Source organism: Strigops habroptila, chromosome 15 (assembly GCF_004027225.2).
Source record: "Strigops habroptila isolate Jane chromosome 15, bStrHab1.2.pri, whole genome shotgun sequence".
NCBI lineage: Eukaryota > Metazoa > Chordata > Aves > Psittaciformes > Psittacidae > Strigops > Strigops habroptila.
The window spans coordinates 3,305,555-3,445,861 of record NC_044291.2 but is presented as its reverse complement, the minus strand read 5'-3'; the positions used below and the strand labels follow the sequence as shown (position 1 = coordinate 3,445,861).

Here is a 140,307-nt window from a genome sequence, read left to right as displayed (position 1 = left end):
ATGCTGAAAGAGTAAATGAGCTCTCCTCAGTGAGTTACCAGTGAATTAGCATCCTGCCCTTCTGCCTGAGTCTGCTGTAGGCTTTTCTCCAGGTGTAACCACACAGGAACCTATTAGTGTTCCAGGGTTGGAAAAGATTTATCAGCATTCAGAGCTGAGGCCAGAGGGCACCTCTGGTCAGATGTCGTTTTCCTGCCGTTGCAGTGGGGTTAACCCCAGCATGGGCTGCAGCCCTGGCATAGGGCAGCGGCACCAAACCTGCTCGAGTCTGCTGAGTTCACCTTGTGGGTTGTGCCTACATCGTGACAAAAGCCTGTGATAACAGGCAAGTTTCTGTCATTTCATTTGCTTTCCATGAATGCCTTTAACAGATAAGCCTAGTTGGGAATAACGTGCATTTTCCATTGTACAGCTGGTTAATTCTGATTGCAAACTATTGAGGTTTCCTCCTGTTCAGTTCTCCCTTGCCATCCGCCGCAGTGGCTGACATTAAATACACTTCTGCGTGGTCTCAGTGCAGGGCAGTGACAGACAGCACTGACATTTGCTGGAGTTGAACATTTGTGTTTTAGACCTGCAAGCTAAAGGACACCAAACCATTGTTCGTGCAGGAGTCATGGTAATGAAGCTGTTCCTGCAATATCTGCATTTGTTTTCATTCTACCGTCAACGTGCGGTAGAAGCTGCTTGAGCTGCTGCTGTTACCAGATACTCTTACATGGAAATATAAAACCATTGGAGTTCCTATTGATCTCTGAATTGTCAAGGGTGGTGCTCTATTGGAAAGAGGTACATAACATATTTAAGCACTCTTGGAAATGGAAATCAATCTCACAATTCATAAATTCCATCTGGCTAGAATAGTAGCAGAGCAAAGTGCCAGTTATGATTTCAATGAACTAATATTTCATGCTGTAAACAGTATAATGTGGACTTGGAGCACATAAACATAATGCTGTAATGGGGCTTTCTGAAGAAAAGTCTTCTTAGCTTCTTGCCACTAAATCTGTCACCTGTCAGGGCATAGGACCAGGTAGGATGGAGCACAGGTCCACAGCTCAGCCAGCGCTTGGCCAGAGAGGCTGGGACCAGCACAGCCTCCGCACTGATGGGACTGGGAGCACACACGCTGCCCTTGGCTATGCAGAAGGGTGCATGGTGCTAGTGTGGCACAAGGGAACAGGGCAAGCTCTGCCTCCTGCTACGTGGCACATCAGGATTCTTATTTGCATCTGTGTCTCTAATTGTCATTGAAAGAGCTGACTCTTCGCAATCCTAAAATAAATGCCTGAAATAAATGTGTTTTGCTCCTATCAGCTGTAAGCTTTTGCCAGAAAGGAGGAGTAAATTGTCAACTTAAAACTAAAATGGGGTTCTGGGGAGGATTTCCTTATCAGGCATGATGGAGGCTGTGATCATTAGTACTTTGGTCTGTGGTCTGTGCCCTGCCTCTGTGGGGTGATACATGGTGGGGCAGCAGAGCTGAGAGGAGCATGCCAGCAGCACGCTGACCCTTGCTGCTCCCTGCGCTCACCCAGCCTGCTCTCCACCATGTAGGAGATGAACACATTGAGAGGTTTTGTGTCCTGTTGGCATCACGGTGCAGCCTGGAGACAGGAGCCATGAGGTGTGAGGCTGTTCTGCTGGAAGCAAGGGGCTCAGCTTCTGGCACTTTCAGAGCCCCCCAACCTTTCCCACCAGCTGAGCCGGGTAGGGACAGCAGCCTCCGGAGCAGCCGGCAAGGCAGGATCAGCATGGGGAGAGCAGGCTTCTTAGGTGGAAGAAAACATGGCATGAAGAATCTAAACCAGGTGAAGGGAGTCTTGATCCACGCCAGAAGCTACCCCATGATCTTCCAAGATCCAAAACAAAGAATCTTATTGGAATCCTCCAGATCACATTTTGTGCCATATGAATTGTCATATTTAGTTATCAGTTTCTGGAACTGCATGATATTAAATGTCCAAGGAAAACTGTGGTAGGTGATGGGGCATGGTGCTGTGTCCTGTCACCAGGAATGGTGCACAGGCACTTTTGGAATCATAAAGATGCTGAATTCAGTCCGGACTGGAGCCGGGTCTGCATGCATTAGCATACTGATGAGCTCGGGCTAGGAATTCCCGCATTTTTAGTACCGCTGAGGCATCATTTGTCAAATGATTTAAAGGAGGTTTTTATTATTATTATTAGCCAATTTTTCAATATAGAATTTATATTCCAGATGAACATGTTAATTAACATGCCACAATAAAATACTTGGGTCTCAAATTTTCTGGCCACCGATCTGAGCGTATATCAGTCAGTTTTCGGAAATCTGGAGAATTAGATAATGTAAATAAGATTTCAAATTAGCTTTCCTCCAGGAAAGCCCCAAATTTACAGTAGTGTGACTGTTACTTTACAGATTACTAACTTTGACTTTAGAACTGAATACATCATGAGAAAACTGATGGAAAAGTATAGAATATGCTGAATTTTAATTTTGAAGCCATGAACGTCCATACAAGTGAAGGATGTTTTGCCTTTGTATATGTTCTGCATGGAGACCTTGCTGTTAAAGCCATCCTACTGTCCTGCCTGCAGTACTTCTGAAGGGTAGGAGCTCCTGAGCTGTTCTCCAAATGCATCCACAGAGGCTGGCCAGGCCATCAGTGCTTCATGTCCATTCAGTCCCTTGGAGCCTCCATTTGGATTAGCAGCAAAACCTGCCAGCGAAGTTCTACATGGATAGAAATCGCAGTTACACTTTAATTTTGATTGTCCTGCTTGTAGGAAGTGAGAATCCTGGTTCTGAGCATGTTTCGTAGCATCATTGCTGGATCCTTTTGTATTTCCCAGTGGCAATGTTTCCCTTCGCTGTAAGCAAGTGGGTAGGTTTGGGTGATGTTTAGGGGAGAGGTTGTTGGAGTGGTGATTCTGGGGTTAATTGGCCTTTTATTTTAAATATAACACTTCTCTTGTGCATGAGATGATTATACAGTGAATAGTTACATAAAGTAGTCCTAATGTGGTAGTTTAACTGAAATATGGTCTTGGGCTGAACAGGAGCTAACTAGCCATTTGATAGATTTTTGCATTTCCTGCAGTGGGGATGTGATGGGAAAAGGAACTTTATTGAATAGAGTTCAGCTGCGCCTGTAAGCCACCACTTGCCTTAAATTGAAATGACATGAGAAGCCTGTCAGCGTTTCATTACTTCCTTCTGTTGTGCTGATGGTATGCTAAGATCACCATCTGTGTTTTTCTTCTGTCAGGCACACAGGCTCTGCTGAAACTTTACAGGAATATTCTGAACAGTTTTTTTTCTTATCTTTGCAGGTCATGCAATATTTAAACTTACATATCTAAGCAATCATGACTACAAACACCTTTACTTTGAATCAGATGCTGCTACTGTCAATGAAATTGTACTGAAGGTGAGTATTAAATTTTAACGTGACCCAAAATCCTGGGTGTTTCACCACTTGTTAGACATGAAAGTGTTCGAGAGGCTCTGGAATACATGAACAGTGTAGTAGTGCCTGAGGACCACTAAGGTGTATTTAACTTAGCAGGCTAGTTCCTTGGTGTCTATTGTTTTATTCATTATTCAAACAGCCACACAGCAGACTGCCTACTTGTATATAAATATTTCCTTTTATACTTGTTCCTAGTTAAGAGAGACACCGGTTTTCTGTGGCATTTTACAGGAAACTACCTAATTTTATTGTGTCCGCATCGTTTCCACCCCCAGACACAGGAGATGGTCTGCAAGCCCCGTGTCGTGGCGGTGTGCTGCCCCAGGACCTCTATCCTGCACAGCACCACGGTGCTGCTGTGTGGCTGCCAGCACAGCACCCAGCCACAGAGACCTGGGCAGAGCACCCAGCTCATGTAAGCACCAAACTGGGACCACAGGGAGATGCAGGAGCAGCCAGCCTGGTCTGTAGGGAGCTGGTGTGGAGCTCAGCAGCAGCACAGGAGGCTGAGCAAAGGTCCTGGCACCACGGGATCGCTTGGAGCCGGAGTTAGAGCTCAGGAGGGCTCCAGCAACACTGATGTTCAAGGCCATGGGTTGATGCTGGGTTGGCAGCTCCAGCGCTGGCCCAAGCAGAGGCAGTGGCACGGCCAGGACAGTGCTGCTTTCCTGCCTTTCATGCATCTTTTCCAAACACAGATGGAAAGCAAAAAGGTTATTTTTCTCACCATGATAGTTTATCAGAATTGTTTGCTTTTATCATGGCTCTGTCCATACACACACTGGCTCGCTTTCTGAAACAAATTTTTCCAACAGTCTTGGAAGATTAAGTTTAATTCTAATGAGCTAATATTTTGTAGCAATTCAAAATCTAAAAAGCAGTAACTTTGGCAAACCATCTGTTATCTTGCTTTCATTTCTGTGTGGAGTTTAGAAGATTGCTAAATAACTGACATACAATACAATAATTTTTATTAATAACATAGTGAATGTATTTGGGAGGGTTTCTACTTTTTGAACTGTTGGGCCAATTCTTTTGTTCCTACTTTATCTTAAATGGGCTGATGTAACCCAGAACACCTTGACACATCTGAAAGTGGTCATAAAAGAAGGCTAAAAAAGGTTTCCTTTGAATAACATGAATATTCAAGAGAAATATTTTTGAACAGTACTTTTTTTCTGAAGTTGCAGATTGTTTCTGTAGAACATTTTCTGGTTTCATGCATAAGTTACCAGTTTGTTTTCGATTCCATCAGCATTAGAAGACGTGGAGAAATCAGACTTTTCAAATTAGGCTTTTTACATGATCAAGTGAGAAAGACTGAGGCTTTATTGACCATGAAAATTCACTATATTTTTATGCCTTAAGCTGTAATATGCAGTGAAAGCGAAACACTCTGCAGTGCATAAAATTGTGCAAGTTTTAAGCCACAGCATATTAACCAGCTAATGGCAGACCAAAGGGCATTTTTATCTTTTTGATTCTTGCATTAACCTTCCATTAAAATTATCTATGTGATTATCACAAAGCACTGGAGATAATAAATTTAGGGAATAGCAGGCTTGTTAAATATCATTTAAAAATGCTTTCATCAAGTAAAATGTGCCAAAACACAGGGAAACTATGAGATTAGCTGAGTATGCAAACATCATAATGAAAGAATTATTTTTATTGAAGCTGATAAAGTCTTTTATTGAAGCCCATTACTATATTAGACCAGCACTGTGAGTCTTCATGGCCTGCTTTGTTAACCCAGAGATTTGGTGACAAGGGTGGGATGAGGGGAGAGGGATGCTCCTGTGCCAAGCCAAGGGCTGCAGAGGGAGAGCTGGAAGTGGCCCTGTGCTGAGTGGGGCTCTCCAGGAGCCGTCTCTGCCGTGGTTTTGTTGCCAACCCACTGGGACCAGTTTCACGAGAGCCTCGTGCAGTTGGTGGCATGAGGGTTGCTGCCTACTGAAGCACCAACGAAATTAAACACCGTTTCGTGTCTTGCAGGTTAACTATATACTAGAGTCGCGAGCAAGCACAGCCAGAGCAGATTATTTTGCTCAGAAACAAAGAAAACTGAGCAGGAGAACAAGCTTTAGCTTCCAGAAGGAGAAGAAGTCGGGACAGCAGTGACACTTAGCCTCGAGGAGAGCCTGACTGCCGCGTTGGGAGGAGGAGATGCTCCCCACCACCCGAGACAGGTGGGAGCCAGGACTGCGGAGCTCCTGCTGCCAACGGGCAGGAGCAGCGGGGAGAAACCTGCATTATCCCGTGTCTCACGGCTGGAAGATTATCCCTCGGTGGTGATGGGAAGTCTTCCCTGTGACAAAAATAAAGAGCCATATCAGCCGGAGAGAAGACTGTTACGCTTCAGGTTCCTTTGATTAGAAATAAGAGAATGACGTAGACTGGCATCATTTAATTACTGTATTATGTACAATCACAAGAAGAGATGTGATTACATATTATTTCACAGCCTGGTTAAAATAAATTATATACATCTGTAATACACCCACGTACACACAGGTATTGCTTGTGACATGATCAAATTTCTAAAAACAAAATGTAGGACAAATGTATCCATTTTTACTATTAATAAACAGATGTAATCTTTTTCAAGGTCCATATGATGCACAGTTCTTTTGGGGGGAGGCTGTAGTCCCAGATGGTTCCACTTCTGTTGCTGAAGTGCAGGAGGCAACCGTGAGCCAGGGAACAGCAGCCATTGCAGGGGAGCCCATTTGTGAAGAAACGTTGAGACAGTCGAGTCTGTCGTGGTTTGTTTTGTTCAGAAATGCTTTTATTTAACTGTGCTTTTCAGCGCTGCATACGTGTTATCAGAGGTCACTGCCTGTGGTCAGCACCGTGTTTTGAAACCCAAGGCAGCATCTTCATGGTCGAAGCAGGAGCATCCTCTTGCCCATTGGAGTGCACTGGGATCTGCCCTTCCTCGCTGAGACCTCTTGCACCTGAGGACTGAGAAATGCCTTCACCTTTTCTTAGTATAATTCTTTAATAATAAAAATTAAGACCTGCTTTGTACTGGGATTTGTAACTGTTCTGGCCTTGTCCATCCTTAGTACATCAGGGAACACATGAAAGGGATTGCTGGGAACCAGACCTGCATTTTTGGTTCAGTTCACCAGAGGTGTCTTTCCTTAAATCTCTCCAAGTCACTGAAGCTGGAGCTCTCTGCACAGCTCCTGTGGATTTAGTATCAAGAACAAGCCTGGGCTGGCTGCAGTGCTGCGGGTCCGGGGCAGAGCAGGCTCCTTCCTGCCGCCCAGCTCAGCCTCTTACAGCCTCTCACCCTGCTTTTGTATGGAGAAAACTTGCTGAGCCTTAACGTGTGCTTTAGGAATTAACACTGAGGCTGAGAGGGCTGTTTGTCACTTACCTGTTGCGTTCAAGTTCTTGGTTTTTAAAGGTTTATCCCTCCCGGCGCCGGTGTCGGTGCTGCCCCCGAGGGGAGCCCTGCCCGCACCACAGAGGCCAGTCTTCACTGTACAGTCTTCCATGATACCTGCAGAACAAGAGAAACAATATTTTATAGTGTGATATTAAATTTTTTTATATTTATATGTGCAAATGCAGCACAGATGCAATGGGGAAAGACCCTTCAACTAATGCCAATGTAAATGGACTCCTTTAACCAACTTTGTGAACTATTTAACATTAAAGTTGTTATGTGAATGTTCTTTTGCCACCCAGTTTCAATTCTTTTTAACTGACCTAAACTGAAACTACCCAAGTCTCCAACTTCTTCCCATGGCTGTAATGCTGTTGCCACCTAATTATGTTTATTTATTATAAGTAGGTATTCACTATGTGCAGTGTTTTGCTTTCAGTAAAGCCCAAAGATTCACCTAATAAAAAACCCTCCGCTGTCTAAACTGTGGTAATATTTGTGGCCTCATAGTCACTTGCCCGGACTAGGTGCATCTATACCTTCTCATAAATCACCTTCCACGTGCTGTCTTTGTAGTGCAGCCTCGCTATGGAGCCAGGACACGCAGTGTGTCTCCAGGAAGCGCAGCAGGGATGGGACGCTGCTGCTGGAGGATGCTCAAGGGCTTGATAGGGAATGCACGAAGTGTGGAGCCCAGAATGAGTTTATTTGCTCTGAAGGAGCTGTTCACAGTTAAGAAGTGAACCTACTTTCAAAGATCAGCTTCAGCTGAATGCGAGATGTGGAGGAAACCTGCCTTAAACTCTAGACGTGTCCAGCTTTTCAGAGATGAACAGGCTCTCCCTCAGAACAGACTTCTCTAGTGTTCAGTGTTTGCTGAAAGAGTTAAATCCGAGCTCATGGTTGCAATCTGTGCGCAGCTGAACACAAATCCATCACGGGCTGGTCTTTCCCCGGTAGTTGTAGATTTAATTGATTCAGATGGGCATTCAACTGGGTCAGAAAAGCAAGCTGTTCCTTCCGTGCCTTGTTACCGGGCTTCGGCGGGAGAGGGTGGCTGCCGCGCACGTAACGAGGATGATTTCTTACTGCATCAGTAGCTGTTGGAGGCGTCAGAGGGTTTCTGACTCCCTTACTTTGGGTGTTGGACGTGGCTTGCAGCATGTGCACATGAGGGTTCACCTTTGATTGCACCTCATGGAGCCAATGTAGGCTTGCTCTTGTCGTGGGCACAGATGCAGGGAGAGTCAGGGAGCGACACAGTGAGTGCCACCAACCACAGAGAGGTTTCCCTCCCGGTACCATCAGCCCCAAGGGACTCGTGCCTCTGCGCTGCTCTCAGCCAGGGCTGGCACTCGCTGCCCGCCTTTGCACAAGCAGTGCTGCTTGGGGGAGCCTGAACCCAGCAGGAGATGCAGGTGCCCTTTGCGGTGAGACCCCGAGGTCCCTCGTTGTGCTCCGGGAGTGACTGAGCATTTGTCTGGGAGATTTGTGGACGAATAAAACAGCCGATGAGTGGTTTTGCTGGCTCAGGAGCAGCCGGTCAGGTGAGGGTGGCCAAGGCTGCCGCCGCTGCAGTGAGTGCTGCCCATGAAGACGAGCCTTCGCCACCTCCTCGGGTTCATCAGTATGGAGAAACCTTTTATCAGAGGGCACCGAGGCATGTGCTGGCACCAAGGCGAGAGCCCGAGCTTCCCAGGGCTTTATAGTGGTTTGCCATAAACTCTGCAGGAGCAATGGGAGCCAGAGGCTCCTTCGGGTTTAAGATGGTGGCACATCGCAGCGCCTCTTGTAGCTACCCCTCAAGTAATGGTGGCAGAGCTGGGACCCGGTTAGGAGCAGGAGGCAAAACCCACCGCAGAGCCCTGAGACGAATGGGGGGGTTATTTATGGAGACATGTTTGTAATGGGCCCATGAATTTCATGGAACCGCGCCGCCGTGGTGGCGTGTGGGTGTTGGGTGCTGCTGCGGCTGCTAAATTAATGCCCCTTAAATCACACCCCAGTGCAGGCTGGGACAAGGACAGAGACGAGGACAGGGATGCGCGGGCACAATGGGCACAAGGGTGCTGGGTGCTGCCCCCTGCCCAGGCCACCGAAGCAGCTGAGCCAGGGGGAGGGCTGGCACCATGCATAGCCCTGTGCTGCTGCACGAAGGGTTAAGCCCTGTCATGTTCTATTCTCCACACACACCTCTACTTAAATGCAAAAAGGAGAGAGGGGAAAAAGCATCTCAACAGGGTGGTTGTTCACTCTAAAAACCCTAAGCATGATTTGTGAACTCTCACAGCCTTGGTAATCTCATCAGAGTAATGGGATTATATTTCAAATCACCATGGCCTGTTCATTACACATTTAAACTCCTTTGACAGAGGAAAAGTTAAATAAAACGTGTGCGTCAGCCCTGGTTGACTTTCCCAGTTCTCTTTCTTGATTAGACAAACAGATGCTGAGCTCCGGAATGAAAAAATAATGTGCTCATTTATTCATTTTCTGACAAGTCACATAGATTTTTAACTGCAAATGAGCCCCCTGCCAGGTGGGGAGGCGGGGGCAGCACGGGACGGGCTCCTAGGCTAAACTGGGCTCAAAGTGGTCATTTCCACACTGGAGCGCAGGGACAGGGCCGCATATTCCCGGCATTGCCCGCACTGGGCCGCTGCCGGTGAATTTCTCCAGGAGCTGAGGAACGGCTCCTGCATTCCTGCCTGCGAGCGCAGCCGCCGGCAGCAGCGTGGGCCATGGCTGAGGCAGCCCTGCAGGGAAAGAGCCCCAACCAGGGCACCCGCTGAGGCTCTGCTCACCCAGAACCCCCTGAATGGTGCTGCGTACGGGCCGTGGTAGCTCCCAAGGCGCAGCCACGCTGAATCCTGCTCTACACTGGAGCTCCCATCATCTGGCTCTACATCATTGCTCCATCATTGCTCCCAAACTGACTTTTCCATGAGCATCATGGGGGGAAGCGGTGAGCTTCAGAACAAGTGTGGTGACCCTGAGTCTCACATGGGACTTTGCCACTGGAGTTCAGCCCTATTCCCAGGAACTGCTGATGAGGAAGCTCACAGGGAGGCCGCTGGGGCTGCAAGCAGGCAGGGCTGTGCTGTGCTCCCCACTGAAGAGGAGGATTTCACTTTGGGGAGCGCTGGGGCTCTATTAGGGAGCTGAAGTGCCAGATAATTAGAAATACACCAGCAAACACCATTATTGTCAGGAGAATGCAATTGCATACAGTAATGAAGCAATTATTAATGAGCAACTGCCAGGCTGTCATTAATTTAAGCTTTTTCAGGATCACAGACCTAAGGCAAGTTAAATGTTAACACAGAGATGGGGCCAGGCTGAGCAGGGCTTTTCCCCATTTGCGGGTTGAGCAGAGCGGGGCCATCTTCTCTCTTCCATCCCTGCAACCATCCGAGCACAGGAAACTCCTTCACCCCTGGGGCAGGCCGCGCCATGGCTGTGCATGGAAGGGGACAGGGATTGGGGTCATGGTGCCACCTCATGCTGCAGCAGCGTGGTCGAGGTGCCGGTGGCTCCATGCACAAGCGCTGGTGTGTGTTTGCGGCCGGTGCAGCCGGAGCCGCTCCCGCACCAGCGCCCAGCCCCGCGCTGCAATCTGTCACGAACGGCTGGGGCTCGCCGGCTCTGCAATATGTACCTCATGTTGGGCTGTCATCGGACATAATTCCTCCTGCTGGCATATTGCTGATTTTGCATAAGTGATGCATGGCCAATCCACCTGAGCTAGGAGTCAGGGGTTTCTTGATCTGGGGCTGTCAGGGCAGAGTGTTTTAGTGCCTCCTGCGATTAGCTGGAATTGACAGGCCCTGAGAGCGGGAATTGCACAACAGGGGAATTAACAGCCAGGGACTGAAGTGGAGTGTGGCACTCGTTTAATCTGCAATTTATCAGTTTACGCGGCTTCTTGTTGCAGGCGGAAGATTGCACTCAAAAAAGAAAGCTCCCTTTTTGTTTTGATATTCCCCCTGACTGGGAGAGGGATGAGCAATACTCGGATGCTGACATGTTTGCTGGCTCCTGATGGGTTACCAGCCCGAGTCGTGCAGGGTGGTGCAGACTGCCTCCTCCTTACGGGTACCAGAACGGAGGGGAGAGCATCCCCGGCATGGGGACACGGCTGCAGGGACCCCCATTCCCAACTTCATCTCCTGAGCTTTGCCCTCACAGGCTGGCCAGATCCCAGCCCTGCTGTGAGGCCACCACAGCCACATCAGCATCACATCCAGCTTGCATCGCAGTGATGGTGCAAAGGATGAGCAGCCCCTTCCCAACGCTCCCAGCTCCAGCACATGCCCTCACCTCTCCCCATCCCCATCACACAGATACTCCCATGTCCAGACACACCTCTGTATCCCCGGTGCCTCACGGCAGCTGCTCCAAGCTCAGCACATTCCCCATGTGCAAGTCCCGAGCAGGCACAGCCTCTCCGCGCTGGAGCCATTAGTCCTGACCAGCTCCAAAGGAGGGTCCATAGAGCTGCAGCCCCATCCCGCTGCTCCCATGGGATGAGTGGGACGTGCAGGAGGCACATCCCAGGGCTCGGAAAGCAGCAGCCGCAGCGGTGCCTCCTCCCGGCCCCCGCCACGGCGCACGCTCCAATTTTGATAATATCATTAGAGGCTGATAATGGTTTCCAGGAACACTGTAGCCTTTCTGCGAGGTGACAGCCTGTAAAGGCAGCATGACAGATAATGTATTCTACAAGGGTACAATAATGTGACTCCGAGCACATTAAACTCCTTTAATGTGGGTGACATACACCTTCCTCTTAACATACATTACCATCCTGGGGGCACACAGCACACAGTGACGCAGAGATGGAACCCCAGTGCCCATGGACACAATCCCTCCTTGCTCCCCGGTGCTCCTGCTGCTGGTGTTGGTGCCAGTGATGGTGCCCATAGCCCCCATGCAACAGTGACTCCACACCAGCCACATTCTTCCTTCTCCTGGTTGAGAGGAGGTTAAACCACACGATGTAAATGCTCTTGCGCGTGTAGGCGATCTCCTTGGCCTTCCTTGGCGGCCTGCTCTGATACTGCAACCTTTATCCAACTTATTGGTATCAAAGATTATTTATAATGAATTAAATACATTTTTAGCAGCTTCTTCCCACAGTTACTGCCACACTTTCACTGCCACTTCGACTTAATTAGGGAGGCCTTGCTAAAGAGATGGGAATAAATGCATCTATAGAAATATATCTATGTATAAATGAAGAAAGCAGCCACCACAGGTCAAACCAGTACTTTCAATTTATTGCCCTGGTACATTCATTTGTAAATAGCTTTGCCTTGCTGGTTTCTAAGTGCAAGGCTAATGTTGGAGTGCTTAAATTAATAGTGACGCACACCTTTCATTATTGCTATTAAATTAGGTGCTGGGCTTTGATGGATTCACTTGTTGCTGAACTAAAAGCCTTACAGATGTGGGTGTGTGTATCCATTTGGGTTTATAGCAAATTTAGGTCTTAATGTCAAGCCAGACTGAGCTGAGCGAGTTCCTCCTCAGCACTCTCTAATTAGCAGGACGGGCACCTCCCGTGGCCCCAGCTCTGCTCCTTGGGAATGCTGGCGCAGGCTCGTTGGTGCAGTGATGGGAAGGAAGAGCCATGGGCAGGAGAACGTGCCTGCAGCCTGGGCAAGGGCACTGTGGCTGTCATAGGGGCCCCTGGCACACCAAGGAGTTTGGGTTGTGTTTCAAGCATGGCAACCCTCAAAGAAAGGGGAATCTGGGACCCGCTGGCATCATACCTGGCCACCAAAGGGCTTGGCGGGTCTGTGCCTGCAAGCTTCATCCCCACACTGCTGCTTGCATCCCGCATTCCCTCATCCCCGCATCCAGAGCATCACAGGGAGACATGCACTGAAGCATAAAACAAAATCAAAGTTCCTGCAGGCACGTGGTGTTATGACATGTAGCATCAGCCCTGTCACCTCCCCAGCCATGACTGATGCGTGACACGGCCCCCTGTGACACACGGCAGAGCACCAGGGAGCCCTGCATCGGGGTGCTCATAGGGGGTCCCACTGCCCCAGGCTGGCCGGGTGCACCAGGACCCTCCTGCCACCCTCCCTGCTCTGGCTTTTATAGTTCTTGCCAGTGAACCTCATGTCCAAGGGAAGGAGAAGCTCATCTGCTGGGCAGGGGAGGGAAAGTGATGGGAGGCAGTTTGGGCAGGTGATGCTCAGGGGCCTGGAGGGAGCCACAGCCAAGAGCTGGGCATGGCAGGGAGCAGGCAGCCTCCTGCCAGGGTATCCTGATGGAGCACTGAGAATGCCGGGGATGGGGAGCCCTGAGTCTCCAGGGGACACCGGGTCAGGGAACAGCACATGAGATGGAGCTGCGGAATGGGGCTGCAGGACGGGGCTGCGGGATGGAGCTGCGGGATGGAGCTGCGGGATGGAGCTGGGGGATGGAGCACCGGCTGGGGATCGGGCTGAGCTGCCTTTGTTCTGCGACGCGGTTCCCACTCTTAGCGTGCCATCTTGAGGCCATCGACAGCAGCCTTCCGGCGCCGCACAGGCTGCGCGACCACCACCAGCAGCACCACCACTGTCACCAGCATCACCGCTATCACAGCCCAGTCCCTGTCCCGCAGCTGGGACCCGCTCAGCTCCCGCAGCAGCTCACCCAGCCCCACACCTCTGTGCGGGGCCTGGGGCTGGCTGTGCTCAGCCCATGGTGTGGGCCATGGTGAGACCCCCACGGTGCAGCCACACTTGCCCCTATCAGACAGATGATCCCCGTCCCACCACACGGTGCATGCGGGCACAGCCCACGGTGTCCATGGCCCCCAGGCAGTGGCTGTTTGCTCCATACAGGACCCACCAGTGACATTTGCCGCTCCTCACTGTGTGGAAGGTTTGGCCTCCACATGTTCAGATGTCCATGGGCACAGGATGGGCACGAACACCAATGGGAACATCCAAGAAATATCTCAGTGCTAATTCTTTTTCAAGGGATAAAATTTGTGTTATAAAACACAAGCCCCCGAGAGTGAAAAACCCCAGTGATGTGATTCCATGTGAATTTCATTTGAGAATTTCATGTCCTTTTAACACAGAGTCACGTTTCAAGGGTCTCAAATGCTCACCCTTTTTGAGAGATTAATCTGCATGTGCTGGATAAAAGACCTCACTGGGAGGTGGGAGGGTGGCCAGAGGTCCAGAGACAAGGGGACCAAGTAGACACACGGAGCATCACATGTGCCATCCTGCCTTCTCCCTTCACTGTGCCCACCCCGTCGGGGACCTGCCTGCTCAAGGCATGACAGTTCTGAGTGCTTGGGGTTAATAATCCCTCCCCTAGGACCAACTCCATGATTTCTGGTGAATTAGGTGAAAAACCCTCTGCAGGTCTCTTTGTAGATGATATCCCTTCTCAAAGGTGTCCCTTTCCCAGTCCCATGTGCCTGCAGTGCCATTTGGATAAAGAAAGCCATCTTCTCCGAGAGATGGGGCCATTTGCATCCCAGTTTGGTGCCTCTCATCACTTCGTTGCTGGAGGGGCTCAAACTCATCCCTGCGCTAAACCCTGCAATGAAAATAAACAACCAAAACAACGTGGTGGTGAGCTGGCGGCTTCCCAATGCTGTGACACTTCCCCTTGGAGCAGGGCCCTGCTTCTTTCTTTGTAAAGCATCATTATTAGTCAATAAAAGTTAAATCCCCGTGATAAGACACCCCACACTCACACAGAGAAGCAGACTGATCAGCTGCAAATGGGACGATCTGAAAAAGCACTAATCCAATTACTTGCCAATGTTTGTTCTTTTTTAATGGGACTTTGGGGTTGGGATTTTTCTGCTGAAGAATTTTCTTCTCTTTCCTCTGCTCAGCTGGTAGAACGATGCCAGCTATGGGAGCAATGGGAATGGTGGCTGGGGCTTAGCAGAGGACAAGCCACTGCAGCCACCGAGGGGCTGAGACACCCCCCGGCCATGGCAATCCACTGCAGTCGGGGGGGTCTCAGCCCCTCGGTGGCTGCGGGCAGGGCTGGCAGACAGAGCATCATCCTGCCACGGGCTCTCCAAGCAGCTGGCATCAGCAACCAGGTCACCGTCTAGCCTGAGGGACCGACATCCCTGTGTCCAGAGCTGGGGCAGAGACATCTGTTCACTGCAGCTTTCCCTATGGACAACGGGGTGCCCAAAGCGCCCCGGGGAGGGGAATGCAGCCAAACAGGGGGAGCAGGAGCCCCCAGGCTCCGGGGAGCGGTGCTGGCACAGGCAGCTGCCAGGGGCACGTTACAGCATCTCCTGGTGGGCCAGGGCTCTGCACCCACTGCCAGGGCTTCAGCAAAGTGCTGGTTATTGTTATCTTTATATGCTCGTGCTCACCAAACACCAATCCCCACTGTGTACGACTGCTTGGTGTGACAGCATGGGCCATCCCGCCCGGCTCATCCTCACAGTGGGGATGGCACCAGGCAGGATGAGCAGTGCAGGATGAGCCTCCCCATGCCTGCACTGGCACACTGGGACACAAGATCGAGCTGAGTGGTGGTGGCATGCCCCTACCAGGACCCCTCTGCTTGGCGGCGGTGCTTGGGCATGGGCAGTGCCAGACACACAAAACTCCCTCCACGTTGCTCTTTGGCATTTTAGAGATAATAAATTCGCTAATCAGCAGTCACCCCCACATCCCCCCCCCCCCCAGTGTCCTCTGCAGTAAACGCTCCAATAATTAATTATAAACTACAATACTGATCAGGTTGCATGTCCTCCGTCTGCACTGACAATCATTAACCATAATATGAAATTTATAATGTTGAGATTGTGGAACCTGGTGAGATGAACCGCTCTGCTTTTTAATCAGTTTTTATGGGAGATATAATGCATTGATCGACAAAGACAAGATACAGCGCGTGTTCCTGTGTCTTATAGCTGCGCAGCTTATTAATTTAGATTTACAAAGAGTTGCTTGATCTGGAGGGGAGAGAAGTGGCAAAGATGTATTGCACAGGACAGACCCACGCAGGAACCCATGAGGGCTCTCTGGGCAGGAGGGTTTCCCAGGGCTGCTGCAGCCTCAGTTTACCCAGCTCTGGGCAGGGCTTCTCAAAGCTTGGCTGTGCTGCACATCCAGCACCCATCCATGGTTGATGCTGATGGACTCCAGTGGGTTTGTCCCAGTGCTGGTCTCATTGGCACAGCACTGGGCAGTCAGTGCCTGCCGGAATGTACATGCCTGTGCCTGCCCTCGCCAAACCCTTCCTTCCCCCCCCGAATGCATCTGCGACTGGGGGGCATCGCCTTCCCAACCAGTAGGGCCCAGTGCGGCCGGACAGCTGGTAACCATATTGGTGTGTCTTGGGCTGTCATATCGATTTGCACGCCATGCTCTTGCTCTGCATCCGGGGAGGCCCTTTTCAGGTCAGAGGCTGCATCCAGGACAGGAGGAAAATTCCCATTTCCCCCACCAGACTTTAACTGTGAAGTGTCCTGACTCAGCTCCTCCATCCCCAACAGCATCCCTGGCACATCCAGCCTGCATCACTCACCCTCCAGCCAGTGTCCATCCAGAGGGAGCTGTGGAGGAGCTGAAAGAGTCAATATCGAGTGGGGTTGTAGTTAGTGCCAGGCAGCACGGGAAAGGAGGGCTTGTCAAAAAGTGGGGGTTTCATTCTTGTAATGAAAAGTTTAACTAATAAAAGTAACTGAGAAGCTGTGGTACACTCAGGCTTCTGTTAGGCATTTGATTTAATAGTACATGATGTTTTGATTAAAAATTAGCTCTATATAATATCAATAGAGGCACCACATTAAAAGGATTAAGAATTGGCTGACTGACAGGTCTCAAAAAGTGGCTGTCAATGGGGAATCATCATCGGATGATGATGTTCAACATTTTCATCCGCGATCTGGAAGTAAATATGAAATCAGTGCTGATAAGATTTGGAATGACAAGGAATGAGTGGGAGGTGGGGAACGCTGGTGAGGGGGAGCTGCAGGGGCTACAGGGGGCTGAGATGGTGCCCTGCACAAACAGCCTCCAGACCTCACTGCCACAGCGAGCCAAGGGCAGCCGAGCCCTGCGAGGGGTGGGTGAATGCGGGGTGCTGGGGTCACCCTGGTCTTGGCACCCTGAGAGTGGTTGAGTCCTGCTGCTTTGGCTGGAGGGGTGCAGAGTGGGTGCAGGACAGAGCCACGGACACCCCTAAGCACAGGGAGGCCTGGCCAGGAGGGTGCTGGAACAGGAATTACTAACGCAGAGAAGGTGTGGGGGGATTGTCCCAGGGAAGGACCAGGGTTTGGCACTGGATATCTGATGAAAAACTGAAGGACCAAAGCGTATCTGGCTGAGCCCAGCCGGAAGCATCGCTCTGCCTGGAGCGACAGCACAGGGGCAATGGGCACCCAACCCCGGTCACTGCGTGTGGGTCAGTCCAAACCCCAGCTGCCTGTGCCACAGTGCTCAGTGGGTCCCTGTGGTCCCACGGGGGTGCAATAGCAGCGATGGGAGGGCAGGGCTCAGCCACCCACCCGCAGCCCCCACTCACCCTCCACAAGAGGTGACTGGTGCCTCTGCAAAGGTTTATGCATGAGCTGTGAGCACTCATAAGGCACAACACGTTGCACCTGACACCTCCCAAAATAGCTGGAGACGCTTCCAGCCTCCAGACCCCATCAGCCCCAGCTGGAGGTTCAGGTGCTGCGTTTATGAGGGTGATGTAGGAAAACCTGCAGCTCTGCTTCACATCAGAGCTGTGCTGGGAAGAGCAGCAGCCACCTCTGCTGGAGCTGCGGGCAGGAGGCCCTGCAGCACCACAGCATGAGGGTGACCTGCCAGCAAAAGGGCTCAGGCACCCACAGGACAGGCACAGCACAGCCCAGTGTCACCCAGGACCCCTCTTAGTCACTGTTTGTGCCCATCACCTGTGCAAACAGGATGAAGATGAGCTTTCAGGGAGATGGAGGCAGGAGGAGCTGTGGGGACACCTCTAAACTGCTCTGGCTCCAGAGCGATGGCTGGGGAGCAGCAGTGCTGTGGGGACCCGTGTGGCCGTGCTGCTCCCCACATGGGACAAGGCGCTGTGGCTGTTTGTCCTCTGCAGCCTTTAGCAGAGGTGGGGTTTTGAAAGGCAACTCTTGATTAGTGCAGGGAGTGTTCCTAACCCACATCGATTCCCAATTGTGAACGCTTTCAATTAGCGACTGCAGGCACTCAGCCTGCTGGATGTGTTCATTAGTGACATGGCCTTGCCGCTCGGTGACAAGCCGGATGACAAACCTGTCTGAGGGACACGCAAGGCTTTGGCTGTGGTACAGCGCTTGCATTAGCCCTGGAAGGGGGGCAGGAAGGTGAGGTGCCCCCATGTACCTGCAGTGGGGTGGGGATGCTCTCACACCACTGGGCACATGCACCCCACACAGAACTGTGGGGACAGCAGAGCCCAGCACCCACATCCCCAGCAAGGGTGATCGGGTGCCTGTGATGGTGCATGTTGGTGAAGAAGCCTGCCCTGTCCTGGGCTCAGCACATCCATCAGCGGGACAAGCATTAGCAGAGCCCCTGAGGCCACCACAAGTGCTGAGTCCTCTAAATCCCACGAAACAGATGGCCCTGCGCCACCTTGAGAGCAGACAGACACATCCCATCCCCATCCATGAGCAAAACCACAGGAGCTTTTGGTCCTCCTGTAGGGCAGCAGCTCAGGGGACACATTCCAGTATGGCCATGACACTGACTGCCTGAGCTGAGCCCCCATTGAAGAGTTTCCCTCCAGGCACCACTGCTCTCCCAGTGTAGCTCAGTGAGCTCCCAGCTCCGAGCACCCGCAGCAGCCCCAGTGAAGGCATCGCGCTTCCACAGGGCTCGACTGGTCCAATAAAAGATTATCAGCTAAATAAAACAAGAAGTGAGTGATGCCACTGTGCCCTGTTGGATTGAAATTGTGTGAGCAAAGTGGTTTTCTCGTGGAGATTTATTTCCTCTGCCGGCTGCAGGCAGCCAGCCCGGCGGAGAGAATGAGCCTCTTGCTCCGAGGCCACCGCTCCCTCCTGCAGTCAGCACTCAGCTGTTATTTCATTTTTGAGGGAATCGGAGCAATAAGGGGGTTACAAACAGATATTCACCCACTGCAAAGCACAGGAGCACGTGTGTGTGCGCTCACATGCTCACCAGTACATGAGCCTCACGCTCCAGCCCTGCTCCCCTGGGCCCTGCTCTCCCAACACACCAGCAGTGCCCAGCCAATGCCTCAGCCCCAAAATCCCACTCATCACCCGCGGCTGGAGCCAGGAGAGTGATCGAACACAAGCAGGGATGGATCCTGCCCCAGCCTGGACTCAGCATCATCTGTGACAGCCGGGGCTGTGCTGGCACCAGTCCCCACCACCTCCCACCAGCACCAGTGCCAGTGCAGGCAGTGCCACAGCAGGGCACTGGCTGGGGGCTCTGTGCCCCAAAACCTGGCCAGGGAGGGTGGGAGGCAGCAGGTACAAGAGGGCAGCAGAACTGATACTACTGGATGCACTGGCAGACAGCACCGCTCAGGATAAAGCAGAACCTGCTGTTGTATTTGCTGGCCCTGGGCAGCCACACCAAGCAGCAGCTCAGCCAGTGCTTTGCTTCACTCTGGACAGGCACTCACCGGTGACAGTCGGGCAGAGGGTGGCATGGCCGGTGTCTCCTCCACCCTGACAAGCTCAGCATCCTGCGGTGGGTGCTGTCACTCCCGGTTTTGGTGCTGAGCACCCACAGAGGCTGGTCAAAGAAGAGTCCCCAGTCTCAGGGAAGTCCCCGAATGAAGCCCCATCACAGCCCACAGGGACCTGCCATGACACCAACCACAGCACCTGAGGTTATCAAATCTCCCCAGCTGGGAGCAATCCTCCCATAAACAGAACAGCAGAAATGGATCCTCAAACTGCTCACCATCACCTCTCCTGCAGCGAGCTTCCATTTCAGACACCGTCCCCATACACTGACCAGGCACCGGTACCCGCTCCCACTGAGTCCCACTCACTGGAGAGCACACTGTTAGATCCCCAGCAATTGTAAGCAATGCGAAGTGCTCGAGTCAGCAGTCTTGCTGGATTTTGCTTTCAACATCTGCAGCCCAATAAATCTTTGTCTCCTTCAGGTGAACTGTGCTCTCTGCTCAGGCTCCAATTTACATCCCTCAGCACCATCACTGCAGCACCGCCAGCCCCGGAGGGGTCCTGCCACCAGCCTGGGTTGTGTTCCCATGGGGCTGTGGCTGCAGGGACAGCGAGGGACCCACCATCCTCCTGGGAGCCACGGGTAGCCCCAGCTCTGCCAGAACTGAGTGGCTGCACTGCAATGGGACCAAGACCCATTGGCACCATCCACTTTGTGCCAAACCCCTTCTACTCACCAGACCTTCAGTGGGCTTCTTTTTTCTTTTAATTGTTTTCAAAACAGATTTCATGTGGTCCCAAAATGAGACCACGACTGTAAATTAAAGTGTAATTAGCCTTTACGCTTTTATATTCATTAACTCTTCTCTGTTAATGATGCAGAGGCTGGAGCACAAACCCAGCATTATGAAACCACATCCAGGAAATAAAATAGTGATTTAGATAATGGCCAGAATGTATTGCTACTTACACATAATTAAACAAATGCTCAATTTACACTTGGAAACATGAATGAATGTTGATTAACCCCAGCCCAACGACTCTGCTGGCGATGTGGGTAAGTGGCTGTGCTGCCAGTGGGGCTGGCAGTGGTGGGCAGGCAGGGCAGGACAGACAGGACACTCGCTGCCTACACTGCACATGCTCGGCCCACGTGCTGCCCAACAGCACGTTCATCCCACTTGGAACCACAGCTCTGGTCCAGCTCTGCCTGCTGATGCCCAAAGCCACCCTTCCCCACAGCAGTGACACCCCACCCCTGCTGCCATCAGCACCGGGGCTCCTCACAGAGCGGGGCTGGAGCGGGTGCTGCACCGATGGCAGCAGGCCCAAGGTGGCATCACCTTTGCTCCCAGCAAAGGGAGGGAAGCACGGAGGGCCGCGGGGTCTGCCCATCGCTCCTGCGCAGGCTTTGTCTCCTGCCCTCCAAATGTGCCAGTTACTATGGAGACATCATCGCCTCTGTAGCGCAGGAGGAGCCTAACCAAGTCCACTTGTGCAGGGGAACGTTATTTTCTGCTGCAGATCTGGACAGGAGGAGCTCAGGCAGGGGGACAAGTGCCAAGCCCCCATCTCCATCTCTTCTCAGGGCAGCACAGCACTGCCTGGCCCCAGCTCTGGGCTCTGCACCCATCACCATGCTGTCCCAAAAGGGGCTCCCACGGTCCTTGTCCTACGGATCCAGACAGGATCCTTTAAGGAGCTGGTGGCTCTGGAGCCGGATCCAGTGCCGAGTGGGGTTCCCATGGCCGTGGGCTCCCAGTCATGACAAGGTGGGGGCTTTTACTGGCAGCGTGTGGCTGTCACAGCCCCAGCAATGTGTCTCCCCTCCCAGAGCAGAGCTCAGGTCATGCTGGTCATGGGGGACCCCTGCGCACACATTGCCTCTGCTCCCCTAATCCATCCCTGCCCCAACACCCCCCATGCCCTGCAGAGACAGACAGGATGGACAGGATGGTGCTGGAATGGTGTGTGACACCTCTGCTCCCTGGGACTCCCCCGTTCATGGATCGTTGACTCAACAGGCCATAATGGCTCCATCTATCGGGGTCAATACGGGTGCCTTTGACACATGATAGACAATAATTGCTCCTGCTTAGAGACTTTTTAGTTCATGGATCATTGACCTGATGGGCTGTAACAGCTCCGAAGGAGGCTGCACACCCCTTTGCTTAAATGCCCTCAGGAGCAAGTGGCCGTGTAAAACCACAGCAGGGCTACACAAAACATGCTCTCTCCAAAAACATGCTCCTCAGCACAGGTTACTACAGGCCCTGGGGCACTTGGAAGCCCTCCTGGTACCACGGCCACAGAGGAGATGCCGTGGCAGGAGGCACAGGAGCCCAGGAGGAAAGGCCAGCACAGCCCAGCATCCCTCAGTCGCTGGGGGAAAGAACCAGGGTGCATGGGGATGGGTTCACCTCCCAGGGTCTGCAGGCTGAAGCTCCCTTCTCCGACAGCAACTTCCAGGTATATGATTTAATGAAAGGCACAATAAGAAGTGAAACAATTAGAATTTCTGCCTCATTATCATGGTAATCTTATCAGTCGGATAATGAGGTATTAATGGAGATTTAATGTGCCTCTCATAACAGAATCCCTTGGAGAAAACACATAAGGAAATTGCTGTAAATCCACTTAATGATGGAAAGGTCCCCAAACACCATATTCCAGAGGATGAAAAATGCTGGATGCAAATGAGAGAGAATCAAGGTCAATAACACTGTGGGGACTGAGCTCACGGCAGCACTGTACATCCGCCCCGGTCCCACCGGCTCACCCACCGCCCCATTCAGGGTGGGACTGGGGCAGATGTGCGGTGTCCACCGAGATCCTACTGTCTTAAAGGTGTTGTGCAATAAGATGAGTAAAACTTCCTAATAAATGAGTAAAACAGCACTTTTGGGCTCTACCAACGCAGTAGACAGCACACAGGGAAGGGACATGGTCCTGGCGCCTGTCCCCATGTGAGCTACCTCAAACTGCTGTGACAGCAGGAAGCTATTTTTTCCCCTCAACCTACTAGGACAGGCAAGCTGTACAATTAAAATTGTACAATTAAAACCCCCCAAAAGCTCTGTGTTAACTGGATCTTGCTTCTCTTTTGCCACTGCCCACTCCCCGTGAGCTGTTGGTGCATGCAGGAAAGGTCTGAGGATACAATTCAGCAGCGATGGGGAATGGGAAACCCTGTGAAGTTAGCGGTAAGTTGTTCACACGTGGAATGCCATCTCCAGCACAACTGCTGGTTGCATTGGAACAAGGCGGAAACACGAAACCCAGGCGGTTAAACTGCTCTCCTTTTAATCAGTTTTTACAGAATAATACATTAATAATCACGTTAGAGACAAGATGGGGTTCCTGTATACAAGATTGTGCAAGCTCATTAATTTAGATTTATAAAGGCTTTACCAGTTTCAAAGAGGAGAGGCAGTACAAAGCTTTTAAATAGAGGTAAAGCACAATTAAAAGGTACAGAACACACACTACTAACTCAGCAGAGATTAATTCTCAAGTAGTACAGGCTCAACCAAGTCACCAGCTGTCACCCAAACAAGAGGATTCTTCTCCTCCTCCTTTCCTGCTGCTCCCACTCTCCCGGCCCCGCTGCCAGCCGGAGGCTGCACGCTCTGTACCCCAGCATGGCCACGCATGTTACGCTCATGCCAAGCACACCTTCACTGGCCTGAGGCACTGCTGCTGCACAGGCCAGCCTCCTGTGCCCCTGTTCTAGCTCCCCTTCCCCATGTGCACTCAGCATTAGCACAGCAGAGAGTTCCCAAACTTCTCTGAGAATTTGGCTCAACATAACACTCACGTTTTCGCGCGATACGAACCAACACTGTGTTCACCAGAAACTCACCGACAGGAAACAAGATCATGTTCGTGGCTTTTTTTTCCTGAAATTTATGGCAGTTACATTCAGCATTTGGTAGTATAAGGTCTTCAAAACAAAAAAGTTTTAAACTGAAATACCTAATAGGCCATACACGTTCCAATTCTCCTTCAAGGGGATTTAGAAAAGCTTTAGAGAAAAGTCTCCCTTAGGGTTAGGAGCTAAAAGGAATCTCCTAGGGAAGAAAAAGCCCAGCCCTTTCCTTTCCCTCCTCTACCCAAGAAAGGAAAACACCACCTCTCTAATATTAACAGGCATTGCCGAGCCATTGGTTAATTTGGCAGCTCCTCCAGACATGCCAATGACCAGCGCTGAAGTCAATGACTGAGTCTTGACTGCAACCTGCTACTGAGGATCCCTCCCCTTTCCCCACAATATTCCATTCATCCTTCAGTGGCTGGAGTAGTTTAATTAACAGAAAGCACCAAGTTTACAGCAACAGATACTTGGCTGGCACCTCTTGGCAGCAGTGCTGTTACTTTTGGTCCTTTATGCACTGTTTTTTCACCTTTACTATTGCACACCAAAACCTAACAACATCACTTCCTAGACATGTAATTTGTCATTTTAAAATAAAATGTTATGGGACACCAGGGGAAAACAGTAAGAGGACATTACAGGAAGGTTTTTAATTCTTCAGAAAGTCTAATTCTCTAACTACACCTACCAAGACTCTATAAAGGACTTTCAGAGTAGGTTGGAAAAAAGAAGCAAAGGACCATCTTGCTATGAAGACTCTCAGCTCATCTGGGGCTCATTGAAACACTCACTGGTTTTAAAATAACTAAATAATAATAATAATAATAGTAATAATAATAATAAAGACTCCAGTTCTACGCAGAAAAACAAAGTGACAAAACCTGTGAAGGAAATGGTTCTTGCCCCTTCCATAAAGGAGAGCAAATCTGAAGGATCTGATGGTGCTGGTCAAATCCTGCTTACCAGGTCTGCAAACAGAAGCAAAGTGCAGGGTAATCACCAACTGAAGTGTCTTTGTGCCTCCTTTAGGGACTGTACAAATACTCTCCTCAACTAAAACCCAAGCTGCAGGACTAAAAGCACTTTCAAACATGGGTCTTAACATCTCAGATATTCAAGTAATAATTAAATATTACAGGACACTTCGATATAAATAAATTTATATTGCTTTTAGATATGATCTGGCCATATCTTCAAGGGCATATTTGTGCTTCGCTGCTGAGTATTATTGGTCAGGGCTGTGCTTGCAATATCAAGTTATGTGTTCAGCACCAAAACCTCATCAAGGCTAAAGAACTGGAATATTGCAGTGCTACACAGACTGAGTTACCACAGTAAGGCAGATCAGAAGAATTTTGTTTCTACTGAGTATTGCTCCTCCACACAATCAAGTCTCTCATAGAGGAGAAAGACTATAAATAAAAGAAAAAGGTTACCATCCCACCCTCTCACCTGTGATTAGTTTGGCAAAAACGTTGCTATACTGAGTTACATACTAGAGTCCTAGAAAGTAAGTTTCTTTAATTATGCCTCGACGAGTAGCACAGCCAAATCAAGCACTTGATACTTGACATAAATTGCTCTAATTTCAATTAACCAAATTCTTTTCCCAAGTACTAGTTGGTTACAGGTTGTCCTCATCAAAATGCACACACAAATAAAATAAAAATCCTATTTTGAAAAGAATGAGAGAAAGATTTTGTTTTCTTCAGAACTCACAGACACCAAGCCTTAACACATCCCTCTGTCAGAAGTGCAATGAACACTCTGGAAAGAGCAAGAAATAATACTGACATGGAAACGTTAAACGCTCGCTGTCCTTTTTCACTGTAATTCCAGCTAAAAAAGAACAGCGAGTGCTTATGTACAGGTAACAACCACTGGCCATCACTCAGACCATTTCACTCAGGAGAAATCCATATGGTGTTGTGCATAAAAACTTCTTTAAATTGGTAATTGTCAGTTTAAGGGAAAAAGTGGGGTGAGAAATCTATAAAACACCCTGAACTGATGTCATGATATGTTTCATAAAGAACAGTGTTATATTTTAAAATATTTCATATGAACAGTAAAACTTGCACTGCTGCATAGCAGACAACACGAAGAACATTTAGTAAAAACATTCACTGAAACCCCTGGCATATGTATTTAATGTCACTAATCAAAATATATATTACAGTCCAAGGTTCTGTTAAGGATCTCTGTTTGGGGTTTGTACAGTATACACAATATCTCAGAAAAAATATTACAGTAAGGTATTTTATTTCTCCTTTTTTATATTAGACTTATCTATTGTAACTTACAGTTCCTCTCCTCTATATATCCAAACCTTTGTAACACCCTAATGCCCTAGCCAAAAAGTGTTCAGCTATCTAATAAGCCCCATCTACTATAAATTCCAGTTTTAGAAATTTCAGTAATCTTAATTACATTTTAATAAATAGTTCAGTTTGCCCTTTTTTAATCTTAGCCTTTCGAGGAAGTCCTTTCGTTACCAAAACACAGTATGTCACAACCTGTTAGAGGTCAGAGAGGCTCTTGCTTGTTTATTCAAAGGATAACGAATCCAAAGATAATTGCAATGCATTAAATATAGTTATATAATATTTACACTGTCCTCTCAGATTTTAAATTTTGGTGAAATATAATTGATAACTAATGTCAGCTACTACAAACTTTCAGTGTGGCTGGTGTTTTATTAATAAAAGGTGTATTAAGCTAGAAAGTATACTAAGTGGTTGCCCTGATTCTTCTTGTTTTTCTATTAGAAATTAAATGAAGTGAACTATTCACGTGAGTAAGAATTCAGGAAGAAGGGTGGTGTGAAAAGCATGAAGAATTTTCTGCATGTTTTGAGATTCCAAAATACCTGAAAACTGTGGTCCCTTTTGCAGTGCCAGTATCTATAGGGGAGAAAAACGCAACCAAAAGAGAAGAGGGAACATCTGTTAAATTAATTTGATTAGTAAAGGTGTGTTTTAAAATGCCTCAATTCTGTACAGTATTATACAAGGAAAGTCTCTTCTTCAGCTTTTGCAGCTGTTGTACATTCTTATAGACTCTTCTTCTGCTAACAGTCTGCCCATACGTGTGCTGCTTGAGTTATTTGCGATCATCAATAGTTTTAATGAATTCAACTGCTGCTGTGAACTGCATCCACCAGTACGACTCTTCTCCAGATAAACAGTTGGCATAGAAACTACTAATGTACTGAACAGTGGACAGCAAGCAAGGTGGGTTTGCCTGAGGGTTAAAGAAGAGAAAGATACTCACAGCTTGTTTGCAAAGCTAAACATAAAATGTTACAAGACACAGAATAGAAATACAATCCTATTTGTGCAGTGATTCTCACATATTCCTAATGCATGATTATGAAGCGTATCTGTAGGGTAGGGACTGTTTATCCAGTCCACCCCATTTCACACACTCAGAAGGCATCAGACTTGATGAACAGAGTGTTTTTCCTACAAGGAAAAATGACTAGCAGGCCCAGAGAAAGAAGGGTAACACTGGCAGGATCTATAAAAGCCACCAAGGATTTCAACATGTGGAAAAGCCTATTGTTTTAGTATCTTATACATGGTAGAACATTCTTCAAACACTCATGTTAAAAAAGGCCAGCAACACAATGCAAGTCACTCCTAGTGTGGATCTTGGTCCTGAAAGAGGACAGCATTAAGTAGGCACAGATGATGGATGCTGGTGGACACAAAAAACCCCCAACTTACTCCACATGCAACATCTGCACCCAATTTCCTTGGTTCCAAATGCAGTTTGCTTGTATCCAAAAACCATAACTGTGACTGCATTTGTAACATTTCTATTTAAACCTACTGAACTGGACCTGGGTTTGAGTCTAGCATGCTCCCAGTTACCCAAACACATTATTTTTCTTCCTAAAATTTGCTTTTTTATTACAAGAATTACCTGGGATTTATGATCTTTGCAAAAGACCTCACCTTTATGAGAACAAAGACCAGAACAGGAACAAAATCATCTGCCCCAGGTACTGAATCTTCATTTGCCAGACTAAGCAGGTTCATGATGGTTGAACACATACGCAGGATACACTGTACTTTGTCTCGGGGGGTTTTGTAAGCGCTTATTGTGCGGATTTCAGACTGTGCAGATGGCCACGGTGCCTCCCGGAGATATACCTAGGAAAAAAACCCAACATGCTGCCAGTTCTTGTTTGTCCAAGCTATTACCGTGCACCACAGAGGGTCTGAAGTACCAGAGAATAGCAGGCAGGAGCAAGACTCCTGAGAAATGGGAAGCTTTAAGGCGAGATGGTTCCATTACACTCACAATGAAGGTGGTTTCCTGCTGTGTTACAATAAGAAACTACAAGGAGACAGCACTCTATGTGCAACTAATATAATTAGCCTGTGCTTCCTTGTGACTTCTCCAGTGCACTGTTTCAAATGAAGGTAGAGCTGTATGTCTCAGTCTTCCACAACAGCAGCTTTATGAACACTCACTGTTTTGAGTCATGCAGTTCAAGTGCTGAACTGAGAAGTAGGACAGCTGCAAACATCCAGCCTCTGACAGACTTCTTAAGCCTATCAACCTGCTTTTACTTACCCTATTAGCCATGAGAAAAGTGAAAGCACTGGGCAAATTCTGCAAGGTTCCATTAATTTTGGCTAGCTCAGAAAGTTAACTTGACAGCTGTAAACCACAGCTATGGCATATGAATTACATCGGAAGTATAAAGGATTCAAATCTTGTCTTTTGAAGTAAATTATCAGAAAGTTACTGCATCTTAGTGCAGTGTAGTATTAGTTCTTAAATCTTACTGTCAGAACAGAGGTGGCAAAATCAGAAAAAAATTAATTTGGAAGGATCAGCCAGCGGAAGATACCAAAGTATGGGTACAGCATGTTTTTCCTGCCAGATATTTCAGCTGTCACAGACAGAAAAACAATACTTCTAAGAGTAAAGCAAAACAACCCTCTCCCCATCCCAAACACAACCAAAACCAAGCATCCCAGCACACATACAAAAGTGAAAGGAAGCAGTTGGTACCTCAGGTATCTGAAGTGCTTTGTGGTTTGCAGTCACTACTTTAGATAACCTCTGTATGTGCTCATGAAGGACCCTGAAAACAAACACAAAAAGCAAAGAGTGAAACGTAAGCAGCAGCTAGCCAGCAGTCCCCTGAGGTTTCCAAAGAGTTTTAAGTTTCATACTATAACAGAGATCTTGAGGAATGCACATAACCATGATGGTCCTGCAGCTAATGGGCACTAGGTCAACATGAGATGCAGAGGATTTTACCATCCAAGCCAAGAGGGCATTCAGTGTACATTCTAAACCACAAAACCCCCAAATGCATGGAAAATACTGTACCAAAACAGAAGATGGAAGGAGTTCTGATGCAGATTTTCATCATGCTCTCAGCATACACACTTGCAGATCTGAAAGTCTGTATCCTAAGTCATTACATTTACAATTACATTCTAGCAGTGTGTTGCCAGCACAAACTTTTGCACATGGTGCTAAAGCAGTTCCTTGTTCTTTTACAAAACGTTCTGAAAGAAAACATCAACTTGTACAGCATGGCTGACTTTGTCAAGTCTGTCACACAAAGACTGCAGAGCTTCCATCTGCCCCAACTGCAAAAGAGAAACCAGGTACTTCAAATTACATTAACTTACTGGTCACGCAAAATATCTCCATCCTGATTAGGGTAGAATGCAAGTTTGAAAATACGATTCATCACGCTGCGTTCTATAGCTAATTGTGCATCCTGAAGCTGTTCTTCACTGGCATTCTGCCATATGGCATCCTGAGCCATAGCCCCATACAAGAACTGGAGAAAATCTTCAACTTGGGCTGTTTTATCATCTGCTGCTGTGAGTTTCTGGAAATCTGATATAAAGTAGAAAGAGAGAGAACATTCTGTTAAAAAAAATCCCATTATTTCTGATAGGTTTCTCTGGAAAGAAGAGCCTAGAATGTACCCCAGACTTCTTGCCAGGCAGCAATGAGGCTCTGTTTTACCCACACCCCAGTAAGGGAAATACAAGCAGGAACACTTGGAATAAATGGAGGAATTAAAGGAAAAGCATATAGAACACATTTAGCAAAGCATATGGTCAAAATACCCTACTTGATATTGTGTTAATCACTTCCTCTGCAGTACCAGTTCTTATGCCTTCTTTCCAGCCACCCACAGAGATAACACCCAGAACAATCACTACAACAGTGCCTTGGTAGCAACAAGCACATGCAAAGTTGTCAGATGCTGAGGGGGAAGATACCAAGAAAACCCATGGGTACCATTTCCTACCCCTACCTTTATTAAGTATACCTAGTTGCAACATTCATGTTTATCTACAAAATACAGAATAGGGAATGCAGTCAAGTTAATGCAGCATGACCAAATGGGATGGTCCATTCTGGCTCCTAACTGGCCATTCATTGGCTTCATATTTATAGCACTCTGCACCAGAAGACAACTGCGACTCATATCTGCCAGCAGCCTAAACACCACAGTTGCCAATTTCTCTTTTAGATCATCCAGAAATAGCTGTCTCCTTTTTAGCCAATGAAAGGGCTTTAACTCCTTCCTGGGTCACTGAATCTTATTACTAGAACTTTAATCCCACTCTATGTAAATTTTCCTATTAATTCCAGCCTATTCAGGCACATTTCGTATGCAGCACTACATGCTCCAGGAGCAAGAACTGCTTCCAAATTTCTTACGTACTCCATTAAGTCACATATGTGCATAGAGATCATAGAAACTGATTTAAATTACCCTGTTTTGAGAGAGTTGTCTTCCTGGTGACACTATCCCCCATGATCTGATATTTTTGAACCTTTGATTCATACTACTAGTGTTCTCCATATCTTCTAAGAGGCAACCACAGGTTCTTTACTAAGAACTGAATGCTGTAACTTAATTTATCGTTTATCAGTAGGTCTAAACTAATTAATAGTATTTATGTTTCTTCCATGGGGCAGAAAATATGATTTAGCATAACTTTTTACACCAAATGAGGTCAGATTACCTTCATTCTCTTACGCTGTGAAAAATGCAGCCACTTACCATGGCTTAGCTGCCACAGCATGCTGTTAACTCACAGTAATCTGTCTATTTGAGCTGTTAATTCACCAGCTCAAACGAAAGCTGTTGTAGGAATCTGCTCCTCAGATCAGAAGTTGTATTTTAAAACATTAACCCGAGCCAGCATCTAAATATGGAGTAAAGGAATATAAACACTCCACTGTCTGCAGTAAATCTTACCTTGAATAAACTCCCTTATTTTCTTTTCTTTGCTTTCTAGCAGCAGCCTTACACATACTGTAGTGAAGTATCTGTTGGCCACTTCTTTATCTCGCAGAACTCTTTGCAACAGCCTTTCCAAGTGCGCTTGTGTCGTTTGCAGCCCTTGGCGACATCGAGTTAAATAAGCGATGTACGGAGCTCTTTTCCTAAAATAGAGAGTTCTCTACATCAGATTCATAATAAAGATAGAGGCTAATAGCTTTACACACTGTTGAGTTGTAGCGTAAGAGGAAGCTTCAACCTATTGTTTTTATAACAAAGGTAATGCTTGAATTAGGAAGTTCCATCTTACAGAGATTTCTTGGGCTGAATTCACTGCCCTTGCAGCACTCCGGAATGCTAGACTACAGCAACTTCCAAACAGCACCTATTGTGTGCTAGAACTGAACATTACCCACAGAATGATTTAACCCCAGTTTATTACTATATGAACTGACTTAAAGCCCAAGAGTTTTTAAGCCCTTTGCAGATAGGTGAGGCAACTTCATCGTTTTGTGGGAAGGCAGACATGTAATAACCTGATTTGGTGAAGTACAATTTAAACCACAAGGGATCTTCCCAATCTGCTAGTGAATAAATACATGCATTTGGAAACCTATTAATAATAACATAATGAACAAACTACCTATAGTCCTCTGCAATAGACGCCAGCAGCTTTCGACAGGTCCTGTTATCAAAGCGGCTTACACATCGCATTGTCTCCTGCAGCTGGGCCATCAAGTTCTTATCTTGGAGGTTAATAGCTTCAGCTAGCTGAACTTTCAAGAAGCACACAATTTCATTATCTAATAAAGAACAACAGAAAATTATTAAGGAAAAGAAATGTAGGCATGATGAAAATACATCTAATATGGGAAACATGTAAGTTTAAAATGAAGCATCTCTACATTAGGCAATAAATGTTATTTTAAGAACAATTTAATAAGTATTTTTGAATTTCCCAGATATCAAGGGGTAAGTTTTCATATCTCTGTCTTATTTCGTACTTAGAACCATTCTGAAATGTGAAGAGGACCAGATAAAGTGACAAATTCACCTGCCTGCAAATAAACGTAGAATGAATGGAGGGATGAAACAAAAGACACATACTATGTCAACGTAAAGACTCAGTAAATCAATCAATCTACTCTATTAGTATTTGGGAGGCAAAAGGCAGCCTATGCCTTCTGTATCTATGGCAAACAGAAGTTACCATAAATGGTGCAGTACAGATGCCATTAGATGGGGGAAAGAAGAGACACATACAGTACAAAATCTCTGTATGTATGAAGAACATTTACCTTCAGGGTCTGTGTGGTCTGGCAGACCGTTCCTTGTTGAATGTGTCAGCATCGGGAAGGCAACAGAATCTGCTGAACAAAGAGCCAATCTCAATTTCTTCTTTGCATCCCTTAAAGAGGAAAAATATTTTCTTAACAAAGCTGCTGCAAGGTCTGCTTCTTCAATAAGCAGTCTTTACTTTTTTGTTTGTTTGTTTCTGTTTCTTACACACTGCCTAAATGTTATTTATCATAATTTTAATACACTAGTGTTGCCAAGACTTAAGAATATCAGTCCTTTTGATACAGCACCTAGACCAGTTTCAGAGGAATTTTCCTAAACACTGAACTGCTCTATTGTCTCAGGTTAGAATACACCCCCTTCACTAGTGGAAATACGACATGCCATGAGATGCTATGACATGAGATGCTTAAAGCTAAAAAGCATGTGAAGGTTTACAATTGATCCACACTACTACTGTTGTTGAAACCAATCACATGGTTTCAGCTCTTAATACTATTATGTGGGTAAGATTAAACCTGCAAATGTACTTACCTATAGGAGAAAGCAGAACTTTGTGGCTGTGCTACTTGACTTGCAGAGTCCGGGAGATCATCTGCAGACATGTTTTGCAAGGCCTCATCACGTGGAGAGTCATGCATACTCTCACCATCACCAATAGCCTCTATTTAAATGAAAATAACCAATGTTACTCTTGAAGAGAGGAGTCAGAAGAAGAAACTAGACTAACATTCTCTATTTTCTTCTTGGTCAGGGAGGGAATGGAGACAGCAAATAAAACAACTTGTTCTGAATAAGTGAAAAAGGTATATTAAAAATACACAATCTGTAAGTCACTAAGAAGAAATTCCATCAGTTTTGGAAGGCAATATACTTCTTCGGTACCATTAAAAACAAAACGAAACAAAAATCTGGTAAGAGATGAGCTATTAACAAACAATCACCTCAATGGCAATATGAATGAGCTGTCCTTGGGAATACTGGTTTAATCCCCAGTCTGAGATTAACTGACAAAATGTTCCTGCTTTAGAATTCACATTTTTCAGCCGCTAGTACTAACATTGGTCTATAATGCTGAAGCGTTTTTATCTTTAAGCAGGAGAAACTATGTCAGTGCTGATTGTGAAAGCCAGGTTCTCACCTGCACCGTCATAGTTTACGATGGCTCCTTCACTGGGACTGGTTCTCTTGATTGCATTCCTGTATTTGTCCAGAATGTCCTCTGCAGCTTGTGCTTGTGCACTGAGCCTTGGGCTGGGATCATCTGAAAAGACCATTAAAAACAACAGGAGTTAGCCTTGTAGTGTGTGCCAACTGAAAGCAAATATAAACATTTAGACCTACACATTTGCACTCTGTTTCAGTCACATCAAACAAATAGCTGCTTGTCTTCATGTAGCCACAAGTCAAATATATTTATAAAGTCTGAAGCAAAAGCAGGAAAAAGTACAATGAAGTGAACAAATAAGGCCAGATCCTTAGCATATTTATATCACGTACACAAATGGTTCTTGTATATTTGAAGACTCCTAGAAATACTTAGGCAAACAGAAAACTGAACACCCAGGTTCAAATCAGGTTTAATTTAGCACTTCAGTAACTATTACAGGAATGTGACTGCAGCTATCCTTACAGCTCAGCTATGATAAGGACATAAGCTTTGTAATGAGGGGGTGCGGGGAGAGGAAGTGAAGACTGAAGTCAAGAATCCAGCACTACACGTTGACAGAAGCATGACAGTTTAAAAACAGCCTTCAAGCCAATAAATCTTTATTCACCTTCTTACTCAGAAAGCCAGTTGTGAACATTAACTACAGTAGTGTATACCTTTCTGTAAATAGATACCTGGGGGGCACGCTGGAACTCTAGAGGGCATGTTATGAGAGAAACTTACTATGAGGATACTATTCTCATACCTTGAAGTGTTGCGTATCTGTCAGGCACCATGTCATCTTTGTCTTTTTCTTGTTTTTCTTTCTTTCTAAATGGAATAGGAGCTGAAAATGAAAGGTACTTTATCAAAGACTATTCTGAGATAACAGCCAGATTAAAGAAATTTTCAGAAAGTGGCTAATGCAGAAGTTTGTCATGCAATAAACTTCAATAAAAGCATGACTCTATCTGTGGGGTGGAGCAGAACTGTAATGTCATCATATGTAGTAAGTTCTACCTTTATGGACATGCTACCATGAACCAGGCAAAACAGCTTTGCCTTCCAGGTACTATACACTCTAGGCAATGAGTCACCAAGAGAGTCAGGTAGCTTCCCATTTTTATTTACATACATATTTATACTTAGTTTTGCCAACAGTCCTAACTCAAATATTGCTCATAATGACATGAATCTTTTCTGGCAACTGGTTCCCACTACTAAGTTCAAGGAAAAGATGCAAAGACAGCACATTGTGAAATGGAAAAGCAAACAAAATGGCACTAAAATACTATAACATTATCTAAAGTTGAGTCTGCAAGGATTATGGTGGTTCTTTTCTAACTGAAAGTCTGTAGAGTACCTAATATTGCACACATTATTCCATCACAACTTGATATCATTCACAGCATGAAAATAAAATATTATCTTGAACAAGCTTTACTTTGTAAATAGCCAAAGTCTAATTTCCACTCATGCCGTGTTACATGAGATAACCTAAGTTATCAATATCCTTCAACTAGCATGCTACCATCTGTAGAGAATTAAGACTAGTTCTCAGTGAAGCTGCAATAAAGTTAATATCATACAACTATGAAATGACTGGCTTTACATAAAGATTCCAAGGTTACTGAATGATTATGATAACACAATGCCTAACCAAATTTCTTTCAGCTTACGCTCCTCTTTATAGGTGCTGCATACTTTCTTTCTCAATAATTCTCTCTTTACTGCAACATTTGCAATTTTATAAATACGAATCTTTTATTTCTCAAAGTCAAACAGTTCAGCTCTACTGTGTAACAAGTCTGTGCCAGCCTGGCCAGCCTTTCAAAGTGAAACTGTAAAAACTTTCCATAAAAGTTACTGAAGACATAAGTCTAAAGGCAGCATGCTCTCTTACTAAAGTACCAAAACCAGATGGATGTGATGCTACCTTTGGGCATGGCAGACACAAAACGCTTCCTCCACCAGGGTTTGTTTCTGTCAGACTTCTCATCATCACTGTCTTTTCGTTCTTCAATCTGTAAAAAGGGCAGAGTCTACATTTGAGCATTTAGATTATCAAGTGCAAAGGCAAAACTCCACATCAGGTTTTGCTACACTGACTGTAAAAACAGAACTACAGCAGGGCACAAGAAGCCATAGCAGATGAAGCTGGAAATATCCCTCCTGAAGAGGGCAGCCTATAAATGCTAAACCAAAGACATGAAGAAACTTAGATTTCACTTCTTTTTTTTAAAGAAAATTATTTTTCAGGATGATGCAGCATTTCAAATTTAGACACTACAACAAATGCGTATTCCTGAAGTCCCACCAAATAAAGTAAAGCTCATCCGCTACGTTTAAGAGAAGCCAGATTCATTTAAGCCACTCTGAACACCTGCAGCTTTAACTTGTAAATCATTATTGGCCAACATTTAAAAGGTAACACAAGTACACTGTATTTCCTTGGCTACACACCTTTAATACCAGCTTTCTGGCATTAGGTGCATAATTAAAATGGGCATGCTCAAAATAAAACAAGTAAGAAGATAAAGAGAAGCCTTACCTCTCCCCTAGAGGAGTCTTTACTGGGAGATGAAGATGACGACTGTGACGCAGCCACCAGACCTGCTGCTCCAGCGTTTGTGGCTGGCATAGGAAGCTCCCTCTCCTCATTACCAGGACGTCTGTTCCACCCAGGATCACTCATAGGTCTCCGAACTGATGATACTATATCTGAACTCCTACTGCGGACTAGCCTCTCTGGGTAAGAATGCCTCTGTTTGAATGCTTCTAAATCAGTTGGAATTAAAGAGTGAGACCCAAAGTTTGGTAATCGGGCCTCGTTACCTCCCATGGCTCCTTCCAAGATTGGTGGATCTGGTGGTGGATGAGAGGGTCTTGCATAGTGTACCTTAGGCCTTACTACAGCTGATACACCTGTGGTCATAAGCATAAAAGAAGTCACACCTTTAAGATTCTTCCAAATTAGCTGGTATTAACATAGAAACATGGAAAATGCCTATTTAAAAATGGCCAGAAAGCTTATTCTTTACAACTCACCCTCATTTGATGACAGAGGGTCAAACAGTGCAAGCAAAGAATCTGTTTGAGAAGGAGGAGATGTCAACTGACTGGCTCCTGAAACACAGAAAAGAACAGCTAGTGCTGTACCAAGAACTACCTACAGCATAAGGGACGTTGGAAAAACAGTACTCAGCAGCAAAAGTTTACAAAACCCATACTGCAAATTATTTCTAAAGACATTCTTATATGGAGAGATCTCTGTAGTATGCTGAAATGATCAAAGAATTCCACCACAAAAAGTGGGGAAATCTTGAGGAGCAGACCAATTCCAAAATGCAGGAGGACAGTCAATGTAATCAAACCAAATTAGGAAAAGGTGATCTTAGATCTAGCACTCCAGCTCTAGTACTGCAAATTACTGGAGTCTCTCTGTCAAACAAACACAGTGCTATCAAATAAGGAAAGTGTTGAGCTTAGCCACCAGAACTCTGAAGTTGGGAGAAATTGTAAAATTTAAGGCTGCTACAAATGACATTTGTGAGACTTCAGTTACCAGAGATTCTAATTCTCCTTTACAGATAACTTACTTACCGTGGGCTGTTTCATCCATGTCAGGACTCGTCACAGAATCTTTTCCCCCGAAGTCAGAGCTGCACTCAGACCTGAGATCCTCAATCTTATTAGGAATATCTTCAGATGTGGCACTAATACCTTACACATAACAAAAGAAGCATTCGTTATAGTCTTTCAGAGAAAAAGGAAGCAAGACCCTGAAGCTCTTAAAATGTTTGGTGAACATTGCCATAAGCAAGTCCTAACTCACAGTAGCACCTAGAGACATTATGAATTTCTACACTGCTAAAATAATGCTTTATTTCTGCTCTACGTCTTCAACTGTTTTAACATAGTCATGAATACACTTCGCCAATGGGCATTAGACAGACACTTAATTGTTAAATACTTTGCAAAATACAAATAAGTGAAATAGATATATACTGATTTACTTAAAAGAATGTTGTGACAATATAACTAAACGCAAGAAAGTTAGGAGTTTCTTCCTAATCAATACTTCACAGCTAAGCATTGCTATTATAGCACAGAGTATTCGACACCCTGCTGCCTTTTTATTTTCTTCTGTAAGATGAACAAAGAATTACTGCTTTGAAAATTCCAGAATGAGTGCAAGAAGTTGTGAGTGAAATGATGTATAACTGAAGTGCAGCAAAGCGGGGGCTGATCACCTTCTAACAGAACATGTTTTCTTCAGAGGCAAACTCACCTGATACAACGCTGAGGCCTGGTGTGCTGGGTCGAGAACTGACCTCCCTTACATCTGTGTCATCAGATGTGCTACCCAGCCCAGAACAGCTTTCCAGTTCTTGTAGTCTTTCCTCCTGTTTTAAGTCTGGGGCCTCTACAAAGGGAGACAACGGAAAGTAAAGAGAAAAAGTATCATTACTCAATGCCATGCTCCCCTAATGTTCACATAAAGAAGGAAGAGGGGTATGTGTTGGTTTAGTACATTAAGTTCTAAGCTAACTCAACTACTTCAGTGTTTTCTTACAGTCTTTTATACAGAAGGCAGGACTCTGCACTAATAGCAGTGTTCTATCTGCACAGGCATTCTAAGAAGTTTTAATTTATTTTATTATTGTATTTCTTAGATACAACAGTTTACAGTGAAATCTTCACTAAACAAAGCAAACTGTGATCCTAGGTAGCCCAACTTAACATCACATGAAAGGAAAGCAGACAGAAGCCTGCTCTGCAATCTCCTCTCGCCCTTTTTGGTCCTTAAGAACTTCTGAAGTAACAGCGAGTCTCTCACAATGATTTCCATCTTCTCTCTGCCTAGGAACAGTTTGTCCTTTTAATACTGGAAGCATTCACAAACACTCACTTAACCCTAGGATAATAATTTCTCAAAGAAAGGGAGGAAGAGGCTGCTGTTTGCACTCTATGCCCCTGGAAGAGTCTTGATTCATGCTAAAGAAGTAAGCGAAAACTGCACAATTCTGACCTGAATCACTTGGTAATACTTCCACACTCCATGCCTCACTTGTGGTTTCTGATATGGTTGAACCTGTGCAGGGATCAAGCAACACGGATCCTGAACCTGGTAAACACAGCAAGCTGCCTAGCATGTTCTCTGCAGCTGCACCTGCAAAAGTAAAGCCGAAGCATATAGCTAGATATAGGCTTCCTGAAGACAGCTCTGATCAGAGAGAAAATAAGAACACATTTTAAGTGTCCTTAATAAAGTCATCATTAAAAACAATGTTGAGAAGATAGAAATGAGCAACTAAATACAACTCAGGTCATGCACATAAAATCCTCCTAAAGAAAAGCTCCAGTTTAATCAATGCAAAACACACCTATTTAAAAAGGGAGGAGGAGGGCTCTGCAGCCTCGCTACTTTAGAGCAAGCATGAAGCATTTTAACATACCAGCTGCACCACCAAGTTACCTGCTATTTCTTGCAAACGATCTTCATCAATATTTGGATCGAAGTCACTTCCCAAGACATCTGTACTCCAAGTTTCACTCACAGTTTCTGATATATCTCTGTCATCAGTCAACCCCATCATATCACGGATTTCAAATTTACGGAGCTTGTCATCAAGATTATCCTGAGTTGTGGCTGTGTGAAAATAAAAAGTTCTCAGTTTTTTGAAAGACTTCTCCCATTACTTCTGACTGAAAATCTGTAAGAGTACATGATGGGAAAACAACCAACCCTCTAATTCTGTCAGATAAGAGTGTTTTAAAGTAAGGCCTGTAAAGCACTATTCAAAAGATGTTCCCTGAAAACAGTTTTTAAGCCCATTTGAAACTTAAGAAGAAAAATCTTACACTATAGATGGTGACATATCAACCAACTGACAGACAAAACTGATAAAATTCTTGTAAGAAGAACTTATGACAGAAAAGCTGAGGCCTCCAGAGATCATTCAAGCCCAAACCCCCTGTTCAAAACAGGGTCAATTACAGCAGGTTGCTCATGATCATGGCCAGTTATGTTTTGATTATCTCCAGGCTGGAGACACCACAACCTCTCTGGGTAACCTGTTCCAGCATTTGACAAATATATATTAAACAGGAAGCTACCCAGATGCTTTAAGACTACCCCAGTCCAGATCATCCTGTTCTCTGAAAGGCAAAATTGGTATCAAGCAAAACTTTACAAGTAGCTTCCTATAAAGGACATCAAAATCTCATGTGATTTCCTAACAACAGCCTACAAGAAATATTTCTTGGGGGAAAAAAATATGCAGTAGAGATTGCACAACTTCTACTTGTTTCTTCCCAAACTAGTCAATTTTTCAACCTTTTTCCACAGAATTTCAGCTTTACCATCTACAGCACCCCAGGCACTTGTATTAGAAACATGCACCTGCCTTGTTCATGCTCTAACAGCTGCAGAGCTTCTACACCATTGCTCCCAGAAGGGCCTGCGCCAAGCTCCGACACAGACTCTCCTTCTAAATCCAAAGATGACACGGAGTTGGAGCGATTGGAAGGACCTGTGAAAACAGAAGTTTACTGTAAGTCTAATTTGAGTAACAGATCCTAAATATACAGCATTAACAATCCAGGACATGATTAACTAGAAAGATGAAAAGAAATGAAGCAGCAGTGCCAATATAAAACACAGAACTGATGAACTACATGTGCATTTGCTCTACTCTTCATCCTGGTTCTACACTTAACCTGCAATGTGATTCATACTTCCCACGTTTAGTATAGTACTAATTATAATAATCTACAAATACATTTCCAGAAACAGCTGGAATCTCATTACTACCATACTTAACTGTAACTAAAAAGTCACTGAAGTCTTTGCCATTAATTTGTTTACTTGTCCTTGAATTTGCTTCTATATTTTGAGAAGAGAGAGCAAAAAGTAAGTTATGGAAGTTACACAATGTAATGCATGCTGCACGACCTGTACAAACCTCTTCAGTATCAGAAATAAACCTCTGCTTTGTTGTGTCTGATGTTCCTATAAAGGAGTTGTCCAGAGTCCAGAAACTATTCTGAGATATGTAATAGCTCATTAAAACATCATGAAAAATAAGTCTGAGAAGTCTAAATTTAGAGTTAAGTTTGGTTATCTTAATAATTAGTACTGCACTTGAGTTTTAAAAAACAACAACAAAAAAAGCAAACCAAAACCCTCTCTGTTTTCTCTTTCTAAATACATTTAGTTCTTTTCTTCCTAATTCTCAGACTCGGTTATGCCTTGCACAACTGAGAGTGGAGTTCAGCTCCACACTTTTTATTTGGACGGCTAAGAGAAAAGACAGGCTCTCAGGGTAAAATAGCACAGCCTTCAAAATGGCAAGGATGACATGCTGTGCTTAACAGAAGTTCCTTTTATAGTTAAGGAAAAAAACAACTTGAAGACTTAAGTGGCCCTTCACCTTCAGATATTCCTTCCAGATTATCACTGCAGAGGGAAAAGCGCAAGGTTTTATCAGGTTTACCATGGAGTTTGTTTTCATCAACAGGGACATCTCCTTGTCCACCATCTGCAAGCTGCATATTTAAGACCTGGAGAGTGGGGAAAAGAAATAAGACTTCCTTATAACATTGCACACATTTTGACATTGATTTCCCTAAATGTTAATGGCACAATCAAATTTCTAACACTCCATTTGAAAAAAGACAGCTATCTCCGAAGTCAGAGCCTGGAGAGAACGTAAGGTAACCAAGATGTGAATGTAAGACAAATCCTGATAATAATGGAGCCACAAGCTCCTTCCTTGCCCCAGCAGACTAATATAGTATGGAAATTGATGCTCAGGAGGCTGCAAAAGGAGATAATCTGAACTACCGGGCAAAACAGCAAAGATGAAAGCAGAAGCTGTGCTACAGCTGGTGAAAGAAAAGGCTGTAAAACCAGCCTTATCCTAAGCAACACAGTCTGAAGGCATTCCTGGCAACGTGACCACAGTTCCGCCCTCACAAGCAGCTAGGTCTGTGTGTTTCAAGTCTGAGCTGCCAAAACTGTCAGGATCAGTGTTCCAGTTCTGTCATTCACCTGTGCCACTTGATCCAAAGGACAGAGCATGCAGAGAGGTAACTAAATCAGCTTCTTCAGGCTTGGAAACAATAGCCCAAGTTTGCTTTTAAGCACACTAGATGACAAAAGCCTCTTCATAAATCTGACAGGTTCATTTTTCCTCTGTTTACATACTGGTTTTCAGACCTTGCAGATATACTAAGTGAGGGGAAAAAAAACATCTAACAAAGGGAAATTTGAAAGCTGCAACTCCCAGTAAAATAAAGCAAGGATTTTAATTCCCATTTCAGATTTATTACCAAAACATAATGTCACAACATCACTGTTCTGCTACTAGAGAACACAGAAGCTGTACTTCTCAAAATATCTGAGCTGTGGTAGTTTTACATACCTCATTTTCTGACATCATTCCTGGAGTAATCTGTGGACCTGTCCCCAAAGAAATCACCAGCACTTCTTCAGGCTGAACTTCTGGGATAGTCTCCTGGGAGGATCCTTCATGATCTCCATGCTGATCCATTAGAATGTTTGATCTACTTCTGCTACGAGTTGCTAGGAAAATATTTTGAAATATCAACATTAGAAAGCTTTCCCTTGTTTAAGGAAGAAAAAAAGACAATACAATGGAAATACAGAACCACAGTGTTCTGAATTATTAATCCACATACTAAATAAACTTACAAAATGCAAAGTCTTATTAAACTTTGAGAGATGGAACTGGTGTTCAGAGTACTGCACTGTGAAAGAGCAAACTTTCAACATAAAAGCTTAGAGCAATGAGTTATACTATGTCTTGTTTGCCTACACAAATTCAGCATATTCCAATCACAGAAACATCTTAAGTTTTATGAAAAAATTAAGAACTTTGTAACCAACAAAAAAAGTCCACATTTCTGGTTTAAAACTCTGATTAATTTGTTTACAAGTTTTCTCTTCTAAAAAGCAGGGAAATCTTATTCTAACAGTTGCTTTACTTTGATTATTTTGCAACTCTTTATTAGTCTTTGCATGTAGCCTCATATTCTGATGTTTGGCATCATGGAAGGAAAAACGCCCACATGGAATTAAGATTTCTAAGTATGGCAGCATGACACCAGTTATTTCTTTATTTGATCCGGGAAAACAAGGCAAGTGGCCACAAGTCAGAGCCAAATTTTGATTATCACACAAAGGCACTCGAAGTGTTTTTAAAAACTACATGGACATACTAAATGAGTTTCAAATAAAAATCAATAAAGAAATCTGGAAAAGCAACTGATTGCCAAAGTAAACCAAAGGCATGCTCAAGTCATGTGTTACAAGTAAACATTTCACAGAGAAGAACAGGAAGAGGGCATTACCCACCAAAAGGGGTTACTAGAGTTATATGAGCAGAAAGATTGGTAGCAGAAGTATCCCAGGCAGTAATGGCTGCCAACTGCTGTCCTGGATTTCGAGAGCATTAAAATGAAACAAAAGAAATAAAAACTTTGAGCAAAAACTAATTTACACCATAAAATAAATGCTGTTGTGCCACTACTTTCTAGGCAGAAGACCAAAGCCATTCAGAAGCAGAGTTAAACCAACATGAAATAGGTTTGTTTTGGGGTTGGTTTTGTGGGTTTTTTTGCTACTTATTGGCCTCTACATATTTTCACCCTGTTATACACTAACACCAAATCTCTCAAACAAACAAAAACATCCCATGTGGTCATAGTCATGTAAATATACACTGAAGATGAGTACCACACTTCCTATTTTAAGAGAAAATATTATTGAAATAGAAAAGTTCAAGACCCAGGATCCTCTTCAAAGAGAGGACAAAACCCCAACAAGCAAAGCTGCGTTACAATTTACTAACAATTGGAATTAAAATCAGGCAAATAATGGAGAAAGAAGCAAGCTGCTCTTCTCAGCATACAATCTGAAAGTTCTGCTCTTGCTTTCTCATGCTCTTCCCCATTTGCTCTCTTCTGAGACACAAAAGCTTTATTCTGTCCCACCAATTAAATGTCATTCCTTGCATCTCACCACTTTCCTAAGCAATATTCCCTCCTAGATCTGCTTCCTATCTTCAAACTTTCCCTCTATTATCATGGCACTAGCACTCCAGTGTTTTTCCTAAGCTCAACCAGAGCGATGGAGCTCACCATACTGGAATCAGAAAATAAGGAAGCTACCTGACTTTCTATGCAAAAGAAAATTCATCATCTACACAGAAAAAGCAGGAACTGGAGGTGTAGTCAAAGAGTAGCCCCAAGAGGTGACTGAAGAAATGGCACAGAAGATGTACCAAGGTATCAGAAATCATGCAAGAAGCCTGCTTGCTCTCCTTACCTATTGGCAATCGATTTTTTTTGTTAGCTGGAGTAGTTGCAGGAGAAAGTTGGGGGGTATTATACGGAGTCATTTCAAGGCTGCAGCTTTTCCCTGGTTTGTTCTGGGGTAAGTTTGCCAGCAAGTTTTCCAAAGCCATCCGATCTTCCTTAAGCTGGTCGCTTGACATTACATTCCGCATAAAGCCAACCTAAAAATTTACAATTAGTAAGAATTGCAGCATAAATTATCCTTGTTTATCCTATCTGTAAACATATGGGGACAGGTTTATACTACTACTTAAGAACTTCAGATATTACCAGAGTAGTTAGCTGGCTGTATGTCATGTAAACCACTGTTCTGCTCAACCCCTCCAGAAGGTTAACAGAAGACATCGGAGGAGTTTCAACTGCACGCCCATCAATAACTACATCCAGAAAGGCAGCAACACAGCTCTGCAAAGAAAAGAAATAGTTTTTAAATGAGAGACCATTTAGCACAGTTTGGAAAGAACGTAAGTTACAACAAGAGTTAAATAGTTTACACAACAATAGAGGTTTTGCTTCCTACTTTTAAAATCTTAGGATAAAATACCACATATCATTAAAATCACTGAAGAGTAAGCAAGGAAAGCACGCAGTTAGTTTCAGCACTTCCTTCATTATTTTCTGCATTCCAAAGTGTTACTTGAGTGTCTTCATATAATTTTTTTTTAAATTAAAACTGTTTTATGGTAATTAACTGCCCCTTCCTGAAGAAGCTGTTGAGCACAGACTAAAAGTGAAACGAGGAAGCAACACATAATATCACTTTCTAACCTGACTGAATGTTACTTGTATAATAAATGCAAGTATGTGTAACTTTGTATGCTGACTGTGTAACAATTATAATTACCAAAACCCTGGAAGTTACACAAACGAATCAACAGGTTTTTAAACATATGACAATACATCAAAGTTTATCAGTTTCACTGTTCCTCTGATGAAGTCAATTTCAATATTATGATAGATGATTCATACTGACAAAGGAAAAGCTGAGGAAAAAAAAAGCAAAACTACACAAAAAAAGGAACAGAAGTTACTTGCACTAACAAATTACTTGGTGTTAAACCAGATTTCATATAGAAGTTGCCTTCAGATCAAAGCATTTTTTTTAGGTGCAGTAGAAAAGCCACAGACAGTAATTCAGCATTTCAGTTTCAAAGGTAACTTGCTTTAATTTCTATTTTATGTTTCAAGTAGTATTATGTCAGAATAGAAGCCAGAATCCCTGACCCTTAACACTAACACTCAAGATTTTGTTCCCAGCTTTGTGCAAGATTTAATCTGCTTTTCAGCACATGTAACTTGGAAGTTAAACACTTAGTAAGTCCTTTGCGATGTCTGGAAAAAGAGACTGCAGAGGCACAAAGCAGACACACAAGTCAGCTTTTTTCAGTCTACATTCTTACTTTGTCAAATTTAGCAAGGTTGCTCTTCATACGTGGGTCTCCCTCTTCAGAACCTGTCATGGCCAGTTGCTGCAGAAGTCTCCCAACCTGAAATAAAAAAGAAGTATGAAGAATAAGCATTTCAAAACAACATCACAATGGACCCAGTTACAAAAAATAGGTGAAAACACTCCTCTATTCTACTTTTTTTTCATTTAATACTCCAAGAAATACTTCTGACTGAATGGACAGAGGCCTGTACTTGCTTTCAGGACAGTAAAAAAGCAAGCAGCTTTAGAAAAAAACCTCCCAGTCATTGCATTTAACAAGAAAATCTGCACACGCAGTTTGCTATGAGCATTCGTACTTGCCCCCTTTCCCAGGAACAAAGCATGTTTTGTTTTTACAACACGTCAGAATTGAGAGTTGAATCTAGGTCATCTTAAACGAAGAGATTATTAACAGGCTGCATATATTTTACTAAGAATATGTTGGAGGAGAAAAAAATAGCAAGAGGGCTAACCCCTGTTTCAGAGAATACATTCCTTATTAATCTCCAACTGCAAAACAACTCTCCATTTTAAAGAGTTGCCAACTGTGATGTTGTAGCAGAGCTCACAGTTGGCATAAGACTTAGTATTAGACAGAAGAGCACAACATGCCTTTATACGCATTCCAGAATTCATCTTATAGTCACTTTTACACTTTAGCTTCCATCCCTTACAGTAGCTTTTATAAAGTCCATTTGCAACTCTTCTAAGAGATAAAGGAATACACACTACCATTTTTAAGTCAATATTTTCAACAAAAAGATAAACTTTACAACGTGCCTTTTCAGCAATGATTAACACAAATATTTTGTTAGCATCTGTATTACAGGTAGGAGGGACAGTACCTTTCTCTTTACTGTAGTAACATCAGTTCTAGTGGGGAAAAAAAAAGACCAAGAACATTTCTCATATATTTTTTCTTTTAAGACTACTTTAAAGTGAACCATACCTGCATCAGATTAAATCTTGCCACCTCATTTATAGGAGCATCAGAAATGATCCCATACTGTTCTGGGTTAACAATTGCAGGACAGATGAAACAGGCTAGAAGGAGATCTGTGCACATTGCTCTGACCTCCCCAACCTCCAGCCTGTCTACACACGAGAGCGTTTTGTACATTTGCGACACAATCCATCGCAAGCTGTGAGGAAAACAGTAAGTGTTTTGTTTGAGATAGCCAATGAATTTGTTCACCAAGGTCACCAGCTTGGCCTCATTGGAGTCAACCATCTCTTGGACTCTTTGCTTGAACTTTTCCGTGCCTTTCTCTCCAAATAACTTTTCCTGTTGTACCGGGGAGAATCTCTCAATTAACTTGTTTGGATCAGTCTCCAAATGGTCTTCATCTTCAACCAGCAGCTGCATGATTGGCTCATGTAAAGTTGCAGTAAGAAAAAGTTTTGCAGAAAAGAGTCCTTCAGAGAAAAGTTTGAACAAGATGCTGAAGGCACAAGTGCCTCGTCTCAGCAGCCGCCTAGGGTTGTCGCTTTCCTTGAGTTCAAACTCAATCAAGTAACGCAGGACCTGGAGGAGGTAGCTTTCATCCTCCTGCATGATGCAGTTGCCATAAATGGAGGTAAAGACTGTGTGGATGACACTCTGCGTGTTGTCCTGGTTGAGCTTCTCTCCAGCAACCAGACAGGATGCAATAAGCCTAGGGTTCTCTCTCAATCTGTTTAGGAATTCTCCGTAAGCAGTCTCCTGAAATCCCAACTGCTTATACCCATCCACAAACTGGGTGTCCTCCAAGATTTTAGCATGCTGGCAACATTCAGCAGGAGAAGCTTCAGCACTGGAAAGAAAAACATTGAAACAGTCTAAGTAACTCTTAAGCAAACAAACTTCATAAGAGATGCCCCATGGTCGATCTATCAACAAGACTACCACCAAGGAATAATGTCTTTTCATATAGTTAATACAAGTGGTTTGCAAATTCAGGAATAAGGAGAGTTAATTCCCATAGACTACGAACAGAAGTGAAACAAACACATATATTGAAGAAGGCAGCTTAAGCAGCCAACAAGTAAGTTTCAAGTGAGTCAGATTCTCTAGTTAAGATGTGCTTTAAAACTTTACTACTTTTATGATTAGTACAGCAAAGGACTCCAGGTACTAAGTGTGAATAATCTGATGGATTTGCTGCAATTCACGGAAGTTTAGGAGCTCGTTCTCCCCAGGACCACCCTCACCCCCTCAAGTCACCTTGTTATAATCAGTCTGTCCAAGTTAATCCTTTGCTGCTTGGAAATCCATGCTGTGCGGTACAGCTTTTCAGCTGTCTTCAATACATCTGCATTGAGCCTCTGAATGAGCTGCTTTTCTGAGTTTACATAGAGCCGTTCCTGCTTGAGGTGATGAGCCAGCGTGTGTATATCCAGCTTCACCATCTTGGGCAGCGAGTGGGTTACACAGTACTCACTGGAAGAAAGAAACAAAACAGGTCAATTCCAGCAGTTAGGGAACAAGTTCTGCCAGCCCCAGTGAAGTGATAAGCAGGCCATAAACTCACACCACACAGTACATGCTGTTGTGCCCCTTCCCTGTTAGCATGTTAATATGTTCTCTCAAACCCACCACTTAATGACTGAGTCACTCCTTCTTAATGCAAGGTTTCCTAATTACCAATTTCATTAACCTTTTGTTATGTCAGCACATCAGGGACACTTGCATAGCAGCAAATGATACTTTCAACTCACACTCATGAACTGAAACAGTAATGCAGCACAGTGCTACAAAACTCCTGCACCTCTCCTCCAACACACAACCTAAGAAACTGCCATTACTTGGCCCTTGCTACAGTTCAGGTGACAAGCTCATGACATGAAGAGGAATCCTATCCCAACTCACCATCTGGTGAACATGCAAAAAGATTCCTGCACTTACAGCCTTCTCCTAAAGCATGCCCACATAACACAGCACTATCCGAGCACCTGGTTGTGGTTATCTCTGGCCTGTTAAATGCCCTCTCTCACCTATGTGTAAGAAACACAAAGCTCCCAACATTGGTCTCTTCTGTTAAAAAAGTTGTTATTATTAACAATTAAAAAAATAAAACCAAGGAGTATTAATATCCAGACAAGGCAGAAGTTGGAAATAAGTCTTTGCTCAACAGTAGAATTCATTCAGGAAAAAAATTCCTTGAATATTTCAATTCAGAAGAATATTTCTTTGGGCCACTATCCAAAAATGTTCTTTTAAAGAGAGAAAACTGAAACAACCGTAGGCTTTCATGGCACATCAGGGACAAAAATCTACACAAACTAGTGTTATGTCTCAATGTAACATCAGCTCTAGCTTCCTAATTAGAAAACATCTTAGCAGTTCGATAAAGAGAACCACACTGTTCAAAACCAGTTCAAGGAACTAATCCATCTAAAAATTAACTCTAGCAGCTATGTCAGATGTACTGGTAACAGATACATGTCAGACCTGTCAAGGGATCTGGTGACAAACCCTTCAAAGCCATACTACAGCTAAATGAAAATCTTACTTCCCACAACCTGTATTGACTCCAGAGGAACCCTGCTTCATAAAACCATTTAATCCACGCTTGAGAAACTACAAATAATGTACCACGCACTGGCCTAATGCTCTCCCCTTTCAGTGTTTTAAAGATCTGTGGTTCACTGCTCAGCATAGCAGGAGATGATCCGCTCTGAAGAATACAGATTAGCTCCCTAATTAGACACAGGTTTTACATTTGTTGGGGTTTTTTTCTCAGCCTGATAACCAGGTGCACTGACAACCATCGCTGCTCCTTGTGTGTGCAATTAAGTTCTTTCATCTGCAGTTTTAACCTCACCACCAAAACCCTAGCAGAGACTAAAAGAGATGCTGTCACAAGTCTACGCGTAAAAAATTGCACTCTTATTACACCTGATGGTTTAAAGGCCGTTCCTCGCAGACAACTGTGCATATAAGGCTCTGAAAAAGAAATATAACCCCCCAAAAAGCCTGAACCCCCCACTCAAAAACCCCAACAAAAAACCCCAGCAACCCTAATCAGCAGTTACAGCTCATGCATCCAAAGATGAGATTAAGCAAAGCACTTGAAGGATGCACTAATTTAGATGTTTTTAAGTAGGATGATCTCAGAGAAATGATTAGAAAAAGAAACACTGACATCACTGCCAAAGTTCTTTGAGAAACAAATGATGACTTTTTGCAACAAATTTATTTGTAGTCCCAGAATTTAAGGGCTCACAAAAAAATTGCATTGAACTCGATACTGCCTGTAAACACAGTAGTAACTAGTTATTATGCTACAAGCTGTTTATATCTGCCAGGAAAAAGAAGCTGCATCCATAGAAAACACACATACACAAGATCTGCAGAACTACCTTCTGCCTTTTCAGATACTTTCTGCTCTAAGGCTGTGCTTTAGAGCTGCTCATAGTTTATCAAACCTTAAGAGGTTCAGCTGATATGTTCCATTTCAAGGGGCCCACCCACAGGCTCCACTCTTCTGGACAGAAAGTTAGTCCAAGTGGTTCTTCTGCTTGTAAGCAAGTTTGGGGAAGGGACAGAGGATGCGCATGGGGTACCCCCATGAACAGCCTGTTCACTTTGCCTGCGTTCCTGTGCCTTTGCCTTGCCAAAGTGCAGAACAAGTTTCTATTTTTGTGTCACTTGTTATAAGCACATTTAACAGTAGACGAGCTGATTAAACTGCTTCTGAGGTGTCTCATACTTTCAAGTAAAGTGATTTCTCCCACTCTTTCACTCAGTGTGTTTTGTTTGGAGGTTTTTTTACCTAAAGAAGATGTTTTCAGCATCAGGGATGGGCAAAGCACTCTGACAGCCTCTGAAGAAAGACTGTTCTTTTCTCCCCTGGCCCACGGGTAGGAGCAAACTCCAAGTGCCCAGTCAGCGAAAAAGACAAGGTGTCCTGGAAACAAAATACCTTTTCTGTTAAGTTATGATTATCAGAATAGCAGATTTAAATTGCTGGTAAACTTTTCAGGAGCTACAGACAGTTAAAATAAAATCAGTTACTACTCAACAAACAAGACTCCCACACAGTCTGGAGTCTCAATACACATGCATATAATCCACCTGTCCAGCAAACAAAAAGAGCAACGAAGCAGTAAAAAAGGCCAGGCTACTGCAAAACAACACTGTACCATCTGTGATGCCACCTGAGAAGAAAAAAAGAGAGAGTAGGTGCAAGGCCCATACTCAGAAAGTGAAGTTACCACCTTCACAGAACAGAAATTATTTGGGCATTTCCTCATGACAGAGCATCACAACCATGAATCAGACGAAACACCAACGCACTGAGTAACTGTGAGAAGCTGCACACTGCTGTGCAGTCTGGTTTGCTGTAAACTAGTTCCCACTGTGAACTTCAGGCCCAAAACAAAACAAGGCTCCAAAGACTACCATTACCTGCATCTGTACTTCCAAATATACCATTCCCATGACTACTTGATAATATCCTATCAGTTGGCCACTACCCACGTGTCTGTCTTATCTGTGTCTACTGTAGAGCACCAGAAATAACGAAAGCAAGAGGAGAATTGATTTGGAACTGAACCACAGCAGGCTAATAAGTACCACTGTGCTGTGAAGAACTATGAAAATCCACAGGATTCCTGTCGATCCGCAGGAAGTCAACTGCATGACAGCAGTTTTTACCCTTTGTACAAGAAAGAGGGATAAGCAGCTTCCCCATCTTTATAATCCTCCATAAAAGTTAAAGTCGATTGCTAGTGATTGCTACTGAAATACAACTCTGTGAAGAGGAATGCCTCGTTCCCTCCCATTGCCCAGGATTACAAATGAATTATTCTGAAGTTGCACAAGCACAGCAAGCAACAGTGCAAACAACTCTGTTTTCACCTTAAATTTCTGGCAGACATCTAAGCACACTAGAGATGTAGAGCAGGTAGTTTAACACACACGGTACTTCAGCAGGCTTCAGATAAGCTCTGAAGAAAACTTGCAGCATAGTGAAGAAAAACCTAGCTGAGCAAGATGCACACACCATCACTCTCTTCAGATACTAATATTATTAACACAGCCTGTCTTGAAAGAAGAAGCTATTGTACTGCTAATGCACCTACAGGACACACACTGCTCCTCTCCAAAATCCCTCTTCCCTTATGATCAGTGTGAAAAGACAAGAGTTACAGTCTCTGACCAGGCTACGCAACATTCACTCAATGCCAGCGCTGGGGATGAGAGCATTAGAAGCAATTAACCACAGTCGGTATTTGGTAACACACCAAAAAAGCAGCATTAGGGCAGAGCAAGCAGCGGCAGCCTCATCTGGTACTAATTCCAGAACGTTGTTTGTCAGGTTACCTTATCAGTTTCTTGTAAATAAAAAGGTGCCTGTAATTATCCAACTACCTGGTTTATGACTATCAGGCACCATTCCTGAAATAACAGATGTATGTGCATAGTTGTATAAAGAAGACAGTTCAGGAAACTTGGGTATCCAATAGTCTGCTGCGGCTGAAGTAGCTCCTGCTATGTGCAAATCATTTTTCAGCCTTGGCAATTGCCTTTTGATAGGAAAACATTTCAAATTTTTGTCAGTTCACACCTATTTAGTAACCTACCAAAAGCTGTGACACCGTAGGAGAAGCTTAGCACAACAATTCAAACAATTTCACTTTGTGATGCTCCACCATACCAACAACAAAGATTGTGTGACCTGACAGCACATCAGATGTTTAGCCCATTATCAGCGTGACATGACTTTGTTCGAAATCCAAGACAATCTACGCCTTTGGTGAACACAGGACATAGACTGTTTCCTACATTTAAAAGTCCTGGAAAACACTACCTTTAATCTTCAGGTACTGAAGCCCACTGTGCAAAGTACGTGGTTTTGAAGTGTGCCATATAGAAAAAGCAACATCTCTATTAAGTATTTCTGCAATTCAGTTGACAGAAAAGGGAATAAGTAAAGTAGAAAATACTGCCAGTACACCAGATTCTTCTTCCTCCTCCTGCGTTTCCTGCTCAGGGTTATTTGCTCCTCCTGAGTCTTGCTACACAAGACTCGACTTCCAAAGCAAGTTTGGGCAGATCTAATGTAGGCAGGGCAGGGCAAGGCAAAACTGAAATCACTCCATCTTACTGAAAAATAATTCCTAAGCAAGCTTGAATAGCTTCCATGCTAATTCGCCCCAGATGAACTACCCCTTTCTTCATTAATACTTACAGTAATAACTAGCAAGGCATATTTCTGTACATAAGCCAACAGCCTATCTTCTCAAGTTGAGCTAAAAAAGTCCATTTTTCAGTAGGCTAGTTCACCATGACCTAGGATTTACCTGCTCAACTCTCACGTTACAATACCCGCGATCTCAAAACATGTGTATGACATGCAAAATGCATTTCAATTTGCTGCAGTTCAACTATCTAATCAATATTAATAAGAAACTCATCCCTCAAGTTTTTTTCTGCCCCGTGGCTGCTCTGCAGCTAGCACTGAACATGCTATCTATCCAGCAAGACTCATGTGCTAGGAGCACCTCATTTCTCATGCCCCTTAACAGAACTTATCAGTAATGCACAGGATGAGTTGGCTACTAAATTATCTGTTACAGCATTACCGTGTTGCACAAAATAAAAGCATGTAATTGTACTAAAATCTACTCCAGTTGCTTATGATGCTAGAAAGAGGAGTTCCCTTTAAGTAAGGAGTCATACTAATGAACTTTTAGTCAGAAGTGCAGAACTCAAAACCCTCAAACTGACAAAACCAACCTGTTCCCAGCTACTCTCGAGAGCAGTTTCCTTCCTCATCGTCACACATCCCATCCATGCTCTGCCGTAAAGGGTAACTGCTACTTAACACAGAGTATATTCTCCAGGTCCTGACAAATCTCACACCAAACCCTCACGGGGAGTATCTTAAATATTTTTTAAGCCATCCAAAGAGAAGTCTGTTTCCTAAAGCCACCATCCTGCTGCTGTTACAGAAGCAGGGTGTTTCAGATTTCATGTACTGTCTGTGCTGTTCCCCTCTCCATCATCTTCAGATTCCAGCTTCTACTTGAGTCAACTGCATTGTCCACAAAACCAGCATTCTACCTATGGGTAAGTGTCACACGCTGGGTTTGAGAGCTTGATCCTAACAGCTCTCCTCCTTCAGAGCACAGTATCATGACTTTGCAAGAAAAAAGGCAGATACTTGCTTGACCGAGTTCTTCAGCACTAAGGGTCTATCGGCAACAAAAAAGGGAAGTCCCAGTACTCCTCCAGCTACAAGTTTTAGACCTGCATCACACAAAAGCCGTAAAGAGGAGACGGCAGCGACGTTCACGCCGAGCTGCTTCGATAGCGACTCATTGCCCAATCCCACCCCACCGAGAGCCAAGAGGGCCCCAGCCGCCAAGTGCTCCAATTCTTGGAATACCTCCGCAAACCTCAAGAGCTACCGGTTCTCAGACACTAACATGGCAGGTAGGACAGGCTCCGGGCCGGAGGCGGCTGGCGGAGCAAAAAGGCACCGATAAACCCCGGAGAACACCTCAAAGCCAACTTCTCCCGGTGCTCCCCACGTACCCCATATCTCTCCCCCCCCCCCCCGCCCCTGGCGTTGGGCAAATCCCCCCCCCCCCCGCAGTCCAATATCGATAAATAGAGCCTACCTACCCACGGCTCGGTGCCCCGCCGCGCCGCCCGCCTTCCCACTCGCTTCCCTGCAAAACCAAAAGGGTTTTGTCAGGCCCCGGGCCGGCGGGAGCGGCCTGGCCTGGCCTCGCCTTCCTCCCGCTCCCCGCCCTCCTCCTCCTCACAGCAACGCGGAGCGGAGGGGCGGGGGGAAGCCAAGCGGTGCCGCGGACACGGGGAAGCGCGGGGGGGGACGAGCGTGCTTGTACCCGGCCAGCGCCCCGGCTCCGCCGCCGCCCGGCTCCCGCTGCGGCCCCGAGCCCGGCGCGGCGCGGCACTGCGCAGGCGGCGGGCGGCGACGGACACCGCGCTCCTGGGACATGTAGTCCCATAGCCGGGGCCGGGCGGAGCGGGGGTCGACGGCGGAGCGAAGCTCCGACGGCGGCCCCCGCTCCGCCCGGCCCCGGCCCCCTTCCACTACCCCAAACCAGTCCGTGATCATGATAATTAGACACTATAGCCTGGATAGTTTGAGCCCCTAGTTTGGGGAGGGACTATAGCGATAGGACAAGGGGTGATGGGTTTAAACTTAAGAGAAGTTCAGGTTAGATATTAGGAAGAAGCTCTTTACTGTGAGGGCTGGCACAGGGTGCCCAGAGAAGCTGTGGCTGCCCCATCCCTGGCAGTGTTCAAGGCCGGGTTGGACACAGGGGCTTGGAGCAACCTGCTCTAGTGGAAGGTGTCCCTGCCCGTGGCAGGGGGTTGGAACTGGATTATCTTAAGGTCCTTTCCAACCCAAACCACTCTATAAGTCACCTAAATACCACCTACACCCTAGGTCAGCACTGCACAGCCCATTCAGCAAGGGATGCCCAAGCCAAACGTTTACACTTTGTACCTCTCACTCTCTTAACTTACTGTCTACGTGCCTTTTCCTAAACTGACACAGTTACTGCCCTGAATTCTCTTCTCTGATAAAAGAGAATGGCTTATGTAACTGAACTTCCCATATAACACTGTGACAAACTGAACTGTAACACAGAAATGTCCATCGAGCCCAAATGCACAAGGCACTGATAAACTGTTAGGTGTGGTACCATACAGCTGCCCGTATTCCCAGTAGGAGCATGGAATACCAGCAGCATTCACCACATCTCTGCCCTGGAGAACAGAGGGAAATGAGCCCAGGGCCTGGAAGTATGAAACTGCCACGCATACACCTTGTCCTAGGAAGAAATAAAATGCCTGCATTCTTTGGAGCTCTCAGGACACACAGCTATACTAAGAGATCCTTTTCCAAGGACTAAACTAAATAATTTCCATCAGACGCCTCCGGATTTTTCAAAGGAGAAAATCAGCTCTACGTGAATGCAATGCAGATATAATTCCATTAAAAAATGAGAACGACAAACGGATATAAAGGACGCAAAATATCCTTCGAAAACAGAAATAGCAGTATCAGGATCAAAATGGCATTTCCAGCTGTGCGCTGAGTAACAACAAAGTCTTTGGACTATGTCTCACCTCATCCCTGTAAGAAATCCAGGCAGCTTTTAACCAAAAGCCATTCACACTCACAGAACGCTGCCTGAACACGGCGGTCTCTGTTTGTAACCACTGTTTTTTATATATAACAATTACCTGAGATTATTTTTGTTAGATTTCAGATCTGGTATCACCCAAAAGTGAATGAGCAACTTCTAATTCCTCATGTTATGCCACTCTCCAACCACTCAAAACCTTCAGCTTTGACCTTTACAACTTTTGTCGTTGTAATTTTTGCTCTTAAATATGATTTTAAAGTAGGTAAAATAACGTAGACAAGGCCCTTGGTGACATGGTTAGTGCTGGCCTTGGCAATCCTAATGATTGCATTCGATGCTCTTAAAGGTCTTTTCCAACCTAGTTGATTCTATACCATATACACACATGACCCACAGCCATGCAAGCCAACGCGCGGCAGCGATGCACCCTCCCTGTTCCTCAGGGCCACACGGACGGATCCAAGCTCCAAAGGACCTTTCCTTTCCTATGGAGCTTCCCACCCCGGGAAGCCGAGCAGCTGATGTAACACCGTGCGGCGAGTTACGCCGACCGAGGACACGGTGCCTCGGTGCCGACACACGCTGGTTCAGCAGGCGGCAAGTGCCTCCGGGGGGCACCCCGCGCTGCGCTCCGCACCCCAGGGCGCACACGAGGAACGCCGCATCCCCTCAGCACCCGTTATCCCGTGTCCCCGCGGCGGCGCAGGTCCGCGAGGCCGAGCACTGGCGCAGCCTGCAGCGGGGGGACACCCCGTCCGCACGGTGCCGCCCTCACGGCGTCGCGGGATGCGGGCCCCGGGCCCCGCCGCGCCCCCCGCAATGGTGGGCTCCCGCCAACTGGGGCCGGTAACCATGGAAACTTCCAGAACGTGTCCTCCCCCCCCACCCCACCCCGGTCGTGTCCCCGGCCTCGCCATGACGGCCGCCCCCAGCCAATAGGCTCCTTCCGCTTGGCTCATGCTTCTCTGTTGATAGGTCCGCGCCGCCGGCGGGGTGAACCAATAAGATGACGGGAGGGGGGCGCGCCAGGCATGTCAGAGGAACCGCCTGACTCTCGCCAATCAAGGAAGGCCAGCTTAGTAGCAGCCAACCAATGAAGAAGCTCCAGCGAGGGCTGTGCAGCCAATGGCGAGCCTCCACGAAGGAGTAACGGAGGGTATATAAGGGCGGGCGGTGCGGCCTGGCCGCTCAGCAGCAGTTGGGGTGCGGCGCGTCCGGAGGTCACGGTAAGCGGCGGTGGCAGCGGCGGCGGCAGCGGCGGCGCGGCCTGAGGCGGCCTAAGGGGGGAACGGGATGTGGGGGACCCCGCGTTTGGCGCCTCCGTTTTGTGACCGGCGCATTCCCGCAGGGCGGCGAGCGGTCGACATGAGGCGCGTCCTGTTGGCGCTGCTGCTGCTGGTGGGCGCCGCGCGGGCGGAGGAGGAGGAGGAGAAGAAAGAGGACGTGGGCACGGTGGTGGGCATCGACCTGGGCACCACCTACTCGTGGTACGTGGGGAGCGGCCGCGGGGCGGGGGGGGGCAGATAGAAGCCAGTTGGGTCCTTAGGCCCGCGGGGCGGGGGGGGGAGCCGCCGGGGCTGTGGGCCCCCGGAAGCGGTTGTACCGGGGGGGGGGGGGGTTGAGGAGCGGAAGGGGGGGTGCAGGACCCGGCGCCGCCTGACGGTTCGGTTCCGCTGTCCCCCAGTGTGGGCGTCTTCAAGAATGGGCGCGTGGAAATCATCGCCAACGACCAGGGGAACCGCATCACGCCGTCCTACGTGGCGTTCACGCCCGAAGGGGAGCGTTTGATCGGGGATGCTGCCAAGAACCAGCTGACATCCAACCCTGAGAACACGGTGTTTGATGCCAAACGGCTCATCGGCCGCACTTGGAATGACCCTTCCGTGCAGCAGGACATCAAGTACCTGCCCTTCAAGGTGGGTCTGAGCACGCAGGAGGTGGGGGGAACCTACAGTTCTCCTCAGGAGAGGTAGTAACCCCAGTAGGGTTGTGGTGCCCTTCTGAGCAGCCCTGCGGTTCCCCAGCCCTCCCCCGAGAGAGTTAGGGTGCAGGCATGTGGCATATAGACAGCAGCTCCTTGTGTTAGTTAGTGCTGAAGTTGTCTGTTAATAAAAGCTTTGCTTAACTTCCAGAGGGAAAGAAACACTTGGGCAATAAGGAGTAATTCTGTGAGTTGGTGAATAGGACAGTATATGTTGTTCTTTTCAGGTTGTTGAAAAGAAAGCCAAGCCACATATTCAGGTTGATGTTGGAGGTGGACAGACAAAGACATTTGCTCCTGAAGAAATTTCTGCTATGGTCCTGACAAAGATGAAGGAAACAGCAGAGGCGTACTTGGGGAAGAAAGTAAGTTCATGAGCATTAGTACTAAGAATGTAAAGCAGCAGCTCTACAACACTGAAGATGGGTGGGCTGAATCCTAAATGTGCCTCATGCTGCTGGTCCCTGCAGGAGCCCATTTGAGTGGGCTGAGCTGATGGTGGGTTTTCACCTCTGAAGAACAGTGGGCTGCTTGTTGCCAGCATTGTGGTTATTTACAATCTGTGTGCTTGCTTTCTGTAACAAAACTATCTCTTACTCCTTAGGTTACACACGCTGTTGTTACTGTGCCAGCCTACTTCAATGATGCTCAGCGCCAGGCCACGAAGGATGCTGGTACTATTGCTGGGTTGAATGTGATGCGTATCATCAATGAGCCGTAAGTATCCTGACCCCTCCTGCCCACTGCTCTGGGGAGAGGTGGTCCCAGTGTCCTCACTTTGGTTGTTCCCTCTACAGAACTGCTGCTGCCATTGCTTATGGATTGGACAAGAGAGAGGGCGAGAAGAACATCCTCGTGTTTGACTTGGGCGGTGGAACTTTTGATGTCTCCCTCCTCACAATTGATAATGGAGTCTTTGAAGTGGTGGCTACTAATGGTGACACTCATCTGGGTGGAGAAGACTTTGACCAGCGTGTCATGGAGCACTTCATCAAGCTCTATAAGAAGAAAACTGGGAAAGATGTCAGGAAGGATAACAGAGCAGTGCAGAAGCTGAGACGGGAAGTGGAGAAAGCCAAGCGAGCCTTGTCATCCCAGCACCAGGCTAGAATTGAAATAGAATCCTTCTTTGAAGGAGAGGATTTCTCGGAGACGCTCACTCGAGCCAAGTTTGAGGAGCTCAACATGGTAAGTTTAGAAAGGCAAAGTTCCACTGCCTCAGCACTAGATCGCTGCAAATGTGCAGTGACACTGCCCTTTGGAGTATAAATAACATCCTGCTTGCACTGCAAAGCAGGCAGGTGCTCCTTGCTGGGGTAGCTGGGGCTGTGTGTTAGTGACAGCTGAGGTATCATCAGGCTGGTCATGAGCCAGCTGATGTTCCTCCTCTCTCAGGTCTGGCCTTTGTGCTTTCAGACTGTGTAACTGGGGACTGGGCATGGGGCAGAGAGCCTTACAGTCTTGTTTGGTCTTCCCAGGACCTGTTTCGTTCCACTATGAAGCCTGTTCAGAAAGTTCTGGAAGATTCTGACCTGAAGAAGTCTGATATTGATGAGATTGTTCTTGTTGGTGGCTCTACTCGCATCCCCAAAATACAGCAGCTCGTTAAAGAGTTCTTCAATGGGAAAGAACCTTCTCGTGGCATTAATCCCGATGAGGCTGTTGCCTATGGCGCTGCTGTCCAGGCTGGTGTCCTCTCTGGGGACCAAGATACAGGTAATGACACTTTTACTGTGCTTTGGGGGGGAGTATTGAGTGGATCTGGGTTATGGAAAAACGCAGGAGGACTCATTTCTCTTCCAATCCTTGAATTTTTATGCCTCTGAGGCCTCGGGATCCTCTTGGCAGTGATGGGCTGTTGTGTTTCTTTCCAGTTGAAGTCATTCTATGTCATGCTCTTACCTTTGATCTGTTACAGGTGACTTGGTGCTCCTTGATGTCTGTCCCCTGACACTTGGCATTGAGACTGTTGGAGGTGTAATGACTAAGCTGATCCCAAGAAATACTGTTGTTCCCACAAAGAAGTCTCAGATCTTCTCAACAGCTTCTGACAACCAGCCCACTGTGACCATCAAGGTATATGAAGGTGAGTGTCACTTGGATAGTCCATGTGACAGCAGGAATATGTCTGTAGGCCTCCTACACAGCTGCTGTCTTAAATGCTGTAGGTGTTTTGTAGATGCTCATGGATCCGTCCTCGTAGAGGAGGACTTGGTACAGTGGCAGCTCTCTGAAGTGGCTCTGATCAAGCTGCTTCACCTGCAGCAAAAGCTGTTACTAGAATTTCTCATGTGTCTTTCCATGGCTGCATTCCAACTGCAGGAGGTGCTCAGACAGATGTCAGGCTGGCATCAAAACCTCACCCTTACCAAGAGTGTAGCTCACAGCTTTGCAAAGTACAAACCAGAACCATGTCTCATTGTGTCTTCCAGGCGAGCGTCCCCTCACCAAGGATAATCATCTTCTGGGAACTTTTGATCTCACTGGAATCCCTCCTGCCCCTCGTGGTGTCCCCCAGATTGAAGTTACCTTTGAAATAGATGTGAACGGGATCCTCCGTGTCACGGCTGAGGACAAGGGCACCGGGAACAAGAACAAGATCACCATTACAAATGATCAGAACAGGCTCACGCCAGAAGAGATCGAGAGGATGGTGAACGATGCTGAGAAGTTTGCTGAGGAAGACAAGAAGCTGAAAGAACGCATCGATGCCCGGAATGAGCTGGAAAGCTATGCCTACTCTCTGAAGAACCAGATTGGGGACAAAGAGAAGCTGGGTGGTAAGCTGTCCTCTGATGACAAAGAAACAATAGAGAAAGCAGTGGAGGAAAAGATCGAGTGGCTGGAGAGCCATCAAGATGCAGACATTGATGACTTCAAAGCGAAAAAGAAGGAGCTGGAGGAGGTTGTTCAGCCAATTGTTAGCAAGCTCTATGGCAGCGCAGGCCCTCCCCCTGGTGATGAGGAAGCCGCAGAGAAGGATGAGTTGTAGATACTGGCACTTCCGAATGTTGTTGTGTATATATTGGACTAAGGAACACTTGTTTAAAATATTGAACTCTTAAATTGGAATGTAACATTGAATCTTCACTCGTGAGTGGAGCTGGAAACGCTAGCCCGAAGTGGCTGTATACTGCTTTTGTTAGCAGTTGCTCAATGTCTGGGGAGGGAAGGGGCGTGGGGGGGAGTGTAAATGCAAATGGGTGTAGAGGTATTGGCAGTGGAACGTTCTATTTAACAACGCGGTCATGTGAGCTTGGTGTAGAGCTTTTCTACCTGAAGTGACCACAATAAATTTGTTATTTACACTGGACTCTGCTCTAGCTCCGTTTATTACCCTTTTAACCAGGACATGGACTGTCCTGAACCGCAAGGTTCAAACCCTGCAAGGTGAATGGATGGTAACAGCTCTACCCTTCCCCTCAGGTGGGATTTACACCTCCCTTGCAGCTTCTCTGGGTGGAATGGGGACTCGGGGGTGTAATGGTGCGCATCAACCTCTGTCTGCTCTTTATAGATCTTGTAAGGACAGGGAGTGGCCACTGAGTAACTGCTGGTGGGGCTGGTCTCCTGGTGCAGCTTCACTGCAGCCTGCAGAGCTGCCTGCACTGGAGATATGCATGGGCAGGAGGGATGAGCTGAGCTGCACCTCCCTGCAGTACTAGAACCAGGCTTAGGAGCTTTAATGGGTCTCATGGGACACAATGGACCTATTTTCTGAAGACTGAAAATGAGCCTTTTAAAGTTTTTTTGAAAGCCTAATTGGAACTCAGTCTTCCTACTTAGCCATAATCCTTCTCCCAGCCATGGGAGTAGGTAAATTGAACTGAGTACAGCAGGAGTGTTTGTGGTAGCTGTGTTAACACCTCAAATCCACTCAGCAAGTCACCTTTTCCCTAGTGTGGGGGCCACTTTCTATCATTTTCATCCACTCAATTTTAAAAATGAGCTCTATTTCAGATCATTCTCCCAAAAGCTTGCTTCCAGATAACAGCGTGGCTCTGCAGTGAGTTGCCTTCTGTTGCCACCAGCATGTGAGTTTCACCCGGATGTGTGAGCCCTTCCAGGCTTTCAAACTGCACCAACCTGCTGCCAAGCACCAGTGGATGAAGCTTTCCTGCAGCAGCTGCTCTCCCTGTGTCCAGCAGGATCACATACAGACAGCGCCGTGCCTCAGGAGAGTGTTAGCAGAGCGCCATCCATTTGAGGGTAAGAACTTCTTTATTGCAAAGAGATAACCCAACAGTATAAAAGTGTGTAGAAAAGGCTGGTGCTGTGCAGGAGCACAGCTCTGCTATTCGATCAGGCTGACGATGCAGTCCCCGTATATCTCCCCCTGGGTGTCCATCCCACCGAATACCAACAGCAGATGCACAACTGTGTCCCCAGCATGCCCCTCATCCTGGCTCTTCGGCAGGGAACCAGCTGTGGCTTCCCCAGGGGCAGCTCCTTTGTTCTCACTCTTCCCACCCCTCCAGGGGATGACACACATGGCGTGGTCCAGCCTCCCAGCAGGCAGAGGGGACTCAAACTGTAGAAGTGTCCACTGCTGCTTCTCTGCAGTGCAAAAACACAATTTGCACCTTTAAATGTAGATTCACAGCCTTAAAGAGCACAGTGGGGCACCATCCATTGGACTAGATGTAACTGCAGGCCAGTGATACCACCTACCAGGGGTGAAGCCTGCGAGCAGAGGGGGTAATGCATTCTCCAAGTGAGTGGCATTTACCGTTCTGCAGCAGGGCAAAGCCTTCCTACCTGTGTGATATTGGTACATGGTGTCCAGTGTCCCCTCTGGACCTATTCCACCAAAAATGTACAAGTGGTCTTTAAACACGGCTGATGAGTGGGATGCTCGTCCTCCCGGGATGTCACCGGTGGCTGGTATCTTCACCCACCTCATGTCAGCTGTTGGAAAAAGAACACAGCTGTGGTTATACATTACAGAGCCCCACAAGTTTTGTTGTTTTAAACAAGTTGGGTAATTTAAGCACTTAAGAGCTGATTTTACAGAAAGAAGGTCCCCCAAATCCAAACCCATCCCACAGCAGCATCACTCTGTGGTACTTCTGTCCATACTCACTTGTATCGATGCAGAACAGGTCATTGTAAAACACGTCCCCAGCTAAACCTCCATGGATGAAGAGTTTGGTCCCAACAGCAACCACGATGTGTCCGTGCCGAGGAGAAGGGGGGTCACCGTGAGTATCTGGCTGGGACCAGGTCAGGGTGGCTGTAAATGGGGGTACACATGTGTTAGGAAGAGAACCCCAGTGCTTCCCACTGAAGCACCTCCACCAGGGTTGCAGAGGAGTTTGTGCTACCAAAGAACATGGCCCTACTGGAGCTCCATGTGCTTTTTTGGTCACCCAGTAGCAGGACACGTTAATTCAAACTGGAAAGCAAACCCATCCTCGTATGTGCAGGGCTGGAAGAATGAATAGGGCAGCACAGGATGATGCCACCATGGAAAGGAACTGGCTGTTGGGCAAATGGGACCAACCACTCCCATCTCCCATGGCATTCCTCATCCCAGAGCTTTACACCGCCACTTTAGCCCAAACTCCCATTGACTAAATAAAGACCAGTGCAGTGAGGAACATCTTCTGTTTAAACTTGTAGCCAAAGCAGGGGCCTGACATTTCCATGTCCCTTAACAATCTGAAACGCAACAGAGGATGGGTTCTGCTGTTTGCCGGAAGGGTCCTTTACATGTCCAGAGGTACCTGTGTCAAACACATGAAGCCGCTGGTCTTTGACCGGTTCTGCTCCTTTCTCTCCCCCTCCGAACACGTACAGACGCTCTCCTACAGCTGCTGAGGACGTGTGGAACGTCCGGGGCAGCGGCTGCTCCCCACTCACTTCAGGGCTCTCCCAGGTTCCTATTTCTAATTAAGACATTGATTAACACAGCAATCACCAGGGGAACAGACAACGTGTTCCCCTCTGTTCCCATCCCAAGTGATGGCACCACGGAGACACCCGGCAGTGTCACCGCCCGGCCCTCACACTCACCCGGGTCCAGCACCTGCACGCAGCTCCTGTTCCCGGCGGGGTGGGCGCCCCCGAAGACCCACACCCGCGGGGCCCCGGCAGCGGGCACGAACGTGGCGTGCTCATAGCGCGGCCGCAGCCCGCTCCACCCGGCCGCGGTCCATCGGTGCGCGCCTGCGGGCACCGGACAGCGCGGTCAGCACCGGCCCCGCTGCACAGCCCAGCCCAGCCCGGCCGCGGTGCCGGTCCTCACCCAGCTCCACGAAGTGCGCGTCCGCGAAGGCGCCGCCGGGGTCGGCACCGCCGAGGATGAGGACGCGGCCGGCGCCGCCGCCCGGCAGGAGGACGCAGCCGTGGCCCACGCGGCCGCAGGGCCGGTCCCCGCGCGGCGACAGGCGGTACCTGCGGGGGGGGGGGGGGGGCCGCGCTCAGCCGGAGCCGGGGCCGCGCCCGCTCCCCCCTCCCCGCCCCGCTCACCACTTGCCCCGCTGCGGGCGGCGCCCCGGCTCCAGCGGCGGCAGCGGCGACTGGGGACCCATCCCCGGGGCGGGGAATCGGAAGCGGAACGCGGGGCACGTCCCCGCCGCTCCTCGGAAGTGTCGGGCTCCGCTTCCGGCCCCGAGCCGCCGTCCCAAGATGGCGCCGCTGGACCTGGACAAGTACGTGGAGATCGCGCGGCTCTGCAAGTACCTGCCCGAGAACGACCTCAAGGTGCGGCCGCGGCCGGGCGGGCACCGGGGCCGGGGCGGGGGGGTCCCGCTGCTGTCCCGGCTCCGGCGCTGACCCTCCCTCCTCCCGCAGCGCCTCTGCGACTACGTGTGTGACCTGCTGCTGGAGGAGTCCAACGTGCAGCCCGTCTCCACGCCCGTCACGGTCTGCGGGGACATCCATGGGCAGGTAACGGCGCTGCCGCCGCCGCCAATCGGCCGCCCCGCACCGCCCCCCCCCCACCCCTCCCCATCCCCGCCGCCGCGGCCGGCCCTCAGGCGTCCGCTTCCCCCCCCCCCGCAGTTCTACGACCTGTGCGAGCTGTTCCGGACCGGCGGGCAGGTCCCCGACACCAACTACATCTTCATGGTACGTGGGTGCTGGGCTCCCCCTTCGCTATCGGGTGCTGGGTTTAATGGTTGAATCCCCGCGGGCTCGCCCAGCTCCTGGTCTCGCCCAGCAGCGCTGCCTTGGCTTGTGCTGTTGGGGTTCATTGTGTTGAGTTCGAGCTCTGCAATGAGGCTCTGCCCGTCCCACAGCAGCACCCACCATCGCGAGGGGTGTCCCGGCACCCGTCAGGTCTTGGGTTGGGGCAGCCTTGGGTGAGCAGAGTCAAACTGCGAGTGACCAAAGAGCATGTTCCAGTGGATCCCAGCAGATCCCGGCTTTCCTTTGGTGTTGGGTTCTTTACACATTGAGAATGGTTGTAACACTGTGCGGTTTTGCTGTTTCTCCATTTATGAGTATGTTTTTGACTTGCAGGGTGACTTTGTAGATAGAGGTTATTATAGTCTTGAGACTTTCACTTACCTGCTTGCACTAAAAGCTAAGTGGCCCGATCGTATCACACTGTTGCGAGGCAATCACGAGAGCAGGCAGATAACACAGGTGTATGGATTTTATGGTAAGTCTTTATCCAAACGATTTCTGAATGGGGGCGGACGTGTAATTCCCCTGGGAACTCTCTTGGAAGCAGCTCTGCCTTGGGTGTTCCTAGGACCAGAGGGGAAGTGGGCTCCCGTCATTTGTTAACATTGTGTTTGTGAAGTAGAATGTCTTTTTGTCCGGGTCTCGTTGCTCTTCTGGTATCTGTGTTTTCTGGTCCTACATTCAATTTCAGAGCACACAGTTACACAGGATGTGGTTTGCTCTTGTAATGAAAGGTTCCACACAAAGCCGTGATGTTACTGTACTGCCCCTTAAGCCCTGGCTGGTTCAGTTCTGTGTAAATCTGCTGCTTTAAGCCCTGGGCTGCTCTCTCTGAGGGTCAGTTCCCAGTGGAAGTGTTGTTGTGTTGCACGAAACCCTGTTTTCTCTGTGTCGCGTGGAAAGTGAAGTCCAGCAGGATCCAGGGTCCCTCCCCAGGGCCGAGTGCTCCCCGTGGGGTTCTGTCACAGGCCTGACTTTGCAGGTTCTGCTGTAAGCGTTCGCCTCTGATCTCGCTGTTTTAATGCCTTCCGATCCGTCAAGGAATTTCTCTGTTTAACAGATGAGTGCCAAACCAAATACGGAAATGCTAATGCTTGGAGATACTGTACCAAAGTCTTTGACATGCTCACGATAGCGGCTGTAAGTGTAAACACCACGTTCAAAACACACAACAGACTGTCTGACTGGGAGTGCTGGAATTGGTGACCTTGAAGGGTCACACAGGCAGCATTGGTCTGGATTAACATACTGAGTGTTTTGTGCCTGTGTGTCTTTCTTTCCCTGCAGTTAATAGACGAGCAGATCCTCTGTGTGCACGGCGGCCTCTCTCCAGACATCAAGACACTCGATCAAATTCGAACCATTGAACGTAATCAAGAAATTCCTCACAAAGGCGCCTTCTGTGACCTGGTCTGGTCTGACCCAGAAGACGTCGACACATGGGCCATCAGCCCGCGAGGAGCAGGCTGGCTCTTCGGTGCGAAGGTGACGAATGAGGTAATGATGCTGTCGTGTGCAAGACGCAGTAACTGCAGGTATGAGATCAGCTGAAGCGTTCAGCTCGGTTTGGTACGTGCCCTGTCGATGGGTGGGTTGAGGGCACTGCAGGGTGGTGAACAGCAGTAACATGGCTGCAGGTAAGTTATGGTGGAGGAGGTTTGCTCAAGCCGGCTGGGAATAATGAGCTATGTGAACTTAAATATGCGGTAATACGGATCTGGCTTCTAAAGTGTAATGTGATGAGGCCCAGGAGTATCACAGGGCTTTGTGCAAAATGCTTCTCTAAGGATTTAAGAGAACAAACCCACCATTTCTCTTAAAAATTCCTGATTTTGGTACTTTAAAGACAGGCGAGCAGATTCTCAGGGCTAATACATGCTGACCTCTCCAGCCTCAGTGTCAGCCACCTTACAAACACTGTGCTCATGGCATGCGTTGCCTCCATATCCTTTCCACAGCACATTTTGGAAGGACTGAGCCAGAGCTCAGTGGCACAGGGAAGCTCAGGGAAGTCTGACCTCCCTTTTTTCCCTTTGCAGTTTGTCCACATCAACAACTTAAAGCTCATCTGCAGAGCGCACCAGCTGGTTCACGAGGGCTACAAATTCATGTTTGATGAGAAATTGGTAACGGTATGGTCGGCTCCAAACTACTGCTACCGCTGTGGAAATATCGCCTCAATCATGGTCTTTAAAGATGTAAATACAAGAGAACCAAAGCTATTCCGTGCAGTCCCGGATTCAGAACGTGTAATTCCTCCCAGGACAACCACGCCGTATTTCCTCTGAGGCCCTCCCCGCCTGCTGCCTCCCTCCTCCCCTGTACCGTCCCCTTTACAATATACTTTTTATCGAGCACTTTGCTGCTGAAATGCTGCCTCTTGCCTTTTTTATTTTTAAATTATCTAAATTTATTGTGTATGATGGTGTCTGTAGCAAGTTGTTTTGGTTTTATTTCCCCTTTACCCTTAGATTAATTTCAGAGTATTTGTAACATGTCCTTGAGATTTATACTACTGCATGTAGTTCTCGCGCATTTCGGGGTGTAGATGAGCCATTCCCGTGGCTCCGGGTGGGAAGCGCCTCGCTCCCGCCGGCTCTCCCTTCCCTTTGGTAAGTTTTAAAGGAAATTTCAGCAGCAAAGTTCCTGCCTGATGCTGTGACGGGGGTTGTGCATCCCGTCACCGCTTGTTTTACGTGGATAACGTGGCCAAGAAGGGCTGTTTTTCCCTGTCCCCGCATATCCCCCCGGGTTTATTTTGTTTTCCTTAGATCCCGGTTCCAAACGCACCGACCTGCTACAGCGATGGGGTTTGTACATTAAAATCATTGTTCTGAGTTTTTCCAGATGCCGTGTGTTTGTCCTAACGCCGTATCCCCCGTGTCCCCACATCCATCCATCCATCCATGCATCCATCCCTCCATCCCCGGGGCGGGTACCACCGCATCAGCCCGCCCCGGGTCCCGCCTCCTCTGCCTGGGGCAGGGCTCGCCCGGTCGTTCCGGTTCCGGGGTGGGTCCGGCGCTGGGTCTGGGTCCGGTTCCGGGGCGGGACGGGCCGGCGGCGGAGGCATGGCGCGGAGCACGCTGTCCTCCCGCTTCCGCCGCCTCGACATCGACCAGTACGACGAGAACCGGTTCGTGGAGGAGCCCGAGGAGGCGGCGGCGGCTGAGCCCGACGCCGGGCCCGAGGTGGAGGCGCTGCTGAGGCAATATCCTTTGGGAGCGGGGACGGGGTGGGGGGGAGGACGGGCCCCGGTGTCCTCCGGGCTGGGGCGGGGGGGAGCGCGGAGGTGCCGCCGCGTTCTCGCTCGCCCGTGGCCGAGCGCTTGCGCCGCGGGCGGGGGAAGGCCCCTGGAGCGCCTCGCTCGGCTCCGCCGCGGCCTTGTTACACACACCCGGTCCGTCACCTTCACCGCGGAGCTGCCGGTGGAGCGGTTGAGTCACAGAACCACAGACCGGTGTGGGTTGAAGGGAGCTTAAAGCTCATCCAGTCCCAACCCCCTGCCACGGGCAGGGACACCTTCCACTAGAGCAGGTTGCTCCAAGCTCCATCCAACTTGGCCTTGAACGCTGCCAGGGATGAGTCCTTGACTTCGGTGCTGCACAGGGGACGCGCTGCGAGCCTTCCACACGGCCATCCGGAGCAGCCCCGCCAACATGAAGAGCCAGGCCATGAAGGTACCGGGCAGGGCAGGGCTGTGGGTTGGGTGGCGGAGCACTGGGGAGCTCCACAGTGCCATGGTGGTACCCTAGAGATCCGATCAGAGCCCCTGTACTGTTAATGAGAGACACAGTGATACGCTGTGCAGGCAATCCCTGTGTGTTCACCCCTTCCTTCTTCTCCCTCCTCAATCCTCAGGTGAAATATGTCACTAACACAGCCTGCAGTGTAGCTACCAGCCCTCTGAGCATCCATTGACAAACACAAGTCCAGGGATCGTTTCCAGCTTTGCTGGTTCTTATGTTCTCCTTTCCTTGTCTTCACAGGAGCAGGCCCAGGGAACCATGCTTAAAGTCCTCACATCTTTTAAAAGCAGCGAAATAGAACAAGCGGTGAATTCCTTAGACAGAAACGGCGTTGACTTGTTAATGAAGTACATTTATAAAGGATTTGAAAAGCCAACAGAAAATAGCAGTGCAATATTACTTCAGTGGCATGAAAAGGTACGTGTCTGGTGTGCTCTCGGCTCAGCCGTGTGCCACAGGGTCCTTGTTGCTTCCGAAAGAGCAGTGGTGAGAACAGCAGATGATGGCAGGGGCTCGTCCCTGAGGAGCACAGCAACTGCTGTTTCCCTTTGGGCTCTTTGAGCGTGGACTTGTTAAGCTTTGCCTGCATTTCAAGTCTTTAACCCCAGCCAAGGGGAGAGGTGAGACTTGGGGCAGGACAGAGTCTCCTGGAGGAAGCGTTGTGCCTTCTTCTGTGGCCAGCCCCACCGAGGGGACAGAACCAGAGCAGAGGAGGTGTTGGTTGAGGGTGCAGGGGCAGTGTTCCTTTGTAGCCAGGTGCTTGGCCAAGGGGATGCTCAGGCCTGGCAGTTTTCATCAGCTGAAGGCTGCTAGCAGCACATGTCACAGCTCAGAAGAGGATTTAGTAACAGGAGAGGCTTTGGAGATCCAGGCAGATTCCGCTGGGATCCGGAGCCATCCTCTCGTGTTTCTGTGCAATGCGTGTTGCGAGAGGGGAGGGTGGGATGTGTTCACCAGCTGAGTGTTGGGCACCCCCCGGCAGGATTTCAAGTGAAATCTTCCCCAGCTTGCAGTGGTTTCAGCTGCAGCACCAGCTGTCAGTGCTCCTCCTTGGAAAACTGATCCCTAGGAACGCTGCAGCTCCCTGTAATATAGAGGTGCTGCTAACGCTGGTGCTGTTTTCACATGATACGGGTGTTTTCCTGTGGTGTGTAAAGATAGAACTTGTTCAAGTTGAGTCCAGCTGCTGGCAGCTGTCACTGGCTTTCCAGGACCTTGACAGGGCAGGAGGAGTGAATTCCAAAGACACCAAGGAATGGGTTTCTGCTTGGTTTTTGTCACTTTTCTCCTGCTGTTTCCACTGGAGACTGTTTTCAGGTAACCATGGGTGGGTGCTGCCAGTGTGCAACGTTACACAACACCACCCCGACTGGAAAGGTGACAGTGCTTGGAGCACGTAGGCACACGTACAGCATCCCGTCCTCTTTGTTCCGAAGGGAACAAGGCAGGTCTGCAGTGGGCTGGGCAGGGTTTACACCCTGGCTGCCGCTCTGCTGCTTGGCACTACCGGTAGGACGTGTGGCTTGCTCAGAGAGGCGTCAGCTGCTCTGCAGTTGTACCAGTCTGTCCTCTGGAAAAGGGCTGCTGTCCCCATGCGTATCGGGTCTGGGAATTTGGGAATGTTCACTTGCTGCAGCACAGGCAGGTTCTGCTCCAGATGGATGCTTTGTGTTCCTTTTCCCTAACACAGCGAGGTGCCTTGGACTGTTGGTTGCTGTTCTCATTTCAGACACTGTAAAACCCACTGGCTGCGTCTGAATTATGTCTGCAGAGTAAATGCCTCATTTTAAGCAGTCAGCTTTAATATTTAGGTTTTCATAATCATATCCATCTGCAGATGAAATGGAAGGGGCCTGTTCCCCTTTCCCACTCAGGGATATGGGAGGTGAGACATTCTGCATTGTCAGTGGCATGTGACATTGGTATCCTTCTCTGCATCCAACAGGGGGGTGGATTTTGGAGAGTGTCATTTCCCTTCAGATTTAGTGGGTTTGGGTTACTGAATTACTGTGTTTGGTTTTGTCTACCCTTCAGTACCTTGGTTCTTACATCACAGAGTACATTTAAAGAATATTGCTATATATGTACTGCAGTAATTTGGGTCAGAGATCACTGTCATGTGTATTTACTGCTGGAGCAGTCGTACCGAGAGCAGCACTGCTGCTGAGCCTCGTGGGCTCGCTGCAGGCAGTGTTGGTTTCATCCTGACACTGCACAGTGGTTCAGTACCTAAACGAAATGATTTAAAATGTCTGTAGTGGCCACACGTGCTAGAGAAACAGATTTTCCCCAATTAACTGTTAAAGATTTGAGAGCAAAAGAAGGGGTGAAAAGTTAAGTTTTTAGAGAAGAGCCATAAACTCTTCTGTTATTAAACACTTAATTGTTCTTTTAAGATGCCCTCTGCATGCACCACAGTGACTCTGTGTAACCTGTCTCCTTTTCCCATCCCCACAGGCATTAGCAGTAGGTGGACTAGGGTCCATAGTAAGAGTTCTTACAGCAAGAAAGACTGTTTAAAAGACTATTAACTTGAACCAAGACGACGATCAGTTTTGGACTCGGAAGAAGGAATGAGCTGAAATTACACTGGTCCATCTTTATTAGAGATTGCAATCTACTGAAATACTATGGAAACCTCTTGGAATGCTCTTAACCTTAAAGGTGGGGGCAGAGTAAAGGTATTCCTGCATATTCCGACTATCACATACAGGAGCCAAGACATTCTCCTGATCCCTCTTTAAAAGGCAGAGAGAGGGCACACTCCTGCCTGCTATTACTGTAATAGAACAGGTATTTTCAGATGCTGCTTTATCCAAGCGTGGTGAGACAGAATCCTGCGTGTGCTGCTGATTCACGGGGTAGCTGTGGCCTGGGCAGATGCAAGACCCTGACAGCTTGTGGGCGGGAGAAGTGGTTGTTACAATGGTGGTTGCGTACTCGACGGACTAGTTGGACTGTGGGGTTGGTTTCAGTGTAAAGTGCCTGCTGCATCAATAAAGTTCTTGGATCACACGAGTTAAGTGATTTATTTTTTGCGAAATCTTAAGTCTGACACTCAAAAGCAGGCCAGCACTGCAGCAGGTCTAAGTGTCCACCCTTGCATGAATGCTCCTCATGGAACTGGTCCTTAAATCCAACTATGCTGGCTGCAGGGAGTGAGACCAAGCTCAGCTGTCCCCATCAACACTTCCAAGTGGCAGTGAATATAACACATAATCACCCCTGCTTTGACTTTCATATTCTTGACCTTTTAGGATGAATAAAATACTTCAGAACTTACTATTTCTGTATTAGTGCATCCTCACCTTCTGAAAGACTGAAGTGTAGCAAAATGAGCTGCGTCCTTTGAGTCAGTGAGCACAGATGTTTTAACCTTGACTTGTAAAGAGATAAGGACACAACTACGCAAACCATCGCTGTCTCCAGCATCAGTTATAGCAAGAGCACTGGGGTTTATCTGTGTTTTGGCACAAAGGAGCCCACTCCACACAAAGCAGCTGCTCCAGGCCCTACTCCACTCAGTCTTTGCTTTTATCAGCTGCTAAAAGTGCAGCAGCAGCTGTGAAAGATGATTTCAGGAGGCAGAAGCTCTCTGCCTCATTCCTGGCGTTATCTCCCCATGAGAAACAGGCCTTAATGCCGTGTGGCACACCCGTGCTTACCCTGGGCAGAAGGGGGGGTTTGTTTCATGCTTTAAAATGCTCTCAATTTTAAATAGCTAAAGCAGCCCAGTGGAGATAACCAGAACTACAAAGAGAAAGAAATCGGGATTAGGGTTTTGCTCCAAAATGTATTGCACCACAAATTTCATAGTGTTTCATAATACAATCCGTATTTACAGCATAGAAGGAAAGAAATCCAATGGCCATAGAAAGGATTATGTATACCACTGTTCTTATACAAGGAAAGTGCATTAGCTTTTTAATATATGTATACACGCCATTCTTGCTCTGATCTCTAAAGAAAATTCAACACATAAGAACTCGTTTATGTTAAGTTGATCCTGTATAAGCTTTGGGATCTTAACTGAAGTTGTGTTAGCGAGTATGTAATCTAAGATCTTATTTTGTCACTCCATTCCAGGCTGCCTGCACTGCTTTTCTTACTGTTCAGCAGTGACCTTTCAAGCCAGGATCAACATAAACCTATCAGTTGTTCAGCAGGCATCAGCATGAGTAGAGGGAATCCTGTCCCCTGGTCTCAGGTCCCACAGAAATAGGGCAGAGCAAAGGGACATTCTGAAGAAAAAGACCTTAGAGAAGAAAAATCTTCCCAGAACCGACAGGGTTATCCTGCCCCCGCTTTGTTTCAGTAGAGAAACAACTGGTATAAATCTACTTTTTGATTGTCTGTTTTCATATTAGAGCAGAGTTGTACTCTGCCCAGAAACTTCTCTATGCTATCACTAAGTACCATGAATCAGGTCACTAGAAGACTGTGTTTGGACAAGCTTTAGTGAAAATCCTGTTGGTTTTCTTAACTTCAAATAAATACAACCTAGCTCTAAGCTGAGGAGCATCACTTGAGCCAAGGTACAGCTACTGCAGGTACCCGTGCCTGGGATATGGCTGATGAAGAATAAATGGTGAGGCCAGCTGGGTACGGGTCTGCAGCACACTGACCACCCTGATAACTGACCTTACGTGGAAGGAAACTTTCATCTTTACGACAACAGGAGTGTGCGTGGAAGCAGGGAGCAGCTCACATGCTGTAACTAACACTGCACCTCATCTGCCACCAGCAAGGTCATCCAGACCCCATTAGCACAGCAAAGTTAAAAACCTGAACAGTGACTGTATCTCCACTAGAGGACAGGCTGAGTTTCTTGAATATATTTAATTAAAATATTGTTAGTAACACAAGCCTCATTGTAAGAGAATTACCAGAACTGGACCCTGCTCATCAAGTTCCATACATACGTCCTTTTTTGAAAGTATGTCCCACTTTTAAGAAGTCAGACTTACTGCTGCTGCCCATTTTCATCTAATTTTACAGTATAATGATGAGCAAAATTGTGCTTCCCCTCCAGGAGGCAAGCATCACCTTGGTCCCCTTTTCTTAAGGGGGAAGGAAAGCAAGCTGCTGGAACCAAGATATATTCATTAAGAGTTGAATTGTATCCTCAAAACCAAAAACCTCATGAGCAGCGTTTCTTTTACCATGTAGTTAGGACACAGTTAACAGCCCACTACATGTTCATAGCAGTTTTTAAGCATGAGTATTTGAAGTACAGAAAACCACAACCAAAGAGGCGGATACTGGTTATGAAGATTTGTTGCTAGCAGACTTGGAGGAGAAAACCCATAAAAATCAAAATGTTTAGTACCAATATTCTTCACCCTTTGTCACTAGATTCTTTTTTAAATAAAAGGTATTTTCAGTGTGCATTTACAATACCTGGAATTCAGCTTTAAAAATTTAAAATGGTTTACTACCCCTTCTTCCCTATGCTAACAACCTATGGTACAGGCTTATAGATTAGTTTTAAAGGCGACTGAGTATTAGGTACTATAATTAAGACCATTTTAAATATTATTTTTCTTTAAGAAAAGTAAAATCAGACAACTCTAAAGTTGTGCTCTCAAATTAAATAATCATCATCAACATGCAGCCTTCAGGACTGCAGGCCAGGATATATGCACCTTAAATTACACAGTGATATGAAAAAATGCGAACTATTAGTTATGTCAGTATAACAAGGCAAGGCAGATTTCTTTTTTGGTTAAAGCTCCTGCTCCTGTTCTTTGAAAGGCTTTTCAAACTGTCCACAACTCCATCGGTACTGCCAACATCATTTGTTTTTCCACTGCTTGCTTTCCACAGCGAGACAAGAAGCTTTACTGTGCCTAGAGTTACTCAGCTCGAGCACTCCGTAACAGAAGCTGGAATCACCATCGTAACAGATGCATGTGTTAGAAGCTTGAACTGCCAGCACCGCTATTAGTGAGGTTAACATTACCCTTTGGTGCCAAGAAAACAAGACTGATGAACACAAGGAGCTGACTTCTGTTAAGACGTCATCAAGACAACGGTCCCCAAATCCAACCCAGAAGAGGTGTTCCAGTTTGTAGTGAAAATTTCTCCTTGCACAGTATTAGTTTTGTAAACAGCGTCAAAAGTTCTTGTACAAAATACTGCAATGACAGTGATTAAGACACACCTGAATTAGTGTGTTCAGCGTTCTTTTCACAGAAAAAAGTGGCTAGATGCTGACTGCCCATTTTCAGGTTCCCTTAAGGCCACAGTGTCCTTGGGCTCGAGATAGACGGCCGGATACTGCCTTTAGGAGATGGCTTTGACCCAAACCATGACATCTAGGACAGGAAGCACAATAACATGATGTTAGGTTCACACATTTAAGAAGCTGAAGATTTGAAAAAGAAGTAATATGGCACATAGGCACCTCCCCATTGTTTGATGGAAAGAACTATTTATAAACAGAATGCTGCAGCGCTCATTCATGAGCAGTCACTAATAACCACATAGCCAGGGACATCTCATGAGGAGGTGTCATTTCATAAAATGAGGAGATCTCATTTCATGCAATGGAAAGGAGAAACAGATCCAGGTGTCTAAGCTCAGCATCAAAACAACAAACCAGGAATTCGGCTTCCTGCTTTTAAACACTTGACTGTACTCCAGCAAGGAGCTTATAGCTTCCCTCCATGGACCGAGTCTGCCAGGCAAAACTGTGCAGCCACTCCTCTGAAGCACCAGAAAGTTGCTATTTCCCTCACTGAAATGGACAATTTCCAACATGTATGTGTGTGATTAGCTAACATTTTAATAATAAATTACAGCATTTGGAAAAGATACTTCTCGTGATCTCCCAGCATCTGAGAATTTTCATTCCATGTGCTGGGAGTCCCATTAGAGACTATGAGATGAACAAACTCCTTACCTTGTACTCCAAAGTTTCTTTAAGCATGTTTTCTTCCTCTTGTGAAAAATTCAGTAACACAGATACAGCTTTAATTAGATGGAATGCCTGAAAGAAACCACAGTGTGTTGTTGCTTATGATGATCTCAGGCTCTACAATCTGGACCATGGTTGCAGCCCAGTTTGTCTGTAGGTTTGGTCACAGAGTTTTTAGTCACAACTGGGAAGAGCAGACCAGCAGCCTTCCATTATCCCCAGTTCCCACAGATTGGGATGGCCTGTATGTTATTTCTCCTGTTTGTGTTTCCTGGCTTTCTGATCTTTAACAGCTGTTTGCATATTTTGGGGAAAGATGACAAGTGGAGAGCCTAGTTAGTTGCAATAGAGAAGCAGCTTGGCTCCTGTGGCATCCGGATCTTTAACTTCCAGACAGAACTACCTCTTAGAAATTCACATTTCCCTTTCATTTAGTTCATAATAATCTGCGTGTCCAAACATGTTACTGTTAGCTATTTTGCTTCATTGTCCTGAATCAACTTTTTAAGTGTAAAAGTATGGAACTGGCATGGAAGTGTCCTTAGCAGGTAACAGGGGGCAGTTTCAAGAGACTGACTTAGAAAGAGAAGGTAGAGTGTACATCTTTACCTCAGATTCCCGGCAGGACATGAATTTTAGTACGACATGTTTCAGGTATTCAAAGTTTATCTCCCTTGAGTCATTTAAATCAGAGTTGTTTGTGACAGTCACAGAAGCATTAGGCACTTCAGAATTTGCTTTTTCACGTATTTCAGGTACTTCACTGTCAGGCCTTATTTTCTAAAAACAGAGAAAGAGAAGTAGACTGTAGACTCCATCAGCTCGACACTGGGAGAGGATCTGGGTCTGAGGTGTCTAACAGAGGGCTGGTATCCACAAGGTGGGTACAACCTGGGCATCAATAGGACAAGCTTCTCGTCCTTCATGAGATCACAGCAGAGAAGTGTCTTCACCTCTCCCTAGACTCTAGGACAGAAGCTGGTTGCTGTTAGTGTTACATGTACAGGACTCAAACCAGCATCGAACTGGCTCCATGGTAGAAGCTGTCACCTCATAACTTTCTTTTATCACTAACCTGCTCTGTGCCTTTCAAATGTGGGCTTTCTCCAAAACAATTTTCATGCGCATAGCAAAAATAACAATTTTAAAACCTTTAAAAAAACCCCCTTTAAAAACAACCTTTTTGGTTGTTTGCCTTTAATAGAAGAATTTTTTTTTCTTGAAAACTATTGTAAGAGGGAGTAAAGGGGACCTTTCCCTGGAGCAGATATCACTTCCATGGTAAAACTCAGCTGAATGGCAGCTAAGTAGCAATCAAACCTCAGTTGTTCACTCTACAGAAATGTATTAAATGCACAAACATAGATCTGTAGCTGAAGTTCTCCACTGCAGGAGCTGAGTGGTGATGGCTGCCTGTCACACTCACCCATCTGCCTGCAAACATAAGGAAATTGCAGACATCCCTAGTAAAACAAAAATGACACTCTAGCCAGCAGTCAAGATTTTGGAATTAGTAGTGCAAACAACTGTCAGCAAGTGCCAGCTGAAAAGACTGAAAAAACATAACCCTTACCAACTCCTTCTGGAGGGTTTTCTTGAGTTCTGTCATCCTTTGCTGCAGCTGCTTTATCATCTGTAAGCACAGCAAAGGATAGTGTCAATACAGTATTCGCTGTCAGGACACATTTTGACCCACAGATATCTGGAAAAATCCATGACAAACAAGTGTAACGAATGAAACAACCATTAAACGATGCTGACAGCTCTGAAGCAGCAACCTGAATGTCTTGCCTTTCTCAGCTGCACATACTAGTAGGTATGTGACAGCAACAGTGGAAGTGAACTGAATTCCCACAAAAGGGCTCTGCAGGAAAGCTGTAAATTATATCATTTGGTGCATGCTCCAAAACAGATAAGGATTCCTACAATTCTGGCTGCAGTTTTTAACCCACTGTTGCTAGATCCTTGTACAATCCAGAGGGGAAAAAAAATTACTCACAAAATACCAGACTGAAATTGCCATTTTGGTAGGCCTGTCTTTCTAAGGCGGCAGCATGGGCAGCACCAATTATTTGGCTTCCTAATTAAAAGGGGAAAGACTAACAGGCTGTTTCTGCTGTTTCAGTTCACCTTGTTTTTCTCAGCAATTTGCTGTTCCAGCTCTCTGTTATCCTTCTGAAGCTGAATGACATCTGCAACTGCTACCTCTCCATTCTGTTCCACCACAGAGTTTTCTGGAGAATGGAAATGCTTGTTCAAGGCTCTTGTTGATTCCTCTGGTTCCAAAACCTATAAAAATGAAAAGAGTGAATTGGAGAGAAATGACATTTTCAGCCCATGAACACTCCCAAGGGAGAAAGTTAGACTTTTTGGTGGTTGTTTTTGGGGTTTTGGTGGTTGCTCTTTTAAAACAGAAAACACTAGTGGCAATCTAGTTGGCTACATCTCTCCTGCTTATTACTTTTGGGGCTCTGTCTCACTGGTTTAGACATAATGGTTCTCTGAAGATAGATTATGAGTCAAATAAAGTAAGGGGTTGTGTTTCATAAACCAGTCACAGATTTGACATGAAACAGCGTTCTTTAGGACGACAGGGAACAACAGATAGCAGTGGTCTGCACTGCTAGTGTGTCAGGTCATAGCAAGTTATCAGAGTGAACAGCTCCAAGCATGTATCACCAGGCATGACAAAACCAGGGGTCTCTTGCACATGTGCTTATTTCCCTGACAAGTCTGCACAGATTTGCAACTGCACTCACATTTTTCTCCTGTTCTCTGGCCAACAGGCACTCCTGCATCTGCAACTTCAGCTCATCAATTTCCTTTCTTGCTGTTTCTTCCTTCTCCACTGCTCGGCTTTTACTTGCTTCTATATCAGACTGCAACTGATGCATTTGCAGCAAGACAGCTTCATGATCTGAGAAAGGAGAGACCTGCTTAGTATCAGTCTACTGAAACAAATGCAGCTGCCTTTTAAGAATGTAAATAATCTTTCAAGCAAGTGCAGTTTAAGTGTTGCAGTGAAGTAGCAGGTTTTGATCTGTATCATATATTCCACATTTTGTGCAAAAAAATCATTTACAATAAGTAAGATTTGTTATTTTATGGTGTATAAACATAAGACTGATTGGAAAAAGTGGGTTTGGTTTTGAAGAGGCAATAGAGAGACTGTCCAATTGTTACTGAAGGATACAAGATTTTATCAATTCTAATAGAATATGGAAGAGAAAATCATTACAATCTACCAGGAAAGCCCAGAACTAGAGACTGTATGTCAATAAAGGTGTCTGGGATACAGTGGACTCATTTGGTCTAACCTTCACTGAGTTGTCTTAGTTCTTCTTTCTGCTTTAGAAGTGTATCACATTTTTCATCAATCAGCTGGTCTTTTTCCTTTATTAAGGAAGACAGATGTGAAACCTTCAAAGCAAGCAAACAAAAATCATTAAAAATACAAAACAGGTAACACAACATGGATGTCTGATCTATCCAGAGACTCACAGAAGGCATCACCTCTACAATGCTGACCCCATTAAAAACCACTGAAGTCAATGTGCTGTAAGAGCTAAACCACACTGCTCCTGATGAATCCTGTGCCAGGGAGACTGATAGCCTCATAACCACCAGGTGGCAGTTGTAGAAGAGCCCCGAGTAAAATCAGAGATCGCCTTAGACCTCTTTTACATCCAGTTGGACAGAGCAAGCAGAGACCTACAGCAGCCCCAGAAGAATAAAGAAACCAAAAGATGGAACTAAATTCAGCCAGATTTGCTCAGTTGGCAGTTCCCAGCAAACACAAGCTCACACTATCCACCATGACCATTTTTAATAAACGAAGAGCAAAACCAGATTACCTATGAGGAAATTTACAATTTTACAATTGCTGTGCTTCAGAGGGACAAAGATGTGATATGACTACTGCTGACTTGTCAGTGGCTCAGGATATCTGCCCACTTGGACATGTACCACTATGTACCATCTTATAGACTCAAAGGGCTCCGAAATACCAGTTGCTTTCACTCTGAGCAAATGTATTCACTTGCTACTACCTGGTCATGCCCTCAGTTGTTCACATTCAACTTTGCTATAACTATTAAACCTACAAACTGAGGAATATCCCTAACTTCACAGTCAGCAGCATTTTACATTCTTCCAATGGAATAACTCATTCTTCCAATGGAATAACTCATAATGGAATGTAATAAGTTGATTACATTCTTGTGCAAGCATTTACATAGACTCCCCTAAATTCCAAGTTTACTGAGGAAACTACTCCTGTCTTGCATGCTGAGGATATGATTCTAATTAATGTTCCCGACTGTTCTGGTAATTTAGACCAAATCTAGTCTGGTCTGTGAAAGATGGGGAGCACCCAAATAGGTTTTAGACTGGTGGTATTAACCGACCTGCTGTTGTAATTCCTCTCTCTGCTTTCGTGTTTCTTCCAATGCTTTGGCAATTTCAACACTGACAGTCTCTCTGCTGCTCAATTCATTCTGCAAACCAAAAGTAATTCAGAGGTTGCTCAAGACAATGAAAATCAAGTCAGTCTCCCATCTTTAATCCCAAATCTATTAGCAACTATAGTTTACGGGTGTCTGACACACCATGATTTATGTTTCTAAAGGAGAGTCACTGGTTTGTTTTACTGCACTGCTGATATCTGCACATGTAAAAGCAAGACAGAACTGATGTGAGAGGCCAAACATATCCAATGCTTAAAAGATCTTCTAGCTTGAAGTCTCTATTACAAAGAAGCAGCTGCTTCCTACAACTTACTTTTATTCTGGCTGTGCATCCACAAGTAGCTACAGAAAAAACTTCCTATAACCTAAAATTACAGTCACAAGACTGAATAGATGTAAATACTTAACCAACTTCAGCTTTTAACTTTTGTTTTCTATGCTATGAGTGGAATTTGATGTTGAACTATTCTGTATTCATTACTGCTCACAGGATTTAAAAGCTCTTCATGCCTGACAATACAGGAGTGGATTATTTGTGCCTGATTTAGGCAGACCCAAGCATTGTTTCAGAAACAGATCAGCCATTTTGTAATGCTCCTCAAATGCATCTCTCCTGAGTACCAAAGACAATTTACAGCACATGCAACTTGAATATAATGTGACTCCAAGTACTGAGAATGCAATACATTTTGCTGTTCACTGTTTCTCAAAGTTGGCTCTAACATCAGTAACCAACTGAGCCCTTACCTTTAGCCTGTTCAATTCAGACTCCTGTTTTTTTAAAGAACTCTCATACTCTTCTCTGCTTCCATTAAGCATTTCATTTTCCTTTTCCAACTGGCTCTGTAAAATAAATATTGCTTTAATACTAAGTACATTTATTTTAATGCTTTGATTAAACAATTAAACACATCAGATGCTTTGTCCACATTTAGTTTCTCGAAGTATGAGATCATCTATTGTAATGCCAGGAGCACTGAATAAGAACATTTAGACAACCTGCAAGGTCCACAAGCTGTATTAAAATAATGCTGTGAAGACTCACATCGCCTAAAGAACAGTTTCTGTACTTACAATCTTGTGCTGAGCAGCTGTTTTATCCAACTCCCAACCTGTTTCAAGAGCAGCAATTTGAGACTCCAGCCCCGTAATTTTCTGATCGTACTGATGTTTCTCACTTAAAATCTGTTGCTGTAGTTTACTTCTTTCATCCTTTACATCAGTTTGCTGAAGAGAAATAAAGTACACTATGTTAGTAACATGGTATTTTGAAGCTCTGATAAGAATTGGACACCATTCCATGAGACATACACTCAAACTGAAGCAACGCTGTTAGTCTGGATTAGGAGACAAACAGCAGGAAAACACCTGAGTAACAAAACAAACACAGAGAAAGGAGTGTCTCTGGAGATGTTGAAGACTAATCTGCTACCGGACAGTGAAAGATCATACAGGACACTCACCAACTTCTGGATCTTCAGATCCTGCTCAGCAGCTGCTTCTTTGCTCTTTCTCAATGCTTCTGTCGCAATCTGTAGTTTTTGTTCCAGTTCTTTATTCTAAAATATAACCATTAAATGCCTTACCCATTGGCATCTATGTTATCAGAAAAAATGTACAGGACGTGGGATGATCCAATAGGGGAAAGTAAACATTACACCACGAAACCACATAGTTCAGAAAGGCTGCCTACACATGCTGCTTTTAACACCACCTCTAGCAATGCTTGCACTGCAGCTATTTGTTTGCCAGGATAGGGAAGATATGACTGAAATCTCTAGCTTCAGAGCCTCCAGGCCCTTCTTCACCACTGACCAGAGACACTGATCAATTAGACTTTCTTTTCAAAACTAAATGTGACATACAGTCTCACCTTTGGCTGACAGCACAAGTGCAGTGAGGGGAGGAGCTATAGGGCATAAAGAGGCTAGAAACAGGGGGAATTTGTAGTAAAATTAAAACACACTTACCTGTGTTTCCAACTGGTTCACAGTCTCAGTGTGGTGCATTCGGTCTGCCAGTACCTGCTGCCTGGTTTCTTCCAGCTTCTGCTCCAGAGAAGCTTTCTGAAGATTACATCGAGGTGAAGAACAGGAGGAAGGATGGACAAAGAGGTAAGTTCTTGGTGGTGGTTGTTTTTCTAAAATACAGTTTTTCTTTTTATTTCATTAATAAGGTCAAACTAAAATGGAACAGTTACTTTGATGTGCAATACAGCTTTGTCTTGGGAACCAGCAAGTTAAATGTTACTGCATTGGGCCTCCACAGATCATGTTGCCCCCGGGATGACACCATTAAGACTGGGAAATTCACTGGCATCTTGTCATGATCCAGATGTAAACTCTCAGCAGCAGCTAGGTCATGGTTTTCTAAGCCAGGCCAAGTTTAAGGCATTAAACAAAACTTTTTTTTTCTGAAAGCTTAACTTTCTGCATAAACAGACAATGCAGAAAGACCAATAATGACACCTGTGCACTACCTACATGAGCAGGCTCAATGTAGTCACCCACGGAATTCCGTCCAGCACAGACAGCACACCAATATACACTGAAGGGACAAATGTGCCTGCATCACATCATCATATATTCTTTCCATGTGTGAGATGTATGTCCTCAAAAAGCCCCAAAAAATCTCAGTAAAACTGCACTTATAAGCAGCCTATAAATGTATCGTTACCTCTTTGAGTAGCTCCTGCACATGTTCATCCCCTGACAGATTTCTTTCCAGCTTTTTTTCCAGCGAAGAAACTTTCTCCTGCAGCTGTTCAGTAAGTTTATTTCTCTCAGCAAATTCAAAAGTCATCTGTGAGAACAAGACATGACAGAATCTTTTTTGTAGTGAAGCTTTCAGCTAATTCACTGTGGTTTCACTTTAAAAAGTGCTATTAGAAAGAGAAAAGTCCTATTTGAAAAGACAGTATGATCCTAAAACACCTTCCAGACAACAAATTCCCAACTCAGAGTGCATTACCCAAGTGTACACCTTTATACCAGCCAACAGCAGGTGCATCTGCAAACACTTAACCTTTTGCTTCTGTTGTTCATATTCCATCTTCAGAGATTCATGCTCCACCTGTAACGTTTCCAATCTCTTCTCACAACCAGAACCAGCAACTCGAGCCTGAAAATTGAGAAATCACTTGCTTTGAAACTTAGATTTCCAAACCCACATAAGTGATATCTAATCTAACTTCAGCAGACAAGGAGCTCTGTGAATCAAATCTCACGCAACTCAAACTTACATTTTGTAAGTCTACTGAAAGCTGCTGAATGACAGTTTGTAGCTCCTGTTCTCTTAACTCCAGAGCAGTGATCTTATTTTCTGCATGTGTCTCAGCTGTCATTAGTTCATCTCTTCATGGAAAGAGAATAAAAAAAAGTGACATAACGTTCCAGAAAAATCATCTTTAGCAGATAATTCTGCTGCTTATGAAAAAGGACTAAACAACAAAAAGATTTTCTTGTCCTAAAACCAGCCACGGCTTTATTACACATTTTCCCAAAAAAATGATAGTTAAGCATTCAAACAATGAAAGAAAGAAATCATAACAGGCTAATAAACCCTAAACAAGTATTTAATTGGCTTGAAAAATAATATAAACTTAGCATTTACATCCACATCAGCATATAAGAAGCAATTATTCAGTCAACTCATTACATATACAAAGTCTTCCCAAAAAACACAACTAGGCATGAAATCAAAGTGTAGGAGAAATGTATGTTCTGCTCCTCCTGAAACACCACATCCATACCTCTGTGCCTCTAGCTCCAAGAACTGCTTCTGCAACTCCTGAAGGTCTTTCCTTAGGCCTGATGACTCGTTGCTTGCATCCCGAAGCACCTCTTTAGTGTGGGTTAGTTCTCGAGCACATGCCTCTAGCTCCTCCTCTGCTTTGCTCAGAGATTCTTCCTTTTTCAAAAGCTAAATATTAGAACATTGTCTTTGACAATACAGATGACCCGGTAATACTGATCAAGCCTTCTCTTTGAAACTTGTCTTTTTATTAAGTACTGAGCTGAATTGAGACAATAAATAACTCCCAGAAAAGTCACTGTAGAAATAAACCATGTAATATTCTCTGCATGCAGCTACTGTTAGGGTTTTGACACTGACCAAGACTGTATACAAGCACAAAGGCAAAAAAAGATAATGCAGAGCTACCACTAACTTGATATTCTAACAGAAATTTTAGGGAAGGGAAAAAAAAGGTTAGAATAATCTTACCATGTGTTTAACTTTGGCAATCTCCTGCTGCTGAAAGCCCTCCAGTTCATCAATTTCATCTCTTTTTTGAAAAAGGTTCAAACTCGTCTCCCTTATTTCTTGTAACTGCCTCTCAAGTATTTTCTTTTCCTGATAAACCAACAAAAACAAAAAGAATCCAAGAATATTTGTATGCTCAAGTCACTGGCAGTTTAGTTAAACTATCTGGGAAAGGAATCTTGTCTGGCAGCCATAAGGCTCTGATGGTGCTACATGTAGAACTAGAAACTCTTCCACATCCATGTTGCAGTATGTAACGTGGAACAAATTACCAAACTTCAAAGATCTCAAACCCCCCCATATTCATTACATTGCAGCCAATGACCACCTAACGGAACTCTTAAAAATGGACAGCAAACAGAAGAATGTTTAATGTCTTCATAATCAAGAGATACTCTAAAATAGACTAAGCTTAATAGCTCTAACTACAAGACTGAAATCCTGCATCAAAAGAAATCCCTACCAAATAGTTTCACTTGTTTTATGAAACAGATGATCTATGGCAAGACCTCAACGTCACTGTCTCCTTCTTCATCCCAGCTGCCTCCTCTGTAGTAAAGGAGGCAATTGTTCCACCTTATAGAAGTACATCTTTCTCAGTGCAACCCATCATTCTTTAGTTCCCCACTGAAAAATAATTCCAGAAATATCTCCTGATATAGGGACAATGTTTGGCCTCTCCCACTGAACACAGATCAAATAATAAAAAGGGCTGGTTGAGCTGTAGAAGTGTGCAGCCTGGTGTTGCCAAACACACACAGACACACATTAAAAACAAACAAACAAAACCCCAAAGGTTAATTACCTTTTCAACTTGACCCAGCTTTTCCATCCACTCCTGAACAAGAAAGAAAGGAAGGAAAAAAAATAAGTATCTATTTTTAGACTTTCAAGGACAACAATTATGGTAATCAAACTGTTCACAGAGATACTAAAGCTGTGGCAATGATTAAAAAAATAATCAGCAAAAGGAAAGTAACAGCTAGTGTTTTAATACCTAAAGGCTGAAGAAACATTTATGCTACCTGAATACATAAGCTTTATGCAAGTAAAATGAAAAGTCACAAGAGGGCTACTGCAATTGAATCTTACTAAACCCAAGTGCAAGCATAATCTTTCATCAGAAATCGCTGTGGGCTGTTTTTAAAACAGAAGGAGCAGTCAGAACAATGACAAGTCCCACACCATTTCTGGCATTTGAACTTAATACTCCTTTCTTTCCACAGTGCTGCCACACTAAGCACACACGCTGCCAAACAACTATTTTAGTTAATGGTGACATCTGCTTAAAACATCAAGGTCATGCACTGTGATCTCCACAGACAGTCAAAAGTCGAGTTGTTCAAGCTGTTACCTGGTCCTTTTTCTCTAAGGCCAAAGCCATTCCTTCAGCCATCTTGGCTCGACTGGCCTGGTGAGCTTCATTCTGCTCCTGAAACTTCCTCATGGAGGCTATCAACAGAGAATCACCAGCTATGTTAAAAAGTCATCTCTTAAAATTGCTTCTCAATTTTCTGTAAGATATTTATAACTTTAAAGAGCTGCTTCTGCAAGTAATTAGCCCCATCTTGACTCCCTAGCACTAACGCTGTGCCACTTCTTACCTCACACTGCTTGTACATTGGGCAAATGCCAGAAATAACAGACAATAGAAATCCTGCTCCTCACTGGACTGTAACAAAGCTGTAGGTTTCCAAAAGGTCTCTCCTGGACATTAGCCCCAAATTTGGCAAAAGGAGACTAACAACAGCTTTGTTCAACAGCCAGCACACAACCACTGCTTTTTACACTGTAAACAAGGCAAGAACTTGTGTTCTAATTCTTCGCAACCTTAAGGGGCACAGCTTGAAAGGAAATGATTAAAACATCTGTACATCAACCCCCTTCCCTTCCAACCATAACAATTTTCAACTTGAAAAAAAAAAAGGAGAAAGAGAAGTACATACAATCCTGATGCTTTTCTAACGCATTCTCAAGCTTCTCTTTTATCTTCTGCAAGTTTCGGATCTGATCAGCATAATCTTGTGGGAGGAGGGAGAAGCACAGACCAGGAATGAACAGACATTGGGGAAGGGAATTTTTAGGGAAGGGAAGAAAAAAAAAATAAAAAAGGATGAGTGGAAAATGACGATGATTTTCTCAATCAGAAAATCATTCCTGCTGAGGAAAACTTGGGTGACCATTAACAGTGAACACAAGCAAATAGTTTTGACTATAGGGTAAATGGTACAAACAGGAGGACCTGTCCCAGGTGTGCTACTTACACAAAATGGGGCAATACCAGAGAATATGTCGTGAAATGAGCAGAAAAGGGTCAGTCATCTTTATAAAAGATCAGTTATACTGGATGCTACCTAGATGTCAATCAACAGGGCTGCTACAAATCAATTAAAACAAAACCCCAAAACCTAAACCCATGTACTTTTAGTTAAAATGCTTTAGTTCAAAGGAAAATATCTGCTGAAGTATTAGGGTTTTATATGTATCGGGACACATACCAGACAGCTTGACCTCCAGTTTTCTTATTTGTTCATTTCTTCTGAACAACTGGGATGAAAGATCCTCTCTAGAGCTGCTTCCATCAGAAGCCTTGGTAGAAAAACAACACTCGTGTGACTTACAAGATCTAGAAAAAGTGATCCTGCCACATATTAACTCTATGATAATGAACGCTATCCCACCTTCTGTTTTGCACATACAGGGGAAAGTTGTACTAGCACAGCAGAACGTGTAAAAGTGCTGAAGAAGAAAAACACTAAAGGCTTAAATCATCAGCTCTGCAATGCCGGCCTGTTCCATGAAATACACAATGCTTTTAAATGAGGCTACAGCTGAAAGCTATTTGTTCAAACTGATCATCAAGGAGATGGCGTAACAGAACAATGAAGGGGGACACACATGAGGCTTTACAGCGCAGGCTTCAGGACGGGGCAAAGCAAAAGTCTTGAAAAACTAAGTAGAAAAGAAACAGTAATGCTCTTATCACATTGGGTGGAATAAGCTCGCCCAAGCACTAGTCTTTCCATGGAAAACTCAATGCGTGTCTGACTTGAGATCCTCTGTGTTGGTTTTTTCCTCCACAAAAATCAATATTAAGAGCAGCTAAATGAATATTGCTGAAACAACCAATTCTGAGAGATTCTCTGAAAACCACTCAAGACTTCAGCCACCATCATTATTTGTTTTCTGTTCTCTAAACACACAAGATGGTAAACGAAATTTCTACAGGAGACTATTAAGTGCAAAAAAACCATAATCAGAAAACCACAAGACCGATGGATTTCCATTTTAAAATGTATTTAAACATTAGCGGCCCCAACTTTCTGCTTAACAGAACTGGAATTTCAGCTGGGCTTCAGAAGAAAATGAGTTAAGCCTCAACTGCATAAATACCTTCTCCATTCTGCAGACAGCAAACCAGAACGATAAAGCGACTCGCTGCATGGTCGACACACGGGTGCTGCCAGCTCCAGCAGCAGCACGACACTGTCCCCTAATCCATGTTTTCAAACATATGACAGCCACCAACGGGCAGAGGTGCCAGAGCACTACAGGGTTTCATTTAACCCACACACTCCTGGAATTACACCACTTGCTTAAACAGTGCTTTACAATGAAAGAGAGTTTAGACCAGACAGTGGACAGTGGAGGAACCACTGTAGTTTTGAGTGCAAGAACATTCTTGGCAGTGACATAACCAATACTGTTGAGGAGGAAGAGTACTAGCAAGCCAAGAGGTAAACACAGGTCCATAGCAAGATAATAACTAGCATCTTGCTTGCTTTCCTATTGCTGCAGTAAATAGTTTTACAAATAGGTATCTTACATGCTAATACAGCTTTATTCCACATTTTATATCTGTTTAACAGTGTTCTGTATTGAGACAGCTTTGTAACTCATTTTTACGTGGAAATAAACCTCCTGGTAACCAGTGTTAACCACTATGGTTAACATACAGGCTTTTTCTCCTTGGTATTTAAGTTTATTTACACTAACAATTCATTTTTGCATTAAGAGGTGCATGTACAGAGATACCAGAACACATACGCAACTCACATACCAGACTTCACACTGCTGTCTACAAAGCCATACCAGAAATGCTGTAAGAGAAATCACACTCAAAGCAAGGTGTAACTTACAAAGTCATCTCCAGAGTCTGCTCCCACGGACGTGATTGACTCCTTGCTGACAGACCTGGGTATCCGGGCAGCTCCCCCTGGCCTGGGAGCAATCGCTGCCTCTTCTGCTATCTTCTTCTTCAGCTTCGCAAACATTTTACTGCTCTGCTGAAGTGAAATATCCAGGTACTTCAAAAAGCCACTACCTCCAATGTGTTTAATATAGTGCCACTCTGTTTAAAGCTTCCAGATGCCAAGAGTTAACTTTGTGCCTCATCCACTGGTTTACTGCATTTTTAGTTCCATTAAAGCCTTCACAGCCTAATAGTACCTGCAAATTAAAGGGATATGGTTTCCACACTAAAAATGTCTACTTATTAAGCGCTTAAAGATAAATTAATGCCTTTTAACATCAGACCTGTTATAATACACTAAGGAAGAACCCGCCCAGAGCAGATCCCTTCAGAACCAAACCAAACCCAAACCGTGGCGGTGTTGAGGCACGGCTGAACCCCGCCGGGACGGGCAGGGGCCGGCGGCTGTTGCGGGAGCGGGGTGTCCGCAGCCCGGCCCACATCCACAGCCGAGAGAACCTCGGCGCCGGTTCCTGTCAGGCCGGTCCCTCTCAGGCCCGCCCGTCCCCCACGGGCCGGCCCGCGGCGGCGGCTGCCGCGCTCTGAGGCAACCGGGGACCCGCCACCGCCCGTCGAGCGCCGCAGCGGGGACACCCCCGACCCCGCGCCCCGGCCGCTCTCACCGCCCATGGCCCGGCCTGGCCTGGCCTCGCCGCTGCCGCCACCGGGACCCCACGGCCGCCGCCGCCGCTTCCCCTGGCGACGCTGACCCGGAACCGCCGCGCGGGCCGGAAGCGGCGCGGAGCGGTGCGCAGGCGCGGTGGCCCCCGCCCCGGTCCCGCTCCTCCGCGGTGTTTCTTTACGATCGGTAACCACAGTTTATCGATAACAAAGTGTGACCGGTCGGGCGGGGATGCGTGTGAGGGAACGAGGAACGTTCACGGCAACAGCGGAGAAGCAGCAGGACAGCGCACACCCGCGGGACGGGAGCGCAGGACCGCGGGTATCACCCTCCCCGGCCGCTGTGGGCTGTCCCAGCTCAAGATCCCCCATCAGCGACACAAACATCGCTTCTTTCCTCCCAAAGACACCGAGAACAACGGTAGAACCGTTTGTGTTACACGGCTGTGGTGGCAAGTCACAGACTCTTTATTTGCTCCAAAAAAAAAAAAAGTTTATTTTTATATATATATATATCTATATAGTTTTAAGTAAAATATCTGTTTTTACCAAAATACGATATACAGGCACACAGCTGTAAAATAACTTTCAACCAGTTCACTATAAAATTACTTTTGGTAATAAATAATCTGATTCTCAGTGGCAAACTGCTCCTCCTGCCCCTGCAGGCGGCTGCCCGGGGCACAGACCCTCTTCTCCCCTTCCACAACTTTCCCTCCCTCTCCCACCTGCATTCCCCTTGTCCTTCGCACCGAGCCTTGGCCAGGGCAGAAGCAATTTGTACTTTTTAGCCTGCGTGAGGTGGAATCCTGCTCACGAAGTGTCACTTGGAACCAAGAAGTGGTAATAAAACACGTGCCAGAAGAAGTCTGCAGAGTCAACGCAGCAGATACTCACACCAGGCTTTTACTCTCAAAGGAAGAGCTGTGCGGCTCAGGGGGCTCCTTCAGGCCAGCAAGTTGCACCCAAGTCTGCTCTCAATGGGAATGAAACCAGGATCTCTAAGAGGAAAACATCTATGCATGCATCCAGGCAGCTGGCACGTTAGTAAGTCAATAGGAATCCAGAGACACTTCTTAATCCCTCAAAAGATCTGTCAAATTCAGAAATCGAACTAAATCTCCTCTCGTGACACAGTTATGGTTTGGAGAGGGGAAAAAAAGTGACTTAATTTCACTCCTAAATATAAAGCAGACACATGTCTGATGTGTTCCTCCCCTGCTCTATTTGTGGACATTAAGATCTTCCAAGCACTTGCAATACATTTGGTCACAGAAACGGTATTGCTCTAAAAGTCGAAGATAGTAAAAATGCACAAGAGCCACCTCAGGAATGTAGAATCTCTGCCCTGGAGATCTGTGCCCCATCCTCTGCACCAGCCTCCCGCACACGGATGCTGACTGCAGCTAGCCTGACATTAGGGAGTTGCATAGAGCAGCTTTCAGCTCTGTATATTAGATTTTTACCCTTGTTTGTAAGCTTAATTCTTGCTGCTGCAGCCTGCAGCGCTCCCTCAGTTCCAGGAGCAGCAGCAGCCACCACAGATGAGCCACCAACACTAAGCAGCCACGTAACACGGAAGGGGCAGGACGGAACAAGGGCTCTGCAGCGGCTATCGGTGGTGGTCTATAGTCAGAACAGTTACTGAAAGAGAATCTAACACAGATAAAGCTTTTACAAAGGAAGCCTCAAGACAAGAAAGCTGTTCAGACAGATCCCAAGCTTTTTAGCTTTCTGGGAAAAGTAGACTCAAAGCACAGTTACAGCACAGGGAAGGTGGCTGGAAAGGAGAGGTGCTTCACAGCAGCATGCCACGGGTGACTATTGGATTAGCACTGTCATCCCATCCTTAGGGGAAAAGCCTGACCAGAGCTACTGACCTCCTAGCTTTTGAAGATGATTATTTGGAACCTGATTTCCTGTTCTCTCCATCTATTTCCTATGATCCTTAAAAGACATCTCTCTAGGGTTTGAAGGGTTTAGTACGTCATGACTTGACAGATATTATTTTGCCGAACTACCCAAACAAACCATCCTGGAAGTTCCCAAGAAAGCACTCCAGGGAGCGAGTCTGGTTTGCACAGCTCACAGAAGTTAGTGCTCTGTTTAGCTTGCACATGAAGCAAAATGACGCATCTCAAGAGTAATTAAAAACCAGAACATTAAAGCCTCATAACCCTGTATTTGTCATTGTTATTGCGAGAAGTCAAAGGGGAAAAAACAAGGCAACAGCCAAACTTTGGCTAGATGTTCTACAGCCAGTTTGAGCAGGAGTACAGAGCTACCTGCTGCAGGAGCAGGAGGTGTTTGAACATGCCACGTGCAGTAAGTGGGGAGCCAGGCAGAAGTAGTCCGGTAAGGACACCTTTGGTCCAGTTCACATTTTCCTCTCAATATACTACATACAGAATGTACCCCTTTAATTCCACATTGCCTGGTGGTGGCAAGTCTTCTCCACCACATAAGCAATAAAGATTATGTTATGGAGAAATGGAAAGCAAGACAAGAGGGAGGGCTTTAGGCCTGAGAAGAAAAGAATTTGTTCTCTTCTCACTTAAAAAATGGTTCAGTCTTTGCTTTGCTTCCACACTGAGGGCTGCTAGATATATAAACCAAATTTTTCTTCAGTACATACAAGCATACATCGAGAAGGTACCCACGACCACAGCACACAGCACATAGTAGCACAAGTTTAGAATGACTTAGTAAGTTCAAACAAGACAAGCTTTTACTTGGAGGGGAAAATAACAGTATTTTCATCTTGAATACAGTTGCTTTGGGTGGGAAGGGAGGGGATTGGCTTAAAATACAAGACCAGATACTCATCCTATCTACAGCTAGAGAAGATTGTATCAGCCTTTTGCTTAGAAAGCACAATTTCGTACTCCTACTGATACAATAGGAGTGAAATCTTAGTCTTTGAATACCCCTGCCAGCAGCATCCCTTCTGAACAAAAGGTCAGTAGGCAAGAAGAGAATGAGGGACCTCAAGAATGCACTTTTGATTTGGACAGTCATCACTGGTAAGTTTGACTTCTGAACTAATTTCAAAGGCCTTATATTCTCCTCCTACATTCCAGCTTCTGCAGGTGTTTGGGTTTTGGTTTTTTGCTTTTTAAGAAGTGCATTCTCCTCTGACTAGATCTACCTTGGTAACAAGCAAACAGAACCTCTTCTTAGGGCTGAAAAGTGGATTAGAAGCCTCTCATATCACAAGCAAGGACTCCTTGCTTCAGCCCAGCTGAAATGAAGACTGGGTCTGCCAAGGCTTTCCCGCTCAGTGAACAAGCAACATGCCCCAGAAGTCACCAGCCCACACTAATGGAACCATCATCACTCCTGTGCAGACACAGCATACTCATTTCCAGATATTTGGAACCAAAATGAGAACATCTTCATCAAAGCAAAAGCTAAAGCAAAACAAAAGCATTTGGTTGGAAGGCAGTGAGCTGGGGAAAACAAAATTCCCTTTTTCCATGCAAGTTGAACACTGCTCGTGGAGCAACAGGCAGGGCAATAGATAACCCATATCTCATTTGCTGCTGCGTTGAAGGCTTTCTGTATCTTTAGCTTCTACATACATTCCCATGTTTAATAACTGAGGACCTCCTACCATGAAGAAAGAAAGATCATCAGCTTCACAGTTAAGAATACATGAATCTTACCACTATAATACATACAGGAGTACTCATGCCCCTGGGTAACTAAGGCCTGCACCTGAAATGAGTTAGGAATTACTTTATGGTCCAAGAGTAAGTCCCTGGAAACAGCAAATTACAATGGCAGAAGAGCCATAACCTTTACTACAACCACAAATGACCTGCAACACCTTGTGGAATACACCCAAAATGGCGTATGTGTGTATATATAAATTTTGTATATAGACATTGCAGTGTTTCATTCTTTTTAATACATATACAAGTACCTATACATATATACATATTTACAATTTACACCAGCCAGTAAATGTATGAGTATTGTACATATACACACAAACGCCTAGAACACACATGCACACACACAAACACACACTCTTTAAAATAAACTCCACATCCCAGGTAATGAAGTCCTGCCATAGTCCAAAGAAGAGCAGCACCAAGTGGTTGGGGCTCAATATACCAGCTTCGAGACTGCTTAGAACGAACACAAGCATTCACAGGAATTTTTACATTTGGGAAATTAAAGAGTGGATGGCAAAAGCTTCAGCCCAGCTATAAAGAACATTCATGCAAACTCCCCAGCTACACTCCAGCAATTCTTGCTGTTCCATACCATGCTCTCCTCAGATGAATGGGGTCCATCAGTGCCCTTCGCTATTCCAGCTGACTAGATCGTACCCTGTGCTATGGCATTGCAAACAGGCCTACCATGATACTGTGGTAGTCACCAAGTTCAGCATTTTTTCACCTAAAAACAGAGGCATGGCTGGGGTTCAACATAAAAGCACTGATCAGACTTGCCCTTTCACTTCTCTTCTAACAGCCTATGGAACAGTGACAACAGACTTTTTCATTTAATAGTTTAAAATATTTTCCTTTCCTTCTCCTTGCTCACACCTACACCATCAGGAGTTGCAAGAGGTCCTCTAGCTCTGCAAGGCAGGCAGCACAGTGCAAATGAGTCAGCAAGCACTTTCCTAGCAGTCAGAACAGCCTTCTCCAGCTGTTTGGGTACAAGGCATACCCAAACTGAGCATCACAGGCTGAGGGAGCCTGCTCATCATTACAGCCCCTCCGTCTTTCTGGTTCAGAGACAGGACTGAGATGCAATGGTGGGCATGCAAAACATTAACAGGGCTTTATGGCAGCACCCACTTTGTTTAATCTGCAAGAGGAGCATCAGCATCTCCTGGGGCACAGGGATCCAGCACAGATGGGTCAGATAAACGAGCAATAGGAAGAGCTCGTGTTTGCACTGTGTGGGACATTCCTTCAGCTCCTATGAGGGGCTGGTAACGCTGGGGGAGCCACAAATTCCATCCATATACAGAAAGGAGGGATACACCTGCTGGAAATGTAAGAATTTCTATCTAATACCTCAAAATGAAGAATGCCCCCTCCTCTTGGAAAACTGTGGCAGCAATACAAATAGCAAGATGATCCATATTACAGTGAGAAATGAGGGGTAGCTTTCTTAGGTTTGTAATCTGCTAACCACCTGCCAGGCAGGCAGAGTGGAAACTGTGTTCTTGGCCAGCAGTAGAAAGTTCATATATAAAATTGCTGTGTCAAATTTATAGGGAGCACTAAGTATCTTTACAACTTCAAACCCACTGCTCCAAATGCAATTTCATTGTCCACAGTTTTGTCTACTCACTTGCCTAAGACTGAAAAAATATATTTGTTATGAAGGACTCTTGTTTTATTGCTATTGTTGGTCTGCACTGTGTGGTTCCATCTTTACCATTTCAAATCCAGACTCTTTGGGGATAAAATATTGTTTTTCTATTGATTTTTTTTTTCTTCCCAATTTCTTAAAATTGTATAAAAATAAAGGATTTCCACAAACGTGGCCTAAAGGTAACCAATAATACTTCTATGCTTAGGATCAGCTGTTGGAAATGTGGTTGATAGCCACAAGACCAGAAATAAACCTCTAGTGATTCTTTAGTTTAACATTTAAAAGACATGAAAACTTCTGCTTATAAAATTGACCCCATACAGAATGGAACAGCTAAAACTAACAGCTGTCTATTAATACTTCTTAAAATAATGGTCCTAAATTTAAAAATAAAATCAAGTACTTCCTTTTATGATTTTCACATTATAAAACTGCACCATTCAAAATCTGTGGCCAGGGAAACCCCTTTGCAGTAAGACAGTTTCTTTTAATAGTCATCGAGGGTGTTTTCCAGGAAAACATTCCTAACATCCAGTATGGAAGCCAGCTCCAAAATGTGCTTTTGGAGGTGAGGGTTCTCCACCGTTTCATCTCTTGGCAGCTGAGGGTAAGATTCTGGGTAATTTCGAGTCTCCTGCTAGATGACAGTGAAAACAAAGAAAATCAGACATTCACGCCATGTTCAGCATGCCAGATAGAAAGAAAATACTTTATCATTTTCAGCTTTCTCTTTCCATTGGCTCAGAGATGTCATAGTGGCAATTCAAATGACCATTCCTCTAAGATGGTTAATAATACATTCACAGAAGTCTTGCAAGGAAGAAAACACCAAAAAGACAAAAAGACTTCACATATACTTACCTCCTAGACTGGAGTTCATTTCTTGAAATTATAGACATGTAAAAGCATCTCCAGTGGGAGATTCATCTCATCTTAAACCAAGTATCTAAGACAATGGGGGCAAATCTGTCCCCACTATCAGAAGACCTGCTTCTTTTCTCTGATATCAAAGAATCCCAGGTAGCTAACTTAGGTTTGGAAGGCTACTAGATGTCTGCAGTTAGACAAGATGAATACTGTACCTTTCTGTGCTTCAACTTCCATTTCTTTTCTGTAGTGTTTAAAATGGAGTAGGCAGTTTATATGCCAACACTCACATATATAAAATAGTGTAGATTCAGAAGCAGCCTTCACTGTTGGCACAGCATTAACCAACAGGGAGGGGAAATACCATCTTCCTGTTTAGCTTATGTATTTACATTTCAGAGACGTTTCTAAATCCATTCACACTAGAAAACATTCAAGCAATAACATTCCACTCCACTTCCTCTTATATTCTTTTCTACACATTGTTAGTTGTGTAGAAATAATAATCTTGAATTATTAAGAGGAACTTTTCTAGCACACAAAACTGTTTAGAGTGACATAAATGAATTAGAGTGTGCCTGCTACTTCTGTAGAGGAGTAAGACTTCAGCAAGTCAGAGTCTTCATGCCTTTGGAGAGATACAAAGGCACAGATTCAACACAAGCTGTAAGCGTTAGAATGTGAGCATCAGTTATCTTTATGAACTCAGTGATATGTTTAGCCCTAAGACCCTTCCACCCTGAGGCAGTGCAGTTCTATACGCACTGGACTGTTGTTCTCAAAGGGACAGATATCCCTGCATACCCGGAAAATCTTGTGCATCCTCATAGTAGCTGAACAGAAGATGAATCTTGTTAGAAGCAAGCGAAGAAATTCATCCCCAAAAAACTGAAGAAAGGACTGATCTGTAGAGAAGACAAATAAAAAACTCAGCTTAGAAATGCTTAAAAAAATAAATTCAAATAAGAAAAAGTAAAAAAAAAAAACAGAGAGAGACTTAGGGGAAACCACTACAAATTCATGTGTATCCCCCTTATTCCCTATTCTGTCCCTTGGAAAAGCAGAGTAAGGAAAACCAGCATGTGTTTAAGCAGCACGTACCTATGGATCGGGAGTGGGTCAGCAGCTGGGCAATATCTCTGTTGATTTTTCTAAGGTAATCTTGACACTTCTCCCACAATCCTCTGCGCATGCTTGATAATCCAGAGACAAACAGGAATGCCATTAAAGGATTGTTCAGAAAGAGTGTGAAGAGGCTGCCCCGCTGGGACTGATCTAAAAGGAATAAAATAAATCAATAGACAAAGAGTATACGTTTGGCACATGAAAAAGAAAAGCTGTCCCTGCCACAGAATGAAGTCGCTCACCCACTAAATACTGTAATAGAGGAGCTACCCCTTTGTGTTAGCTACACCTTCTCTCCTCTTGTGGGTGATCTGCTCTTGAGATGATGCAATGATTAGCAATAAAGGCTTACTGGAGGGTTGCATTTGCACCAAGAGAAGTGAAATTTTCCTCATGAATTGTGGGAGGCCTGTGTCTTCAGTTTGAGCACATAACACAATAATTGAAACAATTGATAGAAAATACTGATTATAAACCCTAGAGAGAAGTTATTAGACATGGGCATTCTTATTCCATTTGAAAACACAGGCAGTTGAACCTATACACACCCTCCATAGTTGACATAGTTGCTCTTTTGCTGGGCATCACAGTATCCTAAAGCCCATTTACTCCGTGCAGTTCAACATGCTATACAGGGGTCCAAGCTTCATCTCAATCAACCGGGAAGTCAAAAAGAAAGGCAATGGACATAAGAGCATGTACTCAAACAGAAAGGCCACTTCCTCCTCAGCAAGGATTACTGGCTTGTTTTGGTGGGCTTTTTTCAGGACATGGGCACACAGCATGTTGGTTTGGGGTATGTTTGGGGTTATTTCAATATTACACTACTTATTTTCTACTTAAGTTTCAGCTAAATAACAGGAATCATTTCAAAGCAAAAGAGAAGCTTCCACTTCTCGCACATTCTCTCATGATAGTGGCCTAACATTACTTTGTATGGCTTAAGCTAAACCTTTGTACTTGTCTTTGTGATGGATAATAACTTTAACATGACAAATTCCAATAAGAAAGTCTGGAATGATTTATGTTTTATAGTAGTCACAAAGACTTAAGCTATTTAGAACATGGGGCTCCATTTGGGAGGCCAGATCTACTGGAGGCTGGTGGAGCTGGTCTGACAAAGAAGGGGAAGAGCTGTTTTGGTAGGAGGCTTGCCAGGCTGGTCAGGAAAGCTTTAAACTAGATGTGTTGGGGGAGGGGAGCATTGATCCATCCCAACATTCCTGGTCAGTTGCCAGCACCTGTAATAAGTGCTTGGAGAGATGTAGAGATGTTCCAGCTGTCCCAGCCATTGAGTCGGCTTCATTTGGAGCTCGGCTAAGGTGCCTCTATACAAATGCCCGTAGTATGGGGAACAAGCAAGAGGAATTAGAGATGTGTGCAAGGCTACGGGAATATGATGTCATTGGTATCACAGAAACATGGTGGGATGGCTCCTATGACTGGAATGTCGGAATGGAAGGTTACAGGCTGTTTAGAAAAGACAGGCCAGGCAGACGGGGAGGGGGCGTTGCTATCTATGTCAGTGATAGGCTAGAGAGTATGGAACTCTGTCTGGGGATGGGTGATGAGGTAACAGAGTGTTTGTGGGTCAGGATCAAAGGGAAAACAGCAACGGGGGACATTACGGTGGGGATCTGTTACAGGCCGCCTGATCAAGAGGACTCTGTGGATGAAGCGCTCTACAGACAGATAGGAGCAGCCTCACGCTCGCACGCCCTGGTCCTCATGGGGGACTTCAACCATCCTGACATCTGTTGGAGGGACGGTACGGCCCGGCACAAGCAATCCAGGAGGTTCCTTAATTGTGTGGAAGACAACTTCCTCTTTCAAGCAGTAGAGGAGCCGACGAGGAGAGGTGCCATGCTGGACCTTGTGCTCACCAACAGGGAGGGACTGGTTGGAAATGTAACGCTCCAGGGCAGCCTTGGCTCTAGTGATCATGAGATGGTTGAGTTTGAGATCCTCAGGACGGTGAGAAGAGCGTGCAGCAAGCTCACTGCCCTGGACTTCAAGAAAGCAGACTTTGACCTCTTCAGGAACCTCCTTAGTAAGGTTTCATGGGATACAGTCCTAGAGGGCAGGGGGGCCCAAGACTGCTGGCTGATATTCAAGGATCACCTGCTACGTGCTCAAGAGTGTTGCATCCCGACTAGAAGAAAGTGCAGCAGGAGGGCCAGGAGACCTCCATGGATGGACAAGGAGCTGCTGAGGAAACTTAGAGGGAAAAAAGAAGCTTATAGAAGGTGGAAGCAAGGACAGGCAGCCTGGGAAGAATACAGGAGCATTGCCCGAGAAGCTAGGGACCAGGTTAGGAAAGCTAAGGCCCAGCTAGAATTAAGTTTGGCAAGGGATGTAAAAGATAACAGGAAAGGATTCTATAGATACGTAGCAAATAAAAGACAGGCTAGGGACAATGTAGGCCCTCTCCAGAAGCTATCAGGAGAACTGGCTACCATGGATTTGGAGAAGGCTGAGGTTCTTAATGACTTCTTTGCCTCAGTCTTCACCAGCAAATGCTCTGACCACACAACCCAAGTCTTGGAAAGCAAATGCAGGGACTGTGAGAACGAAGACCTTAGGCCCACTGTAGGAGAGGATCAGGTTCGAGACCATCTTAAGAACCTGAACGTGCACAAGTCCATGGGACCTGATGAAATCCATCCACGGGTCCTGAAGGAGCTGGCGAATGAAGTTGCTAAGCCACTGTCCATCATATTCGAAAAATCCTGGCAGTCAGGTGAAGTTCCCGATGACTGGAAGAAGGGTAATATAACCCCCATTTTCAAGAAGGGGAAGGTGGAAGACCCGGGGAACTACAGACCAGTCAGTCTCACCTCTGTGCCTGGCAAAATCTTGGAACAGTTTCTCCTGGAAAACATGCTAAGGCACATGAAAAACAACGAGGTGGTTGGTGACAGCCAACATGGCTTCACTAAGGGGAAATCCTGCCTGACCAATTTGGTGGCCTTCTATGATGGAGCCACGGAACTGATGGACAGCGGCAGAGCAGTCGATGTCATCTACCTGGACTTGTGCAAAGCATTCGACACTGTCCCACATGACATCCTTGTCTCTAAATTGGAGAGACATCAATTTGATAGATGGACCACTCGGTGGATAAAAAACTGGCTCGATGGCCGCACGCAAAGAGTTGTGGTAAATGGCTCGATGTCCAGTTGGAAACCTGTAACGAGTGGTGTCCCTCAGGGATCGGTGTTGGGACCGGTCCTGTTCAACATCTTTGTCGGTGACATGGACAGTGGGATTGAGTGCGCCCTCAGCAAGTTTGCCGATGACACCAAGCTGTGTGGTTCGGTTGATACGCTGGAGGGAAGGGATGCCATCCAGAGGGACCTTGACACGCTTGTGAGGTGGGCCGATGCCAACCTTATGAAGTTTAACCAAGCCAAGTGCAAGGTCCTACACCTGGGTCGGGGCAACCCCAGGCACTGCTACAGGCTGGGCAGAGAAGAGATTCAGAGCAGCCCTGCAGAAAAGGACTTGGGGGTGTTGGTTGACGAAAAGCTTAACATGAGCCGGCAGTGTGCGCTTGCAGCCCAGAAAGCCAACCGTATCCTGGGCTGCATCAAAAGAAGCGTGACCAGCAGGTCGAAGGAGGTGATCCTGCCCCTCTACTCTGCTCTTGTGAGACCCCACTTGGAGTACTGCGTACAGTTCTGGTGTCCTCAACATAAAAAGGACATGGAGCTGTTGGAGCGAGTCCAGAGGAGGGCCACGAGGATGATAAGAGGGCTGGAGCACCTCCCATATGAAGACAGGCTGAGAAAGTTGGGGCTGTTCAGCCTGGAGAAGAGAAGGCTGCGTGGTGACCTCATAGCAGCCTTCCAGTATCTGAAGGGGGTCTACAAGGATGCTGGGGAGGGACTCTTCCTTAGGGACTGTAGTGGTAGGACAAGGGGTAATGGGTTCAAACTTAAACAGAGGAAGTTTAGATTAGATATAAGGAAGAAGTTCTTTACAGTGAGGGTGGTGAAGCACTGGAATGGGTTGCCCAGGGAGGTTGTGGATGCTCCATCCCTGGCAGTGTTCAAGGCCAGGTTGGACAGAGCCTTGAGCCACATGGTTTAGGGCAAGGTGTCCCTGCCCATGGCAGGGGGGTTGGAACTAGATGATCTTAAGGTCCTTTCCAACCCTTACGATTCTATGATTCTATGATTCTATGATTCTAATATAAAGTTTCATTGCCTGTTCCTACTATAAATGCACCTTGCCAGGGCCTCTGCTCACTTTCTGGGACTAATAGAGCTACCCAAAGTGCTAATAATCATGATAATCATTCCCAGCACTGGGCTGGCAATTTTCTAATTGTCCATGTAGAGAAGACTTTGCCTCCCAGCACTTGTTGAAACTATCTGTAGAAATACCAGCATTAGAATAAATTACTTGCCATAAACAATAACTAAACTTTATCATATGCTTCAGGGAATGTTAATCTGATTTAGGGATTACATAGTGATGAAAAGCTATCTTCTCCTGAAAAATCTAAGTTATATTTATTTGGAATAGATATATGATGCAACTGCAAGTTGTTAAGAAATGCAATACTACATGTACCTTGTAGTGCTTTTGGATATGCTGTTGGAGAAAGCAAGCACACCAGTGGCTGTCCGAATAGGTTTGTGAAATTCTGTAACAGATAAGAATTTTGAAGTATTGATGGTCACTTTGCTTTTGAATATTCAGCAAGTTAAGGGCACAAACAAAGACTATTAATGACAGAGAAGACACTAATGCCCATCACACAGTTCAGTATCAGCAGTAAGGTTGACAAGTTGACTTACTCATAGATCACAGCACAGAAGGAATATAACCCATTACATTTTAAAGGAATTCTAATTCTCTATTTCACAGCTACTGAAAGCAGACACTAATTTCATGGAAATATGGCTTTCCATAGAAATATGTTACTTGGAAAAAAAAAGAAAAATAAATCATGTTCTGCAGTAGAAGTGAAAGGCACTGGCTTTCAGGTCAAACCACATCTAGTATATTTCCTCAATACCAACTGAACTATCCACAGTAATTTCTTTCCCCTTTCCTTTCTAGCAGGAGGAACTATGTCTGAGGAAACACAGTGGAGGACAGTTTTGAAATAAACTTCCCTCAAAGCAAGTATGTCATAACTTTAACATCTGCTCTACTGAAGCCTCATTTCACCATACTCATTTCATGCACCTTCCACCAGCACCTTAACTATTGCACAAGAAACCCCAAAGACACTGTTGTCCAATTTCACTGACATTGACCTGATAACAGTCCTGCTATGTATCTGTCTGGTAGGTATCCTGATTGGTAATAATTACCACCAAGAAAACAAAAAATTCACTTACACAACCTCATCAGCTGTTGTGTGTCTCACCAAAACAGCTTTCTTAAAACTGAAGGCTTGCAAAGCCATAGCAAATGTAAATGATCATGTTGCATCCTGCCAGAGCACACGTTCAAACCATGCATCCAGAGCACATGAGTGCAACACACATGCCTGCAGATTATGTTCTTAAAACTGGCAGGTAATAAATGTAAGGTATACATCACCAGAACTATTTGCTTGTGTAGAATCATTAAAAAGCTAACTTTTTTATTCCTTCTGGCTTCTGCTTAATTCAAATGGAACTTTCCCATCCAGGCAGTATATTGCAATTAGATTAGATTAAATTCATTCAGTGAAATTAAGTCTGCTAAATACTAAAGACAGTAATCTACTCTAATAAAAATAAAACATTTCCTATATCTGACAGGGTGCTGACTAGTCCTAAACCCCCTTCTATTTCGTCAAGGGCCCAAGGGAGACTTATAATGCTAGATACTAAGGTTTGTCTCTAATGAAGAGAAAAAGACTATTACCATGAAGACAGTAACTGCAGGGCAGCCCAGTAATTAGTAAAACTATAGTACAACAAAACACCCCAGGAGTCACCCCAGACAGTGCCAGCTTGAACTGAATACACCGGATAGTGGCAGGTTACATGTATGCTTAGTATTCATGAGCAGATGCACGTGTTTAATCCTGCCTTGTATCACCCAGTTAGAGACCAAAGCAGACTTTGCATCAGTAAAGATGACAATGCAATCATACACTGTCTACAGCTGTAAAGCAAACCCAAGGGTCACTCATGTATCTCAGGAAAGGTATTACTCACTGACAGTATCTGAGATCATTTTGGAGTCTGTCCCAGCAGAGGTAAGTCAACATAGCTAGTAAGTCCTGCAAAGGGGAGAAACTACACGGTTTAACACAGAATGTGCTCTTTGGAAGACAACTGCTCATGCCAGTCGCTACATCTAAACTATAGATCCAGGAGAATAAAACTCTCAAGCGTCCAGGTTCCTGTGTCAGCTCCTGCCCAGACACAACTGCCTACCACAGCCCAAGCAAACACCAGGATTCACTCACCACCACCTCCTCTGCTCCTGATTTCCACAGAAAACACTGTGGGCACACGTGCAACAAAGACAGCCATGGCTTGGAGCAGAGGACCACAGGGTGCACCAGGAAAACCTGCCCTGCAGTCTAGATGTTGGTAGGAGCTCTAGATAAGGACTTTTCAGTGCATGGACAACTCCAAAAAGGGTAAAACACATTTCCGTTTCAAAATCAACTCTTTTTTTTACTTCAGTATTCAAGAGAACAGAAGCATTGCTGCTTTCAAAAATGCATTTCATGTACATCTCTTTCCAAAAAAGAACTACCTGTCATCTCCAAAAGAAGTCACTTCACATGTAAGCTTTACTAAGCTGAGTATTTACACCACATCACTGACAAAGGCCTTGCATTCTTACTGGCCAGAGTTTCTGTCTTGGTTTCAATTTTTAAAGACTCTGCATTTGACCATAATCGTAGACAACCACAGCTACAGGAAGATACTGATTTAAAAATATTATTTCACCCACATATACAGTGGTAGCTTTCAAGAACACAGCCATCTATATTTAAATGTAAGTGTTAAAAAAAAAAAAAAAAATCATGGCTTTAAGTAGATATGCTGGATTTGCAGTAATCTTCCACTTTCAGCTAAATATATAGGGGAGGAAGCTGTTCAAGTGCCGCTGATTTGACAAACTGGCAAGTCACTTCCTGGCAGGACTTACTTTCAGTCATCACCATTTAAGCCCTCCAGAGAGAGGGAGAGGACGAGAATGCATGCAGGAGAGCAGAAATGGGCTGTAGAAAAGGATGTGTGAGCAGTTGCTGTTACTGCCAGTACTGCTAGCGGTGACATTTAAATGTCAGGATAGTTACTGTCCTATCAGAAAAGATCAGAGCAGCCATGTGGAAAAAAGTCGGTAAGTGCAATGACTTCACCTTCACACTGTTGCACGGAATCTCTGTTCATGCCACTGCTTGAGTCTCCAAAGCCTCTCATAACACACCCAGAAGATAGTCACAGGACAGCACTATTGGTATATTCTGGCGACAGGGAACCAAGCACATAAGCACGCACAGAACGATGACAGACAGGAATTTACAAGGACTAGAAAACAGCAAGATTGAGAGCTCTGCCATCTACCTTCAGCTGAAAACAGAACACCTAAACCCATCCCCACACATCTATCTTCCTGGGTTCAGTGGCAACTGATTGTGAAGGTGAATGTTGAGCTCTCAAATGCTGAATAGATCTTTTAAATAGGGGTCCATGCTCTTGGTTTTTTCTCCCCAGTTCATTCTCTTTTTAGATTCTTCACAGTTGGCCCACATGATTCTGATCTGGGTCAGAGCTCCTAGCAGCCACTTCCATAATCCTGTTCTGAAATACTTCCAGAATTCACATTTCTATACTCCTTACATACAGGCAGGTTTGGACTCCTCTCACACCAGCCACTTCGTGTGCTTAACAGATAGAGCACTGGCGAGTTTTACTTTCTACATACTTCACACTCTACTGACGGTCAGCTCACTGCAGAACAAGGAAAATAAATTCCTACCAAATCCTCATTTTCTCAGAAAGACAAATAATTCCAATTATATTTGCCTCCCTTTAAGCAGGGAAGTGAATTTAATAAAAAGCAGACCTGCACTGAAATCGAGTGTGGTGAAGTTAAATGCAGTAGTATTCTAAAAGCTCTTTGAAATGCATTACAATACAACAAACCAAAAACCCTACAGAAAGGCCAGATCATTTTTCAGACTGTCAGCTAAAAGTTCCCTGGCTCAATACATCACTATTCTGAATCACACTGATCACTGATTTGGCACCTCTCGTTGGCCAACAAGTGCCTTTAAAACAAATAACACAGACTGTGGATACTGAACAAGGACCAAGTTCATCTGGCCACTAGACGTCCCTATTCCTCCTCTGAAATTCAGCTGTGAACATTCACTTTTCTCACTGCACATAATGGAGCTATAAAAAGGGAGACAGAAGGAAGTGGCACTTTCCCCAGATATAGCACACTCTTAATATCCCATTCACAAATGAAATAAATGTTGTAATGCTATCCAGATTCAACTGGCAACTGAGACTGAAAATGCCTGCTTCTGTATTACCCAAATTGCAGATTCCCAAAGGTGATTTGGCATGGAGTAATCCTAATGTAAGTCCATAGCACCCTAGGAAGCAGGCTTAATGTCCAAGTATATACCACTCTACAGTAACACTGGATGCTAATTTGAGTCTTGTTATTTCCTTGGTTCAGATACTTTTCAGACACTGACACCCTGAGTTTTACAAGATCGGGCTCAATGCTTTGACTCCTTTCTGTTCCTTAAAAGCAACTGAGTTTTGGATGACTGGAAGAAAGAAAAGCATATTAGTTATCTCCCTCCCCCATGCACACACACCAAGATTTGTCTTTGGTATATAACAAAAATAAACCTCCCACCAGAGACCTTGGAAATCTTGAACCTTTTTTCCCTCCAGGAGGATTTATTACTTTCCAATGAGCGGCTGTTCATGTGCTTCTCCTTCTTGTTCCTATTCATAGGATCAGATCCTGACTAGCATGCACAACCTCAAAAGAAAAGAAAGACTGAATACAAACTGTTTAAAAAAATAGCCTGTTAAAAGTGTAAGCTAACTAGGGGTTGACACTGTATCCTGTCAGACCAGTACCTGCCTTCAAGAGCCTTACCTTATAGGCGACACTGTTTGAAGAGTCCACAATGATAAACAGGGGCTTTCTTGTGAAAGGGTAGAGATCTCCAGGGTGAAGACTGGAAAAAGAAAGTGATGCTTCACAGAGCACTAGAATTGCTGCAGAGCTGTGACACTGCACAAGGTTCTTAGACACGCAGCTGGCCCATGTCCAGATAAAAAGCAAGCAAATCCCCCATGCCCCAGTCCTCAGATTCATCCTCAGAGAGTAACTGCAGAACTATTTTGATGTTCTCTGTAATATGGGCTGTTGGACTTCTTACTAGTTCTTTCTCAACAAAAGATGTTTTATCTTCTTGGGAAGCCATGCACCATTAATTTGAAGTTCTCCAGTAATAAAGAGTTTACATTGCCACAGTAATACTTTCTGAGTGCTTAAATCATCGTTTAGAGTTTGATATTAATTTCTAATTGTTTATCTTCAAGCCAATCTACATTATGATGTCTTACACTGAAGAATTTGAATTCAAGAGGTTCTGATGCTTTTTTCTCTATTAAAGACAAATTCTTCTGATTTGCAGTCGCCACACTCATGAGACTTACCAGTGCATCTCCTTGTAAGATTGGTTTCGCTTGTGGATAGCATCTCCATTTATAATGTCCCGGTTGCTATTCGTCAGAACTCCACCAAAATCATACGGACCTACACATGGCAAAAAAGAAAGCTCATATTAGCACAGGCAACTCACCTCTGCTATGGATTAAACGATTATATGAAAGGCAGGAAGCAACCACAGATCCCAGAAAACTAAGTGAATCAGAACTACTGCAGTTGTAAGGAGGAGATGAAGGAACGTGATGACTTTACTAACTACAGATTCAGTTTTATACATTTTTAGTAGTTTCAGCAGGTATCAAATAGAAGCAAGCAATGCAACTTCATAACCTCTCCTTTGTTTATTCGCTATTTATCCATGAACATAGTACAAAAGATCCAAATATTGGCTCTTGTTGCACTACATAGCAAAAAGATTAAAACCCATTACATATTTCCTATGGGAAAATCAATACCTTTTGTAAAATTACTGTATGAGCTAGCATATTCTAGGTTCAGAACCTCATCAAAAATGAGGCTAAATCAATAAAACCCCCCGTAGCCTCTCAGAACAGATATAATACTATCATCTGCAATTACAACACTGCAAAGGAGAGAAGAGAGAGCTCAGAGAATGAATAAGCTTTCAGTACTCCTAGAAAGGACAAAACTTTTAACCAGATTTCAAATCCACAGCAAAGGTTTATTTATTTTATGATTTCAAATACAGAATTCACCACTTCTACACACACACAACCTGGGTGTGTGTTCTGGGGGTAAGCTAAAGAAATACTCTGCTAAGTTTGCACAACTGAGCTACCCACTGTCTGATGGGGAGCAATGATGGAAGTAATGGCTATAAACAATATAAAATCCTACCACAAAAAAAATAATGTACTAGAGATACCAGAAAATACTTCTGCCATTGCTATGGGTATGAAGTGCCACTAACATTAGTAAAATAAAGCATTAGGATTTCCTCCTTCTGTTACACATCTGCAGAGTTGGTTGACCCTTGTTTGGCCACCAAATGCAGTATTTTCAGGTTTGGATACATAAGACACCTTTCCGTTTTAAGGGAAGCTTTGGGAACACAAAATCAGGAACAGAACATACATTAATTCAGCACTGTTACAAATGTGATCCATCAAACACAAATGGCTTACAGGCAATAAATGGTGCAACTTGCAGCTGCTCTCCCTTTTAATAAGGTAGAACTTTTTTGTCTGTGCAGACTACGCTACCTTATTAAAAGAATGCAGTTGTAATGGGATTCATTGAATGAAAAGTGAAGACTGAGTATGCAGCTCTTCAGATGACAGAGCCTGGATGCCTCTACAGTAAGGTACTAAGCTGAAACAATACATGCAGCGAAGTGGACATACCACAGGCTTTAAAGAACACAGTTTAGTTAGAACCTATCACCAAGTTGCAGCAGAAGGTAAAACGTTAAAAGCATTTAAAAAAAAATCACTGCCACAATCCAGAGCTGACAGGGATTTTTTTTTCTTTCAACATTTTGAGAGCTCTATAAATCATGCACTGGGATGGACAAGGCATGCATCTTATAAAGGAATGCAAGTCTCAAATAGATGAGGCGTGTAGGACATTTAGGATGTTTTTTTCCTCCTTAAATTATAGAAATAGATCTTTCGACTGTGTTTATTCAGCCAACCAGTTTTCAGCTTTTAGATTGCAGCTGCATCCAAATATTCTGCTAGGTTGCAAAGAACAGGAGGATGAGGTGAGGGGAATTGTCAGAAATCATGAGAAGGGCTTGAATTGTCAGGTTAACAAGCGTGCAAATAGAACAGTCCCTGCAGATGCTTCAGCCCTTTTACCACCCGTCTCCTGACCATATGTTCTTATAGTGCTGGAGATTGGAAAGAATCACAAAGTGCCATTCAGCCATTTTATTAACTTTGCACTGATGCATCAACTGAGCCACGTGCTCTTCAAAATTAGTGAAGCTTTTAATACTTCAGATGCATCAAAAACTGGGTATGTCCTTTGCAAAGGTCTCAGGTTAATGCACACTAATTAAAACACAGGGAATTAACTATTGTTTGTGGAATAAAAAGACTATCTTACTAAGTAGACAGGAGAATAAAATTGACTTGTCTTTTAAAAGGAGCTTTGTGACATCTTTCTTGGTCACTTGTCCTGGAACATAGAGAGAATTCAAGCCCTGTTCATGACAGGGAGCATTCCTTTATTGTACCTTCACTATCCGAACGACCTGATGGAAACACGCCCGTGGCCGACAAGTAAATCAGCAGTACACTGTTTGCAGGCAGCTCCTGAAATTCAGATAAAGAGAAGAGTGGCAAGGGAAGAAATGTGTGAGTTTATTTAATATTCAATCATCACCTTCATTAATACATTGTCATTTAAGATTGTGCTACTCCTGCTTTTGGCTTCCCTTCACGCTATTCTTCAAACGTGTATATACCCTTCCCCACCACATACACCCCTTCATATAGGTGAGTGCACAGACAAAAATGTGAACTGATGATATGTTCATACTTTTTTCCCCCTCACACAGGCCTCTAGGCTGATATTAGAGGCTCAAGCAGCACTAAAAAAAGCATCTGCTTTCACACAGACTTTTGCTATCTAGCCAGATCCGATAGCTTTCCAAGATATGGAAATCAAAAGCTGCCACGATCCATGCAGATCCTAACTCCCAAACAACTCAGGATCCTAAAGGAAGTTCTTTGTTTCCAAATACCCCAGAGTCTGCAACATCTGCCTCTTCCCCAGACCCTTCTCAGCTGAACAACAAGCACAACACATCCAGGTTTCTGGATAGACCTGTAATAGAAATCTACTTTCCACCTTTCTAATGGCCTGCCTGCGTGAGGAAACAGATGCTTTTAATTTCTGCAAAAGGCTGAGCATGCAGGCACCCAAACTCTTAAGCAGTAAGAGGAAGCACTTCCTTCACCTCACCAACTGTTTCTTTACAGTTGTTTCTCGAAACAGACTAAAACTTGCTTCTTTATATGGATTCATATGCTCCTTTTACTACTAAATCCCAAGTTGCTGACTTGTACAATCGTAATTAAGCATAATGAGCCCAGCAACTTTATTAAATTTAAATAACCGAAGTAACTGTATTAAAGTCTACAAATGTATAGATCACTTACATAGAAGAGAGCAGTGGGTAACAAAATAAGACAGGCAGATAAGAATATAGCATGTGCAGGAGAGACAATTTGAATGGGATACAGAACTGGAGACCTACCAGGTACACAGTGCTTAATAGCATCCGTTCCTTGGCATACTTCCCTGATTTTGGATTTTTTGACACAACATGAACTAGAAGAATACTCTTAAGATTCTTTTGTTCTCCAGATCTCTTATCTAAGAAATATTTCTTATATAATATTTATAGGAAACACTTATTTTATATATGTATGTCTGTATATAGAAATATAAATGTCTTTATATACATGTGTGTACCTACACACACACATAAAATTACTGGATAAGATTAAATCATATGCAACTATTACATTACATCACACTACTTAAGGCTTTCCATAGTACTGCCATGCACCACGTTGGATCCTGGACAGCTACTACTAAAGCTGCTTGCAGAGCTGTTGTTCAAGCTTCACTTTGAAGGTGGCTGTATTGTAGCAACGATACAACTGCTGTGCAACAGCAAGCTGGGTTTCTGCTGTAAAATGATTTTTTTTTCCTCTCCCTTCACAGCACTCAACAGATTTGCCTTTATTATACAAATTACACAGATCTGTAATATTTCCATCCCCTCTGAAGATCATATTGAACATTTTAAGAAGGCTTCATTATCCTGAAGTATAAAAGATTATCTCAAACACATTTTATTCAGTGTCACATATCATTCTGGATATTTTTCTATTACAAATAAATTCACTAATTTCACAAACCTTAAATGATGCTGCTAAAAATGTATATAGCTGGCTGAAAGTTGGTTTATAAAGTAGATATTTATGGGGGTTTTCTCGCCTGGCTGGTTTCTCCGTTGATTCCTGTTAAAAACAACAAACAAGACAAAGAACCCAACAACCGTATATTACAAAGCAGTTTCATAACCCTCTAGATTTCTATTTATTAGATTATTCAATCTTCAACACAACAAATGGTCTGTCCATGCTGCATTTCCTACTACACGGTAAAGCAAGATGCACAGGGTTTGAACCAGAACTTCCTGTTTTCCGACATTTGCATTTGTTACCTAAATCTGTCTTATTCTCTAAAGCATCATGCAAGAAATGAGTGAAAAAAATCACTCTTAATCTCAATTAAATAAATTAAAATCTACGTATTTCCTTTTGTCTCCAGATAAAATATATTGTATGCTTTCTCTGAAGGGAATATTTAACTTGCAAGTGACTTAGCAAGCCAGTGAACTTATCTGGCTGCCTGACTGCTAGGGTGAAAACAAAGGAAGGGCTGAGTGCATATGGATAAGGACAGGCAGTGCACCTCTGCAGAATTACCTCAGCTAGACCAATGTAAACCAGTTGTGAAATGATGCCCAAATACTTGTTTCTGCTATTTTTTCCACTATTGAAGGTTTACTAAGAAGAAAAAAAATAGAAGCAGAGTGGGGGAAGACATTACTTGGATCAACCTCCACAGGTTTGAGCTACTTTTCACTAGCTTCTAGTAAGAGTTACACCAGCTTTACTAACCTGCTCTGCACAGGGACAGTACTGAAAGAGTATACACCATTTAAAACAAAATAAACAAAGAAAGCCTAGTTCAGATCTGTGGCCAGGTTCATCACTGAAATGGAACTTACCTGCATTCCAGGTTTGTTCATTTGTGATGCTAAATTCATTGGTTCCCTTTCAAGTGCTTGTAGCATTCGGAACATATCAATTGTTAACTCACTGAACTTGACCTGCAAAAGAGTCAAAGAGTTTATTCTGCCAGATACAGATTAAACAGTGATTCTATGGAATTATCCAGGTAAGAGATTCAACTGCACACCAGACAGACCATTTATGTCTCTCGGGGATCTGCCAGTGTCATTTTTGACTCTCTAAAGACACATGAATGACTCTTAGAAGAGCTCACAGAAGACAAAGACTATTTATTGCTGGTCTACCAGGACAGTTCACTGGTGTTCAGACCCCTCACTTTGCAAATTACAGGACTTTTCTGGGGTGTTTCCAAATCAAGTGCTGAAACTGCTGTGTACTATGGACTTAGATAAAATCTGAAAAGATACACAAACTGTAGTTTAGATACAACTCCCTTGCTTACCTGAAAAAAGAGTCATGAAGTCTGTACAACTTCACTATCATCAACGAAAAAACAAGATCTTGAATGTCTTTGGAAAGCCCCTTCCTGTTGTTACTGGAGTTGCAACAAGCTGGAGTATGTCACATGAAAGTCTAAGTCAGGCTTTTTCTAGACTCATGCCAGAAGCCTCTGGTGTTTGAATGTTATTAAGAAACATCCAGTATGTGAAAATCAATAGTATCTACTTTAATTAATATGATGAATATAAGCAGTAAGAGGTCAGTACCACAGGTCTAATAACTAATTTTGTTTTTAACTCTTATTTCTGAGAACCTCTTCTTCTTGGTGCGACTGCATACATCACAATCAAAATATTCTCATGTTTGCCTCTCTTGGTATCTCTGTTGTCTGATCAGAAGGGTTGTCACATGGGGAAAGATTCTGAACTCCAAAGATACAAACCCAAGTGCCCAGAATTTCTTTTACCTGGTTGTTGCAGTTCCCAATAATGAGCGCATCCGCAAGAGCAAGCTGTCCCACTATCATTCCCTGCTCTAGCAACGGAGCTCCTGTTTCAGAAAGCCTGTTAGAGGTGATTACAATGGTGTTGTCATCATTTAAAACCATGACAGGGTCTGCCTAAAAAAAGCAACCAGAATAAATCAGGAATTCAAGAAAACGTACAGATTTGCAGTCAGAGAGAAGTCCAAAGGTCTTGTCACTTACAACAAACATTTCATAACTGGGGCAGACCTTTAAAATTAATTTGCCATACATATATTTGTACGCAGGCAATAGAGCAATGCCCTACCACCTGCAAAAGCAACAGCTCTAAGGGACTGCAAGCAAATACATGGTACAAGCATATGAAGGTACACCAAACAGGAAAACATACTTCCCCAAATGACACAAACTGTGCTTCAGCTTTTCCATACCCAAGGAACCAAATGTCACCAACAGCCTTACAAATTCACACAGAACAAACTAAACATTCCTAATACAGAAGGACCCTGCACTATTTTAGTTTGCCTTCACTTCCTAGAAATAAATAGCAAAGGAGATGAGCAAATGGTAATGCTGCCATCCACTCTGGCAATATTTAAACAAATCCTCATGTTACACAGTGACATCTTGTACAAAAGGAGGGAAGTAGAACACTGTCTCATTTAACAGAATAAAAAAGGTATTTTCCTTCTAATAAACTTCAGAAGTTGGTCACATTACAACTATGCTAAGAGCCTATCAGTTGACTGCCATGCTTACACCCTATTTTCCACCATATACTGCTTATGCTTTGCCAGCACAATAGACCAGTACTCCAACAAAGTACACTTTGAAACACAGTCAAAACATCAGCAGATTGGATTGGCTTCCACAACAACACAACCAGAGTTGGCAGTCTCTCTGAATTACTGGCCATGATAACCAAAAGCAAAAACAATAATGTGACCAAGTGCCTCTGAGCTTCACGCTTCTGCCTTCAATACGTTACATGACCAGGTCTGACTCTTCAGACACTTTAACATCTGTCACTCTTCCACTACTGTGCACACATTTCAGTGATTAAATTGGAGAGGAACACTGTCCCTGCACGTGGCACATCTGCTTACCACATAGAGCTGGTGATACAGGAACACTTTGGTGAACAAGTCAGCAGACTTTAGTTTTAAACTAACAACTAAAAGGGAATGGTATTCTAACCTCAATAAACGCTGCCACTTCCTGAAGAACCAGGTTCCACTCCACCTGATCTTCAGTATTGAAACGATGAGTGTAGTCTTCAATTTCATCTGACAGCTCCTGATGTAAAAAGTTCAAAGACAGTCACAGTCACTTCTTAAACCGAGAGCTTAACAGGCAGTCAGTAACTTTACAATTTGGTTAGCTGTGCTGGCCTTTAAGAATAATAAAGAAAAAAGATAATTACTTGAGAACATATGCAGCACATTTATGACTAACATGCCAGCCAAAACGCGCTCTTTAGGAGACAGAATGACAATGTTACACTGAGTTTTGGCAATGCAAAGTGTCTTTTAAGTAGGTCCAAATGCAAAGAATATCTGGAGTTAAGTATAACTATCCCACTCACATACAGCTATGTCACTGGTTATTACCATAAGCTATGGATACCAAGGACTCAAATTTCAGCTTACAAGTAACTTTAAATACACTGAGAAAGTGAATGGTATGACTTTTTTAGCTGCTGCTAAGCTAAGCTAGCAGTTCAAGTAAGCTTAGACACCAAGACAGTAATGCAACCTACACAAAACTGTCAATACCAGAAGCTGCTTGCAGCAAGGTTGTTAGAGGGGTTTTGGAAGCATATGCTGTCAGGAGAAGCATCACAGATCTTGAGTTGGAAGGGACCCATAAGGATTATCAAGTCCAACTCCCTGGCTCCTCACAGGACCATCTAACACTACACCAAACATGAGCACACTGCCTGCCATCCTCAGGCTCAGAGGCTTTCAGCTACAGACACCAGTTTGTACTGGGAAGAGGCTGGGGCTCCTTTCTTGTCATTAAAGGGTTTCTCCCTATCCAGCCTGCATCCATGGGAATATTTTTACTTGGTGTTCAAACAATGCTATCAAATCATCTGAGCTTGAAGTGTCATTATTAAATGTCTGATTCACAGAAGATACTCATTATGTTGGATGCCATGTATACTAGAAAAGCAGTGATCAACTTTAGCCTGCACTCTATTTGTTGTACCTAAAGTGCTTTACTCCCATAGCAGAGGCATATGCAGATCCAGCCTCTCCAATTTCACAGCAATATCTACATCATTTGGCAAAGTTTAATTTTGATGGGTCTCTGGAACGTGCAAAATGTATTCAGGATGTGTTCTAGACACAGGACTGAGTGATAGCAGTTTGGAAGGGAAGAGAAATGAGCACAACATCAAGCTAGGAGACACTGGCTTTCCAAGTAACAGTGTGACATGGAGACTTGCCGGGGAAGATTCCACCAGTGTCTTAAATCCTCTACAGGAATTACGATGTACTCAGAGTTATCAGATGATCCCCATGTTTTCAGATTAATAACATGCATCTTACAATTTATTCCTAATATATACATTTGTAAAGCTTTTCTCTAGCCAAATGGTGACATCATACTGAATCTTTCCATAGCTCTAGCCATGTTATTCCTTCCTGCTGTGGCATCCAACAGCACAATTCATTAAATGAAGGGGAAAAAAAAAGAAAAGCTGTACTGCAGCAGCAGCTAATATCATATCTAATGAGTGATATTTCAACTGAAATAGACTATATTATGGATTCCTTAATTATAAGAAAAGCCCTGAAAAGCCATCAACCTCCCACCCTTAGCACTTTTATCCTCATTTTAACATACCTTTACAAGGTCCTTTACAACATCCATTTTGTTGAGCAAGAGACAAACCACTATAAACCTTGCATAGTAACGCAGCTTCTTAACCACTAATTCAGGCCTAAACACAACAACAAAAACACCACAGCCAAATTTGAGATTAAAATAAAACACAGGTAAGGCAGCAAGGGTAAGGGAGAGAAGGAGTTTATGACCAGAGCAAGGCTGAACACTCTGCAGATTAAGAGTTCTAACTGAATTCATGTGAAGATCAATAGCTACCTGGCTGCTAAGAGGTTTACTTAAAATTGAGTACAGGGACATAAAACATACATCAAGAAAGCCACAGCCTCCCCCTTTCCCACAGTCTCCTTACATGAGAACAGGCATGGGAGTCAGATATAACCGCTGGCTCTTCAAACCTTTTGTCAGTTCATGGGCACTATCTGACCCCAGTGCACCACATGATAATCACAGCTGGCTCAGTTCACCCACATGCGACAACTTAAGAGATCTGCAAGTCAGCATAGCCCATAATTACTCATCCATTTCTAAGACCTTCTGACAGCATCTAGAAACACGTTTGCTCAATCCTACCTTGTCTGAAACAGCTCAAGCACTCGGACTGAAACTGAGAGATTTTTAAGAGAGAATAGGATCAACAGGTATCAGAACAGAGCAGGGAAACTTTCATCTTACTGTGGCAGGAAAGACAATTGTGTTTAGACATCAGCAAGACTAGAGACGTGCAATTAGCTGAAGTCCAGAGATCCTTGAATCCTTGGTAGGAAACTCCTTAACTAACCTTCTGCATTTATCTTCATGATGACTTCAGATCATTTCTTCTTTTATGAGGGAACTCAGGTTTACTGGCTAAAATGCAAGATCAGCATCCAGAACAGAGTTCTCTACCTATTCTTATTTATATCTGCCTATGCTCTTGGCAGGCAGCACATTTCTGTACACTCAGAGCCCTGCTTTGAGTGTACCTTTCTCAGTATGGCATCTTAAAAGGAAGACGTTATGCCTCCTGAAGCTCTTGGACCTTGTCCCAGTCAGTTACAGAGGGTTGTTGTACTGCAGTACTAACTGATGTTCCCCTGAAAAGCCTAGAATTAGAATCAAGAAGGTTCCTTTGCTTCAGCCCAACTGACCTATCTTCCAGCCACAGCATGCTAGGTCCCAGCACTGACACTGCTCAGGACCCAAAACGACAAAACTTTGGGGCTAACAGCTTTCTAGCCAGGACCGGATAATAGACTATTCCTCCAATCATACAGAAAAGCTCTTTTTATACTGAGGTTTTTAATCATGGCAGGAGATTAAAAGAAACTTCCTTCAACAACGCTGATTTTATTCCAGCTATGCTCTCACAGTTTACAGTTATTTCCTGCTTTCATAAACCATTCTAGTCTTGAAAAAACAAAGGTGTTCATTCAGACTTACCTGTCTTCTTTGTTGACTTGGGAGTAGTATGACCTCTGCCTAATTGCTGAATAGAAGGAGAAAGCTTCATTGAGATAGCTGGTTTCTGATGTGCGCAAGCTGCAGAGGAAGAATCAGATTAGCTCACTGCTTCGGGCAGAAATCCACACCAAACCCTCCCTTCTTGCCCCCTCAACCATCTTGTGCATCAATGGCAAAACTCCCTCTTCAAGAGACATCATATGAAAGCCAGGCTCTGATCCTTTGTGCCTGCTGGGAAGACAGGTTTCAGAGCTTGGAATCCACATCAGATAACAATCAAATCTGCCCATCCTGTAACCATATGTACAGGTGACAGGTTAATTGAAAAGTTTAAAGGAAGATTAAGCTCCCAGACTTGTAAATCACACTTTTGTATAAGAATAAAATGCAGCATGCATGGAAGACAAGTCCTCTGGCAGTATCAATATGATTAGCAGTGTGGTATCTGGCTTACAGGTGCCTTTCTCTGCAGCACCCCCATGAGTCCCAAGGGCCTTCTCATTCAGAAACAGGCATCATAACTCAACAAATACATCGATTTATCCTGACTGAGTATCCAAGTGCTTGGTATGGAACTGCCACGAACACTACATTGTTCTGCTGAAACCTTTTCTGTGCTTACTTACTAATAATGGTAATAGAGCTGCCCAATCTTGGAAGCAATTTCCCCAATTTGCCACCGCTTCAACCCGTACCGATTGTCCAATATTTGTCTATTTTGCAAGAGAGAAAAGAAAGATTATAAGACATTCCAGAGTGTCTCAGAACATCAGACAAGACAAAGATCCATCGTATGCACAAATTCAGCTTTCATTACTGGTACAGCATTCCCAGCAGCAGGCCCTCATGGAGCCAACAGCACCGCATACACACAGCAGAGGAAGGACCACTTATCTTGCATAAACTTGCAAGAGCTAGACATAAGTATGTTGCACAAAATACACACAACAAAAGGTCACAACTTCCCAGGAGAACACTCAGACTACGCAGCCAATGTAAGGTGTGAAAGATCAGAGCCCACGCTGCAGCAAGATGCTTCACACCATTCCAGATGGGTTCTGCACTGCAGAAACTTCTCCTTGGTAATACATTAAAGCAACATGCATTCAACTAGAGCAAAAGGTTTCGTTAAAAAAGTCACACTGGAAACTCTGCAACGTTTTAATTCATTAGACAGTGAGCGCTACAGGAAGTGACTATTCTCTCCCTTCATGCTTGAATAACACAGTGAAATCTCAATATTAACTGGGGGCCCGAGGCATAGCAGGGATTAAAGTTGCACTTAAATCCATGGAACATGTCTGCCTACAACATTCCCTTACCGATGCTGCTGTTGAAACTTCCAGAGTTTGGTGTAAACGTCAAATGTTCGCCCAAAATAAGATTGCCACTGCTTTTGCCCATACTGTGGTAAATCCCTGCAAGAGACATGACAAACGCAGAGTTAGGGAGTAGATTCCAGTCAGCCCAGCATGACAGCAGCAGATTTGTGTCCATGTCAGAATAGTTTTGTTCAGAATCAACTTGAAATGTTTTATAACTCTGCCTGCACCCAGAACAACAAGAACTATGATTACTGTATATTCTCTAAACCTGCTGCTGCTGGAATCTGCGAGGAAATCCTGTTTAGCTTGTAGGAAGCACATACAACATGATCTGACCATAATATCCCTAAAAACATGCCACAAAGCAGACAGCATATTAATTTTATATACCAGGAAAGACTGCATTGGGGGGAAGAAGAAATTCTTCAGTGCTGTCATCTAATTATTGCTTCCTACTTTCAGAGGAATTCTCTAGTCGCTTTTCAGATGTCGGGTTACATATCACATACCACCACAGAATTTGTCACCCTCTAACTCAAGCGACATGGCAGAACCTGAGACCTTCTGGTTTTTTCATCTCAGTCCTCAGTGCTATAAGGGAGTTAGCCAATCCAGTTCAGTTCTGCTTTCATACCTCCACTCGATTTCCACAGCGTGATATATTTCCCCTCCACCTCCACCCCACAGCTATGATGCAGTCCTAAGGATTTTAGCTTTGAAGGTTTGTGCTCTCAGTCCTAGCAGAAGGCTCTCACCTGGGAATTACTTGAATCTTAGAATAAATGCAACAGAGAAGACCAAAACCTGCAAGTCTCACTAAGCACTTGTTGCCTACAAATCCATTCTGAAGCTGGAAGTGTTCCACTCTACAAGTGGAACAGCTTTTTCAAGACAGCATAATCTTTCACTGGATTCAAGAATGATTTCTTCAGGGAATGCTCTTTCAAATCACTGTGCTGGTTAACATGCCATCCAACATCCCAGTCTTCAGGGGAGAGGCATGGAAAAGCAGCAAATTCCACTACCAAGCCTAGGAGGTCGAGACTGAGAGAAACACCTCCTTTTGGAAACCACACCATGTCCTCTGGAGGAGTAAGGCACGCAAAGCAGTACACCACTATTTCCAGAGCAGCATACTGGTGCATTTCTGCTCACTGTAATTGCTTTAACAGCACCCTAGGTAGAAAAGGAAATTAATATTCCTTTCCTCATCAGTCAGCTGTACTTCCCACACAGCTTGAAGGGCCTAGCTTGCTTAGTACATGTAAAATGAATCTGTTATCAACTGTGGCTCTTACCAGCCTAGAAAACCATTCCAGTACTTGCTGCTGCTATTCTATGAAGATGCCAAGGAATTTGGGCAGGATTTTACATAAAACCCCATTGAAATAATAATAAACACCCCTCCAAAAAAACTTGCAATCGGCTGCTCAACAACTTGGAACATACTTTGGTGTAGAGACGGGTAAACAGGAGTATAACCATGTGCTTCAGGGCACCGACATCTTCATCCAAACATAGCTTGATACAAACACATGCAAATTTAAAGCACTTACTGCAATAAATGATTCACCACTTTCTATTGTTGTAACAGATGTAAATATTTTAACTAAACAAAAGAAGTTAAGAAAGTGTCCAAATACATGCCCAAGATATATTGCAGGCTTTGATACAGAAAGAGGTACTGTTAAATTTAATTAGCACACCCACAAGCTTCAATGTTAAGAAAAAAAAGGAAATACAAATACAAAACAACTGTAAAATTAATCGTTTAAAAATAATACTAATAAAAGAATCCAAGGTCCCTGGCACTAACCTAAAGAATGACTGAATTAGCAAGTTGACTCCAAGAACCCTAGCAGTAGTAAATTGGGCTTTCAAGGCCGAGTCGCTGAGGACATCTGAGCAAAGGTCTAACACAAGGAAACAAGAAATATAGCCTTCTTCTCTCAAACACCGAGAAGTAGGTATATGCACAAATTAAGAAATAAGCAGGTAACTAATTGCTGATCATGCTTATATCCCTCATCATAAGCTAACACACTCTTTACACCTCACCTGCCATCTTCCCTTGTGCACCTCCGTCTCCCCCTTGGTGCTGCACCTTCCTCTGTAGGAGCCTAAGCATTCGTACAAAACCTGCCTCAACTCACTGCTCTGCTTTTTGAACAGATGAGTATTATCAGGGGCATTTTAAGAAGCTCCTGTGAGCGCAGTGCCCACGTGTTTGCTGCTGTTGTCCACAGTCGCTGCTGGGTGTCCACATGTGTTTCTCAAGCAGCGTGCTCGCCTAATTGCAGCTGGCATAGCTGCACAATAACCATGCCATTCCTCAGCTCCCCAGGGAACAGGAAAGATCTCCATGGAAACAGACAGTAGCACTTGTTCTTTTCATAGTATTCTGACATGGCTGTAATAAAACTTCATTTATGACAATGCATTACCGTGGTTTCACCATAGATTTTTGCAGACAAGAGCTGCCACTGCTGCCACCCATTCACTGTTTTGTGTTCTGAACATCATGCATGTCACTCCCACGTATCAAGAAATTTTGCTGTGAGAAAATGGATGCATAAGCAAAAGAGGACATTTAGTGCAGGGGTTTTTTTAATCAGATCAGAGGATCTGCACTATTTGGTAAGAATTAACCCAAAAGAATACTAAAGACTCAGTTGATTGCAGAATGGATTATTAATACAGCTCCTCCCACTGAAGGAGACAAGGAATATATGGTCCGGAAGCAAATACACACCCAACTTAAGAGTGAAAGACCTACATTATAGCACGACATTTTGCTACTTCCAGAGCTACAGGAGGATACTGGAGTAATAGAGAGAGAAAAAGGCAAGAGACAGCTTTCTCCAGGATGTGCCTGGCTAAGGATGCTGGGAACAGAACAGGCAGTGGTCTGGATACTCACTCCTCTCCTACTGATGACTATGAGCTTCACCAGAGGGAGGAAGTGGCAGTGAGAAGGAATCCAGATGCAGGGGAGGGAACAGAGATGCTTTGATTTAGGACAGTTCTATCCAGACAAGGAAGACAGATACACACTTCATTACAATAGTCTCCAACCTTCCAACTCCAACCCAGTGGAAACTGTTTCCAGTTTCTTGGGTTTTAAGACATTCCAAACTAGACATGAAGACACAAACTCAGCTGTTCTGAAAGGATGGGTTTCTCACACTGAAGACTGGTTCCCTTCCCACACCACAGTGGCTGGTGGGTAAATTCCACAGGCAGCTCAGAATTTTATCCAACTCTTGCTTACAGTCTCAGCAAAGACCAGCACCTAATTATGTGCTCCCAATTAATTTTCTGTCAGTTGTTCATTTCATCCATGCTGTTGGCAGAAGCCAGGTAATGCTGGCTGAAAACCAATTAAAGGTGCTGAGGTTTGTTTGGCTGGCACCACATGGAAGTTGTCACACAGGGACAACTTCCAGAGATATAAAGATGGTGAGAAAGTCCTAGAGACTCAGCAGCGCGCTTTGAAAAGGAAGGTTAGAATAACTGTAAGTTTAACATTCAGAGCTTTAAATACATTCACAGTTTTGACAGGTGATAAAAAAGACAATTTCCTTTTATGTTCCTAGGCTTGTAGTAATTACAAGCTCCTATTCCCAGAACCAAAGCAGCAGTGGGATGACGGCATGTGGTGTAGCTTCCCCATCACATCTAATAACCCACCAAGACAGTAAGCACACCAGCAGCACTCACAGGAACTTGCCTTACTGATGCAATTGGTGTGAGAAGCCAGTCCCTTCCCAGTACCACACTGGATATAACCTGCAGCATTACATGCAGCTAATGGGGTCCTGTTGTTTCTGAATCCTCAGCAGCAGCAGCATGGAACAGAACTAAGACGTTCAACTTGCATCTTACTAAAAGTCTACAAAATAAATGGTTAAACACTAACACTTCATTCCACAAAAGGACAGCAGTGGTGATTCTTGCAGCCTGCACTATGAGACCTTATCCGGGAAAGTATGATATACGTGGAAAGTCTTTTCATTTCTTAAAGCACCAAGCTTCTCTGTGATACTGAACACATTTAAGCACTTTTTAACATTAAAATAAAATAATAACTGGTGACAGTACACCACGAAAACCTGCTTCCTAACACACTCCCTCTTTCCAGCCTTTTTTCCAATAAAAAAAGCAAACGGGAGTGGGGAAAGGAGAGAAGAGAGCAATTGGAACATAATTCCTTAACAGTCGTTTCTAACTTACAGCTCAGGGAGTTCAAAAAGGAAGTAGGGACACTAGAAATACAACCTCCCCTCTAAGTTATTCTAGCAGGCATGGCCACGAAAGTACGGTATCAGTGGTAGTGCGAGCATGAAGTATACTTTGGAGCAGCAACCTTGGCAGATCATCATATGTTTTCCTCAAATGCTGCATTTGGCATCTGTATTGGGAAGAGAGGAAGGAAATGCTACTGAAACAAAGACGTGGCAGGCTGAGCCCTTGCATTTTTGGCAGCAGCAACAGCTAAGCAGCTGCCAACACAGCTATAGGCTCAGCTCCCTGTTGCTGAAGTGCCCAGAGGAGGTTTTGGGAAGGAAATCATTGCTCTCCTCTCCCTCCACCACCACTTCTTTTCCGTGAAACACGCTAGGGACAAGAGAATGGCATATAACACAGCAGCAAAGGCCATCATCATCTTCAAAACACGAGAAGGCAGGCATGCATCGAATGCATTTCTTAAGCTAGAGGGAAAAGCAAGGCACTGGACTAACAATTAGGATACTTGCCAAGTCATTTCCAGGCGAATTACCCAAAAGAGAACAAGCACTACCAGAGAAGACACCTGAAAATTATAATGCTGCTTTATCCAGTTATTATGCCCAAAGGAATCACAGCTCTTACAGGTGAAATAGGGGTCAGGTTCAGTGCAAGAAACAACTACATTAATTGTGTCAAGTTACAGTAAGGACAGAGGCAGGCTCCCTGTGGTATGTTCTTATTTTCACGCAGCAGAGCCAGCTGCTGAAGCCCATCTCTCTATTTTTATTGCCCGGATTTCATCCAAAGGTAATTTCCATTTTCTTTTCATGTAGCTGGATAAGAAGGTTTCTTTTTGGCAAAGTACCATAGATATACACTGAAACTACATCTCTCATCTGGAAATCTGATACAAGTACTAACTCCCTCCATGCCCAAAGGAAAAGACAGAATGACTGCAGGTACTCTGCCATCTCTGCGGTCTGAACTTGAGCATCATGAATCCAGACATGAACTGTATTAATTTGTACTCTTCAGTGACTTAAGCCAAAATTTCAAGCAAGCTACATCAGAAAGCCAATATAATGGCATATATGGTCCTGGAAATCCTGGCCTCAAGATCTCAGTCCTTTTGCTTTAGACTGTTTCATGGGGTGTCGAAAGCAATCATCAACCACTCCTTGTCTCTACTGCCCATTTACCATTCAGATTTTGGAGCACAAACTGTTTGTTTTGGATTTGGTAATCAACTTCTAAAGCACATGAAAGGATTATCAATAGCAGGGGGTGGAGGAATTAAAAACATCTTTGCTAACCATCTGTGTTTGAATAACAGCAAGCTATATGGGCCCAAACATACAGTATTACTCAGAGACCAGTAAGACACTGAACTGCCAACAAGATAGGAGCTAAAAACCATGTTGCTTAAGAGACTTGACAGCAAAGCTTAGAAATAAACCAGCTCTTGAATACAGTCTTTAACTCAGCATATACTGACATAAACAGGATGCCTGTATCACTGTCCAAACATGAACTATTTTCCTTGAACTCTCCTTACTCTTATTCCCTTTCTCACTGGTGCTGACAAAACAGCTCTACTTTCTGGATGTTATTGCAGATGTTTTGTAGATAAATGCACATTTCACATTTCTCCACAGTTTGGATCAAGCATTTGTTCCACTAGACACATACAGGGTATGGTTTGGATGTTTCTGTTTATCACTTCCTAAATTTCTTCTCCCAAATTATTCCCTCCGCACTTTTCTCTCACCTGGGCGGATCCTTCTCATCCCTTTTTTGGTACAGAGACTGTGGGGTTTTGGAGTTGCATGCTGTTGACTGTATATAGCCACACCTCGCCCTTAACTGTGTACTTCATACACAGCATTTCAGTATGAATTCTATCCATTTCACAGATTTCCAACTTGTAGTTTACTGTTAACTGACCTGAGACATTCAGCTCTCCTTTCCCACATTTCCTTCCCTACTGTCTCAGAAGAAATGTGTGAACCTCTACTCCTACATTCTTACATACATGGTCCAAATCTACCCATACATAGGTGCACTCTGTTCTCTCCTACACAAACTTACTGTGTTTTGAGTTCAAAATGTTCATTGTACCACTGACTTCAGCATCACTCACATACTAAAGTGTTACGTTCTAACGCTTTTCTGAAGGAATAGTATCAAAATGCACTAACCTTAAGCCATTAAATAGCTGTTTAGATTTATCCAGTAAGTAGCAAAAGTCTGTCACTGTTTTCCTCTCTGCTTGAGGAATATCATCTTCAGCTCCTCCTGATGACATGATTTCTTTTAGGGCAAACTCAGTCCTATGAAGAAGAAAATAGCCATATTACTCAAAAATTGAGGGCTTCTATGAACTCATCCAGATTAGATGCATGTACAGTTCCATGGGGATGGTAACAAACAAAGCATGCAGTTCTCCCACAGGTTACTCTTCTCAAGACTCATTAAAAATAATAGCTGAGAATCAAAGCATGGGGCTAATTATTGCACAATGCACTACTGAACAGAGCAAACTAAAAGTGGTACAAGAGTCATAAAATAAAATAACTCTGAGGACTGTCTTCACAAACACAAAACTGCCAACAAAAGGACTGTAACACAAACTTGGGTTTCATACTTGGACAAAGAAATCCTCTCTAAATTTGCCTTTCTGCAGAGGTGTTTATCCTGCAGCAGTATTTAGAGAGAGTAGCCTCAGTTCTGTTTACATTGTATTTTCTTAACTGCTGAAAACTGTAGCTCACAAGCTCCTATTGCTAAAACCTAGCAATTTTAGACAGAATGCTAAAAAATATCCTGCTTCCTCTCTATTTCCTCATGACTGTTTAATTCCATGGCTCGCACTGCCCACAATTATACCTGCAGATCTATTTTTACTGTTCATCTGAGCAAAATGTCATATTGTACAGGAACCACCTGAACAAAAAAATAAGATATAATGTAAATAATCCTACTATTGAGTAAGTAAGGGACTATGAAAGCCTATAAAGGCAAAGAGGCTCTTAAAAATCTTACTTTCTCAGCAGCAGCTCCTCTGAAAATGGCTGCTCGGTCTTTAGCTCTTCTGTGCTCTCTAAGAATTTTAGTGCAAGATAAACACATCTCTAACTGGGCAAATGCAGAGCTTTTACTTCCAGCAACTTCTCTACCAGTTCTGGTAAACGCTTTTGTTAAGCAACAAGTTTCCATTTGTGCAGAAGCTCTGTTTGGATGCTCTTTGTATAAACAATTACCTACAAGTGCCAATTCAAGGCAGGAAATGGCAAAGTGAACTCCATGCAGTCATTGGGAACTATCCATAAGCATCTTTTACCAATTGTTACTAAAACACTTCACAATAACCAAACAGACTTTAGAATTACCTCCCTGAACAAACTGTTCATGCCCACCAAATGCAGAAGAAATTGGCAGTTCCCCCCCAGCTTTTAGGGTAAGTCAGTGAGCAGATCCTGCCAACCGAGCAGTTCAATGACTTCCCAGTTTAGACAAGACGCAGCACACATTCACTTGTCTTTTACACACCCAGGTGACAGTGCACTAGAGCACTAGTGCAAGGACATGGGGTGCACTGCACAAACCACTTGTTGAAGAGTTCCAGGAAAAGGTAGGAAGTATATACATGTTGTCAGGTAACTGCAGCATGGTGCCAGACAGTATAAGAGTGTTCAGAACATACCAACCAGATGTCAAAATCTGTTGGCATGAGCCTAGCAAGCAGGAAACGAATATTATGAAGCACCAGCCTGTGTTTGAAATCTCTAAACACTTACATTCACACAGCATGAAACAAACACCACCAAGGACTTAAAGCACCGACATATGAAATTGAACAGTGAGAGCTAAAACACAGATGTCAGAAACAGCCAGGAGGTGATTCAGGAATTTCAGGAAGAGGGACAATACCCCAGGTCCTGTGTGCTCCGCAGCAAGGGTGACCTAAATCCTGCAGCAAGGCCCTTGGGTTCAGCAGCGCTCCACTGTGGTACCGGGCACTCTAGAGCAGCTTCAGATACATTGTCAAATATTTAGGAGCTTGCTTAAATTGCAAAGTATATTTCATACAGTCTGTATATCATTCCTTTAATGGTAAAGTCAACTTTATTTTATGTTACCCCTAAGTTATACTACCCAACGACCCCAACCGCTGCCAACAGCGGCCAACTGAATCTATGCAGGCAAAGTAAAACCAACAGCGGTTCTCACATTGAGGGAGTCTGCTAGACCCACTGCAAAGAGGGGTTTTATGCAAGCAATAAAAGATGTGCTACAAAATCCACTGCCTGCCTCTGATACCTTCTGAGACGTATCAGAAGGCAGTAAAAATATTTGATGCACAGAAAGAAGAAAAAACTTTTAGATTATGGAGAATATGGCTGTTGGCACATGGGTTTGGACCTACTACTGAAGCAGAGGGCAAAAGCACCTTTTCTGCTCATAGAAAGAAACTGTCGCAAGCAGAGGGAACAACCTGTCTTCTTATCAGAGATGCTGATGAAGGAACCTAGGAAACAAACCACATTTAAGCACATTCTGACATTGCACAGAGATCTTAAAAATTAGTATACCCTGGAGACACTCCACTAGGACATTCAGTTTTTCCTTTATTCACAGGTTCAGAAATGAAAACATGATTATTGCAATCAAACCACACAGATGGTATTAAGGCAACCAGTAGCCTGAGTTTAGGATAAAATGTGGTACTACATAGCCGGGGTGAGGAGTAAGAGGCAAAGACTTACAGAAAGAATCAGACAAAAGGAGCACGCTTTCTAGAACAGCCAGGGATTTACTTTTCGAAAGAGGAAATGAAGGTAGGTCTCAGTCACTCAAATTATCTCCAGAAGGGAATACCAACTGCGAAAACTGTTCCACACAGAGGAGAAATTACAGTGCTTGCAAAACTGCATCTTCACTCTACAACTGAGTAAGCCGAAATCTTAAAAGCCACATACACCAATATGTGTACACATACATCAAGACTTTAGCTTGTATTGCTTTAGAGATCAAACTATCAGCAAATGCCTGATCAAGTTCCACTTTAACGTGAAGTTGCTACAAGTGCAAAAAGCAGAAACCTAAAAAACCAGAACAGAACTCTCTATGAGAAACTCAAAAACCTCTGCCCTGTATCATGGTCTCTAAAAATTGTATCTGTCATCTTTTCTTGCTTAGCCTAACCTCACTGTCAAACATTTTAATGGTATTCCTCTCACTCAACCTTAAGCACCTGAACAGTAAGGTAAAAATTAATCTCATTTTCTACTGATGCTTTTAGAGGGAGGCAGGTGACCAGAAGACACTTGATCTAAGGCAACATAATGAATGAAGACGACTCTGGGTGCTTATGAAGAGCTACTCCCTTAGTACATCATAAATTAAACACAGAAGCCTCAATGTGCCCTCTTTGTTTCTGGGTTATTTTGCAATAGAGCAACTAAATCACAGTTAAAGTAGAACGAAGTGAAACCTTAGTTACCCACACAATTATGAAACTATCTCTGTTCTTAATGACCTGAAGATACAAGCACAACAACAGACCAAACGCCTCTGGGATGGCAGAATGAGTGTGCTCCAAACAATCATCTTTGGACAGTGACAATGGATGAGATCAAGTTTCACTCTCCTGCAGGATAATTAAAGGTATTTTCTGCTCTGCCACATATTGCACTCAGAATAGGAGCACTTCTGAACTATCCAGTGTATTTACACATGTACACAGTATAGTGGAAAGTCCTACTGAAAATCCTTAAAGATTACACTTTAAGAGTAAGCATGAGTCCTGCCCAGAACGGACTGGTTTCTTACTCACTACATGTCACATTTATCTTCATAATGATTATAAAATAACATCATGCAGAAAATACATTATAAAACTATTTAGGCCCAATTACTTCATGGGTAATAAGAGTCTTCCTTCTAGGAAAAAAATAATCAGGAAACAACATAAGGAGTTGAACCAGGAAAGAAATAAAAGCAGTGAAGAATTAAGTAGAGTTGTAATAGGCATGATAATTTCCCTCTGTGAGAGATCTTTAGAAAAGCTGCCAGAAGGTAATTCTTCTACAGATCTCAAATTGCAAGAAGCATTTTGGTTACATGAGACAGGCGCTGCTGCAGTTTAAACCCCAGGTTCACTCAGCCACATGCCTTAATATGAAGGAAAGATGGGAAGGGAAGATGGAAAGGAAAAGGACAACAGGAGCTGTGAAATGATAGGTGAAGCTGGCTTTTCCAGCTGACAGAGAAGGAAAATAAAGTTACTTCTCTCATGCACTGGTTTTGGCTTGTCATGCTCCGGAGGTGGTGGTATTTGGTGCTGTACAAAGAAAGAACTACTATCATGAGTTGATCTTCCCTGCACTAAAGATTGTGTTGTAATGCAGCACCATTACATACAGGAGAAAGAATTATTATTAGAAACAGCAAGTGGGCACAGCAAAGGGAGGAATATAGCTACTGACATGGCCCCTTCCTCAGGGACTGCTGAGCTCCAAATGAAAAATATAGATAAAATGCAATCAGTAGTACATCCAACAACGTGGACCTCTCCTTCTCTTTGATACTAGAAGTAACCCCACAGATCTGCGCTCGTCTTCTGCAGACAGTTCTCCCAGTTTTGACAGCCCAGCTATACCAGAAATATCACCTACTTCATTTTTTGTTCTTGTGTTTGATGCTTTCATGCAAAAGAAACTGTTGGGCTGTTTTACATGACAATTTTTAAGTAGCACATGTCAAAAAAAAGGATCTCTAGAGTCTGCAAAAGGAGACACTGAAACATTGGTTTAAAAGACTGTTAAAATAAGTCAGAAAATGGTGACTTACAGCAGAACTTATTATTCTCTCAAGATTTTGCCAACTCCTCAGGCCATACAAGGCAGGAGAACTGCGCTAGCCAAGCACGGCGCTTTGTGTGCCAGGTTCTTTCCAACACGCTCTCAGAACGCACAATTCCAGGTTTGCTTTGTACAATCCATTAATAGATTTTACAAATTCATCCCATTGCAGCACCCAGGGTAGAAACATCCCAGAGGATGGTGAGACTGTACAAAGCAGCTGGAGCTGAAAGGCAGCAGGAAGAGGGGTACAGGAAGCAGATGAGAGTTTCCTGATGCTAGCCAGTGTTTTTAAAGTGGTATGTCACTTACATCACACACGTTTCCACTTCCCTGTGGTTTGCTGTCTTTTGGCTAAGGCTTTCCAGGCTCAGCTGGAAGGGAAAAAGTGCTGAAGTCAACAAATATGCGCTCCCAACTGGCCCCATAATGGGGCTCAGGCCTGTAAAGCAAGGCACGCTTCGTGAACAGTCAAGGAAATCAAGCTGACAATGAAAGTCAAGCATAAATATGTTAAATAACTGATTACATGCACATCTCCTTAGGCAGATTTATTACTTAGCCAGGATCATCAGAACCTGCCCTTCAGCTGCCTTGGAGAAAAGGGTGGTCATAACTTCATGCCTGACATTTAGAAGCAAATAAAACCTCACTCCACTGAATTTAGTGATGCTGTAAATGTATGTGTAATGAGCAGGCTGAAGTTAGGAGTATAGAAACACTCTTCAATAAGGACAGGTAGAATTGGGGGCAGTTTCCTAGAGCTGCAGAGCAGAGTTGGTGCACGTGGCACCTCGACCTCCTGACAGAGCACTTGTACAACTGACCTGTCTTTTTTTAAGCCATCACTTCTGCTCAAGTTGTGGACTTTTGAGCGTCTCCTGCCTTCCAGTCAACCTGGACCACCTCACCACATGAGTACTTAAAGGATAAAAGCTGTGAGTACTATTAGAAGTGTTTTATATACTTCACCTAAATGGTCAATTGAAAGAACAGCTCTCTTCTCACTAGAGCATCAGCATTAGACTTAAAAGTCTCATCTTAAACTACTAGAGGTAAACAATGTCATTACAAAGACTTTAGAGATGTGATTGTTCTGTCTCGTATTTTACCAAGAAAACTAGAGTCCATAGTACTGAACACAAGCAGAATGGAGTACAAATACTTCACATATGTGATATGACCTGCCTTTCTTACTTCAAAATGAGAAGAATTTAGTCTTAAATTTTTAGATATTTATAAACTATCACTTTCAGAAAACACAGAATGATTTTGTAAGCAGAAGCATAAACAGATCTTTCAGAAGCAACTCTTCCAAAAATCAGAACACGTTACTCATTGTGCCATTTAACAGGTGACTTCACACACCTTACAAATACTGATCACCATGGTGTTGCAGCCTTCCAAGGTTAAAGTTTGTATGTTAAACATTCACACTATGCACAGGAACAAATTTATGACAATGCAGAGATCAATGATCAGTGTGACCCAGTGAAGCTTCTTGACTAAAATTAGAACAAGAATCTGTATTTTATTTCAAGCTCCAGCTGTTCCCATTACTGAGCCTTCAGCTTTATCCCTTAAATAACCCACCTACAACCTTCTGAACAGGACAGCATATGCACATCTAACAGGACAATCCAGGGTGGTTAGTGCTGTGGATGGGGATAGGAGGAAGCACTCTCTCTTTTTTGGAAGAAATGCTCATGTTTTTTCCACCCACCCAAGCCATCAAGCTGCAAACCAAGTGTTGAACAAGGGTGGGTTGACTATATTGATTAACCTTTAGCCTGAGAATCAGAACTGTCTGTGACAGATGTAATACAGAGCAGTAAACTGCAATGTCAACTACAGGCCTTAAACTCCTGCTGATCTGGAGTTCCATTGCTTGCACCAAATCCAGTTGGCTTGGGGTTTACAGTTGGGGCTCTGATTAATATTAACATTCTGGAGTTGAGCAGGAAGTATGTGCTTAGACAAGTGAAATGATGATAAGGGTAAGTAATGGCTACATCCTGATTCACAGCTTGGTGGATAGTTTTACCATTTTAATCAGGAAATCACGGCACAGAAATACAAACTCTGCTTTTCAAATGCTTCCCACTCCTTACTTAGAGATGCAAGTGGTAACCAAAAAGCAAAAGCAAACAGACTTTCTACAGCTATCTTATTGATACAGGAACTTCCCCAAGCTAAGATGTTATTAGAACTGCTCTCCACAGAAACCAATGGTGGAAAATACGTTCCAATCTATCAGGATTTTAAATGTCTCAAACATTGAGTCAGAGACCAGCTCTTTTCCACTTTTCATCCACACATCTCCCACAGCATCACTGCCGAAAGAGGACATGATATAAAGCCAGATGCCCAGTTGTTATCTATTTCTTATCCTCAGATTAGTAGCAGATAAAACTAAGCTCTTTATCATTCATACCCAAAGCCTGGAACCATCATGTCTCAAATCTCCACCAAGAAACATCTGATCTTACCTTCATCAAGCAAGATGTCTACCTTTGCTCTCTGTTTGCCTCTCCTTTTCTTCTACAGACTGATATACTTGCCTCTCCTGTTTTCTTTCAAAGCTATACTGCACGTTTTGGGAAAACCATCTGTGCGTTTCCATGTAATCTGCTGGGAGTGCTAGTCCTGACAGAGCCTCAGACAACACAAAATTAATTAGAACCCAAACTCATTCCTCTCACCAGAATACCTCATTCTCCATTGAGAGACACTGTCCCAAAGCTCCCGAGGCACCACTCGGTTCTACTCAAGAAACACTGAAATAAATAAATCACTAGCACAGCCTCCCATACACGTGTGGGCACGCACTGAAAGCTTTGCAGACTGCTGGAGTCTGTACTTCAGAGAGAACGGCAAGGAGCAATTATACATCAGACCATTTCTTTATAAAATACATGGTGGGGGAAAGGGATTTCTTTATTATTCCAAGGTTTTTAGTAAAAGTTGGAACCAAACACAGACATTTCTCATCTCGAGTGAATGACTGTTCACCTCGGGGCACGTCTGCACTGCAGTGGCTGCAGCTCTTCCAGATGTACCAAGCTCCTTTCCCAGTAGTTCTCTTGGATGCTGCCAGAGGCATCCGTGAGCAGGCTGAGGCCCCACCTGGGCTCCTGGCAGGGTCTGCAGCCCAGGAGGACAGCAGCACCCAGGTCTGCCTTAAAGAACTGGAGTGTTTCTGTAGCAGCTATGCTCACTGCTGTATTAACACGCACACGGAATGCACAATGAAAAGGACTTGGGCAGAGCCCAGGCTCTGGAGACATTTTTTGTTTGAACACCACAATAAAAAGCAACTTAAGATGTAACTTCAGAAAGAGAAACAAGAAGCTGGTTTATTTAGCTGATAACACTGGTCAAATTGCATTCTCTCTGCTTATTTCAAAGGAGGTGAAGTAGGAGGGTGAAGAAACTTCTATTTTGTAAACCAAGTGCAAGTGGTTTTCAGCTGGCCTCACTGCAAATACAACCAGTTCTACTCCTATTGGGAAATCTCCAAGAAAGTGGGTTTTCTACTAAAATATACCATTTTTACAGCTAACTTGCTTAATCTTCAGAGCTAGTCATACTTCTGCAAGAAGGAAAACATCTTAAAAAATAGTAAAACCATACAAACCCAACTGAGCCTGTGACACATTTGTGCATGAACAGTCATCCTCTCTTCTACAGCAAAAGGAAGCCTGGTCCCAGATTGACCTGCATATGGCCTTATTGATCTTTCCCTACCCACCACAATAACCCCAGCTCTCCCATCCAGCAAAGGGACCTGCTTCAACCGTCCCAGGGCTCCACACATGCCAAGCAGCTGGCCAGATGCCTCCTACAAAATACAGCAACTCTTCTGTCTGCCCTTCCTGTCAGTAGGTGCACTAAACACATCACTCTCCTTCAACTTCCTTTGAGTTTTGTGAAAATTACTCACTAGATAATCTTCAGGACCTTTTTCCTTACAGCAACACTGGTTACATCGGGCAAGTGAATTAAAAGCTGATTGGAATAGAAGAAAAAAGAGGGAGCCTGACTGTGCAATTGCAGAACCTTTGTTTCCTAAAAAGAGGAAAGGAGAAGGAAAGGGATATATAAGAAAAGAGGATAAAACCACACACGCACAATTCTCCAGATGCGGGCTGCAATAGCAAGTGGAAGTAACAGACAGCAGGCACAGAGTTACACAAGAATTGTATTTTATTACTGCAAACTGAAAGTTTAATAATTCACATGAATGTGTGGTTCATTCCTCAGCATACCAGGAGACCAGAAGTTTTGCAAACACTGTCTTATATTTAGACCTCAGAGTTACCATGAGCTGCCACCTCTGCATTACCTTTGACATCTCAGCAGGAACAGCCTCAAGACTTGCTATAGGGAAACAGCGTACACCACAAATTCAACCGCATTCCAAGTCAAATGAGCTTGAATATCCAGGATGGAGTGTCAATCCTACTATTTTAGCTTCAGATAAGTGCTTGGTCTATAGAATCAGGCTTTTCATTTGTATTATACATCTTTAAAAACCCTTTTATTGGTTAAAGCACACCTGTCTGTATGCAGAGCTGCAGCTTTAGCATCTTTTCTCCCAGCACAACGCAGAGCTGCTCATTAACATCATACCATGGAAACAGTGTTGTCCCTTCTGCCTTCTACATTGCGATCATCCAAGCCACACCTCACCAACAGACTCTTCTAAATTCACTATGGGCAGACTCACTTTAAATACGAGAGACATGGTTATCACCATGGGATGCACGTGGCCTTTTTCAATTACCTTCATAATACAAAACTTTTGCTTCTCTTCTTTATGTTTCTGCCACTGGCAATTTGTTCCACCTTTGTCCGTTCTGCGCCCTCTGTGATCCCTCTTTCACTGCAGTTCATGACCTTTTGTGTATAGGATGAACAAAGGGCAAAGGCTAAAAATGTCATCACAGTTGGGCCTCTGCTCTTCTACCGACTTAACTAGCGTGCTACTAAAAATGAGCTCAAGCTCAAAGTCAGACCGAGGCAGAATTTCTGGGTCGTCAGAGTCCAGGAATTCACAGAAGATGGTTCAGAAGCAATGTGGAAGAGGATGCAAGTGTTTCCTTTCATCCAAATTCAAATCATGAATCTGTAGTGGTGCCTGCATGCCACCTACATGGTACTCAGTAGTCATTTGCATTGTATGAAAGAGCAATAGAAAAAAGAACATCAGGCTAGCCTACTCTTGGCAGAGGTGGGAGGGGAAGAAGGGAGATAGAAAAACACCATCCGCTGCGGCAGGCCGAGCTCTGTGTATTTACATTTCACAAGCTAAACTATTTAGTGGTTTATTTACACACAATGTTCTTGGAGCAGCTAAAATGCCAGTTGTATTTTATCTTCATTTTGTGGCAATGCACATAAGCCATGAAGTCATAGGAAGAGTCTGCAAATGAGATACAAACCTTGTACATCTGGAAAAGCACGTAAGCCGCTGTGAGAATGGAGAAAGGTTTTGGAAGCACAGGCACAACAAGGGTTGAAATGCATTAGTTATGACAAGACACCAAAATACAACCCAGGGACTCAAAAGCAACAATCAAGTCACAACACAGCAGCTTATGCTGCAGGGATTGCACCTCCCAGTACACCTCTCGTAGCCAAGTCAACCTACAGCAAGGCATACCGGGGCCTCAGGTCTCCCGGGGCTGCCCCTCCATGTTAGAGTGAGGAGGGAATTGCAGTCAGCTCCATTTTATGCACATTTAATGGCAAGACGCCAACACAACTGTTGACTGAGCCAAATCTGGGCCCCCTTGAACTAAGCCATCACCTAAAGCAGGGCGGAAAAGCACATGCCTCTCGCATCTAGAGCGGCCAAATTCCTGAAAAGCATCAGAGTTACAAGATTAATTTTTTTTTTTTCCTTTCTTTACTCAGAAAATGACTGATGTTTTAACTCCTTGGTGCACACTCATTAATTAAGAACTGAACGGTTGCTGTATGAAGTAGCTTGATGTTAATGTGACGGAAAGAGTTCTTTCTGGCAAGTCAAATGATTTACTCGATGGCCCAAATGGCAGCTCAGGCCAGCGTCCGATCCGGAGGGCAGTTATCCTCACACTCTGCATCTTGTCAGCACTCTCAGCCAAGGTATCAGTGGCTGCTTTCCAACTGGAGCCTTACCCTGACAAAAGAGAATGCAGTACACGGGAAAGCTTTTTGATCTGTTCAGTTCACTTCTTCCCTCCAAACTGTGTTTGGCAGCAAGTTGCGAGCAAGCTCAGGAATTGCACGGAGAGCATCACCACTCTGGGAATTCACCCTCCTCAGCAGGAGCTGCTCCTGGACCATTCCTCAGCCACACAGCAGAGAAATCCCTCTGCTGACTTCTGCTTTAATTATATTTTAAAAATTCAGCCTCTAGTCTGTGTTCCATTATAATAATAGCAATAATTAAAAATACTTCAAACGACGAGTCCTCTAAACCTGCTGTTCCATCTAGGCTTTTTGGCACCGCTCACTTCCTTTCTTGACTGACATCCTCAGGGAACCAGATTGATGGTTCTTCTATTCTATTCCTGTTGCAGGGCTGTACTGTGTTCTCTCAGCACATGTAAACTGCTAGGTAATATTTGTGTTGGCAACTAACTTACATACTTTATAGAAACAGACCTCTATTTGACCCGCCATGCAGCTCCCACACACAATTTGGTCTGCTCCTTTAAACTGTTTCCTTCTGCTGCAACACGTACCCCATTCCATACCTCCATTTCTAGCCTGTTTAAAAACGACACATCCAGAACAGAGCTTATGTGCTTAAAGACAGCAGCCCAGCTACAAAAGCCAAGCCTGCAGAACGTTCTTATGCAAGAATACCAAAGAAAATTATTATACCGCTTGCATGTACAGGTCCTGGTTTTCCTTCTACAAAGATTGCTTCAACTGAACATTTAGATGGAAAAAAGCTATGAAAAGTTCTGCAAAAAAAGACATCAAGACAGAGATTTCTGTGATAAGACTCTGATGGCTGTAGCATGCTTTAGGGGGCTGGGAAAGGGATGTTGGGGGAATTTCTTTAAAATACAGTTCAATTTTAGCTATTTAGGCATCCCCTCAGAACAGACTTTCACACCAGAACTCTTCCTTCCTTGCCACCACACAGAATGAAAGACAAACCAACAAATCAAGGTGTCCAGAGGATCAAATGAATTCCCATTATCCATTTATACCGCAGCAGTTTATCAGCAACTCCATTTAAAGCCAACAGAGCTAAACCAGCACACAAGTGATGCAAAAAGAGGCGAAATCTGGCTGGCACATGCCAGGGCGAGTGCAGCTGCAGTGCGAGCAGAGGACTGTGCAGTCACATCATGTGACAGGAGCAGCACTGGCAGCAGAGGAGGCAGAGCTACAGCCCCCGTCCTCCCACCTTCCTAAATCTCAGCCCTCAGTGCAACGTTACCAGCAACACAATCTCATTTCGATGCAGAACTGACTCAGGTTATAAGCTTCTCAATATTTTGAGTTGTTATTCTCCGTTTTTATTACTTCCCTCCACCAAATAAAAGAGGAATAGAGAGGTGAATAACAACACAGGCAAACTATGTATTCCTCCCACTGCTAAGCACTTTCAGCATTTTATCACTTGTAGATCTAGTTTCTCAACTGAGCAGGGTGAACACAGACCACGGCGCTGCTGCTGCATCGTTCTCACATGTAGCACTTAGCCCAAGTAGTCATCTTCGTAATAGAATCTTCCAATGCTTGTAAGCGACATGGATTGCCAATTGAATTTTGATGCTGTATTGCACCTGTATTTCAAGATAAAACAATGATCACAACCTCCTTTGTAGCACAGCAAAAGATTTCTGCTCTCCATTGAGTTTCGAGGAATGTTTTTTGTATTTTCTGTAGCAAAGAACCTGGCTATCACATTTGTGTAGGCTAGCTGTATTATTTCAGCACGATTGGAGAATTATGCTCTTTGCTTCTACTTAGGTGACTCAGTTTCTTTCATTTAACATAAATTGTGATCCATTTTATCAAAACATTTTGAGAGTGACTTATCTGATTTGAAAACAAAGCATCTGCTTTTCTACAAACATGCCCTACAGTCAGCTATTACGCTTCTTAATCGCTCCCTCAACAGCCTGAGCCAGGACAGTTACAACTGCTACACTTCAGGGTTCACACAAGGTGAGAAGATGCACCAGGCAGGAACTGCATCTGCAAACTTCCACAGCAAGAGCCATACCAGGATGATCTTCCAGGATTTCTGAAGGCTGCTACCAACACTGCAGTTCTGTTGCTCGCAGGAATGGTGGGAGAGCACACGCATGCTGGGAGACTCACTTATACCAGCATTTTAAGTCATCATGTGGCTCAACAGTGCTGCTTTGCATCAGCTTAGACAAGATACTGAAAAATATGGGTTGAATTTGGACAGCTCTTGCAAAATCTAGCAGTTTTTTATATTAAAGGATCCATTTTGCAGGTTGGAGGACTAGAATTGCTTAGCCAAGACACAGTTTAACCACAGGAGCTCGGAACCTGGTTAATGAAGTACAGAAGTGTGACTCATACTTTGAAGGGAACAGGTCCTATTCTGTGCTGGGAGATTAGACCCAGACTCTAGAGACCCACAGTCTTGATCCTCAATGTTTTACCTGGAACAGCATTTGGTTATTGACATTTTTATAGCCAGCAATAGGTAAGAAATTTTGGGGGTGTTGACACAACATAACAATCATGCAGCTTCCACCCTCAAAGGCATTTCACATCACCTATTGTCCAACACATTTCTCAGTACAAAACAAGAATTTGGTGAGGTGGCAGTTGCTGAGATAAAAGTTTAAAATCTGCACAAATCCAAGATGGTTCAATGGAACCTGCAGTTTGGATACCGAGCACAGACAGCTCTTGTGAAACCCAGCAACATTCCACCCGAAAGGATTCACTTGCCGATGCAGAAATGCAGCTACCTGTCAAAAGCACACTAAACACCTCCAGCCCCACCAGCTGGGAGGGGGAAGGTAACCTCAAGAATGCAGAAGTTAATGAAGAGGGGGCCGTTCTCGTAATGATCGCGGTTCCGTTGCGAACCAAGGCCTAAGCAAAAGACGTGTCACATCGTATTCCTCTTCCCCGTCCGCAGCAGACAGCGGCGAGCGCGGCTCCGTGCACCCAGGCACAGGGCCTCGGCAGCCTCCACCGCCATCGCAGCCCGGGCACGGAGCACAGACCCCGCGGGGAGCTGCGGCTCGCTTCAGAAAGCGCCGAACACCGCTTCGGAGCCCGCCCGCCGCCGGGAGCTGCCCACCGGTGCGGGATGCTCCGCGCAGCCCCGGCCGCCCCCGCCCGCACCTGCCGCGCCGCCCGCTCCCGCCTTACCTGGGCTTCCGCTTGCGGCAGGGCTCCTCCGCCGGGCCTGGAGCTCTGAGGGGACAAGACAGCGGTGAGAGGCGAGGCAGCGGTGAGGGGCGCGCCGCCGCCGGGCCTGCCCCGAGGCGCCCGCAGCCGCCGCCGCCGCTCCCGCCCGCCCGCGCCACCGCCCCGCCCGCGCCTCGCCGCTCCGCCCCCCGCACCTGGAGGCTGGGCCGGTGCGGGGCAGGCGCTGCCGGGCGACTCCTCTCACCATCCGCGCCGCCTCCCACAGCTCCCGGCCAGAGCCGCCAGCGCCGCCGCGGCGAAGGCTTCGGCTGCGCGGAGCGCGGCTGCCGCCTCACGCTAGTCTGGGCCGGCCTCGCCCCGCCCTCGCCCGCGCCTATTGGAGGAGCGCCAGGGCTAGCGGAGAACCGGCCCTCTGATTGGCTGCACGGGCCATCACTCAGGAGCCCCCTGCCCGCCGGTGAGGCTCGGCGCCGCTGCCTGGATACGGCGGGAGGCGGCGTGCGGCGGCGCCACCGTGCGGGCGGGCCTGCCGCGACTGGCTCCTTCCCGCCGCCCGCCCGGCCACCTGCGCGCACAGCCCAGCCCCGGCCCCGCTCACACCCCGCCCGCCGTCACGTCCCCACCGCTGCCGGGGTAAGAGTGCCGCACCTCGGCCGGCGCGGGAACACCGGCTCCGCTCTGACAGGGCTCCGGCAGCTGAAAGAGGAGGGGACGGCGGCAGGGCTCGGCGGCAGTGGCAAGGATCCGCCGCGGCAGCGCAGCAGCCCCCTCCCGAGGGCCGAAGCCCCCGCGCCCGGGGCTGCCAGCGCTGTCCCGCCGCCTCCCCTGTCAGTGCCCACGGCCGTTACCACTGCGCTGCCGGCGGGGTGGGCAATGGGTTCGCAGCGCAGGCTCCTCCCCCCGCCCAGCCGCGGATTGGTAGGCTCCGCTCGGCAGCGCCCTCCGCCTCCTCCTGTCTCCGCGCGGCTTCCGTCCTTCCTGCCCGGAGCCGCGCCGGTGCTGCCATCATGGTGAGCGCTTCCCGGTGTCTCCCGGTGCAATCCGGCGGCATCCGCGCGGGCATCGCCACCGGCCGGGCCCCGCCGCCGTCACGATGCGGGGGGGATAGGGGCGGGCGGGGATGCGGGGCTGGAGGGGCGGCGGGAGGCCCGGGGCAGGGTGCTCGGGGAGGGGGGAGCGCGGCGGGCTCCCGGTAGCGGGGCTGACGGCCTGTCCGCCGCACGCAGGCCAAGATCAAGGCCCGAGACCTGCGCGGGAAGAAGAAGGAGGAGCTGCTGAAGCAGTTGGACGATCTGAAGGTGGAGCTGTCGCAGCTTCGTGTGGCCAAAGTGACCGGCGGGGCCGCCTCCAAGCTCTCCAAGATGTGAGTGAGGCCCGGCCCGTGTCCCGGGTAGTGCTCCTCCGGGGATCCGCTGAGCGGCGGAGGAGCCTGCCCGAGCCTTACCGGAGGTGTGCGCGGCACTTGCAGCCGGTACCGTGTCTGAGGCGCGGGCCGGGGCGCGCTGTGATAAAGGGGCGCATTCACGGTGTGTGCTGCCCCCTCGTATTGCAGCAAAAAGGGGGGGAAATGGTAAGGAAAGTGGGTTTTTGTGTCTGTGCTCGGACATGTTGAGATGCGCTGGAAGTTGTTGGTATTTTGCTACAAGGTGCTGCAGCGTAAGTTACTTGGTTGTACCGTGGACAGGTTTTCTCTTTATGGGGATTTAGATCTGTGGTGCTGGTCTGGCAGCGTGTTCTGAGACATCTTCCTTTTCTCACCTGCAGACGTGTGGTGCGCAAATCCATTGCCAGAGTCTTGACTGTTATCAACCAGACCCAGAAGGAGAACTTGAGGAAGTTTTACAAGGTAAGAACAACCATCTCACATAGAGGTCTTTTATCTCTTTGCTATTTTCATATACATACTTTGTAAAAAAGAACCAGTTTTGTAGATTGTTACTTAAAAGCTCAAGAAGAAAATGTTCAAGCTCTCTAGTTGTGGCTCTTTTGTTATTGCAAGACTACCCTGAATTCTGTAAGCTTGGTGTGAGTCTGTGTTGCCAGGAGAGTCTTCTGGACAGCATCACCTCTCTGCGGTGTTGTAGAAGATGCTGGTCTTCTTGAGCTCATGCACCTGACTGGGACATCGCCATCTCTTAAACTCAACTGTTGTTTATTTCTGCAAACAGGGCAAAAAGTATAAACCTCTTGATCTGCGGCCGAAGAAGACTCGTGCCATGCGACGCAGGTTAAACAAGCACGAAGAAAACCTGAAGACCAAAAAACAGCAGCGAAAGGAACGTCTGTACCCGGCGCGGAAATATGCCATCAAGGCATAAACCTGCAGGGTGCTGAGAGTTCTTAATGATACTGGCTGAGTATGGCTCATTAAATAGAGTTTTGGTTGGAAGCTGTCCTGGTGGTTTTTTGGTAGTAGTGGGATAAAGGCATCATCAGCTTCATGAGGAGAAATCAGAAGGTTTGGGGAAAGTTTATTTGAACTTCTAATGAAAATAGTAGTTTTAAGATTATTGTCCTCTTTGAAGAGCAGGCGCATGAGTACAGGTCTTTAAGCTGGTTCAACTTAATGTGTAAAAAGTGTTTAGCTTCAGACTGATTTGAAATGGAAACTTGACACAAATGCTTACAGCGAGTCGGTGTTCATTGATCCAGTAGCTTAAATGCTTAGTTTTTGTCTTGTGCCGGTGTTTCGTGTTTGGTGAAGAGATTTGCTGAGGTGTTTTAGCAGATAGCATTGAAACTGAAGAATTCCTTCAGCAGTTGTTTTGGATCTCTGTATGACTGGTGCCAAAGAACCTCGGTCTGTCCCTGGGTCAGGTGGATGCTGTAGGTGGTTTGCCAGCTGAGCTGTGGCGAGGGGTGGCCAGAGGCTGGTGCAGCCTGCTTCCAGGAAACTTCCTCAGTTTCAGCAAGGAAGCCAGGTTCCTGCATCATCCTGCAGGTTTGTTCCCACTTGCAGCTGATTCGGTCTTTGCAGACAGCTCCTGAAGCGTGAGGCTGCACGCGGGGTGATGGGGATGGTGAAGGCTCCAGCTGGTGTCACCTCTTGGTGGGGTGTTTGTGTGTTAGGGCAGGACTGCAGGTGCTTGCGGACAGTG

The 140,307-nt window shown here is 44.9% G+C and overlaps 9 protein-coding genes and 1 long non-coding RNA gene across 29 annotated transcripts in view; 5 read left to right on the top strand and 5 right to left on the bottom strand.

Annotated features, from left to right (window-relative positions):
* The window catches only part of MAPKAP1 (MAPK associated protein 1), a 100,032-nt gene extending 92,889 nt beyond the window's left edge, over window positions 1–7,143 (top strand). For all 9 annotated transcript variants that reach the window (XR_003994518.1, XM_030507374.1, XM_030507370.1 and 6 more), the window contains 2 exons: window positions 3,319–3,416; window positions 5,454–7,143. Coding sequence is in view for 8 of the 9 variants with exons in the window: in XM_030507374.1 (XP_030363234.1) it covers window positions 3,319–3,416; window positions 5,454–5,579 (224 nt within the window). In the remaining variant the exon portion in view is untranslated. The remainder of the gene's footprint in view (window positions 1–3,318; window positions 3,417–5,453) is intronic.
* Window positions 7,144–22,769: 15,626 nt separating this feature from the next.
* On the bottom strand, window positions 22,770–53,775 carry GAPVD1 (GTPase activating protein and VPS9 domains 1). Of its 9 annotated transcripts, XM_030507358.1 has the most exons (28): window positions 53,512–53,774; window positions 51,169–51,279; window positions 47,101–47,316; window positions 45,847–46,690; window positions 44,869–44,955; window positions 43,739–43,873; window positions 43,440–43,629; window positions 42,468–42,548; window positions 41,515–41,675; window positions 40,522–40,651; window positions 39,496–39,621; window positions 38,565–38,738; window positions 38,118–38,258; window positions 37,377–37,511; window positions 36,689–36,808; window positions 36,134–36,211; window positions 35,637–36,010; window positions 35,022–35,109; window positions 33,852–33,932; window positions 33,077–33,199; window positions 32,470–32,599; window positions 31,935–32,044; window positions 31,280–31,439; window positions 30,613–30,800; window positions 29,018–29,231; window positions 28,386–28,458; window positions 27,317–27,514; window positions 22,770–26,600 (listed from the first exon to the last, which is right to left on the bottom strand). In XM_030507358.1, exons 3-28 carry the CDS (start codon window positions 47,283–47,285, stop codon window positions 26,460–26,462), a joined length of 4,467 nt encoding a protein of 1,488 aa, XP_030363218.1. In that variant the 5' UTR covers window positions 47,286–47,316; window positions 51,169–51,279; window positions 53,512–53,774; the 3' UTR covers window positions 22,770–26,459. The 9 variants fall into 9 exon arrangements, with proteins under 9 accessions (XP_030363218.1, XP_030363215.1, XP_030363221.1 ...); XM_030507355.1 differs by lacking the exon at window positions 51,169–51,279 and having other exon boundaries at window positions 53,512–53,775; XM_030507361.1 differs by lacking the exon at window positions 51,169–51,279 and having other exon boundaries at window positions 38,118–38,180; window positions 53,512–53,775.
* Window positions 53,776–56,170: 2,395 nt separating this feature from the next.
* Window positions 56,171–60,307, top strand: HSPA5 (heat shock protein family A (Hsp70) member 5). Of its 2 annotated transcripts, XM_030507368.1 has the most exons (9): window positions 56,171–56,239; window positions 56,362–56,500; window positions 56,698–56,929; window positions 57,222–57,359; window positions 57,599–57,711; window positions 57,792–58,182; window positions 58,473–58,710; window positions 58,913–59,080; window positions 59,427–60,305. In XM_030507368.1, exons 2-9 carry the CDS (start codon window positions 56,379–56,381, stop codon window positions 59,984–59,986), a joined length of 1,962 nt encoding a protein of 653 aa, XP_030363228.1. In that variant the 5' UTR covers window positions 56,171–56,239; window positions 56,362–56,378; the 3' UTR covers window positions 59,987–60,305. The 2 variants fall into 2 exon arrangements, with proteins under 2 accessions (XP_030363228.1, XP_030363227.1); XM_030507367.1 differs by lacking the exon at window positions 56,171–56,239 and having other exon boundaries at window positions 56,302–56,500; window positions 59,427–60,307.
* An 889-nt stretch (window positions 60,308–61,196) lies between these two features.
* Window positions 61,197–63,551, bottom strand: RABEPK (Rab9 effector protein with kelch motifs). The gene is made up of 7 exons (XM_030507380.1): window positions 63,466–63,551; window positions 63,242–63,390; window positions 63,010–63,162; window positions 62,721–62,882; window positions 62,078–62,227; window positions 61,753–61,902; window positions 61,197–61,551 (listed from the first exon to the last, which is right to left on the bottom strand). The coding sequence occupies exons 1-7, from the start codon at window positions 63,525–63,527 to the stop codon at window positions 61,289–61,291; spliced, it is 1,089 nt and encodes a 362-aa protein (XP_030363240.1). The 5' UTR covers window positions 63,528–63,551; the 3' UTR covers window positions 61,197–61,288.
* A 1-nt stretch (window position 63,552) lies between these two features.
* PPP6C (protein phosphatase 6 catalytic subunit) lies at window positions 63,553–66,967 on the top strand. The gene is made up of 7 exons (XM_030507382.1): window positions 63,553–63,699; window positions 63,790–63,885; window positions 64,000–64,065; window positions 64,459–64,600; window positions 65,186–65,265; window positions 65,413–65,622; window positions 66,165–66,967. Exons 1-7 carry the CDS (start codon window positions 63,625–63,627, stop codon window positions 66,411–66,413), a joined length of 918 nt encoding a protein of 305 aa, XP_030363242.1. The 5' UTR covers window positions 63,553–63,624; the 3' UTR covers window positions 66,414–66,967.
* A 51-nt stretch (window positions 66,968–67,018) lies between these two features.
* ARPC5L (actin related protein 2/3 complex subunit 5 like) lies at window positions 67,019–70,893 on the top strand. Its single transcript, XM_030507383.1, has 4 exons — window positions 67,019–67,336; window positions 67,733–67,805; window positions 68,115–68,291; window positions 70,332–70,893. Exons 1-4 carry the CDS (start codon window positions 67,032–67,034, stop codon window positions 70,392–70,394), a joined length of 618 nt encoding a protein of 205 aa, XP_030363243.1. The 5' UTR covers window positions 67,019–67,031; the 3' UTR covers window positions 70,395–70,893.
* Window positions 70,894–71,647: 754 nt separating this feature from the next.
* Window positions 71,648–88,487, bottom strand: GOLGA1 (golgin A1). 3 transcript variants are annotated; one of them, XM_030507364.1, is made up of 23 exons: window positions 88,398–88,487; window positions 87,662–87,971; window positions 86,021–86,111; window positions 85,469–85,543; window positions 84,877–84,974; window positions 84,328–84,360; window positions 83,484–83,612; window positions 83,011–83,180; window positions 82,501–82,612; window positions 82,284–82,379; window positions 81,936–82,061; window positions 81,230–81,325; window positions 80,723–80,818; window positions 80,334–80,486; window positions 80,007–80,102; window positions 79,200–79,289; window positions 78,111–78,213; window positions 77,553–77,710; window positions 76,924–77,082; window positions 76,367–76,426; window positions 75,403–75,573; window positions 74,779–74,865; window positions 71,648–74,191 (listed from the first exon to the last, which is right to left on the bottom strand). In XM_030507364.1, exons 2-23 carry the CDS (start codon window positions 87,794–87,796, stop codon window positions 74,111–74,113), a joined length of 2,415 nt encoding a protein of 804 aa, XP_030363224.1. In that variant the 5' UTR covers window positions 87,797–87,971; window positions 88,398–88,487; the 3' UTR covers window positions 71,648–74,110. The 3 variants fall into 3 exon arrangements, with proteins under 3 accessions (XP_030363224.1, XP_030363225.1, XP_030363226.1); XM_030507365.1 differs by having other exon boundaries at window positions 83,011–83,168; XM_030507366.1 differs by lacking the exons at window positions 84,877–84,974; window positions 86,021–86,111; window positions 87,662–87,971; window positions 88,398–88,487 and having other exon boundaries at window positions 85,469–85,518.
* Window positions 88,488–92,285: 3,798 nt separating this feature from the next.
* Window positions 92,286–137,538, bottom strand: SCAI (suppressor of cancer cell invasion). Its single transcript, XM_030507369.1, has 18 exons — window positions 137,404–137,538; window positions 137,210–137,254; window positions 123,173–123,304; window positions 116,742–116,837; window positions 116,046–116,132; window positions 115,399–115,497; window positions 113,977–114,073; window positions 112,321–112,419; window positions 111,106–111,258; window positions 110,174–110,275; window positions 109,296–109,397; window positions 107,600–107,678; window positions 105,387–105,486; window positions 104,821–104,902; window positions 100,306–100,378; window positions 95,704–95,877; window positions 95,407–95,507; window positions 92,286–94,372 (listed from the first exon to the last, which is right to left on the bottom strand). Exons 1-18 carry the CDS (start codon window positions 137,454–137,456, stop codon window positions 94,223–94,225), a joined length of 1,824 nt encoding a protein of 607 aa, XP_030363229.1. The 5' UTR covers window positions 137,457–137,538; the 3' UTR covers window positions 92,286–94,222.
* On the bottom strand, window positions 132,023–137,159 carry LOC115617164. Its single transcript, XR_003994522.1, has 2 exons — window positions 136,074–137,159; window positions 132,023–135,630 (listed from the first exon to the last, which is right to left on the bottom strand). It is a non-coding gene; the product is annotated as an uncharacterized LOC115617164 (long non-coding RNA).
* A 108-nt stretch (window positions 137,539–137,646) lies between the features above and the next one.
* RPL35 (ribosomal protein L35) lies at window positions 137,647–139,598 on the top strand. Its single transcript, XM_030507384.1, has 4 exons — window positions 137,647–138,219; window positions 138,436–138,572; window positions 138,974–139,055; window positions 139,378–139,598. Exons 1-4 carry the CDS (start codon window positions 138,217–138,219, stop codon window positions 139,525–139,527), a joined length of 372 nt encoding a protein of 123 aa, XP_030363244.1. The 5' UTR covers window positions 137,647–138,216; the 3' UTR covers window positions 139,528–139,598.
* The last annotated feature ends 709 nt before the right edge of the window (window positions 139,599–140,307 follow it).

Bases quoted from the DNA above. Each gene is read 5' to 3' on its own strand.
- RABEPK (XM_030507380.1), bottom strand. From the start codon at position 63,527: ATGGGTCCCCAGTCGCCGCTGCCGCCGCTGGAGCCGGGGCGCCGCCCG. The intron at 62,883-63,009 runs GTGAGTGTGAGG...TGTCTTAATTAG, and splicing joins CGTGCAGGTGCTGGACCCGG to AAATAGGAACCTGGGAGAGC. The intron at 61,903-62,077 runs GTGAGTATGGAC...TTTTTCCAACAG, and splicing joins CCTGTTCTGCATCGATACAA to CTGACATGAGGTGGGTGAAG.
- RPL35 (XM_030507384.1), top strand. The intron at 138,573-138,973 runs GTGAGTGAGGCC...TCTCACCTGCAG, and splicing joins GCCTCCAAGCTCTCCAAGAT to ACGTGTGGTGCGCAAATCCA. The intron at 139,056-139,377 runs GTAAGAACAACC...TTCTGCAAACAG, and splicing joins ACTTGAGGAAGTTTTACAAG to GGCAAAAAGTATAAACCTCT.
- GAPVD1 (XM_030507355.1), bottom strand. From the start codon at position 47,285: ATGGTGAAGCTGGATATACACACGCTGGCTCATCACCTCAAGCAGGAA. The intron at 40,652-41,514 runs GTATGTAAAACT...CCCACTCTCCAG, and splicing joins GAATGATGTCAGAAAATGAG to GTCTTAAATATGCAGCTTGC. The intron at 32,045-32,469 runs GTAAGTACATTT...TTCCTCTTTAAG, and splicing joins AGTTCTGCTTTCTCCTATAG to GGATGCAAAGAAGAAATTGA.
- PPP6C (XM_030507382.1), top strand. From the start codon at position 63,625: ATGGCGCCGCTGGACCTGGACAAGTACGTGGAGATCGCGCGGCTCTGC. The intron at 63,886-63,999 runs GTAACGGCGCTG...CCCCCCCCGCAG, and splicing joins GCGGGGACATCCATGGGCAG to TTCTACGACCTGTGCGAGCT. The intron at 65,266-65,412 runs GTAAGTGTAAAC...CTTTCCCTGCAG, and splicing joins ACATGCTCACGATAGCGGCT to TTAATAGACGAGCAGATCCT.
- ARPC5L (XM_030507383.1), top strand. From the start codon at position 67,032: ATGCATCCATCCCTCCATCCCCGGGGCGGGTACCACCGCATCAGCCCG. The intron at 67,337-67,732 runs ATATCCTTTGGG...TCGGTGCTGCAC, and splicing joins GTGGAGGCGCTGCTGAGGCA to AGGGGACGCGCTGCGAGCCT. The intron at 67,806-68,114 runs GTACCGGGCAGG...TTGTCTTCACAG, and splicing joins TGAAGAGCCAGGCCATGAAG to GAGCAGGCCCAGGGAACCAT.
- GOLGA1 (XM_030507364.1), bottom strand. From the start codon at position 87,796: ATGTTTGCGAAGCTGAAGAAGAAGATAGCAGAAGAGGCAGCGATTGCT. The intron at 84,975-85,468 runs GTATGTACTTCT...CTCTGTTGATAG, and splicing joins GTTAGAAAAGCATCAGGATT to CCTCCATGAGGAAGTTTCAG. The intron at 77,083-77,552 runs GTGAGTGCAGTT...TCATTTTTATAG, and splicing joins CCAGAGAACAGGAGAAAAAT to GTTTTGGAACCAGAGGAATC.
- SCAI (XM_030507369.1), bottom strand. From the start codon at position 137,456: ATGGTGAGAGGAGTCGCCCGGCAGCGCCTGCCCCGCACCGGCCCAGCC. The intron at 115,498-116,045 runs GTAAGTAAGCAC...CTTCCTCTGCAG, and splicing joins CAGCTCTATTACCATTATTA to CTTGCGCACATCAGAAACCA. The intron at 114,074-115,398 runs GTAAGTCTGAAT...TGTTGTGTTTAG, and splicing joins CAAGTCAACAAAGAAGACAG to GCCTGAATTAGTGGTTAAGA.
- HSPA5 (XM_030507367.1), top strand. From the start codon at position 56,307: ATGTGGGGGACCCCGCGTTTGGCGCCTCCGTTTTGTGACCGGCGCATT. The intron at 57,360-57,598 runs GTAAGTTCATGA...CTTACTCCTTAG, and splicing joins AGGCGTACTTGGGGAAGAAA to GTTACACACGCTGTTGTTAC. The intron at 57,712-57,791 runs GTAAGTATCCTG...TTCCCTCTACAG, and splicing joins ATGCGTATCATCAATGAGCC to AACTGCTGCTGCCATTGCTT.